Raw genomic sequence first — 144,179 nt, 5'->3', positions numbered from 1 at the left:
CCTTTTTCTCAATATGAAACAGCTTTGTATTCACCTTAAACACTGTTGCAGGGCAAGAGATTGTGTTTTAGACTAAAAGGGAATGCATTATAAGAAGAATCTTTACTTTGAAACTGTTCTTTACCTTTTTAACACTATGAAACAGCTTTGTATTCACCTTAAACACTGTTTCAGGGCAAGAGATTGTGTTTTAGACTAAAAGGGAATGCATTATAAGAAGAATCTATACTTTGAAACTCTGTTCTTTACCTTTTTCACACTATGAAACAGCGTTGTATTCACCTTAAACACTATTGCAGGGCAAGAGATTGTGTTTTAGACTAAAAGGGAATGCATTATAAGAAGAATCTTTACTTTGAAACTCTGTTCTTTACCTTTTTAACACTATGAATCAGCTTTGTATTCACCATAAACACTGTTTCTGGGCAAGAGCTTGTGTTTTAGACTAAAATGGACTGCATTATAAGAAGAATCTTTACTTTGAAACTCTGTTCTTTACCTTTTTAACACTATGAATCAGCTTTGTATTCACCTTAAACACTGTTTCAGGGCAAGAGATTGTGTTTTAGACTAAAAGGGAATGCATTATAAGAAGAATCTTTACTTTGAAACTCTGTTCTTTACCTTTTTCACACTATGAAACAGCTTTGTATTCACCTTAAACACTATTGCAGGGCAAGAGATTGTGTTTTAGACTAAAAGGGAATGCATAATAAGAAGAATCTTTACTTTGAAACTATGTTCTTTACCTTTTTCACACTATGAAACAGCTTCGTATTCACCTTAAACACTATTGCAGCGCAAGAGATTGTGTTTTAGACTAAAAGGGAATGCATTATAAGAAGAATCTTTGAAACTCTGTTCTTTACCTTTTTCACACTATGAAACAGCTTTGTATTCACCTTAAACACTATTGCAGGGCAAGAGATTGTGTTTTAGACTAAAAGGGAATGCATTATAAGAAGAATCTTTACTTTGAAACTATGTTCTTTACCTTTTTCACACTATGAAACAGCTTCGTATTCACCTTAAACACTATTGCAGGGCAAGAGATTGTGTTTTAGACTAAAAGGGAATGCATTATAAGAAGAATCTTTACTTTGAAACTGTTCTTTACCTTTTTAACACTATGAAACAGCTTTGTATTCACCTTAAACACTGTTGCAGGGCAAGACATCTTGTTTTTAACCAAACTGAATAACTTACAATATCCTAAGAAAACACATATTTCAAGTGAAAAGAGTTTATCCAGGGGAGAACAAGTTGTTTTAACATGGTTCTAATGTGACCCTTGAAAGTAATTGCAACTCTGTTTTTACACCTCTAACCACAAGGAGGCAGCGTTTCCATGCATTATAATTGGCTTATACATAGTTTCAGAGCAAGAAATATTGTTTTTAACCAAACTGAACAACTTACAATATCCTAAGAAAACACATATTTCAAGTGAAAAGAGTTTATACAGGGGAGAAACAAGGTGTTTGTTATATGACAATTTAAAGTAATTGCAACTCTGTTTGTACACCTCTAACCACAAAGAAACAGGGCTTCTATGCATTGTAATCAGCTTATACACTGTTTCAGAGCAAGACATCTTGTTTTTAACCAAATTGAATAGCTTAAACACTGTTTCAGGGCAAGAGATTGTGTTTTAGACTAAAAGGGAATGCATTATAAGAAGAATCTTTACTTTGAAACTATGTTCTTTACCTTTTTCACACTATGAAACAGCTTTGTATTCACCTTAAACACTGTTTCAGGGCAAGAGCTTGTGTTTTAGACTAAAATGGAATGCATTATAAGAAGAATCTTTACTTTGAAACTCTGTTCTTTACCTTTTTAACACTATGAAGCAGCTTTGTATTCACCTTAAACACTGTTTCAGGGCAAGAGATTGTGTTTTAGACTAAAAGTGAATGCATTATAAGAAGAATCTTTGAAACTCTGTTCTTTACCTTTTTCACACTATGAAACAGCTTTGTATTCACCTTAAACACTATTGCAGGGCAAGAGATTGTGTTTTAGACTAAAAGGGAATGCATAATAAGAAGAATCTTTACTTTGAAACTATGTTCTTTACCTTTTTCACACTATGAAACAGCTTCGTATACACCTTAAACACTATTGCAGGGCAAGAGATTGTGTTTTAGACTAAAAGGGAATGCATTATAAGAAGAATCTTTACTTTGAAACTATGTTCTTTTCCTTTTTCTCAATATGAAACAGCTTTGTATTCACCTTAAACACTGTTGCAGGGCAAGAGATTGTGTTTTAGACTAAAAGGGAATGCATTATAAGAAGAATCTTTACTTTGAAACTGTTCTTTACCTTTTTAACACTATGAAACAGCTTTGTATTCACCTTAAACACTGTTTCAGGGCAAGAGATTGTGTTTTAGACTAAAAGGGAATGCATTATAAGAAGAATCTTTACTTTGAAACTCTGTTCTTTACCTTTTTCACACTATGAAACAGCGTTGTATTCACCTTAAACACTATTGCAGGGCAAGAGATTGTGTTTTAGACTAAAAGGGAATGCATTATAAGAAGAATCTTTACTTTGAAACTCTGTTCTTTACCTTTTTCACACTATGAAACAGCTTTGTATTCACCTTAAACACTATTGCAGGGCAAGAGATTGTGTTTTAGACTAAAAGGGAATGCATTATAAGAAGAATCTTTACTTTGAAACTCTGTTCTTTACCTTTTTCACACTATGAATCAGCTTTGTATTCACCTTAAACACTGTTTCAGGGCAAGAGCTTGTGTTTTAGACTAAAAGGGACTGCATTATAAGAAGAATCTTTACTTTGAAACTCTGTTCTTCACCTTTTTAACACTATGAAGCAGCTTTGTATTCACCTTAAACACTGTTTCAGGGCAAGAGATTGTGTTTTAGACTAAAAGGGAATGCATTATAAGAAGAATCTTTACTTTGAAACTCTGTTCTTTACCTTTTTCACACTATGAAACAGCTTTGTATTCACCTTAAACACTATTGCAGGGCAAGAGATTGTGTTTTAGACTAAAAGGGAATGCATAATAAGAAGAATCTTTACTTTGAAACTATGTTCTTTACCTTTTTCACACTATGAAACAGCTTCGTATTCACCTTAAACACTATTGCAGGGCAAGAGATTGTGTTTTAGACTAAAATGGAATGCATAATAAGAAGAATCTTTACTTTGAAACTATGTTCTTTACCTTTTTCACACTATGAAACAGCTTCGTATTCACCTTAAACACTAATGCAGGGCAATTGGTTGTGTTTTAGACTAAAAGGGAATGCATTATAAGAAGAATCTTTACTTTGAAACTCTGTTCTTTACCTTTTTCACACTATGAATCAGCTTTGTATTCACCTTAAACACTGTTTCAGGGCAAGAGATTGTGTTTTAGACTAAAAGAGACTGCATTATAAGAAGAATCTTTACTTTGAAACTATGTTCTTTACCTTTTTCACACTATGAATCAGCTTTGTATTCACCTTAAACACTGTTTCAGGGCAAGAGCTTGTGTTTTAGACTAAAAGGGAATGCATTATAAGAAGAATCTTTACTTTGAAGCTATGTTCTTTACCTTTTTCACACTATGAATCAGCTTTGTATTCACCTTAAACACTGTTTCAGGGCAAGAGCTTGTGTTTTAGACTAAAAGGGACTTCATTATAAGAAGAATCTTTACTTTGAAACTCTGTTCTTTACCTTTTTCACACTATGAAACAGCTTTGTATTCACCTTAAACACTATTGCAGGGCAAGAGATTATGTTTTAGACTAAAAGGGAATGCATAATAAGAAGAATCTTTCCTTTGAAACTCTGTTCTTTACCTTTTTCACACTATGAAACAGCTTTGTATTCACCTTAAACACTATTGCAGGGCAAGAGATTGTGTTTTAGACTAAAAGGGAATGCATAATAAGAAGAATCTTTCCTTTGAAACTCTGTTCTTTACCTTTTTCACACTATGAAACAGCTTTGTATTCAACTTAAACACTGTTGCAGGGCAAGAGATTGTGTTTTAGACTAAAAGAGACTGCATTATAAGAAGAATCTTTACTTTGAAACTCTGTTCTTTACCTTTTTAACACTATGAAGCAGCTTTGTATTCACCTTAAACACTGTTTCAGGGCAAGAGATTGTGTTTTAGACTAAAAGGGAATGCATTATAAGAAGAATCTTTACTTTGAAACTCTGTTCTTTACCTTTTTCACACTATGAAACAGCTTTGTATTCACCTTAAACACTATTGCAGGGCAAGAGATTGTGTTTTAGACTAAAAGGGAATGCATAATAAGAAGAATCTTTACTTTGAAACTATGTTCTTTACCTTTTTCACACTATGAATCAGCTTTGTATTCACCTTAAACACTGTTTCAGGGCAAGAGCTTGTGTTTTAGACTAAAAGGGACTTCATTATAAGAAGAATCTTTACTTTGAAACTCTGTTCTTTACCTTTTTCACACTATGAAACAGCTTTGTATTCACCTTAAACACTATTGCAGGGCAAGAGCTTGTGTTTTAGACTAAAATGGAATGCATTATAAGAAGAATCTTTACTTTGAAACTCTGTTCTTTACCTTTTTAACACTATGAAGCAGCTTTGTATTCACCTTAAACACTGTTTCAGGGCAAGAGATTGTGTTTTAGACTAAAAGGGAATGCATTATAAGAAGAATCTTTACTTTGAAACTGTTCTTTACCTTTTTCACACTATGAAACAGCTTTGTATTCACCTTAAACACTATTGCAGGGCAAGAGATTGTGTTTTAGACTAAAAGGGAATGCATAATAAGAAGAATCTTTCCTTTGAAACTCTGTTCTTTACCTTTTTCACACTATGAAACAGCTTTGTATTCAACTTAAACACTGTTGCAGGGCAAGAGATTGTGTTTTAGACTAAAAGAGACTGCATTATAAGAAGAATCTTTACTTTGAAACTATGTTCTTTACCTTTTTCACACTATGAAACAGCTTCGTATTCACCTTAAACACTATTGCAGGGCAAGAGATTGTGTTTTAGACTAAAAGGGAATGCATTATAAGAAGAATCTTTACTTTGAAACTCTGTTCTTTACCTTTTTAACACTATGAATCAGCTTTGTATTCACCTTAAACACTGTTTCAGGGCAAGAGCTTCTGTTTTAGACTAAAAGGGACTGCATTATATGAAGAATCTTTACTTTGAAACTCTGTTCTTTACCTTTTTCACACTATGAAACAGCTTTGTATTCACCTTAAACACTATTGCAGGGCAAGAGATTGTGTTTTAGACTAAAAGGGAATGCATAATAAGAAGAATCTTTACTTTGAAACTATGTTCTTTACCTTTTTCACACTATGAAACAGCTTCGTATTCACCTTAAACACTATTGCAGGGCAAGAGATTGTGTTTTAGACTAAAAGGGAATGCATTATAAGAAGAATCTTTACTTTGAAACTATGTTCTTTTCCTTTTTCTCAATATGAAACAGCTTTGTATTCACCTTAAACACTGTTGCAGGGCAAGAGATTGTGTTTTAGACTAAAAGGGAATGCATTATAAGAAGAATCTTTACTTTGAAACTGTTCTTTACCTTTTTAACACTATGAAACAGCTTTGTATTCACCTTAAACACTGTTTCAGGGCAAGAGATTGTGTTTTAGACTAAAAGGGAATGCATTATAAGAAGAATCTTTACTTTGAAACTCTGTTCTTTACCTTTTTCACACTATGAAACAGCGTTGTATTCACCTTAAACACTATTGCAGGGCAAGAGATTGTGTTTTAGACTAAAAGGGAATGCATTATAAGAAGAATCTTTACTTTGAAACTCTGTTCTTTACCTTTTTCACACTATGAAACAGCTTTGTATTCACCTTAAACACTATTGCAGGGCAAGAGATTGTGTTTTAGACTAAAAGGGAATGCATAATAAGAAGAATCTTTCCTTTGAAACTCTGTTCTTTACCTTTTTCACACTATGAAACAGCTTTGTATTCAACTTAAACACTGTTGCAGGGCAAGAGATTGTGTTTTAGACTAAAAGAGACTGCATTATAAGAAGAATCTTTACTTTGAAACTATGTTCTTTACCTTTTTCACACTATGAAACAGCTTCGTATTCACCTTAAACACTATTGCAGGGCAAGAGATTGTGTTTTAGACTAAAAGGGAATGCATTATAAGAAGAATCTTTACTTTGAAACTCTGTTCTTTACCTTTTTAACACTATGAATCAGCTTTGTATTCACCTTAAACACTGTTTCAGGGCAAGAGCTTCTGTTTTAGACTAAAAGGGACTGCATTATAAGAAGAATCTTTACTTTGAAACTCTGTTCTTTACCTTTTTAACACTATGAAGCAGCTTTGTATTCACCTTAAACACTGTTTCAGGGCAAGAGATTGTGTTTTAGACTAAAAGGGAATGCATTATAAGAAGAATCTTTACTTTGAAACTCTGTTCTTTACCTTTTTCACACTATGAAACAGCTTTGTATTCACCTTAAACACTATTGCAGGGCAAGAGATTGTGTTTTAGACTAAAAGGGAATGCATAATAAGAAGAATCTTTACTTTGAAACTATGTTCTTTACCTTTTTCACACAATGAAACAGCTTCGTATTCACCTTAAACACTATTGCAGGGCAAGAGATTGTGTTTTAGACTAAAAGGGAATGCATTATAAGAAGAATCTTTACTTTGAAACTATGTTCTTTTCCTTTTTCTCATTATGAAACAGCTTTGTATTCACCTTAAACACTGTTGCAGGGCAAGAGATTGTGTTTTAGACTAAAAGGGAATGCATTATAAGAAGAATCTTTACTTTGAAACTGTTCTTTACCTTTTTAACACTATGAAACAGCTTTGTATTCACCTTAAACACTGTTTCAGGGCAAGAGATTGTGTTTTAGACTAAAAGGGAATGCATTATAAGAAGAATCTTTACTTTGAAACTCTGTTCTTTACCTTTTTAACACTATGAAACAGCGTTGTATTCACCTTAAACACTATTGCAGGGCAAGAGATTGTGTTTTAGACTAAAAGGGAATGCATTATAAGAAGAATCTTTACTTTGAAACTGTTCTTTACCTTTTTCACACTATGAAACAGCTTTGTATTCACCTTAAACACTATTGCAGGGCAAGAGATTGTGTTTTAGACTAAAAGGGAATGCATAATAAGAAGAATCTTTCCTTTGAAACTCTGTTCTTTACCTTTTTCACACTATGAAACAGCTTTGTATTCAACTTAAACACTGTTGCAGGGCAAGAGATTGTGTTTTAGACTAAAAGAGACTGCATTATAAGAAGAATCTTTACTTTGAAACTCTGTTCTTTACCTTTTTAACACTATGAAGCAGCTTTGTATTCACCTTAAACACTGTTTCAGGGCAAGAGATTGTGTTTTAGACTAAAAGGGAATGCATTATAAGAAGAATCTTTACTTTGAAACTCTGTTCTTTACCTTTTTCACACTATGAAACAGCTTTGTATTCACCTTAAACACTATTGCAGGGCAAGAGATTGTGTTTTAGACTAAAAGGGAATGCATAATAAGAAGAATCTTTACTTTGAAACTATGTTCTTTACCTTTTTCACACTATGAATCAGCTTTGTATTCACCTTAAACACTGTTTCAGGGCAAGAGCTTGTGTTTTAGACTAAAAGGGACTTCATTATAAGAAGAATCTTTACTTTGAAACTCTGTTCTTTACCTTTTTCACACTATGAAACAGCTTTGTATTCACCTTAAACACTATTGCAGGGCAAGAGCTTGTGTTTTAGACTAAAATGGAATGCATTATAAGAAGAATCTTTACTTTGAAACTCTGTTCTTTACCTTTTTAACACTATGAAGCAGCTTTGTATTCACCTTAAACACTGTTTCAGGGCAAGAGATTGTGTTTTAGACTAAAAGGGAATGCATTATAAGAAGAATCTTTACTTTGAAACTGTTCTTTACCTTTTTCACACTATGAAACAGCTTTGTATTCACCTTAAACACTATTGCAGGGCAAGAGATTGTGTTTTAGACTAAAAGGGAATGCATAATAAGAAGAATCTTTCCTTTGAAACTCTGTTCTTTACCTTTTTCACACTATGAAACAGCTTTGTATTCAACTTAAACACTGTTGCAGGGCAAGAGATTGTGTTTTAGACTAAAAGAGACTGCATTATAAGAAGAATCTTTACTTTGAAACTATGTTCTTTACCTTTTTCACACTATGAAACAGCTTCGTATTCACCTTAAACACTATTGCAGGGCAAGAGATTGTGTTTTAGACTAAAAGGGAATGCATTATAAGAAGAATCTTTACTTTGAAACTCTGTTCTTTACCTTTTTAACACTATGAATCAGCTTTGTATTCACCTTAAACACTGTTTCAGGGCAAGAGCTTCTGTTTTAGACTAAAAGGGACTGCATTATATGAAGAATCTTTACTTTGAAACTCTGTTCTTTACCTTTTTCACACTATGAAACAGCTTTGTATTCACCTTAAACACTATTGCAGGGCAAGAGATTGTGTTTTAGACTAAAAGGGAATGCATAATAAGAAGAATCTTTACTTTGAAACTATGTTCTTTACCTTTTTCACACAATGAAACAGCTTCGTATTCACCTTAAACACTATTGCAGGGCAAGAGATTGTGTTTTAGACTAAAAGGGAATGCATTATAAGAAGAATCTTTACTTTGAAACTATGTTCTTTTCCTTTTTCTCAATATGAAACAGCTTTGTATTCACCTTAAACACTGTTGCAGGGCAAGAGATTGTGTTTTAGACTAAAAGGGAATGCATTATAAGAAGAATCTTTACTTTGAAACTGTTCTTTACCTTTTTAACACTATGAAACAGCTTTGTATTCACCTTAAACACTGTTTCAGGGCAAGAGATTGTGTTTTAGACTAAAAGGGAATGCATTATAAGAAGAATCTTTACTTTGAAACTCTGTTCTTTACCTTTTTCACACTATGAAACAGCGTTGTATTCACCTTAAACACTATTGCAGGGCAAGAGATTGTGTTTTAGACTAAAAGGGAATGCATTATAAGAAGAATCTTTACTTTGAAACTCTGTTCTTTACCTTTTTCACACTATGAAACAGCTTTGTATTCACCTTAAACACTATTGCAGGGCAAGAGATTGTGTTTTAGACTAAAAGGGAATGCATAATAAGAAGAATCTTTCCTTTGAAACTCTGTTCTTTACCTTTTTCACACTATGAAACAGCTTTGTATTCAACTTAAACACTGTTGCAGGGCAAGAGATTGTGTTTTAGACTAAAAGAGACTGCATTATAAGAAGAATCTTTACTTTGAAACTATGTTCTTTACCTTTTTCACACTATGAAACAGCTTCGTATTCACCTTAAACACTATTGCAGGGCAAGAGATTGTGTTTTAGACTAAAAGGGAATGCATTATAAGAAGAATCTTTACTTTGAAACTCTGTTCTTTACCTTTTTAACACTATGAATCAGCTTTGTATTCACCTTAAACACTGTTTCAGGGCAAGAGCTTCTGTTTTAGACTAAAAGGGACTGCATTATAAGAAGAATCTTTACTTTGAAACTCTGTTCTTTACCTTTTTAACACTATGAAGCAGCTTTGTATTCACCTTAAACACTGTTTCAGGGCAAGAGATTGTGTTTTAGACTAAAAGGGAATGCATTATAAGAAGAATCTTTACTTTGAAACTCTGTTCTTTACCTTTTTCACACTATGAAACAGCTTTGTATTCACCTTAAACACTATTGCAGGGCAAGAGATTGTGTTTTAGACTAAAAGGGAATGCATAATAAGAAGAATCTTTACTTTGAAACTATGTTCTTTACCTTTTTCACACAATGAAACAGCTTCGTATTCACCTTAAACACTATTGCAGGGCAAGAGATTGTGTTTTAGACTAAAAGGGAATGCATTATAAGAAGAATCTTTACTTTGAAACTATGTTCTTTTCCTTTTTCTCATTATGAAACAGCTTTGTATTCACCTTAAACACTGTTGCAGGGCAAGAGATTGTGTTTTAGACTAAAAGGGAATGCATTATAAGAAGAATCTTTACTTTGAAACTGTTCTTTACCTTTTTAACACTATGAAACAGCTTTGTATTCACCTTAAACACTGTTTCAGGGCAAGAGATTGTGTTTTAGACTAAAAGGGAATGCATTATAAGAAGAATCTCTACTTTGAAACTCTGTTCTTTACCTTTTTAACACTATGAAACAGCGTTGTATTCACCTTAAACACTATTGCAGGGCAAGAGATTGTGTTTTAGACTAAAAGGGAATGCATTATAAGAAGAATCTTTACTTTGAAACTGTTCTTTACCTTTTTCACACTATGAAACAGCTTTGTATTCACCTTAAACACTATTGCAGGGCAAGAGATTGTGTTTTAGACTAAAAGGGAATGCATAATAAGAAGAATCTTTCCTTTGAAACTCTGTTCTTTACCTTTTTCACACTATGAAACAGCTTTGTATTCAACTTAAACACTGTTGCAGGGCAAGAGATTGTGTTTTAGACTAAAAGAGACTGCATTATAAGAAGAATCTTTACTTTGAAACTATGTTCTTTACCTTTTTCACACTATGAAACAGCTTCGTATTCACCTTAAACACTATTGCAGGGCAAGAGATTGTGTTTTAGACTAAAAGGGAATGCATTATAAGAAGAATCTTTACTTTGAAACTCTGTTCTTTACCTTTTTAACACTATGAATCAGCTTTGTATTCACCTTAAACACTGTTTCAGGGCAAGAGCTTCTGTTTTAGACTAAAAGGGACTGCATTATATGAAGAATCTTTACTTTGAAACTCTGTTCTTTACCTTTTTCACACTATGAAACAGCTTTGTATTCACCTTAAACACTATTGCAGGGCAAGAGATTGTGTTTTAGACTAAAAGGGAATGCATAATAAGAAGAATCTTTACTTTGAAACTATGTTCTTTACCTTTTTCACACAATGAAACAGCTTCGTATTCACCTTAAACACTATTGCAGGGCAAGAGATTGTGTTTTAGACTAAAAGGGAATGCATTATAAGAAGAATCTTTACTTTGAAACTATGTTCTTTTCCTTTTTCTCAATATGAAACAGCTTTGTATTCACCTTAAACACTGTTGCAGGGCAAGAGATTGTGTTTTAGACTAAAAGGGAATGCATTATAAGAAGAATCTTTACTTTGAAACTGTTCTTTACCTTTTTAACACTATGAAACAGCTTTGTATTCACCTTAAACACTGTTTCAGGGCAAGAGATTGTGTTTTAGACTAAAAGGGAATGCATTATAAGAAGAATCTTTACTTTGAAACTCTGTTCTTTACCTTTTTCACACTATGAAACAGCGTTGTATTCACCTTAAACACTATTGCAGGGCAAGAGATTGTGTTTTAGACTAAAAGCGAATGCATTATAAGAAGAATCTTTACTTTGAAACTCTGTTCTTTACCTTTTTCACACTATTAAACAGCTTTGTATTCACCTTAAACACTATTGCAGGGCAAGAGATTGTGTTTTAGACTAAAAGGGAATGCATAATAAGAAGAATCTTTCCTTTGAAACTCTGTTCTTTACCTTTTTCACACTATGAAACAGCTTTGTATTCAACTTAAACACTGTTGCAGGGCAAGAGATTGTGTTTTAGACTAAAAGAGACTGCATTATAAGAAGAATCTTTACTTTGAAACTATGTTCTTTACCTTTTTCACACTATGAAACAGCTTCGTATTCACCTTAAACACTATTGCAGGGCAAGAGATTGTGTTTTAGACTAAAAGGGAATGCATTATAAGAAGAATCTTTACTTTGAAACTCTGTTCTTTACCTTTTTAACACTATGAATCAGCTTTGTATTCACCTTAAACACTGTTTCAGGGCAAGAGCTTCTGTTTTAGACTAAAAGGGACTGAATTATAAGAAGAATCTTTACTTTGAAACTCTGTTCTTTACCTTTTTAACACTATGAAGCAGCTTTGTATTCACCTTAAACACTGTTTCAGGGCAAGAGATTGTGTTTTAGACTAAAAGGGAATGCATTATAAGAAGAATCTTTACTTTGAAACTCTGTTCTTTACCTTTTTCACACTATGAAACAGCTTTGTATTCACCTTAAACACTATTGCAGGGCAAGAGATTGTGTTTTAGACTAAAAGGGAATGCATAATAAGAAGAATCTTTACTTTGAAACTATGTTCTTTACCTTTTTCACACAATGAAACAGCTTCGTATTCACCTTAAACACTATTGCAGGGCAAGAGATTGTGTTTTAGACTAAAAGGGAATGCATTATAAGAAGAATCTTTACTTTGAAACTATGTTCTTTTCCTTTTTCTCATTATGAAACAGCTTTGTATTCACCTTAAACACTGTTGCAGGGCAAGAGATTGTGTTTTAGACTAAAAGGGAATGCATTATAAGAAGAATCTTTACTTTGAAACTGTTCTTTACCTTTTTAACACTATGAAACAGCTTTGTATTCACCTTAAACACTGTTTCAGGGCAAGAGATTGTGTTTTAGACTAAAAGGGAATGCATTATAAGAAGAATCTTTACTTTGAAACTCTGTTCTTTACCTTTTTAACACTATGAAACAGCGTTGTATTCACCTTAAACACTATTGCAGGGCAAGAGATTGTGTTTTAGACTAAAAGGGAATGCATTATAAGAAGAATCTTTACTTTGAAACTCTGTTCTTTACCTTTTTCACACTATGAAACAGCTTTGTATTCACCTTAAACACTATTGCAGGGCAAGAGATTGTGTTTTAGACTAAAAGGGAATGCATAATAAGAAGAATCTTTACTTTGAAACTATGTTCTTTACCTTTTTCACACTATGAAACAGCTTCGTATTCACCTTAAACACTATTGCAGGGCAAGAGATTGTGTTTTAGACTAAAAGGGAATGCATTATAAGAAGAATCTTTACTTTGAAACTCTGTTCTTTACCTTTTTCACACTATGAATCAGCTTTGTATTCACCTTAAACACTGTTTCAGGGCAAGAGCTTGTGTTTTAGACTAAAAGGGACTGCATTATAAGAAGAATCTTTACTTTGAAACTCTGTTCTTTACCTTTTTCACACTATGAAACAGCTTTGTATTCACCTTAAACACTATTGCAGGGCAAGAGATTGTGTTTTAGACTAAAAGGGAATGCATTATAAGAAGAATCTTTGAAACTCTGTTCTTTACCTTTTTCACACTATGAAACAGCTTTGTATTCACCTTAAACACTATTGCAGGGCAAGAGATTGTGTTTTAGACTAAAAGGGAATGCATTATAAGAAGAATCTTTACTTTGAAACTATGTTCTTTACCTTTTTCACACTATGAAACAGCTTCGTATTCACCTTAAACACTATTGCAGGGCAAGAGATTGTGTTTTAGACTAAAAGGGAATGCATTATAAGAAGAATCTTTACTTTGAAACTGTTCTTTACCTTTTTAACACTATGAAACAGCTTTGTATTCACCTTAAACACTGTTGCAGGGCAAGAGATTGTGTTTTAGACTAAAAGGGAATGCATAATAAGAAGAATCTTTACTTTGAAACTATGTTCTTTACCTTTTTCACACTATGAAACAGCTTCGTATTCACCTTAAACACTATTGCAGCGCAAGAGATTGTGTTTTAGACTAAAAGGGAATGCATTATAAGAAGAATCTTTGAAACTCTGTTCTTTACCTTTTTCACACTATGAAACAGCTTTGTATTCACCTTAAACACTATTGCAGGGCAAGAGATTGTGTTTTAGACTAAAAGGGAATGCATTATAAGAAGAATCTTTACTTTGAAACTATGTTCTTTACCTTTTTCACACTATGAAACAGCTTCGTATTCACCTTAAACACTATTGCAGGGCAAGAGATTGTGTTTTAGACTAAAAGGGAATGCATTATAAGAAGAATCTTTACTTTGAAACTGTTCTTTACCTTTTTAACACTATGAAACAGCTTTGTATTCACCTTAAACACTGTTGCAGGGCAAGACATCTTGTTTTTAACCAAACTGAATAACTTACAATATCCTAAGAAAACACATATTTCAAGTGAAAAGAGTTTATCCAGGGGAGAACAAGTTGTTTTAACATGGTTCTAATGTGACCCTTGAAAGTAATTGCAACTCTGTTTTTACACCTCTAACCACAAGGAGGCAGCGTTTCCATGCATTATAATTGGCTTATACATAGTTTCAGAGCAAGAAATATTGTTTTTAACCAAACTGAACAACTTACAATATCCTAAGAAAACACATATTTCAAGTGAAAAGAGTTTATACAGGGGAGAAACAAGGTGTTTGTTATATGACAATTTAAAGTAATTGCAACTCTGTTTGTACACCTCTAACCACAAAGAAACAGGGCTTCTATGCATTGTAATCAGCTTATACACTGTTTCAGAGCAAGACATCTTGTTTTTAACCAAATTGAATAGCTTAAACACTGTTTCAGGGCAAGAGATTGTGTTTTAGACTAAAAGGGAATGCATTATAAGAAGAATCTTTACTTTGAAACTATGTTCTTTACCTTTTTCACACTATGAAACAGCTTTGTATTCACCTTAAACACTGTTTCAGGGCAAGAGCTTGTGTTTTAGACTAAAAGGGACTGCATTATAAGAAGAATCTTTACTTTGAAACTCTGTTCTTTACCTTTTTAACACTATGAAGCAGCTTTGTATTCACCTTAAACACTGTTTCAGGGCAAGAGATTGTGTTTTAGACTAAAAGGGAATGCATTATAAGAAGAATCTTTACTTTGAAACTCTGTTCTTTACCTTTTTCACACTATGAAACAGCTTTGTATTCAACTTAAACACTGTTGCAGGGCAAGAGATTGTGTTTTAGACTAAAAGGGAATGCATAATAAGAAGAATCTTTACTTTGAAACTATGTTCTTTACCTTTTTCACACAATGAAACAGCTTTGTATTCACCATAAACACTATTGCAGGGCAAGAGATTGTGTTTTAGACTAAAAGGGAATGCATTATAAGAAGAATCTTTGAAACTCTGTTCTTTACCTTTTTCACACTATGAAACAGCTTTGTATTCACCTTAAACACTATTGCAGGGCAAGAGATTGTGTTTTAGACTAAAAGGGAATGCATAATAAGAAGAATCTTTACTTTGAAACTATGTTCTTTACCTTTTTCACACTATGAAACAGCTTCGTATTCACCTTAAACACTATTGCAGGGCAAGAGATTGTGTTTTAGACTAAAAGGGAATGCATTATAAGAAGAATCTTTACTTTGAAACTATGTTCTTTTCCTTTTTCTCAATATGAAACAGCTTTGTATTCACCTTAAACACTGTTGCAGGGCAAGAGATTGTGTTTTAGACTAAAAGGGAATGCATTATAAGAAGAATCTTTACTTTGAAACTGTTCTTTACCTTTTTAACACTATGAAACAGCTTTGTATTCACCTTAAACACTGTTTCAGGGCAAGAGATTGTGTTTTAGACTAAAAGGGAATGCATTATAAGAAGAATCTATACTTTGAAACTCTGTTCTTTACCTTTTTCACACTATGAAACAGCGTTGTATTCACCTTAAACACTATTGCAGGGCAAGAGATTGTGTTTTAGACTAAAAGGGAATGCATTATAAGAAGAATCTTTACTTTGAAACTATGTTCTTTTCCTTTTTCTCAATATGAAACAGCTTTGTATTCACCTTAAACACTGTTGCAGGGCAAGAGATTGTGTTTTAGACTAAAAGGGAATGCATTATAAGAAGAATCTTTACTTTGAAACTGTTCTTTACCTTTTTAACACTATGAAACAGCTTTGTATTCACCTTAAACACTGTTTCAGGGCAAGAGATTGTGTTTTAGACTAAAAGGGAATGCATTATAAGAAGAATCTATACTTTGAAACTCTGTTCTTTACCTTTTTAACACTATGAATCAGCTTTGTATTCACCATAAACACTGTTTCAGGGCAAGAGCTTGTGTTTTAGACTAAAAGGGACTGCATTATAAGAAGAATCTTTACTTTGAAACTCTGTTCTTTACCTTTTTAACACTATGAATCAGCTTTGTATTCACCTTAAACACTGTTTCAGGGCAAGAGATTGTGTTTTAGACTAAAAGGGAATGCATTATAAGAAGAATCTTTACTTTGAAACTCTGTTCTTTACCTTTTTCACACTATGAAACAGCTTTGTATTCACCTTAAACACTATTGCAGGGCAAGAGATTGTGTTTTAGACTAAAAGGGAATGCATAATAAGAAGAATCTTTACTTTGAAACTATGTTCTTTACCTTTTTCACACTATGAAACAGCTTCGTATTCACCTTAAACACTATTGCAGCGCAAGAGATTGTGTTTTAGACTAAAAGGGAATGCATTATAAGAAGAATCTTTGAAACTCTGTTCTTTACCTTTTTCACACTATGAAACAGCTTTGTATTCACCTTAAACACTGTTGCAGGGCAAGACATCTTGTTTTTAACCAAACTGAATAACTTACAATATCCTAAGAAAACACATATTTCAAGTGAAAAGAGTTTATCCAGGGGAGAACAAGTTGTTTTAACATGGTTCTAATGTGACCCTTGAAAGTAATTGCAACTCTGTTTTTACACCTCTAACCACAAGGAGGCAGCGTTTCCATGCATTATAATTGGCTTATACATAGTTTCAGAGCAAGAAATATTGTTTTTAACCAAACTGAACAACTTACAATATCCTAAGAAAACACATATTTCAAGTGAAAAGAGTTTATACAGGGGAGAAACAAGGTGTTTGTTATATGACAATTTAAAGTAATTGCAACTCTGTTTGTACACCTCTAACCACAAAGAAACAGGGCTTCTATGCATTGTAATCAGCTTATACACTGTTTCAGAGCAAGACATCTTGTTTTTAACCAAATTGAATAGCTTAAACACTGTTTCAGGGCAAGAGATTGTGTTTTAGACTAAAAGGGAATGCATTATAAGAAGAATCTTTACTTTGAAACTATGTTCTTTACCTTTTTCACACTATGAAACAGCTTTGTATTCACCTTAAACACTGTTTCAGGGCAAGAGCTTGTGTTTTAGACTAAAATGGAATGCATTATAAGAAGAATCTTTACTTTGAAACTCTGTTCTTTACCTTTTTAACACTATGAAGCAGCTTTGTATTCACCTTAAACACTGTTTCAGGGCAAGAGATTGTGTTTTAGACTAAAAGGGAATGCATTATAAGAAGAATCTTTGAAACTCTGTTCTTTACCTTTTTCACACTATGAAACAGCTTTGTATTCACCTTAAACACTATTGCAGGGCAAGAGATTGTGTTTTAGACTAAAAGGGAATGCATAATAAGAAGAATCTTTACTTTGAAACTATGTTCTTTACCTTTTTCACACTATGAAACAGCTTCGTATTCACCTTAAACACTATTGCAGGGCAAGAGATTGTGTTTTAGACTAAAAGGGAATGCATTATAAGAAGAATCTTTGAAACTCTGTTCTTTACCTTTTTCACACTATGAAACAGCTTTGTATTCACCTTAAACACTATTGCAGGGCAAGAGATTGTGTTTTAGACTAAAAGGGAATGCATTATAAGAAGAATCTTTACTTTGAAACTATGTTCTTTACCTTTTTCACACTATGAAACAGCTTCGTATTCACCTTAAACACTATTGCAGGGCAAGAGATTGTGTTTTAGACTAAAAGGGAATGCATTATAAGAAGAATCTTTACTTTGAAACTATGTTCTTTTCCTTTTTCTCAATATGAAACAGCTTTGTATTCACCTTAAACACTGTTGCAGGGCAAGAGATTGTGTTTTAGACTAAAAGGGAATGCATTATAAGAAGAATCTTTACTTTGAAACTGTTCTTTACCTTTTTAACACTATGAAACAGCTTTGTATTCACCTTAAACACTGTTTCAGGGCAAGAGATTGTGTTTTAGACTAAAAGGGAATGCATTATAAGAAGAATCTTTACTTTGAAACTCTGTTCTTTACCTTTTTCACACTATGAAACAGCGTTGTATTCACCTTAAACACTATTGCAGGGCAAGAGATTGTGTTTTAGACTAAAAGGGAATGCATTATAAGAAGAATCTTTACTTTGAAACTCTGTTCTTTACCTTTTTCACACTATGAAACAGCTTTGTATTCACCTTAAACACTATTGCAGGGCAAGAGATTGTGTTTTAGACTAAAAGGGAATGCATTATAAGAAGAATCTTTACTTTGAAACTCTGTTCTTTACCTTTTTAACACTATGAAGCAGCTTTGTATTCACCTTAAACACTGTTTCAGGGCAAGAGATTGTGTTTTAGACTAAAAGGGAATGCATTATAAGAAGAATCTTTACTTTGAAACTCTGTTCTTTACCTTTTTCACACTATGAAACAGCTTTGTATTCACCTTAAACACTATTGCAGGGCAAGAGATTGTGTTTTAGACTAAAAGGGAATGCATAATAAGAAGAATCTTTCCTTTGAAACTCTGTTCTTTACCTTTTTCACACTATGAAACAGCTTTGTATTCAACTTAAACACTGTTGCAGGGCAAGAGATTGTGTTTTAGACTAAAAGAGACTGCATTATAAGAAGAATCTTTACTTTGAAACTATGTTCTTTACCTTTTTCACACTATGAAACAGCTTTGTATTCACCTTAAACACTATTGCAGGGCAAGAGATTGTGTTTTAGACTTAAAGGGAATGCATAATAAGAAGAATCTTTACTTTGAAACTATGTTCTTTACCTTTTTCACACTATGAAACAGCTTCGTATTCACCTTAAACACTATTGCAGGGCAAGAGATTGTGTTTTAGACTAAAAGGGAATGCATTATAAGAAGAATCTTTACTTTGAAACTCTGTTCTTTACCTTTTTAACACTATGAATCAGCTTTGTATTCACCTTAAACACTGTTTCAGGGCAAGAGCTTGTGTTTTAGACTAAAAGGGACTGCATTATAAGAAGAATCTTTACTTTGAAACTCTGTTCTTTACCTTTTTAACACTATGAAGCAGCTTTGTATTCACCTTAAACACTGTTTCAGGGCAAGAGATTGTGTTTTAGACTAAAAGGGAATGCATTATAAGAAGAATCTTTACTTTGAAACTCTGTTCTTTACCTTTTTCACACTATGAAACAGCTTTGTATTCACCTTAAACACTATTGCAGGGCAAGAGATTGTGTTTTAGACTAAAAGGGAATGCATAATAAGAAGAATCTTTACTTTGAAACTATGTTCTTTACCTTTTTCACACAATGAAACAGCTTCGTATTCACCTTAAACACTATTGCAGGGCAAGAGATTGTGTTTTAGACTAAAAGGGAATGCATTATAAGAAGAATCTTTGAAACTCTGTTCTTTACCTTTTTCACACTATGAAACAGCTTTGTATTCACCTTAAACACTATTGCAGGGCAAGAGATTGTGTTTTAGACTAAAAGGGAATGCATAATAAGAAGAATCTTTACTTTGAAACTATGTTCTTTACCTTTTTCACACTATGAAACAGCTTCGTATTCACCTTAAACACTATTGCAGGGCAAGAGATTGTGTTTTAGACTAAAAGGGAATGCATTATAAGAAGAATCTTTACTTTGAAACTATGTTCTTTTCCTTTTTCTCAATATGAAACAGCTTTGTATTCACCTTAAACACTGTTGCAGGGCAAGAGATTGTGTTTTAGACTAAAAGGGAATGCATTATAAGAAGAATCTTTACTTTGAAACTGTTCTTTACCTTTTTAACACTATGAAACAGCTTTGTATTCACCTTAAACACTGTTTCAGGGCAAGAGATTGTGTTTTAGACTAAAAGGGAATGCATTATAAGAAGAATCTATACTTTGAAACTCTGTTCTTTACCTTTTTCACACTATGAAACAGCGTTGTATTCACCTTAAACACTATTGCAGGGCAAGAGATTGTGTTTTAGACTAAAAGGGAATGCATTATAAGAAGAATCTTTACTTTGAAACTCTGTTCTTTACCTTTTTAACACTATGAATCAGCTTTGTATTCACCATAAACACTGTTTCAGGGCAAGAGCTTGTGTTTTAGACTAAAAGGGACTGCATTATAAGAAGAATCTTTACTTTGAAACTCTGTTCTTTACCTTTTTAACACTATGAATCAGCTTTGTATTCACCTTAAACACTGTTTCAGGGCAAGAGATTGTGTTTTAGACTAAAAGGGAATGCATTATAAGAAGAATCTTTACTTTGAAACTCTGTTCTTTACCTTTTTCACACTATGAAACAGCTTTGTATTCACCTTAAACACTATTGCAGGGCAAGAGATTGTGTTTTAGACTAAAAGGGAATGCATAATAAGAAGAATCTTTACTTTGAAACTATGTTCTTTACCTTTTTCACACTATGAAACAGCTTCGTATTCACCTTAAACACTATTGCAGCGCAAGAGATTGTGTTTTAGACTAAAAGGGAATGCATTATAAGAAGAATCTTTGAAACTCTGTTCTTTACCTTTTTCACACTATGAAACAGCTTTGTATTCACCTTAAACACTATTGCAGGGCAAGAGATTGTGTTTTAGACTAAAAGGGAATGCATTATAAGAAGAATTTTTACTTTGAAACTATGTTCTTTACCTTTTTCACACTATGAAACAGCTTCGTATTCACCTTAAACACTATTGCAGGGCAAGAGATTGTGTTTTAGACTAAAAGGGAATGCATTATAAGAAGAATCTTTACTTTGAAACTGTTCTTTACCTTTTTAACACTATGAAACAGCTTTGTATTCACCTTAAACACTGTTGCAGGGCAAGACATCTTGTTTTTAACCAAACTGAATAACTTACAATATCCTAAGAAAACACATATTTCAAGTGAAAAGAGTTTATCCAGGGGAGAACAAGTTGTTTTAACATGGTTCTAATGTGACCCTTGAAAGTAATTGCAACTCTGTTTTTACACCTCTAACCACAAGGAGGCAGCGTTTCCATGCATTATAATTGGCTTATACATAGTTTCAGAGCAAGAAATATTGTTTTTAACCAAACTGAACAACTTACAATATCCTAAGAAAACACATATTTCAAGTGAAAAGAGTTTATACAGGGGAGAAACAAGGTGTTTGTTATATGACAATTTAAAGTAATTGCAACTCTGTTTGTACACCTCTAACCACAAAGAAACAGGGCTTCTATGCATTGTAATCAGCTTATACACTGTTTCAGAGCAAGACATCTTGTTTTTAACCAAATTGAATAGCTTAAACACTGTTTCAGGGCAAGAGATTGTGTTTTAGACTAAAAGGGAATGCATTATAAGAAGAATCTTTACTTTGAAACTATGTTCTTTACCTTTTTCACACTATGAAACAGCTTTGTATTCACCTTAAACACTGTTTCAGGGCAAGAGCTTGTGTTTTAGACTAAAATGGAATGCATTATAAGAAGAATCTTTACTTTGAAACTCTGTTCTTTACCTTTTTAACACTATGAAGCAGCTTTGTATTCACCTTAAACACTGTTTCAGGGCAAGAGATTGTGTTTTAGACTAAAAGTGAATGCATTATAAGAAGAATCTTTGAAACTCTGTTCTTTACCTTTTTCACACTATGAAACAGCTTTGTATTCACCTTAAACACTATTGCAGGGCAAGAGATTGTGTTTTAGACTAAAAGGGAATGCATAATAAGAAGAATCTTTACTTTGAAACTATGTTCTTTACCTTTTTCACACTATGAAACAGCTTCGTATACACCTTAAACACTATTGCAGGGCAAGAGATTGTGTTTTAGACTAAAAGGGAATGCATTATAAGAAGAATCTTTACTTTGAAACTATGTTCTTTTCCTTTTTCTCAATATGAAACAGCTTTGTATTCACCTTAAACACTGTTGCAGGGCAAGAGATTGTGTTTTAGACTAAAAGGGAATGCATTATAAGAAGAATCTTTACTTTGAAACTGTTCTTTACCTTTTTAACACTATGAAACAGCTTTGTATTCACCTTAAACACTGTTTCAGGGCAAGAGATTGTGTTTTAGACTAAAAGGGAATGCATTATAAGAAGAATCTTTACTTTGAAACTCTGTTCTTTACCTTTTTCACACTATGAAACAGCGTTGTATTCACCTTAAACACTATTGCAGGGCAAGAGATTGTGTTTTAGACTAAAAGGGAATGCATTATAAGAAGAATCTTTACTTTGAAACTCTGTTCTTTACCTTTTTCACACTATGAAACAGCTTTGTATTCACCTTAAACACTATTGCAGGGCAAGAGATTGTGTTTTAGACTAAAAGGGAATGCATTATAAGAAGAATCTTTACTTTGAAACTCTGTTCTTTACCTTTTTCACACTATGAATCAGCTTTGTATTCACCTTAAACACTGTTTCAGGGCAAGAGCTTGTGTTTTAGACTAAAAGGGACTGCATTATAAGAAGAATCTTTACTTTGAAACTCTGTTCTTCACCTTTTTAACACTATGAAGCAGCTTTGTATTCACCTTAAACACTGTTTCAGGGCAAGAGATTGTGTTTTAGACTAAAAGGGAATGCATTATAAGAAGAATCTTTACTTTGAAACTCTGTTCTTTACCTTTTTCACACTATGAAACAGCTTTGTATTCACCTTAAACACTATTGCAGGGCAAGAGATTGTGTTTTAGACTAAAAGGGAATGCATAATAAGAAGAATCTTTACTTTGAAACTATGTTCTTTACCTTTTTCACACTATGAAACAGCTTCGTATTCACCTTAAACACTATTGCAGGGCAAGAGATTGTGTTTTAGACTAAAATGGAATGCATAATAAGAAGAATCTTTACTTTGAAACTATGTTCTTTACCTTTTTCACACTATGAAACAGCTTCGTATTCACCTTAAACACTAATGCAGGGCAATTGGTTGTGTTTTAGACTAAAAGGGAATGCATTATAAGAAGAATCTTTACTTTGAAACTCTGTTCTTTACCTTTTTCACACTATGAATCAGCTTTGTATTCACCTTAAACACTGTTTCAGGGCAAGAGATTGTGTTTTAGACTAAAAGAGACTGCATTATAAGAAGAATCTTTACTTTGAAACTATGTTCTTTACCTTTTTCACACTATGAATCAGCTTTGTATTCACCTTAAACACTGTTTCAGGGCAAGAGCTTGTGTTTTAGACTAAAAGGGAATGCATTATAAGAAGAATCTTTACTTTGAAGCTATGTTCTTTACCTTTTTCACACTATGAATCAGCTTTGTATTCACCTTAAACACTGTTTCAGGGCAAGAGCTTGTGTTTTAGACTAAAAGGGACTTCATTATAAGAAGAATCTTTACTTTGAAACTCTGTTCTTTACCTTTTTCACACTATGAAACAGCTTTGTATTCACCTTAAACACTATTGCAGGGCAAGAGATTATGTTTTAGACTAAAAGGGAATGCATAATAAGAAGAATCTTTCCTTTGAAACTCTGTTCTTTACCTTTTTCACACTATGAAACAGCTTTGTATTCACCTTAAACACTATTGCAGGGCAAGAGATTGTGTTTTAGACTAAAAGGGAATGCATAATAAGAAGAATCTTTCCTTTGAAACTCTGTTCTTTACCTTTTTCACACTATGAAACAGCTTTGTATTCAACTTAAACACTGTTGCAGGGCAAGAGATTGTGTTTTAGACTAAAAGAGACTGCATTATAAGAAGAATCTTTACTTTGAAACTCTGTTCTTTACCTTTTTAACACTATGAAGCAGCTTTGTATTCACCTTAAACACTGTTTCAGGGCAAGAGATTGTGTTTTAGACTAAAAGGGAATGCATTATAAGAAGAATCTTTACTTTGAAACTCTGTTCTTTACCTTTTTCACACTATGAAACAGCTTTGTATTCACCTTAAACACTATTGCAGGGCAAGAGATTGTGTTTTAGACTAAAAGGGAATGCATAATAAGAAGAATCTTTACTTTGAAACTATGTTCTTTACCTTTTTCACACTATGAATCAGCTTTGTATTCACCTTAAACACTGTTTCAGGGCAAGAGCTTGTGTTTTAGACTAAAAGGGACTTCATTATAAGAAGAATCTTTACTTTGAAACTCTGTTCTTTACCTTTTTCACACTATGAAACAGCTTTGTATTCACCTTAAACACTATTGCAGGGCAAGAGCTTGTGTTTTAGACTAAAATGGAATGCATTATAAGAAGAATCTTTACTTTGAAACTCTGTTCTTTACCTTTTTAACACTATGAAGCAGCTTTGTATTCACCTTAAACACTGTTTCAGGGCAAGAGATTGTGTTTTAGACTAAAAGGGAATGCATTATAAGAAGAATCTTTACTTTGAAACTGTTCTTTACCTTTTTCACACTATGAAACAGCTTTGTATTCACCTTAAACACTATTGCAGGGCAAGAGATTGTGTTTTAGACTAAAAGGGAATGCATAATAAGAAGAATCTTTCCTTTGAAACTCTGTTCTTTACCTTTTTCACACTATGAAACAGCTTTGTATTCAACTTAAACACTGTTGCAGGGCAAGAGATTGTGTTTTAGACTAAAAGAGACTGCATTATAAGAAGAATCTTTACTTTGAAACTATGTTCTTTACCTTTTTCACACTATGAAACAGCTTCGTATTCACCTTAAACACTATTGCAGGGCAAGAGATTGTGTTTTAGACTAAAAGGGAATGCATTATAAGAAGAATCTTTACTTTGAAACTCTGTTCTTTACCTTTTTAACACTATGAATCAGCTTTGTATTCACCTTAAACACTGTTTCAGGGCAAGAGCTTCTGTTTTAGACTAAAAGGGACTGCATTATATGAAGAATCTTTACTTTGAAACTCTGTTCTTTACCTTTTTCACACTATGAAACAGCTTTGTATTCACCTTAAACACTATTGCAGGGCAAGAGATTGTGTTTTAGACTAAAAGGGAATGCATAATAAGAAGAATCTTTACTTTGAAACTATGTTCTTTACCTTTTTCACACAATGAAACAGCTTCGTATTCACCTTAAACACTATTGCAGGGCAAGAGATTGTGTTTTAGACTAAAAGGGAATGCATTATAAGAAGAATCTTTACTTTGAAACTATGTTCTTTTCCTTTTTCTCAATATGAAACAGCTTTGTATTCACCTTAAACACTGTTGCAGGGCAAGAGATTGTGTTTTAGACTAAAAGGGAATGCATTATAAGAAGAATCTTTACTTTGAAACTGTTCTTTACCTTTTTAACACTATGAAACAGCTTTGTATTCACCTTAAACACTGTTTCAGGGCAAGAGATTGTGTTTTAGACTAAAAGGGAATGCATTATAAGAAGAATCTTTACTTTGAAACTCTGTTCTTTACCTTTTTCACACTATGAAACAGCGTTGTATTCACCTTAAACACTATTGCAGGGCAAGAGATTGTGTTTTAGACTAAAAGGGAATGCATTATAAGAAGAATCTTTACTTTGAAACTCTGTTCTTTACCTTTTTCACACTATGAAACAGCTATGTATTCACCTTAAACACTATTGCAGGGCAAGAGATTGTGTTTTAGACTAAAAGGGAATGCATAATAAGAAGAATCTTTCCTTTGAAACTCTGTTCTTTACCTTTTTCACACTATGAAACAGCTTTGTATTCAACTTAAACACTGTTGCAGGGCAAGAGATTGTGTTTTAGACTAAAAGAGACTGCATTATAAGAAGAATCTTTACTTTGAAACTATGTTCTTTACCTTTTTCACACTATGAAACAGCTTCGTATTCACCTTAAACACTATTGCAGGGCAAGAGATTGTGTTTTAGACTAAAAGGGAATGCATTATAAGAAGAATCTTTACTTTGAAACTCTGTTCTTTACCTTTTTAACACTATGAATCAGCTTTGTATTCACCTTAAACACTGTTTCAGGGCAAGAGCTTCTGTTTTAGACTAAAAGGGACTGCATTATAAGAAGAATCTTTACTTTGAAACTCTGTTCTTTACCTTTTTAACACTATGAAGCAGCTTTGTATTCACCTTAAACACTGTTTCAGGGCAAGAGATTGTGTTTTAGACTAAAAGGGAATGCATTATAAGAAGAATCTTTACTTTGAAACTCTGTTCTTTACCTTTTTCACACTATGAAACAGCTTTGTATTCACCTTAAACACTATTGCAGGGCAAGAGATTGTGTTTTAGACTAAAAGGGAATGCATAATAAGAAGAATCTTTACTTTGAAACTATGTTCTTTACCTTTTTCACACAATGAAACAGCTTCGTATTCACCTTAAACACTATTGCAGGGCAAGAGATTGTGTTTTAGAATAAAAGGGAATGCATTATAAGAAGAATCTTTACTTTGAAACTATGTTCTTTTCCTTTTTCTCATTATGAAACAGCTTTGTATTCACCTTAAACACTGTTGCAGGGCAAGAGATTGTGTTTTAGACTAAAAGGGAATGCATTATAAGAAGAATCTTTACTTTGAAACTGTTCTTTACCTTTTTAACACTATGAAACAGCTTTGTATTCACCTTAAACACTGTTTCAGGGCAAGAGATTGTGTTTTAGACTAAAAGGGAATGCATTATAAGAAGAATCTTTACTTTGAAACTCTGTTCTTTACCTTTTTAACACTATGAAACAGCGTTGTATTCACCTTAAACACTATTGCAGGGCAAGAGATTGTGTTTTAGACTAAAAGGGAATGCATTATAAGAAGAATCTTTACTTTGAAACTCTGTTCTTTACCTTTTTCACACTATGAAACAGCTTTGTATTCACCTTAAACACTATTGCAGGGCAAGAGATTGTGTTTTAGACTAAAAGGGAATGCATAATAAGAAGAATCTTTACTTTGAAACTATGTTCTTTACCTTTTTCACACTATGAAACAGCTTCGTATTCACCTTAAACACTATTGCAGGGCAAGAGATTGTGTTTTAGACTAAAAGGGAATGCATTATAAGAAGAATCTTTACTTTGAAACTCTGTTCTTTACCTTTTTCACACTATGAATCAGCTTTGTATTCACCTTAAACACTGTTTCAGGGCAAGAGCTTGTGTTTTAGACTAAAAGGGACTGCATTATAAGAAGAATCTTTACTTTGAAACTCTGTTCTTTACCTTTTTAACACTATGAAGCAGCTTTGTATTCACCTTAAACACTGTTTCAGGGCAAGAGATTGTGTTTTAGACTAAAAGGGAATGCATTATAAGAAGAATCTTTACTTTGAAACCCTGTTCTTTACCTTTTTCACACTATGAAACAGCTTTGTATTCACCTTATACACTATTGCAGGGCAAGAGATTGTGTTTTAGACTTAAAGGGAATGCATAATAAGAAGAATCTTTACTTTGAAACTATGTTCTTTACCTTTTTCACACTATGAAACAGCTTCGTATTCACCTTAAACACTATTGCAGGGCAAGAGATTGTGTTTTAGACTAAATGGGAATGCATTATAAGAAGAATCTTTACTTTGAAACTCTGTTCTTTACCTTTTTCACACTATGAATCAGCTTTGTATTCACCTTAAACACTGTTTCAGGGCAAGAGATTGTGTTTTAGACTAAAAGAGACTGCATTATAAGAAGAATCTTTACTTTGAAACTATGTTCTTTACCTTTTTTACACTATGAATCAGCTTTGTATTCACCTTAAACACTGTTTCAGGGCAAGAGCTTGTGTTTTAGACTAAAAGGGAATGCATTATAAGAAGAATCTTTACTTTGAAACTCTGTTCTTTACCTTTTTCACACTATGAAACAGCTTTGTATTCACCTTAAACACTATTGCAGGGCAAGAGATTGTGTTTTAGACTAAAAGGGAATGCATTATAAGAAGAATCTTTACTTTGAAACTCTGTTCTTTACCTTTTTAACACTATGAAACAGCTTCGTATTCACCTTAAACACTATTGCAGGGCAAGAGATTGTGTTTTAGACTAAAAGGGAATGCATTATAAGAAGAATCTTTACTTTGAAACTCTGTTCTTTACCTTTTTCACACTATGAAACAGCTTTGTATTCACCTTAAACACTATTGCAGGGCAAGAGATTGTGTTTTAGACTAAAAGGGAATGCATAATAAGAAGAATCTTTACTTTGAAACTATGTTCTTTACCTTTTTCACACTATGAAACAGCTTCGTATTCACCTTAAACACTATTGCAGCGCAAGAGATTGTGTTTTAGACTAAAAGGGAATGCATTATAAGAAGAATCTTTGAAACTCTGTTCTTTACCTTTTTCACACTATGAAACAGCTTTGTATTCACCTTAAACACTATTGCAGGGCAAGAGATTGTGTTTTAGACTAAAAGGGAATGCATTATAAGAAGAATCTTTACTTTGAAACTATGTTCTTTACCTTTTTCACACTATGAAACAGCTTCGTATTCACCTTAAACACTATTGCAGGGCAAGAGATTGTGTTTTAGACTAAAAGGGAATGCATTATAAGAAGAATCTTTACTTTGAAACTGTTCTTTACCTTTTTAACACTATGAAACAGCTTTGTATTCACCTTAAACACTGTTGCAGGGCAAGACATCTTGTTTTTAACCAAACTGAATAACTTACAATATCCTAAGAAAACACATATTTCAAGTGAAAAGAGTTTATCCAGGGGAGAACAAGTTGTTTTAACATGGTTCTAATGTGACCCTTGAAAGTAATTGCAACTCTGTTTTTACACCTCTAAGCACAAGGAGGCAGCGTTTCCATGCATTATAATTGGCTTATACATAGTTTCAGAGCAAGAAATATTGTTTTTAACCAAACTGAACAACTTACAATATCCTAAGAAAACACATATTTCAAGTGAAAAGAGTTTATACAGGGGAGAAACAAGGTGTTTGTTATATGACAATTTAAAGTAATTGCAACTCTGTTTGTACACCTCTAACCACAAAGAAACAGGGCTTCTATGCATTGTAATCAGCTTATACACTGTTTCAGAGCAAGACATCTTGTTTTTAACCAAATTGAATAGCTTAAACACTGTTTCAGGGCAAGAGATTGTGTTTTAGACTAAAAGGGAATGCATTATAAGAAGAATCTTTACTTTGAAACTATGTTCTTTACCTTTTTCACACTATGAAACAGCTTTGTATTCACCTTAAACACTGTTTCAGGGCAAGAGCTTGTGTTTTAGACTAAAATGGAATGCATTATAAGAAGAATCTTTACTTTGAAACTCTGTTCTTTACCTTTTTAACACTATGAAGCAGCTTTGTATTCACCTTAAACACTGTTTCAGGGCAAGAGATTGTGTTTTAGACTAAAAGGGAATGCATTATAAGAAGAATCTTTGAAACTTTGTTCTTTACCTTTTTCACACTATGAAACAGCTTTGTATTCACCTTAAACACTATTGCAGGGCAAGAGATTGTGTTTTAGACTAAAAGGGAATGCATAATAAGAAGAATCTTTACTTTGAAACTATGTTCTTTACCTTTTTCACACTATGAAACAGCTTCGTATTCACCTTAAACACTATTGCAGGGCAAGAGATTGTGTTTTAGACTAAAAGGGAATGCATTATAAGAAGAATCTTTACTTTGAAACTATGTTCTTTTCCTTTTTCTCAATATGAAACAGCTTTGTATTCACCTTAAACACTGTTGCAGGGCATGAGATTGTGTTTTAGACTAAAAGGGAATGCATTATAAGAAGAATCTTTACTTTGAAACTGTTCTTTACCTTTTTAACACTATGAAACAGCTTTGTATTCACCTTAAACACTGTTTCAGGGCAAGAGATTGTGTTTTAGACTAAAAGGGAATGCATTATAAGAAGAATCTTTACTTTGAAACTGTTCTTTACCTTTTTAACACTATGAAACAGCTTTGTATTCACCTTAAACACTGTTTCAGGGCAAGAGATTGTGTTTTAGACTAAAAGGGAATGCATTATAAGAAGAATCTTTACTTTGAAACTCTGTTCTTTACCTTTTTCACACTATGAAACAGCGTTGTATTCACCTTAAACACTATTGCAGGGCAAGAGATTGTGTTTTAGACTAAAAGGGAATGCATTATAAGAAGAATCTTTACTTTGAAACTCTGTTCTTTACCTTTTTCACACTATGAAACAGCTTTGTATTCACCTTAAACACTATTGCAGGGCAAGAGATTGTGTTTTAGACTAAAAGGGAATGCATAATAAGAAGAATCTTTACTTTGAAACTATGTTCTTTACCTTTTTCACACTATGAAACAGCTTCGTATTCACCTTAAACACTATTGCAGGGCAAGAGATTGTGTTTTAGACTAAAAGGGAATGTATTATAAGAAGAATCTTTACTTTGAAACTCTGTTCTTTACCTTTTTCACACTATGAATCAGCTTTGTATTCACCTTAAACACTGTTTCAGGGCAAGAGCTTGTGTTTTAGACTAAAAGGGACTGCATTATAAGAAGAATCTTTACTTTGAAACTCTGTTCTTTACCTTTTTAACACTATGAAGCAGCTTTGTATTCACCTTAAACACTGTTTCAGGGCAAGAGATTGTGTTTTAGACTAAAAGGGAATGCATTATAAGAAGAATCTTTACTTTGAAACCCTGTTCTTTACCTTTTTCACACTATGAAACAGCTTTGTATTCACCTTATACACTATTGCAGGGCAAGAGATTGTGTTTTAGACTTAAAGGGAATGCATAATAAGAAGAATCTTTACTTTGAAACTATGTTCTTTACCTTTTTCACACTATGAAACAGCTTCGTATTCACCTTAAACACTATTGCAGGGCAAGAGATTGTGTTTTAGACTAAATGGGAATGCATTATAAGAAGAATCTTTACTTTGAAACTCTGTTCTTTACCTTTTTCACACTATGAATCAGCTTTGTATTCACCTTAAACACTGTTTCAGGGCAAGAGATTGTGTTTTAGACTAAAAGAGACTGCATTATAAGAAGAATCTTTACTTTGAAACTATGTTCTTTACCTTTTTCACACTATGAATCAGCTTTGTATTAACCTTAAACACTGTTTCAGGGCAAGAGCTTGTGTTTTAGACTAAAAGGGAATGCATTATAAGAAGAATCTTTACTTTGAAACTCTGTTCTTTACCTTTTTAACACTATGAATAAGCTTTGTATTCACCTTAAACACTGTTTCAGGGCAAGAGCTTCTGTTTTAGACTAAAAGGGACTGCATTATAAGAAGAATCTTTACTTTGAAACTCTGTTCTTTACCTTTTTCACACTATGAAACAGCTTTGTATTCACCTTAAACACTATTGCAGGGCAAGAGATTATGTTTTAGACTAAAAGGGAATGCATAATAAGAAGAATCTTTCCTTTGAAACTCTGTTCTTTACCTTTTTAACACTATGAAGCAGCTTTGTATTCACCTTAAACACTAATGCAGGGCAATTGGTTGTGTTTTAGACTAAAAGGGAATGCATTATAAGAAGAATCTTTACTTTGAAACTCTGTTCTTTACCTTTTTCACACTATGAAACAGCTTTGTATTCACCTTAAACACTATTGCAGGGCAAGAGATTGTGTTTTAGACTAAAAGGGAATGCATAATAAGAAGAATCTTTACTTTGAAACTATGTTCTTTACCTTTTTCACACAATGAAACAGCTTCGTATTCACCTTAAACACTATTGCAGGGCAAGAGATTGTGTTTTAGACTAAAAGGGAATGCATTATAAGAAGAATCTTTACTTTGAAACTCTGTTCTTTACCTTTTTCACACTATGAAACAGCTTTGTATTCACCTTAAACACTATTGCAGGGCAAGAGATTGTGTTTTAGACTAAAAGGGAATGCATAATAAGAAGAATCTTTACTTTGAAACTATGTTCTTTACCTTTTTCACACAATGAAACAGCTTCGTATTCACCTTAAACACTATTGCAGGGCAAGAGATTGTGTTTTAGACTAAAAGGGAATGCATTATAAGAAGAATCTTTACTTTGAAACTATGTTCTTTTCCTTTTTCTCAATATGAAACAGCTTTGTATTCACCTTAAACACTGTTGCAGGGCAAGAGATTGTGTTTTAGACTAAAAGGGAATGCATTATAAGAAGAATCTTTACTTTGAAACTGTTCTTTACCTTTTTAACACTATGAAACAGCTTTGTATTCACCTTAAACACTGTTTCAGGGCAAGAGATTGTGTTTTAGACTAAAAGGGAATGCATTATAAGAAGAATCTTTACTTTGAAACTCTGTTCTTTACCTTTTTAACACTATGAATCAGCTTTGTATTCACCTTAAACACTGTTTCAGGGCAAGAGATTGTGTTTTAGACTAAAAGGGAATGCATTATAAGAAGAATCTTTACTTTGAAACTCTGTTCTTTACCTTTTTCACACTATGAAACAGCTTTGTATTCACCTTAAACACTATTGCAGGGCAAGAGATTGTGTTTTAGACTAAAAGGGAATGCATAATAAGAAGAATCTTTACTTTGAAACTATGTTCTTTACCTTTTTCACACTATGAAACAGCTTCGTATTCACCTTAAACACTATTGCAGGGCAAGAGATTGTGTTTTAGACTAAAAGGGAATGCATTATAAGAAGAATCTTTACTTTGAAACTCTGTTCTTTACCTTTTTCACACTATGAAACAGCTTTGTATTCACCTTAAACACTGTTTCAGGGCAAGAGATTGTGTTTTAGACTAAAAGGGAATGCATTATAAGAAGAATCTTTACTTTGAAACTGTTCTTTACCTTTTTAACACTATGAAACAGCTTTGTATTCACCTTAAACACTGTTTCAGGGCAAGAGATTGTGTTTTAGACTAAAAGGGAATGCATTATAAGAAGAATCTTTACTTTGAAACTATGTTCTTTACCTTTTTCACACTATGAAACAGCTTTGTATTCACCTTAAACACTGTTTCAGGGCAAGAGCTTGTGTTTTAGACTAAAATGGAATGCATTATAAGAAGAATCTTTACTTTGAAACTCTGTTCTTTACCTTTTTAACACTATGAAGCAGCTTTGTATTCACCTTAAACACTGTTTCAGGGCAAGAGATTGTGTTTTAGACTAAAAGGGAATGCATTATAAGAAGAATCTTTGAAACTCTGTTCTTTACCTTTTTCACACTATGAAACAGCTTTGTATTCACCTTAAACACTATTGCAGGGCAAGAGATTGTGTTTTAGACTAAAAGGGAATGCATAATAAGAAGAATCTTTACTTTGAAACTATGTTCTTTACCTTTTTCACACTATGAAACAGCTTCGTATTCACCTTAAACACTATTGCAGGGCAAGAGATTGTGTTTTAGACTAAAAGGGAATGCATTATAAGAAGAATCTTTACTTTGAAACTATGTTCTTTTCCTTTTTCTCAATATGAAACAGCTTTGTATTCACCTTAAACACTGTTGCAGGGCAAGAGATTGTGTTTTAGACTAAAAGGGAATGCATTATAAGAAGAATCTTTACTTTGAAACTGTTCTTTACCTTTTTAACACTATGAAACAGCTTTGTATTCACCTTAAACACTGTTTCAGGGCAAGAGATTGTGTTTTAGACTAAAAGGGAATGCATTATAAGAAGAATCTTTACTTTGAAACTCTGTTCTTTACCTTTTTCACACTATGAAACAGCGTTGTATTCACCTTAAACACTATTGCAGGGCAAGAGATTGTGTTTTAGACTAAAAGGGAATGCATTATAAGAAGAATCTTTACTTTGAAACTCTGTTCTTTACCTTTTTCACACTATGAAACAGCTTTGTATTCACCTTAAACACTATTGCAGGGCAAGAGATTGTGTTTTAGACTAAAAGGGAATGCATTATAAGAAGAATCTTTACTTTGAAACTCTGTTCTTTACCTTTTTCACACTATGAATCAGCTTTGTATTCACCTTAAACACTGTTTCAGGGCAAGAGCTTGTGTTTTAGACTAAAAGGGACTGCATTATAAGAAGAATCTTTACTTTGAAACTCTGTTCTTTACCTTTTTAACACTATGAAGCAGCTTTGTATTCACCTTAAACACTGTTTCAGGGCAAGAGATTGTGTTTTAGACTAAAAGGGAATGCATTATAAGAAGAATCTTTACTTTGAAACTCTGTTCTTTACCTTTTTCACACTATGAAACAGCTTTGTATTCACCTTAAACACTATTGCAGGGCAAGAGATTGTGTTTTAGACTAAAATGGAATGCATAATAAGAAGAATCTTTACTTTGAAACTATGTTCTTTACCTTTTTCACACTATGAAACAGCTTCGTATTCACCTTAAACACTAATGCAGGGCAATTGGTTGTGTTTTAGACTAAAAGGGAATGCATTATAAGAAGAATCTTTACTTTGAAACTCTGTTCTTTACCTTTTTCACACTATGAAACAGCTTTGTATTCACCTTAAACACTATTGCAGGGCAAGAGATTGTGTTTTAGACTTAAAGGGAATGCATAATAAGAAGAATCTTTACTTTGAAACTATGTTCTTTACCTTTTTCACACTATGAAACAGCTTCGTATTCACCTTAAACACTATTGCAGGGCAAGAGATTGTGTTTTAGACTAAAAGGGAATGCATAATAAGAAGAATCTTTACTTTGAAACTATGTTCTTTACCTTTTTCACACAATGAAACAGCTTCGTATTCACCTTAAACACTATTGCAGGGCAAGAGATTGTGTTTTAGACTAAAAGGGAATGCATAATAAGAAGAATCTTTCCTTTGAAACTCTGTTCTTTACCTTTTTCACACTATGAAACAGCTTTGTATTCACCTTAAACACTATTGCAGGGCAAGAGATTGTGTTTTAGACTAAAAGGGAATGCATAATAAGAAGAATCTTTCCTTTGAAACTCTGTTCTTTACCTTTTTCACACTATGAATCAGCTTTGTATTCAACTTAAACACTGTTGCAGGGCAAGAGATTGTGTTTTAGACTAAAAGAGACTGCATTATAAGAAGAATCTTTACTTTGAAACTCTGTTCTTTACCTTTTTAACACTATGAAGCAGCTTTGTATTCACCTTAAACACTGTTTCAGGGCAAGAGATTGTGTTTTAGACTAAAAGGGAATGCATTATAAGAAGAATCTTTACTTTGAAACTGTTCTTTACCTTTTTCACACTATGAAACAGCTTTGTATTCACCTTAAACACTATTGCAGGGCAAGAGATTGTGTTTTAGACTAAAAGGGAATGCATAATAAGAAGAATCTTTCCTTTGAAACTCTGTTCTTTACCTTTTTCACACTATGAAACAGCTTTGTATTCAACTTAAACACTGTTGCAGGGCAAGAGATTGTGTTTTAGACTAAAAGAGACTGCATTATAAGAAGAATCTTTACTTTGAAACTATGTTCTTTACCTTTTTCACACTATGAAACAGCTTCGTATTCACCTTAAACACTATTGCAGGGCAAGAGATTGTGTTTTAGACTAAAAGGGAATGCATTATAAGAAGAATCTTTACTTTGAAACTCTGTTCTTTACCTTTTTAACACTATGAATCAGCTTTGTATTCACCTTAAACACTGTTTCAGGGCAAGAGCTTCTGTTTTAGACTAAAAGGGACTGCATTATATGAAGAATCTTTACTTTGAAACTCTGTTCTTTACCTTTTTCACACTATGAAACAGCTTTGTATTCACCTTAAACACTATTGCAGGGCAAGAGATTGTGTTTTAGACTAAAAGGGAATGCATAATAAGAAGAATCTTTACTTTGAAACTATGTTCTTTACCTTTTTCACACAATGAAACAGCTTCGTATTCACCTTAAACACTATTGCAGGGCAAGAGATTGTGTTTTAGACTAAAAGGGAATGCATTATAAGAAGAATCTTTACTTTGAAACTATGTTCTTTTCCTTTTTCTCAATATGAAACAGCTTTGTATTCACCTTAAACACTGTTGCAGGGCAAGAGATTGTGTTTTAGACTAAAAGGGAATGCATTATAAGAAGAATCTTTACTTTGAAACTGTTCTTTACCTTTTTAACACTATGAAACAGCTTTGTATTCACCTTAAACACTGTTTCAGGGCAAGAGATTGTGTTTTAGACTAAAAGGGAATGCATTATAAGAAGAATCTTTACTTTGAAACTCTGTTCTTTACCTTTTTCACACTATGAAACAGCGTTGTATTCACCTTAAACACTATTGCAGGGCAAGAGATTGTGTTTTAGACTAAAAGGGAATGCATTATAAGAAGAATCTTTACTTTGAAACTCTGTTCTTTACCTTTTTCACACTATGAAACAGCTTTGTATTCACCTTAAACACTATTGCAGGGCAAGAGATTGTGTTTTAGACTAAAAGGGAATGCATAATAAGAAGAATCTTTCCTTTGAAACTCTGTTCTTTACCTTTTTCACACTATGAAACAGCTTTGTATTCAACTTAAACACTGTTGCAGGGCAAGAGATTGTGTTTTAGACTAAAAGAGACTGCATTATAAGAAGAATCTTTACTTTGAAACTATGTTCTTTACCTTTTTCACACTATGAAACAGCTTCGTATTCACCTTAAACACTATTGCAGGGCAAGAGATTGTGTTTTAGACTAAAAGGGAATGCATTATAAGAAGAATCTTTACTTTGAAACTCTGTTCTTTACCTTTTTAACACTATGAATCAGCTTTGTATTCACCTTAAACACTGTTTCAGGGCAAGAGCTTCTGTTTTAGACTAAAAGGGACTGCATTATAAGAAGAATCTTTACTTTGAAACTCTGTTCTTTACCTTTTTCACACTATGAAACAGCTTTGTATTCACCTTAAACACTATTGCAGGGCAAGAGATTGTGTTTTAGACTAAAATGGAATGCATAATAAGAAGAATCTTTACTTTGAAACTATGTTCTTTACCTTTTTCACACTATGAAACAGCTTCGTATTCACCTTAAACACTAATGCAGGGCAATTGGTTGTGTTTTAGACTAAAAGGGAATGCATTATAAGAAGAATCTTTACTTTGAAACTCTGTTCTTTACCTTTTTCACACTATGAAACAGCTTTGTATTCACCTTAAACACTATTGCAGGGCAAGAGATTGTGTTTTAGACTTAAAGGGAATGCATAATAAGAAGAATCTTTACTTTGAAACTATGTTCTTTACCTTTTTCACACTATGAAACAGCTTCGTATTCACCTTAAACACTATTGCAGGGCAAGAGATTGTGTTTTAGACTAAAAGGGAATGCATAATAAGAAGAATCTTTCCTTTGAAACTCTGTTCTTTACCTTTTTCACACTATGAAACAGCTTTGTATTCACCTTAAACACTATTGCAGGGCAAGAGATTGTGTTTTAGACTAAAAGGGAATGCATAATAAGAAGAATCTTTCCTTTGAAACTCTGTTCTTTACCTTTTTCACACTATGAATCAGCTTTGTATTCAACTTAAACACTGTTGCAGGGCAAGAGATTGTGTTTTAGACTAAAAGAGACTGCATTATAAGAAGAATCTTTACTTTGAAACTCTGTTCTTTACCTTTTTAACACTATGAAGCAGCTTTGTATTCACCTTAAACACTGTTTCAGGGCAAGAGATTGTGTTTTAGACTAAAAGGGAATGCATTATAAGAAGAATCTTTACTTTGAAACTCTGTTCTTTACCTTTTTCACACTATGAAACAGCTTTGTATTCACCTTAAACACTATTGCAGGGCAAGAGATTGTGTTTTAGACTAAAAGGGAATGCATAATAAGAAGAATCTTTACTTTGAAACTATGTTCTTTACCTTTTTCACACTATGAATCAGCTTTGTATTCACCTTAAACACTGTTTCAGGGCAAGAGCTTGTGTTTTAGACTAAAAGGGACTTCATTATAAGAAGAATCTTTACTTTGAAACTCTGTTCTTTACCTTTTTCACACTATGAAACAGCTTTGTATTCACCTTAAACACTATTGCAGGGCAAGAGCTTGTGTTTTAGACTAAAATGGAATGCATTATAAGAAGAATCTTTACTTTGAAACTCTGTTCTTTACCTTTTTAACACTATGAAGCAGCTTTGTATTCACCTTAAACACTGTTTCAGGGCAAGAGATTGTGTTTTAGACTAAAAGGGAATGCATTATAAGAAGAATCTTTACTTTGAAACTGTTCTTTACCTTTTTCACACTATGAAACAGCTTTGTATTCACCTTAAACACTATTGCAGGGCAAGAGATTGTGTTTTAGACTAAAAGGGAATGCATAATAAGAAGAATCCTTCCTTTGAAACTCTGTTCTTTACCTTTTTCACACTATGAAACAGCTTTGTATTCAACTTAAACACTGTTGCAGGGCAAGAGATTGTGTTTTAGACTAAAAGAGACTGCATTATAAGAAGAATCTTTACTTTGAAACTATGTTCTTTACCTTTTTCACACTATGAAACAGCTTCGTATTCACCTTAAACACTATTGCAGGGCAAGAGATTGTGTTTTAGACTAAAAGGGAATGCATTATAAGAAGAATCTTTACTTTGAAACTCTGTTCTTTACCTTTTTAACACTATGAATCAGCTTTGTATTCACCTTAAACACTGTTTCAGGGCAAGAGCTTCTGTTTTAGACTAAAAGGGACTGCATTATATGAAGAATCTTTACTTTGAAACTCTGTTCTTTACCTTTTTCACACTATGAAACAGCTTTGTATTCACCTTAAACACTATTGCAGGGCAAGAGATTGTGTTTTAGACTAAAAGGGAATGCATAATAAGAAGAATCTTTACTTTGAAACTATGTTCTTTACCTTTTTCACACAATGAAACAGCTTCGTATTCACCTTAAACACTATTGCAGGGCAAGAGATTGTGTTTTAGACTAAAAGGGAATGCATTATAAGAAGAATCTTTACTTTGAAACTATGTTCTTTTCCTTTTTCTCAATATGAAACAGCTTTGTATTCACCTTAAACACTGTTGCAGGGCAAGAGATTGTGTTTTAGACTAAAAGGGAATGCATTATAAGAAGAATCTTTACTTTGAAACTGTTCTTTACCTTTTTAACACTATGAAACAGCTTTGTATTCACCTTAAACACTGTTTCAGGGCAAGAGATTGTGTTTTAGACTAAAAGGGAATGCATTATAAGAAGAATCTTTACTTTGAAACTCTGTTCTTTACCTTTTTCACACTATGAAACAGCGTTGTATTCACCTTAAACACTATTGCAGGGCAAGAGATTGTGTTTTAGACTAAAAGGGAATGCATTATAAGAAGAATCTTTACTTTGAAACTCTGTTCTTTACCTTTTTCACACTATGAAACAGCTTTGTATTCACCTTAAACACTATTGCAGGGCAAGAGATTGTGTTTTAGACTAAAAGGGAATGCATAATAAGAAGAATCTTTCCTTTGAAACTCTGTTCTTTACCTTTTTCACACTATGAAACAGCTTTGTATTCAACTTAAACACTGTTGCAGGGCAAGAGATTGTGTTTTAGACTAAAAGAGACTGCATTATAAGAAGAATCTTTACTTTGAAACTATGTTCTTTACCTTTTTCACACTATGAAACAGCTTCGTATTCACCTTAAACACTATTGCAGGGCAAGAGATTGTGTTTTAGACTAAAAGGGAATGCATTATAAGAAGAATCTTTACTTTGAAACTCTGTTCTTTACCTTTTTAACACTATGAATCAGCTTTGTATTCACCTTAAACACTGTTTCAGGGCAAGAGCTTCTGTTTTAGACTAAAAGGGACTGCATTATAAGAAGAATCTTTACTTTGAAACTCTGTTCTTTACCTTTTTAACACTATGAAGCAGCTTTGTATTCACCTTAAACACTGTTTCAGGGCAAGAGATTGTGTTTTAGACTAAAAGGGAATGCATTATAAGAAGAATCTTTACTTTGAAACTCTGTTCTTTACCTTTTTCACACTATGAAACAGCTTTGTATTCACCTTAAACACTATTGCAGGGCAAGAGATTGTGTTTTAGACTAAAAGGGAATGCATAATAAGAAGAATCTTTACTTTGAAACTATGTTCTTTACCTTTTTCACACAATGAAACAGCTTCGTATTCACCTTAAACACTATTGCAGGGCAAGAGATTGTGTTTTAGACTAAAAGGGAATGCATTATAAGAAGAATCTTTACTTTGAAACTATGTTCTTTTCCTTTTTCTCATTATGAAACAGCTTTGTATTCACCTTAAACACTGTTGCAGGGCAAGAGATTGTGTTTTAGACTAAAAGGGAATGCATTATAAGAAGAATCTTTACTTTGAAACTATGTTCTTTACCTTTTTCACACAATGAAACAGCTTCGTATTCACCTTAAACACTATTGCAGGGCAAGAGATTGTGTTTTAGACTAAAAGGGAATGCATTATAAGAAGAATCTTTACTTTGAAACTATGTTCTTTTCCTTTTTCTCAATATGAAACAGCTTTGTATTCACCTTAAACACTGTTGCAGGGCAAGAGATTGTGTTTTAGACTAAAAGGGAATGCATTATAAGAAGAATCTTTACTTTGAAACTGTTCTTTACCTTTTTAACACTATGAAACAGCTTTGTATTCACCTTAAACACTGTTTCAGGGCAAGAGATTGTGTTTTAGACTAAAAGGGAATGCATTATAAGAAGAATCTTTACTTTGAAACTCTGTTCTTTACCTTTTTCACACTATGAAACAGCGTTGTATTCACCTTAAACACTATTGCAGGGCAAGAGATTGTGTTTTAGACTAAAAGGGAATGCATTATAAGAAGAATCTTTACTTTGAAACTCTGTTCTTTACCTTTTTCACACTATGAAACAGCTTTGTATTCACCTTAAACACTATTGCAGGGCAAGAGATTGTGTTTTAGACTAAAAGGGAATGTATAATAAGAAGAATCTTTCCTTTGAAACTCTGTTCTTTACCTTTTTCACACTATGAAACAGCTTTGTATTCAACTTAAACACTGTTGCAGGGCAAGAGATTGTGTTTTAGACTAAAAGAGACTGCATTATAAGAAGAATCTTTACTTTGAAACTATGTTCTTTACCTTTTTCACACTATGAAACAGCTTCGTATTCACCTTAAACACTATTGCAGGGCAAGAGATTGTGTTTTAGACTAAAAGGGAATGCATAATAAGAAGAATCTTTACTTTGAAACTCTGTTCTTTACCTTTTTAACACTATGAATCAGCTTTGTATTCACCTTAAACACTGTTTCAGGGCAAGAGCTTCTGTTTTAGACTAAAAGGGACTGCATTATAAGAAGAATCTTTACTTTGAAACTCTGTTCTTTACCTTTTTCACACTATGAAACAGCTTTGTATTCACCTTAAACACTATTGCAGGGCAAGAGATTGTGTTTTAGACTAAAAGGGAATGCATAATAAGAAGAATCTTTCCTTTGAAACTCTGTTCTTTACCTTTTTCACACTATGAAACAGCTTTGTATTCACCTTAAACACTATTGCAGGGCAAGAGATTGTGTTTTAGACTAAAAGGGAATGCATAATAAGAAGAATCTTTCCTTTGAAACTCTGTTCTTTACCTTTTTCACACTATGAATCAGCTTTGTATTCAACTTAAACACTGTTGCAGGGCAAGAGATTGTGTTTTAGACTAAAAGAGACTGCATTATAAGAAGAATCTTTACTTTGAAACTCTGTTCTTTACCTTTTTAACACTATGAAGCAGCTTTGTATTCACCTTAAACACTGTTTCAGGGCAAGAGATTGTGTTTTAGACTAAAAGGGAATGCATTATAAGAAGAATCTTTACTTTGAAACTCTGTTCTTTACCTTTTTCACACTATGAAACAGCTTTGTATTCACCTTAAACACTATTGCAGGGCAAGAGATTGTGTTTTAGACTAAAAGGGAATGCATAATAAGAAGAATCTTTACTTTGAAACTATGTTCTTTACCTTTTTCACACTATGAATCAGCTTTGTATTCACCTTAAACACTGTTTCAGGGCAAGAGCTTGTGTTTTAGACTAAAAGGGACTTCATTATAAGAAGAATCTTTACTTTGAAACTCTGTTCTTTACCTTTTTCACACTATGAAACAGCTTTGTATTCACCTTAAACACTATTGCAGGGCAAGAGCTTGTGTTTTAGACTAAAATGGAATGCATTATAAGAAGAATCTTTACTTTGAAACTCTGTTCTTTACCTTTTTAACACTATGAAGCAGCTTTGTATTCACCTTAAACACTGTTTCAGGGCAAGAGATTGTGTTTTAGACTAAAAGGGAATGCATTATAAGAAGAATCTTTACTTTGAAACTGTTCTTTACCTTTTTCACACTATGAAACAGCTTTGTATTCACCTTAAACACTATTGCAGGGCAAGAGATTGTGTTTTAGACTAAAAGGGAATGCATAATAAGAAGAATCTTTCCTTTGAAACTCTGTTCTTTACCTTTTTCACACTATGAAACAGCTTTGTATTCAACTTAAACACTGTTGCAGGGCAAGAGATTGTGTTTTAGACTAAAAGAGACTGCATTATAAGAAGAATCTTTACTTTGAAACTATGTTCTTTACCTTTTTCACACTATGAAACAGCTTCGTATTCACCTTAAACACTATTGCAGGGCAAGAGATTGTGTTTTAGACTAAAAGGGAATGCATTATAAGAAGAATCTTTACTTTGAAACTCTGTTCTTTACCTTTTTAACACTATGAATCAGCTTTGTATTCACCTTAAACACTGTTTCAGGGCAAGAGCTTCTGTTTTAGACTAAAAGGGACTGCATTATATGAAGAATCTTTACTTTGAAACTCTGTTCTTTACCTTTTTCACACTATGAAACAGCTTTGTATTCACCTTAAACACTATTGCAGGGCAAGAGATTGTGTTTTAGACTAAAAGGGAATGCATAATAAGAAGAATCTTTACTTTGAAACTATGTTCTTTACCTTTTTCACACAATGAAACAGCTTCGTATTCACCTTAAACACTATTGCAGGGCAAGAGATTGTGTTTTAGACTAAAAGGGAATGCATTATAAGAAGAATCTTTACTTTGAAACTATGTTCTTTTCCTTTTTCTCAATATGAAACAGCTTTGTATTCACCTTAAACACTGTTGCAGGGCAAGAGATTGTGTTTTAGACTAAAAGGGAATGCATTATAAGAAGAATCTTTACTTTGAAACTGTTCTTTACCTTTTTAACACTATGAAACAGCTTTGTATTCACCTTAAACACTGTTTCAGGGCAAGAGATTGTGTTTTAGACTAAAAGGGAATGCATTATAAGAAGAATCTTTACTTTGAAACTCTGTTCTTTACCTTTTTCACACTATGAAACAGCGTTGTATTCACCTTAAACACTATTGCAGGGCAAGAGATTGTGTTTTAGACTAAAAGGGAATGCATTATAAGAAGAATCTTTACTTTGAAACTGTTCTTTACCTTTTTCACACTATGAAACAGCTTTGTATTCACCTTAAACACTATTGCAGGGCAAGAGATTGTGTTTTAGACTAAAAGGGAATGCATAATAAGAAGAATCTTTCCTTTGAAACTCTGTTCTTTACCTTTTTCACACTATGAAACAGCTTTGTATTCAACTTAAACACTGTTGCAGGGCAAGAGATTGTGTTTTAGACTAAAAGAGACTGCATTATAAGAAGAATCTTTACTTTGAAACTATGTTCTTTACCTTTTTCACACTATGAAACAGCTTCGTATTCACCTTAAACACTATTGCAGGGCAAGAGATTGTGTTTTAGACTAAAAGGGAATGCATTATAAGAAGAATCTTTACTTTGAAACTCTGTTCTTTACCTTTTTAACACTATGAATCAGCTTTGTATTCACCTTAAACACTGTTTCAGGGCAAGAGCTTCTGTTTTAGACTAAAAGGGACTGCATTATAAGAAGAATCTTTACTTTGAAACTCTGTTCTTTACCTTTTTCACACTATGAAACAGCTTTGTATTCACCTTAAACACTATTGCAGGGCAAGAGATTGTGTTTTAGACTAAAATGGAATGCATAATAAGAAGAATCTTTACTTTGAAACTATGTTCTTTACCTTTTTCACACTATGAAACAGCTTCGTATTCACCTTAAACACTAATGCAGGGCAATTGGTTGTGTTTTAGACTAAAAGGGAATGCATTATAAGAAGAATCTTTACTTTGAAACTCTGTTCTTTACCTTTTTCACACTATGAAACAGCTTTGTATTCACCTTAAACACTATTGCAGGGCAAGAGATTGTGTTTTAGACTTAAAGGGAATGCATAATAAGAAGAATCTTTACTTTGAAACTATGTTCTTTACCTTTTTCACACTATGAAACAGCTTCGTATTCACCTTAAACACTATTGCAGGGCAAGAGATTGTGTTTTAGACTAAAAGGGAATGCATAATAAGAAGAATCTTTACTTTGAAACTATGTTCTTTACCTTTTTCACACAATGAAACAGCTTCGTATTCACCTTAAACACTATTGCAGGGCAAGAGATTGTGTTTTAGACTAAAAGGGAATGCATAATAAGAAGAATCTTTCCTTTGAAACTCTGTTCTTTACCTTTTTCACACTATGAAACAGCTTTGTATTCACCTTAAACACTATTGCAGGGCAAGAGATTGTGTTTTAGACTAAAAGGGAATGCATTATAAGAAGAATCTTTACTTTGAAACTCTGTTCTTTACCTTTTTCACACTATGAAACAGCGTTGTATTCACCTTAAACACTATTGCAGGGCAAGAGATTGTGTTTTAGACTAAAAGGGAATGCATTATAAGAAGAATCTTTACTTTGAAACTCTGTTCTTTACCTTTTTCACACTATGAAACAGCTTTGTATTCACCTTAAACACTATTGCAGGGCAAGAGATTGTGTTTTAGACTAAAAGGGAATGCATAATAAGAAGAATCTTTCCTTTGAAACTCTGTTCTTTACCTTTTTCACACTATGAAACAGCTTTGTATTCAACTTAAACACTGTTGCAGGGCAAGAGATTGTGTTTTAGACTAAAAGAGACTGCATTATAAGAAGAATCTTTACTTTGAAACTATGTTCTTTACCTTTTTCACACTATGAAACAGCTTCGTATTCACCTTAAACACTATTGCAGGGCAAGAGATTGTGTTTTAGACTAAAAGGGAATGCATTATAAGAAGAATCTTTACTTTGAAACTCTGTTCTTTACCTTTTTAACACTATGAATCAGCTTTGTATTCACCTTAAACACTGTTTCAGGGCAAGAGCTTCTGTTTTAGACTAAAAGGGACTGCATTATAAGAAGAATCTTTACTTTGAAACTCTGTTCTTTACCTTTTTCACACTATGAAACAGCTTTGTATTCACCTTAAACACTATTGCAGGGCAAGAGATTGTGTTTTAGACTAAAATGGAATGCATAATAAGAAGAATCTTTACTTTGAAACTATGTTCTTTACCTTTTTCACACTATGAAACAGCTTCGTATTCACCTTAAACACTAATGCAGGGCAATTGGTTGTGTTTTAGACTAAAAGGGAATGCATTATAAGAAGAATCTTTACTTTGAAACTCTGTTCTTTACCTTTTTCACACTATGAAACAGCTTTGTATTCACCTTAAACACTATTGCAGGGCAAGAGATTGTGTTTTAGACTTAAAGGGAATGCATAATAAGAAGAATCTTTACTTTGAAACTATGTTCTTTACCTTTTTCACACTATGAAACAGCTTCGTATTCACCTTAAACACTATTGCAGGGCAAGAGATTGTGTTTTAGACTAAAAGGGAATGCATAATAAGAAGAATCTTTACTTTGAAACTATGTTCTTTACCTTTTTCACACAATGAAACAGCTTCGTATTCACCTTAAACACTATTGCAGGGCAAGAGATTGTGTTTTAGACTAAAAGGGAATGCATAATAAGAAGAATCTTTCCTTTGAAACTCTGTTCTTTACCTTTTTCACACTATGAAACAGCTTTGTATTCACCTTAAACACTATTGCAGGGCAAGAGATTGTGTTTTAGACTAAAAGGGAATGCATAATAAGAAGAATCTTTCCTTTGAAACTCTGTTCTTTACCTTTTTCACACTATGAATCAGCTTTGTATTCAACTTAAACACTGTTGCAGGGCAAGAGATTGTGTTTTAGACTAAAAGAGACTGCATTATAAGAAGAATCTTTACTTTGAAACTCTGTTCTTTACCTTTTTAACACTATGAAGCAGCTTTGTATTCACCTTAAACACTGTTTCAGGGCAAGAGATTGTGTTTTAGACTAAAAGGGAATGCATTATAAGAAGAATCTTTACTTTGAAACTCTGTTCTTTACCTTTTTCACACTATGAAACAGCTTTGTATTCACCTTAAACACTATTGCAGGGCAAGAGATTGTGTTTTAGACTAAAAGGGAATGCATAATAAGAAGAATCTTTACTTTGAAACTATGTTCTTTACCTTTTTCACACTATGAATCAGCTTTGTATTCACCTTAAACACTGTTTCAGGGCAAGAGCTTGTGTTTTAGACTAAAAGGGACTTCATTATAAGAAGAATCTTTACTTTGAAACTCTGTTCTTTACCTTTTTCACACTATGAAACAGCTTTGTATTCACCTTAAACACTATTGCAGGGCAAGAGCTTGTGTTTTAGACTAAAATGGAATGCATTATAAGAAGAATCTTTACTTTGAAACTCTGTTCTTTACCTTTTTAACACTATGAAGCAGCTTTGTATTCACCTTAAACACTGTTTCAGGGCAAGAGATTGTGTTTTAGACTAAAAGGGAATGCATTATAAGAAGAATCTTTACTTTGAAACTGTTCTTTACCTTTTTCACACTATGAAACAGCTTTGTATTCACCTTAAACACTATTGCAGGGCAAGAGATTGTGTTTTAGACTAAAAGGGAATGCATAATAAGAAGAATCTTTCCTTTGAAACTCTGTTCTTTACCTTTTTCACACTATGAAACAGCTTTGTATTCAACTTAAACACTGTTGCAGGGCAAGAGATTGTGTTTTAGACTAAAAGAGACTGCATTATAAGAAGAATCTTTACTTTGAAACTATGTTCTTTACCTTTTTCACACTATGAAACAGCTTCGTATTCACCTTAAACACTATTGCAGGGCAAGAGATTGTGTTTTAGACTAAAAGGGAATGCATTATAAGAAGAATCTTTACTTTGAAACTCTGTTCTTTACCTTTTTAACACTATGAATCAGCTTTGTATTCACCTTAAACACTGTTTCAGGGCAAGAGCTTCTGTTTTAGACTAAAAGGGACTGCATTATATGAAGAATCTTTACTTTGAAACTCTGTTCTTTACCTTTTTCACACTATGAAACAGCTTTGTATTCACCTTAAACACTATTGCAGGGCAAGAGATTGTGTTTTAGACTAAAAGGGAATGCATAATAAGAAGAATCTTTACTTTGAAACTATGTTCTTTACCTTTTTCACACAATGAAACAGCTTCGTATTCACCTTAAACACTATTGCAGGGCAAGAGATTGTGTTTTAGACTAAAAGGGAATGCATTATAAGAAGAATCTTTACTTTGAAACTATGTTCTTTTCCTTTTTCTCAATATGAAACAGCTTTGTATTCACCTTAAACACTGTTGCAGGGCAAGAGATTGTGTTTTAGACTAAAAGGGAATGCATTATAAGAAGAATCTTTACTTTGAAACTGTTCTTTACCTTTTTAACACTATGAAACAGCTTTGTATTCACCTTAAACACTGTTTCAGGGCAAGAGATTGTGTTTTAGACTAAAAGGGAATGCATTATAAGAAGAATCTTTACTTTGAAACTCTGTTCTTTACCTTTTTCACACTATGAAACAGCGTTGTATTCACCTTAAACACTATTGCAGGGCAAGAGATTGTGTTTTAGACTAAAAGGGAATGCATTATAAGAAGAATCTTTACTTTGAAACTCTGTTCTTTACCTTTTTCACACTATGAAACAGCTTTGTATTCACCTTAAACACTATTGCAGGGCAAGAGATTGTGTTTTAGACTAAAAGGGAATGCATAATAAGAAGAATCTTTCCTTTGAAACTCTGTTCTTTACCTTTTTCACACTATGAAACAGCTTTGTATTCAACTTAAACACTGTTGCAGGGCAAGAGATTGTGTTTTAGACTAAAAGAGACTGCATTATAAGAAGAATCTTTACTTTGAAACTATGTTCTTTACCTTTTTCACACTATGAAACAGCTTCGTATTCACCTTAAACACTATTGCAGGGCAAGAGATTGTGTTTTAGACTAAAAGGGAATGCATTATAAGAAGAATCTTTACTTTGAAACTCTGTTCTTTACCTTTTTAACACTATGAATCAGCTTTGTATTCACCTTAAACACTGTTTCAGGGCAAGAGCTTCTGTTTTAGACTAAAAGGGACTGCATTATAAGAAGAATCTTTACTTTGAAACTCTGTTCTTTACCTTTTTAACACTATGAAGCAGCTTTGTATTCACCTTAAACACTGTTTCAGGGCAAGAGATTGTGTTTTAGACTAAAAGGGAATGCATTATAAGAAGAATCTTTACTTTGAAACTCTGTTCTTTACCTTTTTCACACTATGAAACAGCTTTGTATTCACCTTAAACACTATTGCAGGGCAAGAGATTGTGTTTTAGACTAAAAGGGAATGCATAATAAGAAGAATCTTTACTTTGAAACTATGTTCTTTACCTTTTTCACACAATGAAACAGCTTCGTATTCACCTTAAACACTATTGCAGGGCAAGAGATTGTGTTTTAGACTAAAAGGGAATGCATTATAAGAAGAATCTTTACTTTGAAACTATGTTCTTTTCCTTTTTCTCATTATGAAACAGCTTTGTATTCACCTTAAACACTGTTGCAGGGCAAGAGATTGTGTTTTAGACTAAAAGGGAATGCATTATAAGAAGAATCTTTACTTTGAAACTGTTCTTTACCTTTTTAACACTATGAAACAGCTTTGTATTCACCTTAAACACTGTTTCAGGGCAAGAGATTGTGTTTTAGACTAAAAGGGAATGCATTATAAGAAGAATCTTTACTTTGAAACTCTGTTCTTTACCTTTTTAACACTATGAAACAGCGTTGTATTCACCTTAAACACTATTGCAGGGCAAGAGATTGTGTTTTAGACTAAAAGGGAATGCATTATAAGAAGAATCTTTACTTTGAAACTCTGTTCTTTACCTTTTTCACACTATGAAACAGCTTTGTATTCACCTTAAACACTATTGCAGGGCAAGAGATTGTGTTTTAGACTAAAAGGGAATGCATAATAAGAAGAATCTTTACTTTGAAACTATGTTCTTTACCTTTTTCACACTATGAAACAGCTTCGTATTCACCTTAAACACTATTGCAGGGCAAGAGATTGTGTTTTAGACTAAAAGGGAATGCATTATAAGAAGAATCTTTACTTTGAAACTCTGTTCTTTACCTTTTTCACACTATGAATCAGCTTTGTATTCACCTTAAACACTGTTTCAGGGCAAGAGCTTGTGTTTTAGACTAAAAGGGACTGCATTATAAGAAGAATCTTTACTTTGAAACTCTGTTCTTTACCTTTTTAACACTATGAAGCAGCTTTGTATTCACCTTAAACACTGTTTCAGGGCAAGAGATTGTGTTTTAGACTAAAAGGGAATGCATTATAAGAAGAATCTTTACTTTGAAACCCTGTTCTTTACCTTTTTCACACTATGAAACAGCTTTGTATTCACCTTATACACTATTGCAGGGCAAGAGATTGTGTTTTAGACTTAAAGGGAATGCATAATAAGAAGAATCTTTATTTTGAAACTATGTTCTTTACCTTTTTCACACTATGAAACAGCTTCGTATTCACCTTAAACACTATTGCAGGGCAAGAGATTGTGTTTTAGACTAAATGGGAATGCATTATAAGAAGAATCTTTACTTTGAAACTCTGTTCTTTACCTTTTTCACACTATGAATCAGCTTTGTATTCACCTTAAACACTGTTTCAGGGCAAGAGATTGTGTTTTAGACTAAAAGAGACTGCATTATAAGAAGAATCTTTACTTTGAAACTATGTTCTTTACCTTTTTTACACTATGAATCAGCTTTGTATTCACCTTAAACACTGTTTCAGGGCAAGAGCTTGTGTTTTAGACTAAAAGGGAATGCATTATAAGAAGAATCTTTACTTTGAAACTCTGTTCTTTACCTTTTTAACACTATGAATCAGCTTTGTATTCACCTTAAACACTGTTTCAGGGCAAGAGCTTCTGTTTTAGACTAAAAGGGACTGCATTATAAGAAGAATCTTTCCTTTGAAACTCTGTTCTTTACCTTTTTCACACTATGAATCAGCTTTGTATTCAACTTAAACACTGTTGCAGGGCAAGAGATTGTGTTTTAGACTAAAAGAGACTGCATTATAAGAAGAATCTTTACTTTGAAACTCTGTTCTTTACCTTTTTAACACTATGAAGCAGCTTTGTATTCACCTTAAACACTGTTTCAGGGCAAGAGATTGTGTTTTAGACTAAAAGGGAATGCATTATAAGAAGAATCTTTACTTTGAAACTCTGTTCTTTACCTTTTTCACACTATGAAACAGCTTTGTATTCACCTTAAACACTATTGCAGGGCAAGAGATTGTGTTTTAGACTAAAAGGGAATGCATAATAAGAAGAATCTTTACTTTGAAACTATGTTCTTTACCTTTTTCACACTATGAATCAGCTTTGTATTCACCTTAAACACTGTTTCAGGGCAAGAGCTTGTGTTTTAGACTAAAAGGGACTTCATTATAAGAAGAATCTTTACTTTGAAACTCTGTTCTTTACCTTTTTCACACTATGAAACAGCTTTGTATTCACCTTAAACACTATTGCAGGGCAAGAGCTTGTGTTTTAGACTAAAATGGAATGCATTATAAGAAGAATCTTTACTTTGAAACTCTGTTCTTTACCTTTTTAACACTATGAAGCAGCTTTGTATTCACCTTAAACACTGTTTCAGGGCAAGAGATTGTGTTTTAGACTAAAAGGGAATGCATTATAAGAAGAATCTTTACTTTGAAACTGTTCTTTACCTTTTTCACACTATGAAACAGCTTTGTATTCACCTTAAACACTATTGCAGGGCAAGAGATTGTGTTTTAGACTAAAAGGGAATGCATAATAAGAAGAATCTTTCCTTTGAAACTCTGTTCTTTACCTTTTTCACACTATGAAACAGCTTTGTATTCAACTTAAACACTGTTGCAGGGCAAGAGATTGTGTTTTAGACTAAAAGAGACTGCATTATAAGAAGAATCTTTACTTTGAAACTATGTTCTTTACCTTTTTCACACTATGAAACAGCTTCGTATTCACCTTAAACACTATTGCAGGGCAAGAGATTGTGTTTTAGACTAAAAGGGAATGCATTATAAGAAGAATCTTTACTTTGAAACTCTGTTCTTTACCTTTTTAACACTATGAATCAGCTTTGTATTCACCTTAAACACTGTTTCAGGGCAAGAGCTTCTGTTTTAGACTAAAAGGGACTGCATTATATGAAGAATCTTTACTTTGAAACTCTGTTCTTTACCTTTTTCACACTATGAAACAGCTTTGTATTCACCTTAAACACTATTGCAGGGCAAGAGATTGTGTTTTAGACTAAAAGGGAATGCATAATAAGAAGAATCTTTACTTTGAAACTATGTTCTTTACCTTTTTCACACAATGAAACAGCTTCGTATTCACCTTAAACACTATTGCAGGGCAAGAGATTGTGTTTTAGACTAAAAGGGAATGCATTATAAGAAGAATCTTTACTTTGAAACTATGTTCTTTTCCTTTTTCTCAATATGAAACAGCTTTGTATTCACCTTAAACACTGTTGCAGGGCAAGAGATTGTGTTTTAGACTAAAAGGGAATGCATTATAAGAAGAATCTTTACTTTGAAACTGTTCTTTACCTTTTTAACACTATGAAACAGCTTTGTATTCACCTTAAACACTGTTTCAGGGCAAGAGATTGTGTTTTAGACTAAAAGGGAATGCATTATAAGAAGAATCTTTACTTTGAAACTCTGTTCTTTACCTTTTTCACACTATGAAACAGCGTTGTATTCACCTTAAACACTATTGCAGGGCAAGAGATTGTGTTTTAGACTAAAAGGGAATGCATTATAAGAAGAATCTTTACTTTGAAACTCTGTTCTTTACCTTTTTCACACTATGAAACAGCTTTGTATTCACCTTAAACACTATTGCAGGGCAAGAGATTGTGTTTTAGACTAAAAGGGAATGCATAATAAGAAGAATCTTTCCTTTGAAACTCTGTTCTTTACCTTTTTCACACTATGAAACAGCTTTGTATTCAACTTAAACACTGTTGCAGGGCAAGAGATTGTGTTTTAGACTAAAAGAGACTGCATTATAAGAAGAATCTTTACTTTGAAACTATGTTCTTTACCTTTTTCACACTATGAAACAGCTTCGTATTCACCTTAAACACTATTGCAGGGCAAGAGATTGTGTTTTAGACTAAAAGGGAATGCATTATAAGAAGAATCTTTACTTTGAAACTCTGTTCTTTACCTTTTTAACACTATGAATCAGCTTTGTATTCACCTTAAACACTGTTTCAGGGCAAGAGCTTCTGTTTTAGACTAAAAGGGACTGCATTATAAGAAGAATCTTTACTTTGAAACTCTGTTCTTTACCTTTTTAACACTATGAAGCAGCTTTGTATTCACCTTAAACACTGTTTCAGGGCAAGAGATTGTGTTTTAGACTAAAAGGGAATGCATTATAAGAAGAATCTTTACTTTGAAACTCTGTTCTTTACCTTTTTCACACTATGAAACAGCTTTGTATTCACCTTAAACACTATTGCAGGGCAAGAGATTGTGTTTTAGACTAAAAGGGAATGCATAATAAGAAGAATCTTTACTTTGAAACTATGTTCTTTACCTTTTTCACACAATGAAACAGCTTCGTATTCACCTTAAACACTATTGCAGGGCAAGAGATTGTGTTTTAGACTAAAAGGGAATGCATTATAAGAAGAATCTTTACTTTGAAACTATGTTCTTTTCCTTTTTCTCATTATGAAACAGCTTTGTATTCACCTTAAACACTGTTGCAGGGCAAGAGATTGTGTTTTAGACTAAAAGGGAATGCATTATAAGAAGAATCTTTACTTTGAAACTGTTCTTTACCTTTTTAACACTATGAAACAGCTTTGTATTCACCTTAAACACTGTTTCAGGGCAAGAGATTGTGTTTTAGACTAAAAGGGAATGCATTATAAGAAGAATCTTTACTTTGAAACTCTGTTCTTTACCTTTTTAACACTATGAAACAGCGTTGTATTCACCTTAAACACTATTGCAGGGCAAGAGATTGTGTTTTAGACTAAAAGGGAATGCATTATAAGAAGAATCTTTACTTTGAAACTCTGTTCTTTACCTTTTTCACACTATGAAACAGCTTTGTATTCACCTTAAACACTATTGCAGGGCAAGAGATTGTGTTTTAGACTAAAAGGGAATGCATAATAAGAAGAATCTTTACTTTGAAACTATGTTCTTTACCTTTTTCACACTATGAAACAGCTTCGTATTCACCTTAAACACTATTGCAGGGCAAGAGATTGTGTTTTAGACTAAAAGGGAATGCATTATAAGAAGAATCTTTACTTTGAAACTCTGTTCTTTACCTTTTTCACACTATGAATCAGCTTTGTATTCACCTTAAACACTGTTTCAGGGCAAGAGCTTGTGTTTTAGACTAAAAGGGACTGCATTATAAGAAGAATCTTTACTTTGAAACTCTGTTCTTTACCTTTTTAACACTATGAAGCAGCTTTGTATTCACCTTAAACACTGTTTCAGGGCAAGAGATTGTGTTTTAGACTAAAAGGGAATGCATTATAAGAAGAATCTTTACTTTGAAACCCTGTTCTTTACCTTTTTCACACTATGAAACAGCTTTGTATTCACCTTATACACTATTGCAGGGCAAGAGATTGTGTTTTAGACTTAAAGGGAATGCATAATAAGAAGAATCTTTATTTTGAAACTATGTTCTTTACCTTTTTCACACTATGAAACAGCTTCGTATTCACCTTAAACACTATTGCAGGGCAAGAGATTGTGTTTTAGACTAAATGGGAATGCATTATAAGAAGAATCTTTACTTTGAAACTCTGTTCTTTACCTTTTTCACACTATGAATCAGCTTTGTATTCACCTTAAACACTGTTTCAGGGCAAGAGATTGTGTTTTAGACTAAAAGAGACTGCATTATAAGAAGAATCTTTACTTTGAAACTATGTTCTTTACCTTTTTTACACTATGAATCAGCTTTGTATTCACCTTAAACACTGTTTCAGGGCAAGAGCTTGTGTTTTAGACTAAAAGGGAATGCATTATAAGAAGAATCTTTACTTTGAAACTCTGTTCTTTACCTTTTTAACACTATGAATCAGCTTTGTATTCACCTTAAACACTGTTTCAGGGCAAGAGCTTCTGTTTTAGACTAAAAGGGACTGCATTATAAGAAGAATCTTTACTTTGAAACTCTGTTCTTTACCTTTTTAACACTATGAAGCAGCTTTGTATTCACCTTAAACACTAATGCAGGGCAATTGGTTGTGTTTTAGACTAAAAGGGAATGCATTATAAGAAGAATCTTTACTTTGAAACTCTGTTCTTTACCTTTTTCACACTATGAAACAGCTTTGTATTCACCTTAAACACTATTGCAGGGCAAGAGATTGTGTTTTAGACTAAAAGGGAATGCATTATAAGAAGAATCTTTACTTTGAAACTATGTTCTTTACCTTTTTAACACTATGAAACAGCTTCGTATTCACCTTAAACACTATTGCAGGGCAAGAGATTGTGTTTTAGACTAAAAGGGAATGCATTATAAGAAGAATCTTTACTTTGAAACTCTGTTCTTTACCTTTTTCACACTATGAAACAGCTTTGTATTCACCTTAAACACTATTGCAGGGCAAGAGATTGTGTTTTAGACTAAAAGGGAATGCATAATAAGAAGAATCTTTACTTTGAAACTATGTTCTTTACCTTTTTCACACTATGAAACAGCTTCGTATTCACCTTAAACACTATTGCAGCGCAAGAGATTGTGTTTTAGACTAAAAGGGAATGCATTATAAGAAGAATCTTTGAAACTCTGTTCTTTACCTTTTTCACACTATGAAACAGCTTTGTATTCACCTTAAACACTATTGCAGGGCAAGAGATTGTGTTTTAGACTAAAAGGGAATGCATTATAAGAAGAATCTTTACTTTGAAACTATGTTCTTTACCTTTTTCACACTATGAAACAGCTTCGTATTCACCTTAAACACTATTGCAGGGCAAGAGATTGTGTTTTAGACTAAAAGGGAATGCATTATAAGAAGAATCTTTACTTTGAAACTGTTCTTTACCTTTTTAACACTATGAAACAGCTTTGTATTCACCTTAAACACTGTTGCAGGGCAAGACATCTTGTTTTTAACCAAACTGAATAACTTACAATATCCTAAGAAAACACATATTTCAAGTGAAAAGAGTTTATCCAGGGGAGAACAAGTTGTTTTAACATGGTTCTAATGTGACCCTTGAAAGTAATTGCAACTCTGTTTTTACACCTCTAAGCACAAGGAGGCAGCGTTTCCATGCATTATAATTGGCTTATACATAGTTTCAGAGCAAGAAATATTGTTTTTAACCAAACTGAACAACTTACAATATCCTAAGAAAACACATATTTCAAGTGAAAAGAGTTTATACAGGGGAGAAACAAGGTGTTTGTTATATGACAATTTAAAGTAATTGCAACTCTGTTTGTACACCTCTAACCACAAAGAAACAGGGCTTCTATGCATTGTAATCAGCTTATACACTGTTTCAGAGCAAGACATCTTGTTTTTAACCAAATTGAATAGCTTAAACACTGTTTCAGGGCAAGAGATTGTGTTTTAGACTAAAAGGGAATGCATTATAAGAAGAATCTTTACTTTGAAACTATGTTCTTTACCTTTTTCACACTATGAAACAGCTTTGTATTCACCTTAAACACTGTTTCAGGGCAAGAGCTTGTGTTTTAGACTAAAATGGAATGCATTATAAGAAGAATCTTTACTTTGAAACTCTGTTCTTTACCTTTTTAACACTATGAAGCAGCTTTGTATTCACCTTAAACACTGTTTCAGGGCAAGAGATTGTGTTTTAGACTAAAAGGGAATGCATTATAAGAAGAATCTTTGAAACTCTGTTCTTTACCTTTTTCACACTATGAAACAGCTTTGTATTCACCTTAAACACTATTGCAGGGCAAGAGATTGTGTTTTAGACTAAAAGGGAATGCATAATAAGAAGAATCTTTACTTTGAAACTATGTTCTTTACCTTTTTCACACTATGAAACAGCTTCGTATTCACCTTAAACACTATTGCAGGGCAAGAGATTGTGTTTTAGACTAAAAGGGAATGCATTATAAGAAGAATCTTTACTTTGAAACTATGTTCTTTTCCTTTTTCTCAATATGAAACAGCTTTGTATTCACCTTAAACACTGTTGCAGGGCATGAGATTGTGTTTTAGACTAAAAGGGAATGCATTATAAGAAGAATCTTTACTTTGAAACTGTTCTTTACCTTTTTAACACTATGAAACAGCTTTGTATTCACCTTAAACACTGTTTCAGGGCAAGAGATTGTGTTTTAGACTAAAAGGGAATGCATTATAAGAAGAATCTTTACTTTGAAACTGTTCTTTACCTTTTTAACACTATGAAACAGCTTTGTATTCACCTTAAACACTGTTTCAGGGCAAGAGATTGTGTTTTAGACTAAAAGGGAATGCATTATAAGAAGAATCTTTACTTTGAAACTCTGTTCTTTACCTTTTTCACACTATGAAACAGCGTTGTATTCACCTTAAACACTATTGCAGGGCAAGAGATTGTGTTTTAGACTAAAAGGGAATGCATTATAAGAAGAATCTTTACTTTGAAACTCTGTTCTTTACCTTTTTCACACTATGAAACAGCTTTGTATTCACCTTAAACACTATTGCAGGGCAAGAGATTGTGTTTTAGACTAAAAGGGAATGCATAATAAGAAGAATCTTTACTTTGAAACTATGTTCTTTACCTTTTTCACACTATGAAACAGCTTCGTATTCACCTTAAACACTATTGCAGGGCAAGAGATTGTGTTTTAGACTAAAAGGGAATGTATTATAAGAAGAATCTTTACTTTGAAACTCTGTTCTTTACCTTTTTCACACTATGAATCAGCTTTGTATTCACCTTAAACACTGTTTCAGGGCAAGAGCTTGTGTTTTAGACTAAAAGGGACTGCATTATAAGAAGAATCTTTACTTTGAAACTCTGTTCTTTACCTTTTTAACACTATGAAGCAGCTTTGTATTCACCTTAAACACTGTTTCAGGGCAAGAGATTGTGTTTTAGACTAAAAGGGAATGCATTATAAGAAGAATCTTTACTTTGAAACCCTGTTCTTTACCTTTTTCACACTATGAAACAGCTTTGTATTCACCTTATACGCTATTGCAGGGCAAGAGATTGTGTTTTAGACTTAAAGGGAATGCATAATAAGAAGAATCTTTACTTTGAAACTATGTTCTTTACCTTTTTCACACTATGAAACAGCTTCGTATTCACCTTAAACACTATTGCAGGGCAAGAGATTGTGTTTTAGACTAAATGGGAATGCATTATAAGAAGAATCTTTACTTTGAAACTCTGTTCTTTACCTTTTTCACACTATGAATCAGCTTTGTATTCACCTTAAACACTGTTTCAGGGCAAGAGATTGTGTTTTAGACTAAAAGAGACTGCATTATAAGAAGAATCTTTACTTTGAAACTATGTTCTTTACCTTTTTCACACTATGAATCAGCTTTGTATTCACCTTAAACACTGTTTCAGGGCAAGAGCTTGTGTTTTAGACTAAAAGGGAATGCATTATAAGAAGAATCTTTACTTTGAAACTCTGTTCTTTACCTTTTTAACACTATGAATAAGCTTTGTATTCACCTTAAACACTGTTTCAGGGCAAGAGCTTCTGTTTTAGACTAAAAGGGACTGCATTATAAGAAGAATCTTTACTTTGAAACTCTGTTCTTTACCTTTTTAACACTATGAAGCAGCTTTGTATTCACCTTAAACACTAATGCAGGGCAATTGGTTGTGTTTTAGACTAAAAGGGAATGCATTATAAGAAGAATCTTTACTTTGAAACTCTGTTCTTTACCTTTTTCACACTATGAAACAGCTTTGTATTCACCTTAAACACTATTGCAGGGCAAGAGATTGTGTTTTAGACTAAAAGGGAATGCATAATAAGAAGAATCTTTACTTTGAAACTATGTTCTTTACCTTTTTCACACAATGAAACAGCTTCGTATTCACCTTAAACACTATTGCAGGGCAAGAGATTGTGTTTTAGACTAAAAGGGAATGCATTATAAGAAGAATCTTTACTTTGAAACTCTGTTCTTTACCTTTTTCACACTATGAAACAGCTTTGTATTCACCTTAAACACTATTGCAGGGCAAGAGATTGTGTTTTAGACTTAAAGGGAATGCATAATAAGAAGAATCTTTACTTTGAAACTATGTTCTTTACCTTTTTCACACTATGAAACAGCTTCGTATTCACCTTAAACACTATTGCAGGGCAAGAGATTGTGTTTTAGACTAAAAGGGACTGCATTATAAGAAGAATCTTTACTTTGAAACTCTGTTCTTTACCTTTTTAACACTATGAAGCAGCTTTGTATTCACCTTAAACACTGTTTCAGGGCAAGAGATTGTGTTTTAGACTAAAAGGGAATGCATTATAAGAAGAATCTTTACTTTGAAACTCTGTTCTTTACCTTTTTCACACTATGAAACAGCTTTGTATTCACCTTAAACACTATTGCAGGGCAAGAGATTGTGTTTTAGACTAAAAGGGAATGCATTATAAGAAGAATCTTTACTTTGAAACTCTGTTCTTTACCTTTTTCACACTATGAAACAGCTTTGTATTCACCTTAAACACTATTGCAGGGCAAGAGATTGTGTTTTAGACTAAAAGGGAATGCATAATAAGAAGAATCTTTACTTTGAAACTATGTTCTTTACCTTTTTCACACAATGAAACAGCTTCGTATTCACCTTAAACACTATTGCAGGGCAAGAGATTGTGTTTTAGACTAAAAGGGAATGCATTATAAGAAGAATCTTTACTTTGAAACTATGTTCTTTTCCTTTTTCTCAATATGAAACAGCTTTGTATTCACCTTAAACACTGTTGCAGGGCAAGAGATTGTGTTTTAGACTAAAAGGGAATGCATTATAAGAAGAATCTTTACTTTGAAACTGTTCTTTACCTTTTTAACACTATGAAACAGCTTTGTATTCACCTTAAACACTGTTTCAGGGCAAGAGATTGTGTTTTAGACTAAAAGGGAATGCATTATAAGAAGAATCTTTACTTTGAAACTCTGTTCTTTACCTTTTTAACACTATGAATCAGCTTTGTATTCACCTTAAACACTGTTTCAGGGCAAGAGATTGTGTTTTAGACTAAAAGGGAATGCATTATAAGAAGAATCTTTACTTTGAAACTCTGTTCTTTACCTTTTTCACACTATGAAACAGCTTTGTATTCACCTTAAACACTATTGCAGGGCAAGAGATTGTGTTTTAGACTAAAAGGGAATGCATAATAAGAAGAATCTTTACTTTGAAACTATGTTCTTTACCTTTTTCACACTATGAAACAGCTTCGTATTCACCTTAAACACTATTGCAGGGCAAGAGATTGTGTTTTAGACTAAAAGGGAATGCATTATAAGAAGAATCTTTACTTTGAAACTCTGTTCTTTACCTTTTTCACACTATGAAACAGCTTTGTATTCACCTTAAACACTATTGCAGGGCAAGAGATTGTGTTTTAGACTAAAAGGGAATGCATAATAAGAAGAATCTTTACTTTGAAACTATGTTCTTTACCTTTTTCACACAATGAAACAGCTTCGTATTCACCTAAGCACTATTGCAGGGCAAGAGATTGTGTTTTAGACTAAAAGGGAATGCATTATAAGAAGAATCTTTACTTTGAAACTATGTTCTTTTCCTTTTTCTCAATATGAAACAGCTTTGTATTCACCTTAAACACTGTTGCAGGGCAAGAGATTGTGTTTTAGACTAAAAGGGAATGCATTATAAGAAGAATCTTTACTTTGAAACTGTTCTTTACCTTTTTAACACTATGAAACAGCTTTGTATTCACCTTAAACACTGTTTCAGGGCAAGAGATTGTGTTTTAGACTAAAAGGGAATGCATTATAAGAAGAATCTTTACTTTGAAACTCTGTTCTTTACCTTTTTAACACTATGAATCAGCTTTGTATTCACCTTAAACACTGTTTCAGGGCAAGAGATTGTGTTTTAGACTAAAAGGGAATGCATTATAAGAAGAATCTTTACTTTGAAACTCTGTTCTTTACCTTTTTCACACTATGAAACAGCTTTGTATTCACCTTAAACACTATTGCAGGGCAAGAGATTGTGTTTTAGACTAAAAGGGAATGCATAATAAGAAGAATCTTTACTTTGAAACTATGTTCTTTACCTTTTTCACACTATGAAACAGCTTCGTATTCACCTTAAACACTATTGCAGCGCAAGAGATTGTGTTTTAGACTAAAAGGGAATGCATTATAAGAAGAATCTTTGAAACTCTGTTCTTTACCTTTTTCACACTATGAAACAGCTTTGTATTCACCTTAAACACTATTGCAGGGCAAGAGATTGTGTTTTAGACTAAAAGGGAATGCATTATAAGAAGAATCTTTACTTTGAAACTATGTTCTTTACCTTTTTCACACTATGAAACAGCTTCGTATTCACCTTAAACACTATTGCAGGGCAAGAGATTGTGTTTTAGACTAAAAGGGAATGCATTATAAGAAGAATCTTTACTTTGAAACCCTGTTCTTTACCTTTTTCACACTATGAAACAGCTTTGTATTCACCTTATACGCTATTGCAGGGCAAGAGATTGTGTTTTAGACTTAAAGGGAATGCATAATAAGAAGAATCTTTACTTTGAAACTATGTTCTTTACCTTTTTCACACTATGAAACAGCTTCGTATTCACCTTAAACACTATTGCAGGGCAAGAGATTGTGTTTTAGACTAAATGGGAATGCATTATAAGAAGAATCTTTACTTTGAAACTCTGTTCTTTACCTTTTTCACACTATGAATCAGCTTTGTATTCACCTTAAACACTGTTTCAGGGCAAGAGATTGTGTTTTAGACTAAAAGAGACTGCATTATAAGAAGAATCTTTACTTTGAAACTATGTTCTTTACCTTTTTCACACTATGAATCAGCTTTGTATTCACCTTAAACACTGTTTCAGGGCAAGAGCTTGTGTTTTAGACTAAAAGGGAATGCATTATAAGAAGAATCTTTACTTTGAAACTCTGTTCTTTACCTTTTTAACACTATGAATAAGCTTTGTATTCACCTTAAACACTGTTTCAGGGCAAGAGCTTCTGTTTTAGACTAAAAGGGACTGCATTATAAGAAGAATCTTTACTTTGAAACTCTGTTCTTTACCTTTTTAACACTATGAAGCAGCTTTGTATTCACCTTAAACACTAATGCAGGGCAATTGGTTGTGTTTTAGACTAAAAGGGAATGCATTATAAGAAGAATCTTTACTTTGAAACTCTGTTCTTTACCTTTTTCACACTATGAAACAGCTTTGTATTCACCTTAAACACTATTGCAGGGCAAGAGATTGTGTTTTAGACTAAAAGGGAATGCATAATAAGAAGAATCTTTACTTTGAAACTATGTTCTTTACCTTTTTCACACAATGAAACAGCTTCGTATTCACCTTAAACACTATTGCAGGGCAAGAGATTGTGTTTTAGACTAAAAGGGAATGCATTATAAGAAGAATCTTTACTTTGAAACTCTGTTCTTTACCTTTTTCACACTATGAAACAGCTTTGTATTCACCTTAAACACTATTGCAGGGCAAGAGATTGTGTTTTAGACTTAAAGGGAATGCATAATAAGAAGAATCTTTACTTTGAAACTATGTTCTTTACCTTTTTCACACTATGAAACAGCTTCGTATTCACCTTAAACACTATTGCAGGGCAAGAGATTGTGTTTTAGACTAAAAGGGACTGCATTATAAGAAGAATCTTTACTTTGAAACTCTGTTCTTTACCTTTTTAACACTATGAAGCAGCTTTGTATTCACCTTAAACACTGTTTCAGGGCAAGAGATTGTGTTTTAGACTAAAAGGGAATGCATTATAAGAAGAATCTTTACTTTGAAACTCTGTTCTTTACCTTTTTCACACTATGAAACAGCTTTGTATTCACCTTAAACACTATTGCAGGGCAAGAGATTGTGTTTTAGACTAAAAGGGAATGCATTATAAGAAGAATCTTTACTTTGAAACTCTGTTCTTTACCTTTTTCACACTATGAAACAGCTTTGTATTCACCTTAAACACTATTGCAGGGCAAGAGATTGTGTTTTAGACTAAAAGGGAATGCATAATAAGAAGAATCTTTACTTTGAAACTATGTTCTTTACCTTTTTCACACAATGAAACAGCTTCGTATTCACCTTAAACACTATTGCAGGGCAAGAGATTGTGTTTTAGACTAAAAGGGAATGCATTATAAGAAGAATCTTTACTTTGAAACTATGTTCTTTTCCTTTTTCTCAATATGAAACAGCTTTGTATTCACCTTAAACACTGTTGCAGGGCAAGAGATTGTGTTTTAGACTAAAAGGGAATGCATTATAAGAAGAATCTTTACTTTGAAACTGTTCTTTACCTTTTTAACACTATGAAACAGCTTTGTATTCACCTTAAACACTGTTTCAGGGCAAGAGATTGTGTTTTAGACTAAAAGGGAATGCATTATAAGAAGAATCTTTACTTTGAAACTCTGTTCTTTACCTTTTTAACACTATGAATCAGCTTTGTATTCACCTTAAACACTGTTTCAGGGCAAGAGATTGTGTTTTAGACTAAAAGGGAATGCATTATAAGAAGAATCTTTACTTTGAAACTCTGTTCTTTACCTTTTTCACACTATGAAACAGCTTTGTATTCACCTTAAACACTATTGCAGGGCAAGAGATTGTGTTTTAGACTAAAAGGGAATGCATAATAAGAAGAATCTTTACTTTGAAACTATGTTCTTTACCTTTTTCACACTATGAAACAGCTTCGTATTCACCTTAAACACTATTGCAGGGCAAGAGATTGTGTTTTAGACTAAAAGGGAATGCATTATAAGAAGAATCTTTACTTTGAAACTCTGTTCTTTACCTTTTTCACACTATGAAACAGCTTTGTATTCACCTTAAACACTATTGCAGGGCAAGAGATTGTGTTTTAGACTAAAAGGGAATGCATAATAAGAAGAATCTTTACTTTGAAACTATGTTCTTTACCTTTTTCACACAATGAAACAGCTTCGTATTCACCTAAGCACTATTGCAGGGCAAGAGATTGTGTTTTAGACTAAAAGGGAATGCATTATAAGAAGAATCTTTACTTTGAAACTATGTTCTTTTCCTTTTTCTCAATATGAAACAGCTTTGTATTCACCTTAAACACTGTTGCAGGGCAAGAGATTGTGTTTTAGACTAAAAGGGAATGCATTATAAGAAGAATCTTTACTTTGAAACTGTTCTTTACCTTTTTAACACTATGAAACAGCTTTGTATTCACCTTAAACACTGTTTCAGGGCAAGAGATTGTGTTTTAGACTAAAAGGGAATGCATTATAAGAAGAATCTTTACTTTGAAACTCTGTTCTTTACCTTTTTAACACTATGAATCAGCTTTGTATTCACCTTAAACACTGTTTCAGGGCAAGAGATTGTGTTTTAGACTAAAAGGGAATGCATTATAAGAAGAATCTTTACTTTGAAACTCTGTTCTTTACCTTTTTCACACTATGAAACAGCTTTGTATTCACCTTAAACACTATTGCAGGGCAAGAGATTGTGTTTTAGACTAAAAGGGAATGCATAATAAGAAGAATCTTTACTTTGAAACTATGTTCTTTACCTTTTTCACACTATGAAACAGCTTCGTATTCACCTTAAACACTATTGCAGCGCAAGAGATTGTGTTTTAGACTAAAAGGGAATGCATTATAAGAAGAATCTTTGAAACTCTGTTCTTTACCTTTTTCACACTATGAAACAGCTTTGTATTCACCTTAAACACTATTGCAGGGCAAGAGATTGTGTTTTAGACTAAAAGGGAATGCATTATAAGAAGAATCTTTACTTTGAAACTATGTTCTTTACCTTTTTCACACTATGAAACAGCTTCGTATTCACCTTAAACACTATTGCAGGGCAAGAGATTGTGTTTTAGACTAAAAGGGAATGCATTATAAGAAGAATCTTTACTTTGAAACTGTTCTTTACCTTTTTAACACTATGAAACAGCTTTGTATTCACCTTAAACACTGTTGCAGGGCAAGACATCTTGTTTTTAACCAAACTGAATAACTTACAATATCCTAAGAAAACACATATTTCAAGTGAAAAGAGTTTATCCAGGGGAGAACAAGTTGTTTTAACATGGTTCTAATGTGACCCTTGAAAGTAATTGCAACTCTGTTTTTACACCTCTAACCACAAGGAGGCAGCGTTTCCATGCATTATAATTGGCTTATACATAGTTTCAGAGCAAGAAATATTGTTTTTAACCAAACTGAACAACTTACAATATCCTAAGAAAACACATATTTCAAGTGAAAAGAGTTTATACAGGGGAGAAACAAGGTGTTTGTTATATGACAATTTAAAGTAATTGCAACTCTGTTTGTACACCTCTAACCACAAAGAAACAGGGCTTCTATGCATTGTAATCAGCTTATACACTGTTTCAGAGCAAGACATCTTGTTTTTAACCAAATTGAATAGCTTAAACACTGTTTCAGGGCAAGAGATTGTGTTTTAGACTAAAAGGGAATGCATTATAAGAAGAATCTTTACTTTGAAACTATGTTCTTTACCTTTTTCACACTATGAAACAGCTTTGTATTCACCTTAAACACTGTTTCAGGGCAAGAGCTTGTGTTTTAGACTAAAATGGAATGCATTATAAGAAGAATCTTTACTTTGAAACTCTGTTCTTTACCTTTTTAACACTATGAAGCAGCTTTGTATTCACCTTAAACACTGTTTCAGGGCAAGAGATTGTGTTTTAGACTAAAAGGGAATGCATTATAAGAAGAATCTTTGAAACTCTGTTCTTTACCTTTTTCACACTATGAAACAGCTTTGTATTCACCTTAAACACTATTGCAGGGCAAGAGATTGTGTTTTAGACTAAAAGGGAATGCATAATAAGAAGAATCTTTACTTTGAAACTATGTTCTTTACCTTTTTCACACTATGAAACAGCTTCGTATTCACCTTAAACACTATTGCAGGGCAAGAGATTGTGTTTTAGACTAAAAGGGAATGCATTATAAGAAGAATCTTTACTTTGAAACTATGTTCTTTTCCTTTTTCTCAATATGAAACAGCTTTGTATTCACCTTAAACACTGTTGCAGGGCAAGAGATTGTGTTTTAGACTAAAAGGGAATGCATTATAAGAAGAATCTTTACTTTGAAACTGTTCTTTACCTTTTTAACACTATGAAACAGCTTTGTATTCACCTTAAACACTGTTTCAGGGCAAGAGATTGTGTTTTAGACTAAAAGGGAATGCATTATAAGAAGAATCTTTACTTTGAAACTCTGTTCTTTACCTTTTTCACACTATGAAACAGCGTTGTATTCACCTTAAACACTATTGCAGGGCAAGAGATTGTGTTTTAGACTAAAAGGGAATGCATTATAAGAAGAATCTTTACTTTGAAACTCTGTTCTTTACCTTTTTCACACTATGAAACAGCTTTGTATTCACCTTAAACACTATTGCAGGGCAAGAGATTGTGTTTTAGACTAAAAGGGAATGCATTATAAGAAGAATCTTTACTTTGAAACTCTGTTCTTTACCTTTTTCACACTATGAATCAGCTTTGTATTCACCTTAAACACTGTTTCAGGGCAAGAGCTTGTGTTTTAGACTAAAAGGGACTGCATTATAAGAAGAATCTTTACTTTGAAACTCTGTTCTTTACCTTTTTAACACTATGAAGCAGCTTTGTATTCACCTTAAACACTGTTTCAGGGCAAGAGATTGTGTTTTAGACTAAAAGGGAATGCATTATAAGAAGAATCTTTACTTTGAAACTCTGTTCTTTACCTTTTTCACACTATGAAACAGCTTTGTATTCACCTTAAACACTATTGCAGGGCAAGAGATTGTGTTTTAGACTAAAATGGAATGCATAATAAGAAGAATCTTTACTTTGAAACTATGTTCTTTACCTTTTTCACACTATGAAACAGCTTCGTATTCACCTTAAACACTAATGCAGGGCAATTGGTTGTGTTTTAGACTAAAAGGGAATGCATTATAAGAAGAATCTTTACTTTGAAACTCTGTTCTTTACCTTTTTCACACTATGAAACAGCTTTGTATTCACCTTAAACACTATTGCAGGGCAAGAGATTGTGTTTTAGACTTAAAGGGAATGCATAATAAGAAGAATCTTTACTTTGAAACTATGTTCTTTACCTTTTTCACACTATGAAACAGCTTCGTATTCACCTTAAACACTATTGCAGGGCAAGAGATTGTGTTTTAGACTAAAAGGGAATGCATAATAAGAAGAATCTTTACTTTGAAACTATGTTCTTTACCTTTTTCACACAATGAAACAGCTTCGTATTCACCTTAAACACTATTGCAGGGCAAGAGATTGTGTTTTAGACTAAAAGGGACTGCATTATAAGAAGAATCTTTACTTTGAAACTCTGTTCTTTACCTTTTTCTCAATATGAAACAGCTTTGTATTCACCTTAAACACTGTTGCAGGGCAAGAGATTGTGTTTTAGACTAAAAGGGAATGCATTATAAGAAGAATCTTTACTTTGAAACTGTTCTTTACCTTTTTAACACTATGAAACAGCTTTGTATTCACCTTAAACACTGTTTCAGGGCAAGAGATTGTGTTTTAGACTAAAAGGGAATGCATTATAAGAAGAATCTTTACTTTGAAACTCTGTTCTTTACCTTTTTCACACTATGAAACAGCGTTGTATTCACCTTAAACACTATTGCAGGGCAAGAGATTGTGTTTTAGACTAAAAGGGAATGCATTATAAGAAGAATCTTTACTTTGAAACTCTGTTCTTTACCTTTTTCACACTATGAAACAGCTTTGTATTCACCTTAAACACTATTGCAGGGCAAGAGATTGTGTTTTAGACTAAAAGGGAATGCATTATAAGAAGAATCTTTACTTTGAAACTCTGTTCTTTACCTTTTTCACACTATGAATCAGCTTTGTATTCACCTTAAACACTGTTTCAGGGCAAGAGCTTGTGTTTTAGACTAAAAGGGACTGCATTATAAGAAGAATCTTTACTTTGAAACTCTGTTCTTTACCTTTTTAACACTATGAAGCAGCTTTGTATTCACCTTAAACACTGTTTCAGGGCAAGAGATTGTGTTTTAGACTAAAAGGGAATGCATTATAAGAAGAATCTTTACTTTGAAACTCTGTTCTTTACCTTTTTCACACTATGAAACAGCTTTGTATTCACCTTAAACACTATTGCAGGGCAAGAGATTGTGTTTTAGACTAAAATGGAATGCATAATAAGAAGAATCTTTACTTTGAAACTATGTTCTTTACCTTTTTCACACTATGAAACAGCTTCGTATTCACCTTAAACACTAATGCAGGGCAATTGGTTGTGTTTTAGACTAAAAGGGAATGCATTATAAGAAGAATCTTTACTTTGAAACTCTGTTCTTTACCTTTTTCACACTATGAAACAGCTTTGTATTCACCTTAAACACTATTGCAGGGCAAGAGATTGTGTTTTAGACTTAAAGGGAATGCATAATAAGAAGAATCTTTACTTTGAAACTATGTTCTTTACCTTTTTCACACTATGAAACAGCTTCGTATTCACCTTAAACACTATTGCAGGGCAAGAGATTGTGTTTTAGACTAAAAGGGAATGCATAATAAGAAGAATCTTTACTTTGAAACTATGTTCTTTACCTTTTTCACACAATGAAACAGCTTCGTATTCACCTTAAACACTATTGCAGGGCAAGAGATTGTGTTTTAGACTAAAAGGGACTGCATTATAAGAAGAATCTTTACTTTGAAACTCTGTTCTTTACCTTTTTCACACTATGAAACAGCTTTGTATTCACCTTAAACACTATTGCAGGGCAAGAGATTGTGTTTTAGACTAAAAGGGAATGCATAATAAGAAGAATCTTTACTTTGAAACTATGTTCTTTACCTTTTTCACACAATGAAACAGCTTCGTATTCACCTTGAACACTATTGCAGGGCAAGAGATTGTGTTTTAGACTAAAAGGGAATGCATTATAAGAAGAATCTTTACTTTGAAACTCTGTTCTTTACCTTTTTCACACTATGAAACAGCTTCGTATTCACCTTAAACACTATTGCAGGGCAAGAGATTGTGTTTTAGACTAAAAGGGAATGCATTATAAGAAGAATCTTTACTTTGAAACTCTGTTCTTTACCTTTTTCACACTATGAATCAGCTTTGTATTCACCTTAAACACTGTTTCAGGGCAAGAGATTGTGTTTTAGACTAAAAGAGACTGCATTATAAGAAGAATCTTTACTTTGAAACTATGTTCTTTACCTTTTTCACACTATGAATCAGCTTTGTATTCACCTTAAACACTGTTTCAGGGCAAGAGCTTGTGTTTTAGACTAAAAGGGAATGCATTATAAGAAGAATCTTTACTTTGAAACTCTGTTCTTTACCTTTTTCACACTATGAAACAGCTTTGTATTCACCTTAAACACTATTGCAGGGCAAGAGATTGTGTTTTAGACTTAAAGGGAATGCATAATAAGAAGAATCTTTACTTTGAAACTATGTTCTTTACCTTTTTCACACTATGAAACAGCTTCGTATTCACCTTAAACACTATTGCAGGGCAAGAGATTGTGTTTTAGACTAAAAGGGAATGCATAATAAGAAGAATCTTTACTTTGAAACTATGTTCTTTACCTTTTTCACACAATGAAACAGCTTCGTATTCACCTTAAACACTATTGCAGGGTAAGAGATTGTGTTTTAGACTAAAAGGGACTGCATTATAAGAAGAATCTTTACTTTGAAACTCTGTTCTTTACCTTTTTCACACTATGAAACAGCTTTGTATTCACCTTAAACACTATTGCAGGGCAAGAGATTGTGTTTTAGACTAAAAGGGAATGCATAATAAGAAGAATCTTTACTTTGAAACTATGTTCTTTACCTTTTTTCACACAATGAAACAACTTCGTATTCACCTTGAACACTATTGCAGGGCAAGAGATTGTGTTTTAGACTAAAAGGGAATGCATTATAAGAAGAATCTTTACTTTGAAACTCTGTTCTTTACCTTTTTCACACTATGAAACAGCTTCGTATTCACCTTAAACACTATTGCAGGGCAAGAGATTGTGTTTTAGACTAAAAGGGAATGCATTATAAGAAGAATCTTTACTTTGAAACTCTGTTCTTTACCTTTTTCACACTATGAATCAGCTTTGTATTCACCTTAAACACTGTTTCAGGGCAAGAGATTGTGTTTTAGACTAAAAGAGACTGCATTATAAGAAGAATCTTTACTTTGAAACTATGTTCTTTACCTTTTTCACACTATGAATCAGCTTTGTATTCACCTTAAACACTGTTTCAGGGCAAGAGCTTGTGTTTTAGACTAAAAGGGAATGCATTATAAGAAGAATCTTTACTTTGAAACTCTGTTCTTTACCTTTTTAACACTATGAATCAGCTTTGTATTCACCTTAAACACTGTTTCAGGGCAAGAGCTTGTGTTTTAGACTAAAAGGGACTGCATTATAAGAAGAATCTTTACTTTGAAACTCTGTTCTTTACCTTTTTAACACTATGAAGCAGCTTTGTATTCACCTTAAACACTGTTTCAGGGCAAGAGATTGTGTTTTAGACTAAAAGGGAATGCATTATAAGAAGAATCTTTACTTTGAAACTCTGTTCTTTACCTTTTTCACACTATGAAGCAGCTTTGTATTCACCTTAAACACTGTTTCAGGGCAAGAGATTGTGTTTTAGACTAAAAGGGAATGCATTATAAGAAGAATCTTTACTTTGAAACTCTGTTCTTTACCTTTTTCACACTATGAAACAGCTTTGTATTCACCTTAAACACTATTGCAGGGCAAGAGATTGTGTTTTAGACTAAAATGGAATGCATAATAAGAAGAATCTTTACTTTGAAACTATGTTCTTTACCTTTTTCACACTATGAAACAGCTTCGTATTCACCTTAAACACTAATGCAGGGCAATTGGTTGTGTTTTAGACTAAAAGGGAATGCATTATAAGAAGAATCTTTACTTTGAAACTCTGTTCTTTACCTTTTTCACACTATGAAACAGCTTTGTATTCACCTTAAACACTATTGCAGGGCAAGAGATTGTGTTTTAGACTTAAAGGGAATGCATAATAAGAAGAATCTTTACTTTGAAACTATGTTCTTTACCTTTTTCACACTATGAAACAGCTTCGTATTCACCTTAAACACTATTGCAGGGCAAGAGATTGTGTTTTAGACTAAAAGGGAATGCATAATAAGAAGAATCTTTACTTTGAAACTATGTTCTTTACCTTTTTCACACAATGAAACAGCTTCGTATTCACCTTAAACACTATTGCAGGGCAAGAGATTGTGTTTTAGACTAAAAGGGACTGCATTATAAGAAGAATCTTTACTTTGAAACTCTGTTCTTTACCTTTTTCACACTATGAAACAGCTTTGTATTCACCTTAAACACTATTGCAGGGCAAGAGATTGTGTTTTAGACTAAAAGGGAATGCATAATAAGAAGAATCTTTACTTTGAAACTATGTTCTTTACCTTTTTCACACAATGAAACAGCTTCGTATTCACCTTGAACACTATTGCAGGGCAAGAGATTGTGTTTTAGACTAAAAGGGAATGCATTATAAGAAGAATCTTTACTTTGAAACTCTGTTCTTTACCTTTTTCACACTATGAAACAGCTTCGTATTCACCTTAAACACTATTGCAGGGCAAGAGATTGTGTTTTAGACTAAAAGGGAATGCATTATAAGAAGAATCTTTACTTTGAAACTCTGTTCTTTACCTTTTTCACACTATGAATCAGCTTTGTATTCACCTTAAACACTGTTTCAGGGCAAGAGATTGTGTTTTAGACTAAAAGAGACTGCATTATAAGAAGAATCTTTACTTTGAAACTATGTTCTTTACCTTTTTCACACTATGAATCAGCTTTGTATTCACCTTAAACACTGTTTCAGGGCAAGAGCTTGTGTTTTAGACTAAAAGGGAATGCATTATAAGAAGAATCTTTACTTTGAAACTCTGTTCTTTACCTTTTTCACACTATGAAACAGCTTTGTATTCACCTTAAACACTATTGCAGGGCAAGAGATTGTGTTTTAGACTTAAAGGGAATGCATAATAAGAAGAATCTTTACTTTGAAACTATGTTCTTTACCTTTTTCACACTATGAAACAGCTTCGTATTCACCTTAAACACTATTGCAGGGCAAGAGATTGTGTTTTAGACTAAAAGGGAATGCATAATAAGAAGAATCTTTACTTTGAAACTATGTTCTTTACCTTTTTCACACAATGAAACAGCTTCGTATTCACCTTAAACACTATTGCAGGGTAAGAGATTGTGTTTTAGACTAAAAGGGACTGCATTATAAGAAGAATCTTTACTTTGAAACTCTGTTCTTTACCTTTTTCACACTATGAAACAGCTTTGTATTCACCTTAAACACTATTGCAGGGCAAGAGATTGTGTTTTAGACTAAAAGGGAATGCATAATAAGAAGAATCTTTACTTTGAAACTATGTTCTTTACCTTTTTCACACAATGAAACAGCTTCGTATTCACCTTGAACACTATTGCAGGGCAAGAGATTGTGTTTTAGACTAAAAGGGAATGCATTATAAGAAGAATCTTTACTTTGAAACTCTGTTCTTTACCTTTTTCACACTATGAAACAGCTTCGTATTCACCTTAAACACTATTGCAGGGCAAGAGATTGTGTTTTAGACTAAAAGGGAATGCATTATAAGAAGAATCTTTACTTTGAAACTCTGTTCTTTACCTTTTTCACACTATGAATCAGCTTTGTATTCACCTTAAACACTGTTTCAGGGCAAGAGATTGTGTTTTAGACTAAAAGAGACTGCATTATAAGAAGAATCTTTACTTTGAAACTATGTTCTTTACCTTTTTCACACTATGAATCAGCTTTGTATTCACCTTAAACACTGTTTCAGGGCAAGAGCTTGTGTTTTAGACTAAAAGGGAATGCATTATAAGAAGAATCTTTACTTTGAAACTCTGTTCTTTACCTTTTTAACACTATGAATCAGCTTTGTATTCACCTTAAACACTGTTTCAGGGCAAGAGCTTGTGTTTTAGACTAAAAGGGACTGCATTATAAGAAGAATCTTTACTTTGAAACTCTGTTCTTTACCTTTTTAACACTATGAAGCAGCTTTGTATTCACCTTAAACACTGTTTCAGGGCAAGAGATTGTGTTTTAGACTAAAAGGGAATGCATTATAAGAAGAATCTTTACTTTGAAACTCTGTTCTTTACCTTTTTCACACTATGAAACAGCTTTGTATTCACCTTAAACACTATTGCAGGGCAAGAGATTATGTTTTAGACTAAAAGGGAATGCATAATAAGAAGAATCTTTCCTTTGAAACTCTGTTCTTTACCTTTTTCACACTATGAAACAGCTTTGTATTCACCTTAAACACTATTGCAGGGCAAGTGATTGTGTTTTAGACTAAAAGGGAATGCATAATAAGAAGAATCTTTCCTTTGAAACTCTGTTCTTTACCTTTTTCACACTATGAAACAGCTTTGTATTCAACTTAAACACTGTTGCAGGGCAAGAGATTGTGTTTTAGACTAAAAGAGAATGCATTATAAGAAGAATCTTTACTTTGAAACTATGTTCTTTACCTTTTTCACACTATGAAACAGCTTTGTATTCACCTTAAACACTATTGCAGGGCAAGAGATTGTGTTTTAGACTTAAAGGGAATGCATAATAAGAAGAATCTTTACTTTGAAACTATGTTCTTTACCTTTTTCACACTATGAAACAGCTTCGTATTCACCTTAAACACTATTGCAGGGCAAGAGATTGTGTTTTAGACTAAAAGGGAATGCATTATAAGAAGAATCTTTACTTTGAAACTATGTTCTTTACCTTTTTCACACTATGAATCAGCTTTGTATTCACCTTAAACACTGTTTCAGGGCAAGAGCTTGTGTTTTAGACTAAAAGGGACTGCATTATGAGAAGAATCTTTACTTTGAAACTCTGTTCTTTACCTTTTTCACACTATGAAACAGCTTTGTATTCACCTTAAACACTATTGCAGGGCAAGAGCTTTTGTTTTAGACTAAAATGGAATGCATTATAAGAAGAATCTTTACTTTGAAACTCTGTTCTTTACCTTTTTAACACTATGAAGCAGCTTTGTATTCACCTTAAACACTGTTTCAGGGCAAGAGATTGTGTTTTAGACTAAAAGGGAATGCATTATAAGAAGAATCTTTACTTTGAAACTCTGTTCTTTACCTTTTTCACACTATGAAACAGCTTTGTATTCACCTTAAACACTATTGCAGGGCAAGAGATTGTGTTTTAGACTAAAAGGGAATGCATAATAAGAAGAATCTTTCCTTTGAAACTCTGTTCTTTACCTTTTTCACACTATGAAACAGCTTTGTATTCAACTTAAACACTGTTGCAGGGCAAGAGATTGTGTTTTAGACTAAAAGAGATTGCATTATAAGAAGAATCTTTACTTTGAAACTATGTTCTTTACCTTTTTCACACTATGAAACAGCTTCGTATTCACCTTAAACACTATTGCAGGGCAAGAGATTGTGTTTTAGACTAAAAGGGAATGCATTATAAGAAGAATCTTTACTTTGAAACTCTGTTCTTTACCTTTTTAACACTATGAATCAGCTTTGTATTCACCTTAAACACTGTTTCAGGGCAAGAGCTTCTGTTTTAGACTAAAAGGGACTGCATTATAAGAAGAATCTTTACTTTGAAACTCTGTTCTTTACCTTTTTCACACTATGAAACAGCTTTGTATTCACCTTAAACACTATTGCAGGGCAAGAGATTGTGTTTTAGACTAAAAGGGAATGCATAATAAGAAGAATCTTTACTTTGAAACTATGTTCTTTACCTTTTTCACACAATGAAACAGCTTCGTATTCACCTTAAACACTATTGCAGGGCAAGAGATTGTGTTTTAGACTAAAAGGGAATGCATTATAAGAAGAATCTTTACTTTGAAACTCTGTTCTTTACCTTTTTCACACTATGAAACAGCTTCGTATTCACCTTAAACACTATTGCAGGGCAAGAGATTGTGTTTTAGACTAAAAGGGAATGCATTATAAGAAGAATCTTTACTTTGAAACTCTGTTCTTTACCTTTTTCACACTATGAATCAGCTTTGTATTCACCTTAAACACTGTTTCAGGGCAAGAGATTGTGTTTTAGACTAAAAGAGACTGCATTATAAGAAGAATCTTTACTTTGAAACTATGTTCTTTACCTTTTTCACACTATGAATCAGCTTTGTATTCACCTTAAACACTGTTTCAGGGCAAGAGCTTGTGTTTTAGACTAAAAGGGAATGCATTATAAGAAGAATCTTTACTTTGAAACTCTGTTCTTTACCTTTTTAACACTATGAATCAGCTTTGTATTCACCTTAAACACTGTTTCAGGGCAAGAGCTTGTGTTTTAGACTAAAAGGGACTGCATTATAAGAAGAATCTTTACTTTGAAACTCTGTTCTTTACCTTTTTAACACTATGAAGCAGCTTTGTATTCACCTTAAACACTGTTTCAGGGCAAGAGATTGTGTTTTAGACTAAAAGGGAATGCATTATAAGAAGAATCTTTACTTTGAAACTCTGTTCTTTACCTTTTTCACACTATGAAACAGCTTTGTATTCACCTTAAACACTATTGCAGGGCAAGAGATTGTGTTTTAGACTAAAAGGGAATGCATAATAAGAAGAATCTTTACTTTGAAACTATGTTCTTTACCTTTTTCACACTATGAATCAGCTTTGTATTCACCTTAAACACTGTTTCAGGGCAAGAGCTTGTGTTTTAGACTAAAAGGGACTTCATTATAAGAAGAATCTTTACTTTGAAACTCTGTTCTTTACCTTTTTCACACTATGAAACAGCTTTGTATTCACCTTAAACACTATTGCAGGGCAAGAGATTATGTTTTAGACTAAAAGGGAATGCATAATAAGAAGAATCTTTCCTTTGAAACTCTGTTCTTTACCTTTTTCACACTATGAAACAGCTTTGTATTCACCTTAAACACTATTGCAGGGCAAGAGATTGTGTTTTAGACTAAAAGGGAATGCATAATAAGAAGAATCTTTCCTTTGAAACTCTGTTCTTTACCTTTTTCACACTATGAAACAGCTTTGTATTCAACTTAAACACTGTTGCAGGGCAAGAGATTGTGTTTTAGACTAAAAGAGACTGCATTATAAGAAGAATCTTTACTTTGAAACTATGTTCTTTACCTTTTTCACACTATGAAACAGCTTTGTATTCACCTTAAACACTATTGCAGGGCAAGAGATTGTGTTTTAGACTTAAAGGGAATGCATAATAAGAAGAATCTTTACTTTGAAACTGTTCTTTACCTTTTTCACACTATGAAACAGCTTCGTATTCACCTTAAACACTATTGCAGGGCAAGAGATTGTGTTTTAGACTAAAAGGGAATGCATTATAAGAAGAATCTTTACTTTGAAACTATGTTCTTTACCTTTTTCACACTATGAATCAGCTTTGTATTCACCTTAAACACTGTTTCAAGGCAAGAGCTTGTGTTTTAGACTAAAAGGGACTGCATTATAAGAAGAATCTTTACTTTGAAACTCTGTTCTTTACCTTTTTCACACTATGAAACAGCTTTGTATTCACCTTAAACACTATTGCAGGGCAAGAGATGTGTTTTAGACTAAAATGGAATGCATTATAAGAAGAATCTTTACTTTGAAACTCTGTTCTTTACCTTTTTAACACTATGAAGCAGCTTTGTATTCACCTTAAACACTGTTTCAGGGCAAGAGATTGTGTTTTAGACTAAAAGGGAATGCATTATAAGAAGAATCTTTACTTTGAAACTCTGTTCTTTACCTTTTTCACACTATGAAACAGCTTTGTATTCACCTTAAACACTATTGCAGGGCAAGAGATTGTGTTTTAGACTAAAAGGGAATGCATAATAAGAAGAATCTTTCCTTTGAAACTCTGTTCTTTACCTTTTTCACACTATGAAACAGCTTTGTATTCAACTTAAACACTGTTGCAGGGCAAGAGATTGTGTTTTAGACTAAAAGAGACTGCATTATAAGAAGAATCTTTACTTTGAAACTATGTTCTTTACCTTTTTCACACTATGAAACAGCTTCGTATTCACCTTAAACACTATTGCAGGGCAAGAGATTGTGTTTTAGACTAAAAGGGAATGCATTATAAGAAGAATCTTTACTTTGAAACTCTGTTCTTTACCTTTTTAACACTATGAATCAGCTTTGTATTCACCTTAAACACTGTTTCAGGGCAAGAGCTTCTGTTTTAGACTAAAAGGGACTGCATTATAAGAAGAATCTTTACTTTGAAACTCTGTTCTTTACCTTTTTCACACTATGAAACAGCTTTGTATTCACCTTAAACACTATTGCAGGGCAAGAGATTGTGTTTTAGACTAAAAGGGAATGCATAATAAGAAGAATCTTTACTTTGAAACTATGTTCTTTACCTTTTTCGCACAATGAAACAGCTTCGTATTCACCTTAAACACTATTGCAGGGCAAGAGATTGTGTTTTAGACTAAAAGGGAATGCATTATAAGAAGAATCTTTACTTTGAAACTATGTTCTTTTCCTTTTTCTCAATATGAAACAGCTTTGTATTCACCTTAAACACTGTTGCAGGGCAAGAGATTGTGTTTTAGACTAAAAGGGAATGCATTATAAGAAGAATCTTTACTTTGAAACTCTGTTCTTTACCTTTTTCACACTATGAAACAGCTTTGTATTCACCTTAAACACTATTGCAGGGCAAGAGATTGTGTTTTAGACTAAAAGGGAATGCATAATAAGAAGAATCTTTCCTTTGAAACTCTGTTCTTTACCTTTTTCACACTATGAAACAGCTTTGTATTCAACTTAAACACTGTTGCAGGGCAAGAGATTGTGTTTTAGACTAAAAGAGATTGCATTATAAGAAGAATCTTTACTTTGAAACTATGTTCTTTACCTTTTTCACACTATGAAACAGCTTCGTATTCACCTTAAACACTATTGCAGGGCAAGAGATTGTGTTTTAGACTAAAAGGGAATGCATAATAAGAAGAATCTTTACTTTGAAACTATGTTCTTTACCTTTTTCACACAATGAAACAGCTTCGTATTCACCTTAAACACTATTGCAGGGTAAGAGATTGTGTTTTAGACTAAAAGGGACTGCATTATAAGAAGAATCTTTACTTTGAAACTCTGTTCTTTACCTTTTTCACACTATGAAACAGCTTTGTATTCACCTTAAACACTATTGCAGGGCAAGAGATTGTGTTTTAGACTAAAAGGGAATGCATAATAAGAAGAATCTTTACTTTGAAACTATGTTCTTTACCTTTTTTCACACAATGAAACAACTTCGTATTCACCTTGAACACTATTGCAGGGCAAGAGATTGTGTTTTAGACTAAAAGGGAATGCATTATAAGAAGAATCTTTACTTTGAAACTCTGTTCTTTACCTTTTTCACACTATGAAACAGCTTCGTATTCACCTTAAACACTATTGCAGGGCAAGAGATTGTGTTTTAGACTAAAAGGGAATGCATTATAAGAAGAATCTTTACTTTGAAACTCTGTTCTTTACCTTTTTCACACTATGAATCAGCTTTGTATTCACCTTAAACACTGTTTCAGGGCAAGAGATTGTGTTTTAGACTAAAAGAGACTGCATTATAAGAAGAATCTTTACTTTGAAACTATGTTCTTTACCTTTTTCACACTATGAATCAGCTTTGTATTCACCTTAAACACTGTTTCAGGGCAAGAGCTTGTGTTTTAGACTAAAAGGGAATGCATTATAAGAAGAATCTTTACTTTGAAACTCTGTTCTTTACCTTTTTAACACTATGAATCAGCTTTGTATTCACCTTAAACACTGTTTCAGGGCAAGAGCTTGTGTTTTAGACTAAAAGGGACTGCATTATAAGAAGAATCTTTACTTTGAAACTCTGTTCTTTACCTTTTTAACACTATGAAGCAGCTTTGTATTCACCTTAAACACTGTTTCAGGGCAAGAGATTGTGTTTTAGACTAAAAGGGAATGCATTATAAGAAGAATCTTTACTTTGAAACTCTGTTCTTTACCTTTTTCACACTATGAAGCAGCTTTGTATTCACCTTAAACACTGTTTCAGGGCAAGAGATTGTGTTTTAGACTAAAAGGGAATGCATTATAAGAAGAATCTTTACTTTGAAACTCTGTTCTTTACCTTTTTCACACTATGAAACAGCTTTGTATTCACCTTAAACACTATTGCAGGGCAAGAGATTGTGTTTTAGACTAAAATGGAATGCATAATAAGAAGAATCTTTACTTTGAAACTATGTTCTTTACCTTTTTCACACTATGAAACAGCTTCGTATTCACCTTAAACACTAATGCAGGGCAATTGGTTGTGTTTTAGACTAAAAGGGAATGCATTATAAGAAGAATCTTTACTTTGAAACTCTGTTCTTTACCTTTTTCACACTATGAAACAGCTTTGTATTCACCTTAAACACTATTGCAGGGCAAGAGATTGTGTTTTAGACTTAAAGGGAATGCATAATAAGAAGAATCTTTACTTTGAAACTATGTTCTTTACCTTTTTCACACTATGAAACAGCTTCGTATTCACCTTAAACACTATTGCAGGGCAAGAGATTGTGTTTTAGACTAAAAGGGAATGCATAATAAGAAGAATCTTTACTTTGAAACTATGTTCTTTACCTTTTTCACACAATGAAACAGCTTCGTATTCACCTTAAACACTATTGCAGGGCAAGAGATTGTGTTTTAGACTAAAAGGGACTGCATTATAAGAAGAATCTTTACTTTGAAACTCTGTTCTTTACCTTTTTCACACTATGAAACAGCTTTGTATTCACCTTAAACACTATTGCAGGGCAAGAGATTGTGTTTTAGACTAAAAGGGAATGCATAATAAGAAGAATCTTTACTTTGAAACTATGTTCTTTACCTTTTTCACACAATGAAACAGCTTCGTATTCACCTTGAACACTATTGCAGGGCAAGAGATTGTGTTTTAGACTAAAAGGGAATGCATTATAAGAAGAATCTTTACTTTGAAACTCTGTTCTTTACCTTTTTCACACTATGAAACAGCTTCGTATTCACCTTAAACACTATTGCAGGGCAAGAGATTGTGTTTTAGACTAAAAGGGAATGCATTATAAGAAGAATCTTTACTTTGAAACTCTGTTCTTTACCTTTTTCACACTATGAATCAGCTTTGTATTCACCTTAAACACTGTTTCAGGGCAAGAGATTGTGTTTTAGACTAAAAGAGACTGCATTATAAGAAGAATCTTTACTTTGAAACTATGTTCTTTACCTTTTTCACACTATGAATCAGCTTTGTATTCACCTTAAACACTGTTTCAGGGCAAGAGCTTGTGTTTTAGACTAAAAGGGAATGCATTATAAGAAGAATCTTTACTTTGAAACTCTGTTCTTTACCTTTTTCACACTATGAAACAGCTTTGTATTCACCTTAAACACTATTGCAGGGCAAGAGATTGTGTTTTAGACTTAAAGGGAATGCATAATAAGAAGAATCTTTACTTTGAAACTATGTTCTTTACCTTTTTCACACTATGAAACAGCTTCGTATTCACCTTAAACACTATTGCAGGGCAAGAGATTGTGTTTTAGACTAAAAGGGAATGCATAATAAGAAGAATCTTTACTTTGAAACTATGTTCTTTACCTTTTTCACACAATGAAACAGCTTCGTATTCACCTTAAACACTATTGCAGGGTAAGAGATTGTGTTTTAGACTAAAAGGGACTGCATTATAAGAAGAATCTTTACTTTGAAACTCTGTTCTTTACCTTTTTCACACTATGAAACAGCTTTGTATTCACCTTAAACACTATTGCAGGGCAAGAGATTGTGTTTTAGACTAAAAGGGAATGCATAATAAGAAGAATCTTTACTTTGAAACTATGTTCTTTACCTTTTTCACACAATGAAACAGCTTCGTATTCACCTTGAACACTATTGCAGGGCAAGAGATTGTGTTTTAGACTAAAAGGGAATGCATTATAAGAAGAATCTTTACTTTGAAACTCTGTTCTTTACCTTTTTCACACTATGAAACAGCTTCGTATTCACCTTAAACACTATTGCAGGGCAAGAGATTGTGTTTTAGACTAAAAGGGAATGCATTATAAGAAGAATCTTTACTTTGAAACTCTGTTCTTTACCTTTTTCACACTATGAATCAGCTTTGTATTCACCTTAAACACTGTTTCAGGGCAAGAGATTGTGTTTTAGACTAAAAGAGACTGCATTATAAGAAGAATCTTTACTTTGAAACTATGTTCTTTACCTTTTTCACACTATGAATCAGCTTTGTATTCACCTTAAACACTGTTTCAGGGCAAGAGCTTGTGTTTTAGACTAAAAGGGAATGCATTATAAGAAGAATCTTTACTTTGAAACTCTGTTCTTTACCTTTTTAACACTATGAATCAGCTTTGTATTCACCTTAAACACTGTTTCAGGGCAAGAGCTTGTGTTTTAGACTAAAAGGGACTGCATTATAAGAAGAATCTTTACTTTGAAACTCTGTTCTTTACCTTTTTAACACTATGAAGCAGCTTTGTATTCACCTTAAACACTGTTTCAGGGCAAGAGATTGTGTTTTAGACTAAAAGGGAATGCATTATAAGAAGAATCTTTACTTTGAAACTCTGTTCTTTACCTTTTTCACACTATGAAACAGCTTTGTATTCACCTTAAACACTATTGCAGGGCAAGAGATTATGTTTTAGACTAAAAGGGAATGCATAATAAGAAGAATCTTTCCTTTGAAACTCTGTTCTTTACCTTTTTCACACTATGAAACAGCTTTGTATTCACCTTAAACACTATTGCAGGGCAAGTGATTGTGTTTTAGACTAAAAGGGAATGCATAATAAGAAGAATCTTTCCTTTGAAACTCTGTTCTTTACCTTTTTCACACTATGAAACAGCTTTGTATTCAACTTAAACACTGTTGCAGGGCAAGAGATTGTGTTTTAGACTAAAAGAGAATGCATTATAAGAAGAATCTTTACTTTGAAACTATGTTCTTTACCTTTTTCACACTATGAAACAGCTTTGTATTCACCTTAAACACTATTGCAGGGCAAGAGATTGTGTTTTAGACTTAAAGGGAATGCATAATAAGAAGAATCTTTACTTTGAAACTATGTTCTTTACCTTTTTCACACTATGAAACAGCTTCGTATTCACCTTAAACACTATTGCAGGGCAAGAGATTGTGTTTTAGACTAAAAGGGAATGCATTATAAGAAGAATCTTTACTTTGAAACTATGTTCTTTACCTTTTTCACACTATGAATCAGCTTTGTATTCACCTTAAACACTGTTTCAGGGCAAGAGCTTGTGTTTTAGACTAAAAGGGACTGCATTATGAGAAGAATCTTTACTTTGAAACTCTGTTCTTTACCTTTTTCACACTATGAAACAGCTTTGTATTCACCTTAAACACTATTGCAGGGCAAGAGCTTTTGTTTTAGACTAAAATGGAATGCATTATAAGAAGAATCTTTACTTTGAAACTCTGTTCTTTACCTTTTTAACACTATGAAGCAGCTTTGTATTCACCTTAAACACTGTTTCAGGGCAAGAGATTGTGTTTTAGACTAAAAGGGAATGCATTATAAGAAGAATCTTTACTTTGAAACTCTGTTCTTTACCTTTTTCACACTATGAAACAGCTTTGTATTCACCTTAAACACTATTGCAGGGCAAGAGATTGTGTTTTAGACTAAAAGGGAATGCATAATAAGAAGAATCTTTCCTTTGAAACTCTGTTCTTTACCTTTTTCACACTATGAAACAGCTTTGTATTCAACTTAAACACTGTTGCAGGGCAAGAGATTGTGTTTTAGACTAAAAGAGATTGCATTATAAGAAGAATCTTTACTTTGAAACTATGTTCTTTACCTTTTTCACACTATGAAACAGCTTCGTATTCACCTTAAACACTATTGCAGGGCAAGAGATTGTGTTTTAGACTAAAAGGGAATGCATTATAAGAAGAATCTTTACTTTGAAACTCTGTTCTTTACCTTTTTAACACTATGAATCAGCTTTGTATTCACCTTAAACACTGTTTCAGGGCAAGAGCTTCTGTTTTAGACTAAAAGGGACTGCATTATAAGAAGAATCTTTACTTTGAAACTCTGTTCTTTACCTTTTTCACACTATGAAACAGCTTTGTATTCACCTTAAACACTATTGCAGGGCAAGAGATTGTGTTTTAGACTAAAAGGGAATGCATAATAAGAAGAATCTTTACTTTGAAACTATGTTCTTTACCTTTTTCACACAATGAAACAGCTTCGTATTCACCTTAAACACTATTGCAGGGCAAGAGATTGTGTTTTAGACTAAAAGGGAATGCATTATAAGAAGAATCTTTACTTTGAAACTCTGTTCTTTACCTTTTTCACACTATGAAACAGCTTCGTATTCACCTTAAACACTATTGCAGGGCAAGAGATTGTGTTTTAGACTAAAAGGGAATGCATTATAAGAAGAATCTTTACTTTGAAACTCTGTTCTTTACCTTTTTCACACTATGAATCAGCTTTGTATTCACCTTAAACACTGTTTCAGGGCAAGAGATTGTGTTTTAGACTAAAAGAGACTGCATTATAAGAAGAATCTTTACTTTGAAACTATGTTCTTTACCTTTTTCACACTATGAATCAGCTTTGTATTCACCTTAAACACTGTTTCAGGGCAAGAGCTTGTGTTTTAGACTAAAAGGGAATGCATTATAAGAAGAATCTTTACTTTGAAACTCTGTTCTTTACCTTTTTAACACTATGAATCAGCTTTGTATTCACCTTAAACACTGTTTCAGGGCAAGAGCTTGTGTTTTAGACTAAAAGGGACTGCATTATAAGAAGAATCTTTACTTTGAAACTCTGTTCTTTACCTTTTTAACACTATGAAGCAGCTTTGTATTCACCTTAAACACTGTTTCAGGGCAAGAGATTGTGTTTTAGACTAAAAGGGAATGCATTATAAGAAGAATCTTTACTTTGAAACTCTGTTCTTTACCTTTTTCACACTATGAAACAGCTTTGTATTCACCTTAAACACTATTGCAGGGCAAGAGATTGTGTTTTAGACTAAAAGGGAATGCATAATAAGAAGAATCTTTACTTTGAAACTATGTTCTTTACCTTTTTCACACTATGAATCAGCTTTGTATTCACCTTAAACACTGTTTCAGGGCAAGAGCTTGTGTTTTAGACTAAAAGGGACTTCATTATAAGAAGAATCTTTACTTTGAAACTCTGTTCTTTACCTTTTTCACACTATGAAACAGCTTTGTATTCACCTTAAACACTATTGCAGGGCAAGAGATTATGTTTTAGACTAAAAGGGAATGCATAATAAGAAGAATCTTTCCTTTGAAACTCTGTTCTTTACCTTTTTCACACTATGAAACAGCTTTGTATTCACCTTAAACACTATTGCAGGGCAAGAGATTGTGTTTTAGACTAAAAGGGAATGCATAATAAGAAGAATCTTTCCTTTGAAACTCTGTTCTTTACCTTTTTCACACTATGAAACAGCTTTGTATTCAACTTAAACACTGTTGCAGGGCAAGAGATTGTGTTTTAGACTAAAAGAGACTGCATTATAAGAAGAATCTTTACTTTGAAACTATGTTCTTTACCTTTTTCACACTATGAAACAGCTTTGTATTCACCTTAAACACTATTGCAGGGCAAGAGATTGTGTTTTAGACTTAAAGGGAATGCATAATAAGAAGAATCTTTACTTTGAAACTGTTCTTTACCTTTTTCACACTATGAAACAGCTTCGTATTCACCTTAAACACTATTGCAGGGCAAGAGATTGTGTTTTAGACTAAAAGGGAATGCATTATAAGAAGAATCTTTACTTTGAAACTATGTTCTTTACCTTTTTCACACTATGAATCAGCTTTGTATTCACCTTAAACACTGTTTCAAGGCAAGAGCTTGTGTTTTAGACTAAAAGGGACTGCATTATAAGAAGAATCTTTACTTTGAAACTCTGTTCTTTACCTTTTTCACACTATGAAACAGCTTTGTATTCACCTTAAACACTATTGCAGGGCAAGAGATGTGTTTTAGACTAAAATGGAATGCATTATAAGAAGAATCTTTACTTTGAAACTCTGTTCTTTACCTTTTTAACACTATGAAGCAGCTTTGTATTCACCTTAAACACTGTTTCAGGGCAAGAGATTGTGTTTTAGACTAAAAGGGAATGCATTATAAGAAGAATCTTTACTTTGAAACTCTGTTCTTTACCTTTTTCACACTATGAAACAGCTTTGTATTCACCTTAAACACTATTGCAGGGCAAGAGATTGTGTTTTAGACTAAAAGGGAATGCATAATAAGAAGAATCTTTCCTTTGAAACTCTGTTCTTTACCTTTTTCACACTATGAAACAGCTTTGTATTCAACTTAAACACTGTTGCAGGGCAAGAGATTGTGTTTTAGACTAAAAGAGACTGCATTATAAGAAGAATCTTTACTTTGAAACTATGTTCTTTACCTTTTTCACACTATGAAACAGCTTCGTATTCACCTTAAACACTATTGCAGGGCAAGAGATTGTGTTTTAGACTAAAAGGGAATGCATTATAAGAAGAATCTTTACTTTGAAACTCTGTTCTTTACCTTTTTAACACTATGAATCAGCTTTGTATTCACCTTAAACACTGTTTCAGGGCAAGAGCTTCTGTTTTAGACTAAAAGGGACTGCATTATAAGAAGAATCTTTACTTTGAAACTCTGTTCTTTACCTTTTTCACACTATGAAACAGCTTTGTATTCACCTTAAACACTATTGCAGGGCAAGAGATTGTGTTTTAGACTAAAAGGGAATGCATAATAAGAAGAATCTTTACTTTGAAACTATGTTCTTTACCTTTTTCGCACAATGAAACAGCTTCGTATTCACCTTAAACACTATTGCAGGGCAAGAGATTGTGTTTTAGACTAAAAGGGAATGCATTATAAGAAGAATCTTTACTTTGAAACTATGTTCTTTTCCTTTTTCTCAATATGAAACAGCTTTGTATTCACCTTAAACACTGTTGCAGGGCAAGAGATTGTGTTTTAGACTAAAAGGGAATGCATTATAAGAAGAATCTTTACTTTGAAACTCTGTTCTTTACCTTTTTCACACTATGAAACAGCTTTGTATTCACCTTAAACACTATTGCAGGGCAAGAGATTGTGTTTTAGACTAAAAGGGAATGCATAATAAGAAGAATCTTTCCTTTGAAACTCTGTTCTTTACCTTTTTCACACTATGAAACAGCTTTGTATTCAACTTAAACACTGTTGCAGGGCAAGAGATTGTGTTTTAGACTAAAAGAGATTGCATTATAAGAAGAATCTTTACTTTGAAACTATGTTCTTTACCTTTTTCACACTATGAAACAGCTTCGTATTCACCTTAAACACTATTGCAGGGCAAGAGATTGTGTTTTAGACTAAAAGGGAATGCATTATAAGAAGAATCTTTACTTTGAAACTCTGTTCTTTACCTTTTTAACACTATGAATCAGCTTTGTATTCACCTTAAACACTGTTTCAGGGCAAGAGCTTCTGTTTTAGACTAAAAGGGACTGCATTATAAGAAGAATCTTTACTTTGAAACTCTGTTCTTTACCTTTTTCACACTATGAAACAGCTTTGTATTCACCTTAAACACTATTGCAGGGCAAGAGATTGTGTTTTAGACTAAAAGGGAATGCATAATAAGAAGAATCTTTACTTTGAAACTATGTTCTTTACCTTTTTCACACAATGAAACAGCTTCGTATTCACCTTAAACACTATTGCAGGGCAAGAGATTGTGTTTTAGACTAAAAGGGAATGCATTATAAGAAGAATCTTTACTTTGAAACTCTGTTCTTTACCTTTTTCACACTATGAAACAGCTTCGTATTCACCTTAAACACTATTGCAGGGCAAGAGATTGTGTTTTAGACTAAAAGGGAATGCATTATAAGAAGAATCTTTACTTTGAAACTCTGTTCTTTACCTTTTTCACACTATGAATCAGCTTTGTATTCACCTTAAACACTGTTTCAGGGCAAGAGATTGTGTTTTAGACTAAAAGAGACTGCATTATAAGAAGAATCTTTACTTTGAAACTATGTTCTTTACCTTTTTCACACTATGAATCAGCTTTGTATTCACCTTAAACACTGTTTCAGGGCAAGAGCTTGTGTTTTAGACTAAAAGGGAATGCATTATAAGAAGAATCTTTACTTTGAAACTCTGTTCTTTACCTTTTTAACACTATGAATCAGCTTTGTATTCACCTTAAACACTGTTTCAGGGCAAGAGCTTGTGTTTTAGACTAAAAGGGACTGCATTATAAGAAGAATCTTTACTTTGAAACTCTGTTCTTTACCTTTTTAACACTATGAAGCAGCTTTGTATTCACCTTAAACACTGTTTCAGGGCAAGAGATTGTGTTTTAGACTAAAAGGGAATGCATTATAAGAAGAATCTTTACTTTGAAACTCTGTTCTTTACCTTTTTCACACTATGAAACAGCTTTGTATTCACCTTAAACACTATTGCAGGGCAAGAGATTGTGTTTTAGACTAAAAGGGAATGCATAATAAGAAGAATCTTTACTTTGAAACTATGTTCTTTACCTTTTTCACACTATGAATCAGCTTTGTATTCACCTTAAACACTGTTTCAGGGCAAGAGCTTGTGTTTTAGACTAAAAGGGACTTCATTATAAGAAGAATCTTTACTTTGAAACTCTGTTCTTTACCTTTTTCACACTATGAAACAGCTTTGTATTCACCTTAAACACTATTGCAGGGCAAGAGATTATGTTTTAGACTAAAAGGGAATGCATAATAAGAAGAATCTTTCCTTTGAAACTCTGTTCTTTACCTTTTTCACACTATGAAACAGCTTTGTATTCACCTTAAACACTATTGCAGGGCAAGAGATTGTGTTTTAGACTAAAAGGGAATGCATAATAAGAAGAATCTTTCCTTTGAAACTCTGTTCTTTACCTTTTTCACACTATGAAACAGCTTTGTATTCAACTTAAACACTGTTGCAGGGCAAGAGATTGTGTTTTAGACTAAAAGAGACTGCATTATAAGAAGAATCTTTACTTTGAAACTATGTTCTTTACCTTTTTCACACTATGAAACAGCTTTGTATTCACCTTAAGCACTATTGCAGGGCAAGAGATTGTGTTTTAGACTTAAAGGGAATGCATAATAAGAAGAATCTTTACTTTGAAACTGTTCTTTACCTTTTTCACACTATGAAACAGCTTCGTATTCACCTTAAACACTATTGCAGGGCAAGAGATTGTGTTTTAGACTAAAAGGGAATGCATTATAAGAAGAATCTTTACTTTGAAACTATGTTCTTTACCTTTTTCACACTATGAATCAGCTTTGTATTCACCTTAAACACTGTTTCAAGGCAAGAGCTTGTGTTTTAGACTAAAAGGGACTGCATTATAAGAAGAATCTTTACTTTGAAACTCTGTTCTTTACCTTTTTCACACTATGAAACAGCTTTGTATTCACCTTAAACACTATTGCAGGGCAAGAGATGTGTTTTAGACTAAAATGGAATGCATTATAAGAAGAATCTTTACTTTGAAACTCTGTTCTTTACCTTTTTAACACTATGAAGCAGCTTTGTATTCACCTTAAACACTGTTTCAGGGCAAGAGATTGTGTTTTAGACTAAAAGGGAATGCATTATAAGAAGAATCTTTACTTTGAAACTCTGTTCTTTACCTTTTTCACACTATGAAACAGCTTTGTATTCACCTTAAACACTATTGCAGGGCAAGAGATTGTGTTTTAGACTAAAAGGGAATGCATAATAAGAAGAATCTTTCCTTTGAAACTCTGTTCTTTACCTTTTTCACACTATGAAACAGCTTTGTATTCAACTTAAACACTGTTGCAGGGCAAGAGATTGTGTTTTAGACTAAAAGAGACTGCATTATAAGAAGAATCTTTACTTTGAAACTATGTTCTTTACCTTTTTCACACTATGAAACAGCTTCGTATTCACCTTAAACACTATTGCAGGGCAAGAGATTGTGTTTTAGACTAAAAGGGAATGCATTATAAGAAGAATCTTTACTTTGAAACTCTGTTCTTTACCTTTTTAACACTATGAATCAGCTTTGTATTCACCTTAAACACTGTTTCAGGGCAAGAGCTTCTGTTTTAGACTAAAAGGGACTGCATTATAAGAAGAATCTTTACTTTGAAACTCTGTTCTTTACCTTTTTCACACTATGAAACAGCTTTGTATTCACCTTAAACACTATTGCAGGGCAAGAGATTGTGTTTTAGACTAAAAGGGAATGCATAATAAGAAGAATCTTTACTTTGAAACTATGTTCTTTACCTTTTTCGCACAATGAAACAGCTTCGTATTCACCTTAAACACTATTGCAGGGCAAGAGATTGTGTTTTAGACTAAAAGGGAATGCATTATAAGAAGAATCTTTACTTTGAAACTATGTTCTTTTCCTTTTTCTCAATATGAAACAGCTTTGTATTCACCTTGAACACTGTTGCAGGGCAAGAGATTGTGTTTTAGACTAAAAGGGAATGCATTATAAGAAGAATCTTTACTTTGAAACTGTTCTTTACCTTTTTAACACTATGAAACAGCTTTGTATTCACCTTAAACACTGTTTCAGGGCAAGAGATTGTGTTTTAGACTAAAAGGGAATGCATTATAAGAAGAATCTTTACTTTGAAACTCTGTTCTTTACCTTTTTCACACTATGAAACAGCGTTGTATTCATCTTAAACACTATTGCAGGGCAAGAGATTGTGTTTTAGACTAAAAGGGAATGCATTATAAGAAGAATCTTTACTTTGAAACTCTGTTCTTTACCTTTTTCACACTATGAAACAGCTTTGTATTCACCTTAAACACTATTGCAGGGCAAGAGATTGTGTTTTAGACTAAAAGGGAATGCATAATAAGAAGAATCTTTCCTTTGAAACCCTGTTCTTTACCTTTTTCACACTATGAAACAGCTTTGTATTCAACTTAAACACTGTTGCAGGGCAAGAGATTGTGTTTTAGACTAAAAGAGACTGCATTATAAGAAGAATCTTTACTTTGAAACTATGTTCTTTACCTTTTTCACACTATGAAACAGCTTCGTATTCACCTTAAACACTATTGCAGGGCAAGAGATTGTGTTTTAGACTAAAAGGGAATGCATTATAAGAAGAATCTTTACTTTGAAACTCTGTTCTTTACCTTTTTAACACTATGAATCAGCTTTGTATTCACCTTAAACACTGTTTCAGGGCAAGAGCTTCTGTTTTAGACTAAAAGGGACTGCATTATAAGAAGAATCTTTACTTTGAAACTCTGTTCTTTACCTTTTTAACACTATGAAGCAGCTTTGTATTCACCTTAAACACTGTTTCAGGGCAAGAGATTGTGTTTTAGACTAAAAGGGAATGCATTATAAGAAGAATCTTTACTTTGAAACTCTGTTCTTTACCTTTTTCACACTATGAAACAGCTTTGTATTCACCTTAAACACTATTGCAGGGCAAGAGATTGTGTTTTAGACTAAAAGGGAATGCATAATAAGAAGAATCTTTACTTTGAAACTATGTTCTTTACCTTTTTCACACAATGAAACAGCTTCGTATTCACCTTAAACACTATTGCAGGGCAAGAGATTGTGTTTTAGACTAAAAGGGAATGCATTATAAGAAGAATCTTTACTTTGAAACTATGTTCTTTTCCTTTTTCTCAATATGAAACAGCTTTGTATTCACCTTAAACACTGTTGCAGGGCAAGAGATTGTGTTTTAGACTAAAAGGGAATGCATTATAAGAAGAATCTTTACTTTGAAACTGTTCTTTACCTTTTTAACACTATGAAACAGCTTTGTATTCACCTTAAACACTGTTTCAGGGCAAGAGATTGTGTTTTAGACTAAAAGGGAATGCATTATAAGAAGAATCTTTACTTTGAAACTCTGTTCTTTACCTTTTTCACACTATGAAACAGCGTTGTATTCACCTTAAACACTATTGCAGGGCAAGAGATTGTGTTTTAGACTAAAAGGGAATGCATTATAAGAAGAATCTTTACTTTGAAACTCTGTTCTTTACCTTTTTCACACTATGAAACAGCTTTGTATTCACCTTAAACACTATTGCAGGGCAAGAGATTGTGTTTTAGACTTAAAGGGAATGCATAATAAGAAGAATCTTTACTTTGAAACTATGTTCTTTACCTTTTTCACACTATGAAACAGCTTTGTATTCACCTTAAACACTATTGCAGGGCAAGAGATGTGTTTTAGACTAAAATGGAATGCATTATAAGAAGAATCTTTACTTTGAAACTCTGTTCTTTACCTTTTTAACACTATGAAGCAGCTTTGTATTCACCTTAAACACTGTTTCAGGGCAAGAGATTGTGTTTTAGACTAAAAGGGAATGCATTATAAGAAGAATCTTTACTTTGAAACTCTGTTCTTTACCTTTTTCACACTATGAAACAGCTTTGTATTCACCTTAAACACTATTGCAGGGCAAGAGATTGTGTTTTAGACTAAAAGGGAATGCATAATAAGAAGAATCTTTCCTTTGAAACTCTGTTCTTTACCTTTTTCACACTATGAAACAGCTTTGTATTCAACTTAAACACTGTTGCAGGGCAAGAGATTGTGTTTTAGACTAAAAGAGACTGCATTATAAGAAGAATCTTTACTTTGAAACTATGTTCTTTACCTTTTTCACACTATGAAACAGCTTCGTATTCACCTTAAACACTATTGCAGGGCAAGAGATTGTGTTTTAGACTAAAAGGGAATGCATTATAAGAAGAATCTTTACTTTGAAACTCTGTTCTTTACCTTTTTAACACTATGAATCAGCTTTGTATTCACCTTAAACACTGTTTCAGGGCAAGAGCTTCTGTTTTAGACTAAAAGGGACTGCATTATAAGAAGAATCTTTACTTTGAAACTCTGTTCTTTACCTTTTTCACACTATGAAACAGCTTTGTATTCACCTTAAACACTATTGCAGGGCAAGAGATTGTGTTTTAGACTAAAAGGGAATGCATAATAAGAAGAATCTTTACTTTGAAACTATGTTCTTTACCTTTTTCGCACAATGAAACAGCTTCGTATTCACCTTAAACACTATTGCAGGGCAAGAGATTGTGTTTTAGACTAAAAGGGAATGCATTATAAGAAGAATCTTTACTTTGAAACTATGTTCTTTTCCTTTTTCTCAATATGAAACAGCTTTGTATTCACCTTAAACACTGTTGCAGGGCAAGAGATTGTGTTTTAGACTAAAAGGGAATGCATTATAAGAAGAATCTTTACTTTGAAACTGTTCTTTACCTTTTTAACACTATGAAACAGCTTTGTATTCACCTTAAACACTGTTTCAGGGCAAGAGATTGTGTTTTAGACTAAAAGGGAATGCATTATAAGAAGAATCTTTACTTTGAAACTCTGTTCTTTACCTTTTTCACACTATGAAACAGCGTTGTATTCACCTTAAACACTATTGCAGGGCAAGAGATTGTGTTTTAGACTAAAAGGGAATGCATTATAAGAAGAATCTTTACTTTGAAACTCTGTTCTTTACCTTTTTCACACTATGAAACAGCTTTGTATTCACCTTAAACACTATTGCAGGGCAAGAGATTGTGTTTTAGACTTAAAGGGAATGCATAATAAGAAGAATCTTTACTTTGAAACTGTTCTTTACCTTTTTCACACTATGAAACAGCTTCGTATTCACCTTAAACACTATTGCAGGGCAAGAGATTGTGTTTTAGACTAAAAGGGAATGCATTATAAGAAGAATCTTTACTTTGAAACTATGTTCTTTACCTTTTTCACACTATGAATCAGCTTTGTATTCACCTTAAACACTGTTTCAAGGCAAGAGCTTGTGTTTTAGACTAAAAGGGACTGCATTATAAGAAGAATCTTTACTTTGAAACTCTGTTCTTTACCTTTTTCACACTATGAAACAGCTTTGTATTCACCTTAAACACTATTGCAGGGCAAGAGATGTGTTTTAGACTAAAATGGAATGCATTATAAGAAGAATCTTTACTTTGAAACTCTGTTCTTTACCTTTTTAACACTATGAAGCAGCTTTGTATTCACCTTAAACACTGTTTCAGGGCAAGAGATTGTGTTTTAGACTAAAAGGGAATGCATTATAAGAAGAATCTTTACTTTGAAACTCTGTTCTTTACCTTTTTCACACTATGAAACAGCTTTGTATTCACCTTAAACACTATTGCAGGGCAAGAGATTGTGTTTTAGACTAAAAGGGAATGCATAATAAGAAGAATCTTTCCTTTGAAACTCTGTTCTTTACCTTTTTCACACTATGAAACAGCTTTGTATTCAACTTAAACACTGTTGCAGGGCAAGAGATTGTGTTTTAGACTAAAAGAGACTGCATTATAAGAAGAATCTTTACTTTGAAACTATGTTCTTTACCTTTTTCACACTATGAAACAGCTTCGTATTCACCTTAAACACTATTGCAGGGCAAGAGATTGTGTTTTAGACTAAAAGGGAATGCATTATAAGAAGAATCTTTACTTTGAAACTCTGTTCTTTACCTTTTTAACACTATGAATCAGCTTTGTATTCACCTTAAACACTGTTTCAGGGCAAGAGCTTCTGTTTTAGACTAAAAGGGACTGCATTATAAGAAGAATCTTTACTTTGAAACTCTGTTCTTTACCTTTTTCACACTATGAAACAGCTTTGTATTCACCTTAAACACTATTGCAGGGCAAGAGATTGTGTTTTAGACTAAAAGGGAATGCATAATAAGAAGAATCTTTACTTTGAAACTATGTTCTTTACCTTTTTCGCACAATGAAACAGCTTCGTATTCACCTTAAACACTATTGCAGGGCAAGAGATTGTGTTTTAGACTAAAAGGGAATGCATTATAAGAAGAATCTTTACTTTGAAACTATGTTCTTTTCCTTTTTCTCAATATGAAACAGCTTTGTATTCACCTTAAACACTGTTGCAGGGCAAGAGATTGTGTTTTAGACTAAAAGGGAATGCATTATAAGAAGAATCTTTACTTTGAAACTGTTCTTTACCTTTTTAACACTATGAAACAGCTTTGTATTCACCTTAAACACTGTTTCAGGGCAAGAGATTGTGTTTTAGACTAAAAGGGAATGCATTATAAGAAGAATCTTTACTTTGAAACTCTGTTCTTTACCTTTTTCACACTATGAAACAGCGTTGTATTCATCTTAAACACTATTGCAGGGCAAGAGATTGTGTTTTAGACTAAAAGGGAATGCATTATAAGAAGAATCTTTACTTTGAAACTCTGTTCTTTACCTTTTTCACACTATGAAACAGCTTTGTATTCACCTTAAACACTATTGCAGGGCAAGAGATTGTGTTTTAGACTAAAAGGGAATGCATAATAAGAAGAATCTTTCCTTTGAAACTCTGTTCTTTACCTTTTTCACACTATGAAACAGCTTTGTATTCAACTTAAACACTGTTGCAGGGCAAGAGATTGTGTTTTAGACTAAAAGAGACTGCATTATAAGAAGAATCTTTACTTTGAAACTATGTTCTTTACCTTTTTCACACTATGAAACAGCTTCGTATTCACCTTAAACACTATTGCAGGGCAAGAGATTGTGTTTTAGACTAAAAGGGAATGCATTATAAGAAGAATCTTTACTTTGAAACTCTGTTCTTTACCTTTTTAACACTATGAATCAGCTTTGTATTCACCTTAAACACTGTTTCAGGGCAAGAGCTTCTGTTTTAGACTAAAAGGGACTGCATTATAAGAAGAATCTTTACTTTGAAACTCTGTTCTTTACCTTTTTAACACTATGAAGCAGCTTTGTATTCACCTTAAACACTGTTTCAGGGCAAGAGATTGTGTTTTAGACTAAAAGGGAATGCATTATAAGAAGAATCTTTACTTTGAAACTCTGTTCTTTACCTTTTTCACACTATGAAACAGCTTTGTATTCACCTTAAACACTATTGCAGGGCAAGAGATTGTGTTTTAGACTAAAAGGGAATGCATAATAAGAAGAATCTTTACTTTGAAACTATGTTCTTTACCTTTTTCACACAATGAAACAGCTTCGTATTCACCTTAAACACTATTGCAGGGCAAGAGATTGTGTTTTAGACTAAAAGGGAATGCATTATAAGAAGAATCTTTACTTTGAAACTATGTTCTTTTCCTTTTTCTCAATATGAAACAGCTTTGTATTCACCTTAAACACTGTTGCAGGGCAAGAGATTGTGTTTTAGACTAAAAGGGAATGCATTATAAGAAGAATCTTTACTTTGAAACTGTTCTTTACCTTTTTAACACTATGAAACAGCTTTGTATTCACCTTAAACACTGTTTCAGGGCAAGAGATTGTGTTTTAGACTAAAAGGGAATGCATTATAAGAAGAATCTTTACTTTGAAACTCTGTTCTTTACCTTTTTCACACTATGAAACAGCGTTGTATTCACCTTAAACACTATTGCAGGGCAAGAGATTGTGTTTTAGACTAAAAGGGAATGCATTATAAGAAGAATCTTTACTTTGAAACTCTGTTCTTTACCTTTTTCACACTATGAAACAGCTTTGTATTCACCTTAAACACTATTGCAGGGCAAGAGATTGTGTTTTAGACTTAAAGGGAATGCATAATAAGAAGAATCTTTACTTTGAAACTATGTTCTTTACCTTTTTCACACTATGAAACAGCTTCGTATTCACCTTAAACACTATTGCAGGGCAAGAGATTGTGTTTTAGACTAAAAGGGAATGCATAATAAGAAGAATCTTTACTTTGAAACTGTTCTTTACCTTTTTCACACTATGAAACAGCTTCGTATTCACCTTAAACACTATTGCAGGGCAAGAGATTGTGTTTTAGACTAAAAGGGAATGCATTATAAGAAGAATCTTTACTTTGAAACTATGTTCTTTACCTTTTTCACACTATGAATCAGCTTTGTATTCACCTTAAACACTGTTTCAAGGCAAGAGCTTGTGTTTTAGACTAAAAGGGACTGCATTATAAGAAGAATCTTTACTTTGAAACTCTGTTCTTTACCTTTTTCACACTATGAAACAGCTTTGTATTCACCTTAAACACTATTGCAGGGCAAGAGATGTGTTTTAGACTAAAATGGAATGCATTATAAGAAGAATCTTTACTTTGAAACTCTGTTCTTTACCTTTTTAACACTATGAAGCAGCTTTGTATTCACCTTAAACACTGTTTCAGGGCAAGAGATTGTGTTTTAGACTAAAAGGGAATGCATTATAAGAAGAATCTTTACTTTGAAACTCTGTTCTTTACCTTTTTCACACTATGAAACAGCTTTGTATTCACCTTAAACACTATTGCAGGGCAAGAGATTGTGTTTTAGACTAAAAGGGAATGCATAATAAGAAGAATCTTTCCTTTGAAACTCTGTTCTTTACCTTTTTCACACTATGAAACAGCTTTGTATTCAACTTAAACACTGTTGCAGGGCAAGAGATTGTGTTTTAGACTAAAAGAGACTGCATTATAAGAAGAATCTTTACTTTGAAACTATGTTCTTTACCTTTTTCACACTATGAAACAGCTTCGTATTCACCTTAAACACTATTGCAGGGCAAGAGATTGTGTTTTAGACTAAAAGGGAATGCATTATAAGAAGAATCTTTACTTTGAAACTCTGTTCTTTACCTTTTTAACACTATGAATCAGCTTTGTATTCACCTTAAACACTGTTTCAGGGCAAGAGCTTCTGTTTTAGACTAAAAGGGACTGCATTATAAGAAGAATCTTTACTTTGAAACTCTGTTCTTTACCTTTTTCACACTATGAAACAGCTTTGTATTCACCTTAAACACTATTGCAGGGCAAGAGATTGTGTTTTAGACTAAAAGGGAATGCATAATAAGAAGAATCTTTACTTTGAAACTATGTTCTTTACCTTTTTCGCACAATGAAACAGCTTCGTATTCACCTTAAACACTATTGCAGGGCAAGAGATTGTGTTTTAGACTAAAAGGGAATGCATTATAAGAAGAATCTTTACTTTGAAACTATGTTCTTTTCCTTTTTCTCAATATGAAACAGCTTTGTATTCACCTTAAACACTGTTGCAGGGCAAGAGATTGTGTTTTAGACTAAAAGGGAATGCATTATAAGAAGAATCTTTACTTTGAAACTGTTCTTTACCTTTTTAACACTATGAAACAGCTTTGTATTCACCTTAAACACTGTTTCAGGGCAAGAGATTGTGTTTTAGACTAAAAGGGAATGCATTATAAGAAGAATCTTTACTTTGAAACTCTGTTCTTTACCTTTTTCACACTATGAAACAGCGTTGTATTCACCTTAAACACTATTGCAGGGCAAGAGATTGTGTTTTAGACTAAAAGGGAATGCATTATAAGAAGAATCTTTACTTTGAAACTCTGTTCTTTACCTTTTTCACACTATGAAACAGCTTTGTATTCACCTTAAACACTATTGCAGGGCAAGAGATTGTGTTTTAGACTTAAAGGGAATGCATAATAAGAAGAATCTTTACTTTGAAACTGTTCTTTACCTTTTTCACACTATGAAACAGCTTCGTATTCACCTTAAACACTATTGCAGGGCAAGAGATTGTGTTTTAGACTAAAAGGGAATGCATTATAAGAAGAATCTTTACTTTGAAACTATGTTCTTTACCTTTTTCACACTATGAATCAGCTTTGTATTCACCTTAAACACTGTTTCAAGGCAAGAGCTTGTGTTTTAGACTAAAAGGGACTGCATTATAAGAAGAATCTTTACTTTGAAACTCTGTTCTTTACCTTTTTCACACTATGAAACAGCTTTGTATTCACCTTAAACACTATTGCAGGGCAAGAGATGTGTTTTAGACTAAAATGGAATGCATTATAAGAAGAATCTTTACTTTGAAACTCTGTTCTTTACCTTTTTAACACTATGAAGCAGCTTTGTATTCACCTTAAACACTGTTTCAGGGCAAGAGATTGTGTTTTAGACTAAAAGGGAATGCATTATAAGAAGAATCTTTACTTTGAAACTCTGTTCTTTACCTTTTTAACACTATGAAGCAGCTTTGTATTCACCTTAAACACTGTTTCAGGGCAAGAGCTTCTGTTTTAGACTAAAAGGGACTGCATTATAAGAAGAATCTTTACTTTGAAACTCTGTTCTTTACCTTTTTCACACTATGAAACAGCTTTGTATTCACCTTAAACACTATTGCAGGGCAAGAGATTGTGTTTTAGACTAAAAGGGAATGCATAATAAGAAGAATCTTTACTTTGAAACTATGTTCTTTACCTTTTTCGCACAATGAAACAGCTTCGTATTCACCTTAAACACTATTGCAGGGCAAGAGATTGTGTTTTAGACTAAAAGGGAATGCATTATAAGAAGAATCTTTACTTTGAAACTATGTTCTTTTCCTTTTTCTCAATATGAAACAGCTTTGTATTCACCTTAAACACTGTTGCAGGGCAAGAGATTGTGTTTTAGACTAAAAGGGAATGCATTATAAGAAGAATCTTTACTTTGAAACTGTTCTTTACCTTTTTAACACTATGAAACAGCTTTGTATTCACCTTAAACACTGTTTCAGGGCAAGAGATTGTGTTTTAGACTAAAAGGGAATGCATTATAAGAAGAATCTTTACTTTGAAACTCTGTTCTTTACCTTTTTCACACTATGAAACAGCGTTGTATTCATCTTAAACACTATTGCAGGGCAAGAGATTGTGTTTTAGACTAAAAGGGAATGCATTATAAGAAGAATCTTTACTTTGAAACTCTGTTCTTTACCTTTTTCACACTATGAAACAGCTTTGTATTCACCTTAAACACTATTGCAGGGCAAGAGATTGTGTTTTAGACTAAAAGGGAATGCATAATAAGAAGAATCTTTCCTTTGAAACTCTGTTCTTTACCTTTTTCACACTATGAAACAGCTTTGTATTCAACTTAAACACTGTTGCAGGGCAAGAGATTGTGTTTTAGACTAAAAGAGACTGCATTATAAGAAGAATCTTTACTTTGAAACTATGTTCTTTACCTTTTTCACACTATGAAACAGCTTCGTATTCACCTTAAACACTATTGCAGGGCAAGAGATTGTGTTTTAGACTAAAAGGGAATGCATTATAAGAAGAATCTTTACTTTGAAACTCTGTTCTTTACCTTTTTAACACTATGAATCAGCTTTGTATTCACCTTAAACACTGTTTCAGGGCAAGAGCTTCTGTTTTAGACTAAAAGGGACTGCATTATAAGAAGAATCTTTACTTTGAAACTCTGTTCTTTACCTTTTTAACACTATGAAGCAGCTTTGTATTCACCTTAAACACTGTTTCAGGGCAAGAGATTGTGTTTTAGACTAAAAGGGAATGCATTATAAGAAGAATCTTTACTTTGAAACTCTGTTCTTTACCTTTTTCACACTATGAAACAGCTTTGTATTCACCTTAAACACTATTGCAGGGCAAGAGATTGTGTTTTAGACTAAAAGGGAATGCATAATAAGAAGAATCTTTACTTTGAAACTATGTTCTTTACCTTTTTCACACAATGAAACAGCTTCGTATTCACCTTAAACACTATTGCAGGGCAAGAGATTGTGTTTTAGACTAAAAGGGAATGCATTATAAGAAGAATCTTTACTTTGAAACTATGTTCTTTTCCTTTTTCTCAATATGAAACAGCTTTGTATTCACCTTAAACACTGTTGCAGGGCAAGAGATTGTGTTTTAGACTAAAAGGGAATGCATTATAAGAAGAATCTTTACTTTGAAACTGTTCTTTACCTTTTTAACACTATGAAACAGCTTTGTATTCACCTTAAACACTGTTTCAGGGCAAGAGATTGTGTTTTAGACTAAAAGGGAATGCATTATAAGAAGAATCTTTACTTTGAAACTCTGTTCTTTACCTTTTTCACACTATGAAACAGCGTTGTATTCACCTTAAACACTATTGCAGGGCAAGAGATTGTGTTTTAGACTAAAAGGGAATGCATTATAAGAAGAATCTTTACTTTGAAACTCTGTTCTTTACCTTTTTCACACTATGAAACAGCTTTGTATTCACCTTAAACACTATTGCAGGGCAAGAGATTGTGTTTTAGACTTAAAGGGAATGCATAATAAGAAGAATCTTTACTTTGAAACTATGTTCTTTACCTTTTTCACACTATGAAACAGCTTCGTATTCACCTTAAACACTATTGCAGGGCAAGAGATTGTGTTTTAGACTAAAAGGGAATGCATAATAAGAAGAATCTTTACTTTGAAACTGTTCTTTACCTTTTTCACACTATGAAACAGCTTCGTATTCACCTTAAACACTATTGCAGGGCAAGAGATTGTGTTTTAGACTAAAAGGGAATGCATTATAAGAAGAATCTTTACTTTGAAACTATGTTCTTTACCTTTTTCACACTATGAATCAGCTTTGTATTCACCTTAAACACTGTTTCAAGGCAAGAGCTTGTGTTTTAGACTAAAAGGGACTGCATTATAAGAAGAATCTTTACTTTGAAACTCTGTTCTTTACCTTTTTCACACTATGAAACAGCTTTGTATTCACCTTAAACACTATTGCAGGGCAAGAGATGTGTTTTAGACTAAAATGGAATGCATTATAAGAAGAATCTTTACTTTGAAACTCTGTTCTTTACCTTTTTAACACTATGAAGCAGCTTTGTATTCACCTTAAACACTGTTTCAGGGCAAGAGATTGTGTTTTAGACTAAAAGGGAATGCATTATAAGAAGAATCTTTACTTTGAAACTCTGTTCTTTACCTTTTTCACACTATGAAACAGCTTTGTATTCACCTTAAACACTATTGCAGGGCAAGAGATTGTGTTTTAGACTAAAAGGGAATGCATAATAAGAAGAATCTTTCCTTTGAAACTCTGTTCTTTACCTTTTTCACACTATGAAACAGCTTTGTATTCAACTTAAACACTGTTGCAGGGCAAGAGATTGTGTTTTAGACTAAAAGAGACTGCATTATAAGAAGAATCTTTACTTTGAAACTATGTTCTTTACCTTTTTCACACTATGAAACAGCTTCGTATTCACCTTAAACACTATTGCAGGGCAAGAGATTGTGTTTTAGACTAAAAGGGAATGCATTATAAGAAGAATCTTTACTTTGAAACTCTGTTCTTTACCTTTTTAACACTATGAATCAGCTTTGTATTCACCTTAAACACTGTTTCAGGGCAAGAGCTTCTGTTTTAGACTAAAAGGGACTGCATTATAAGAAGAATCTTTACTTTGAAACTCTGTTCTTTACCTTTTTCACACTATGAAACAGCTTTGTATTCACCTTAAACACTATTGCAGGGCAAGAGATTGTGTTTTAGACTAAAAGGGAATGCATAATAAGAAGAATCTTTACTTTGAAACTATGTTCTTTACCTTTTTCGCACAATGAAACAGCTTCGTATTCACCTTAAACACTATTGCAGGGCAAGAGATTGTGTTTTAGACTAAAAGGGAATGCATTATAAGAAGAATCTTTACTTTGAAACTATGTTCTTTTCCTTTTTCTCAATATGAAACAGCTTTGTATTCACCTTAAACACTGTTGCAGGGCAAGAGATTGTGTTTTAGACTAAAAGGGAATGCATTATAAGAAGAATCTTTACTTTGAAACTGTTCTTTACCTTTTTAACACTATGAAACAGCTTTGTATTCACCTTAAACACTGTTTCAGGGCAAGAGATTGTGTTTTAGACTAAAAGGGAATGCATTATAAGAAGAATCTTTACTTTGAAACTCTGTTCTTTACCTTTTTCACACTATGAAACAGCGTTGTATTCACCTTAAACACTATTGCAGGGCAAGAGATTGTGTTTTAGACTAAAAGGGAATGCATTATAAGAAGAATCTTTACTTTGAAACTCTGTTCTTTACCTTTTTCACACTATGAAACAGCTTTGTATTCACCTTAAACACTATTGCAGGGCAAGAGATTGTGTTTTAGACTTAAAGGGAATGCATAATAAGAAGAATCTTTACTTTGAAACTGTTCTTTACCTTTTTCACACTATGAAACAGCTTCGTATTCACCTTAAACACTATTGCAGGGCAAGAGATTGTGTTTTAGACTAAAAGGGAATGCATTATAAGAAGAATCTTTACTTTGAAACTATGTTCTTTACCTTTTTCACACTATGAATCAGCTTTGTATTCACCTTAAACACTGTTTCAAGGCAAGAGCTTGTGTTTTAGACTAAAAGGGACTGCATTATAAGAAGAATCTTTACTTTGAAACTCTGTTCTTTACCTTTTTCACACTATGAAACAGCTTTGTATTCACCTTAAACACTATTGCAGGGCAAGAGATGTGTTTTAGACTAAAATGGAATGCATTATAAGAAGAATCTTTACTTTGAAACTCTGTTCTTTACCTTTTTAACACTATGAAGCAGCTTTGTATTCACCTTAAACACTGTTTCAGGGCAAGAGATTGTGTTTTAGACTAAAAGGGAATGCATTATAAGAAGAATCTTTACTTTGAAACTCTGTTCTTTACCTTTTTCACACTATGAAACAGCTTTGTATTCACCTTAAACACTATTGCAGGGCAAGAGATTGTGTTTTAGACTAAAAGGGAATGCATAATAAGAAGAATCTTTCCTTTGAAACTCTGTTCTTTACCTTTTTCACACTATGAAACAGCGTTGTATTCATCTTAAACACTATTGCAGGGCAAGAGATTGTGTTTTAGACTAAAAGGGAATGCATTATAAGAAGAATCTTTACTTTGAAACTCTGTTCTTTACCTTTTTCACACTATGAAACAGCTTTGTATTCACCTTAAACACTATTGCAGGGCAAGAGATTGTGTTTTAGACTAAAAGGGAATGCATAATAAGAAGAATCTTTCCTTTGAAACTCTGTTCTTTACCTTTTTCACACTATGAAACAGCTTTGTATTCAACTTAAACACTGTTGCAGGGCAAGAGATTGTGTTTTAGACTAAAAGAGACTGCATTATAAGAAGAATCTTTACTTTGAAACTATGTTCTTTACCTTTTTCACACTATGAAACAGCTTCGTATTCACCTTAAACACTATTGCAGGGCAAGAGATTGTGTTTTAGACTAAAAGGGAATGCATTATAAGAAGAATCTTTACTTTGAAACTCTGTTCTTTACCTTTTTAACACTATGAATCAGCTTTGTATTCACCTTAAACACTGTTTCAGGGCAAGAGCTTCTGTTTTAGACTAAAAGGGACTGCATTATAAGAAGAATCTTTACTTTGAAACTCTGTTCTTTACCTTTTTAACACTATGAAGCAGCTTTGTATTCACCTTAAACACTGTTTCAGGGCAAGAGATTGTGTTTTAGACTAAAAGGGAATGCATTATAAGAAGAATCTTTACTTTGAAACTCTGTTCTTTACCTTTTTCACACTATGAAACAGCTTTGTATTCACCTTAAACACTATTGCAGGGCAAGAGATTGTGTTTTAGACTAAAAGGGAATGCATAATAAGAAGAATCTTTACTTTGAAACTATGTTCTTTACCTTTTTCACACAATGAAACAGCTTCGTATTCACCTTAAACACTATTGCAGGGCAAGAGATTGTGTTTTAGACTAAAAGGGAATGCATTATAAGAAGAATCTTTACTTTGAAACTATGTTCTTTTCCTTTTTCTCAATATGAAACAGCTTTGTATTCACCTTAAACACTGTTGCAGGGCAAGAGATTGTGTTTTAGACTAAAAGGGAATGCATTATAAGAAGAATCTTTACTTTGAAACTGTTCTTTACCTTTTTAACACTATGAAACAGCGTTGTATTCACCTTAAACACTATTGCAGGGCAAGAGATTGTGTTTTAGACTAAAAGGGAATGCATTATAAGAAGAATCTTTACTTTGAAACTCTGTTCTTTACCTTTTTCACACTATGAAACAGCTTTGTATTCACCTTAAACACTATTGCAGGGCAAGAGATTGTGTTTTAGACTTAAAGGGAATGCATAATAAGAAGAATCTTTACTTTGAAACTATGTTCTTTACCTTTTTCACACTATGAAACAGCTTCGTATTCACCTTAAACACTATTGCAGGGCAAGAGATTGTGTTTTAGACTAAAAGGGAATGCATAATAAGAAGAATCTTTACTTTGAAACTGTTCTTTACCTTTTTCACACTATGAAACAGCTTCGTATTCACCTTAAACACTATTGCAGGGCAAGAGATTGTGTTTTAGACTAAAAGGGAATGCATTATAAGAAGAATCTTTACTTTGAAACTATGTTCTTTACCTTTTTCACACTATGAATCAGCTTTGTATTCACCTTAAACACTGTTTCAAGGCAAGAGCTTGTGTTTTAGACTAAAAGGGACTGCATTATAAGAAGAATCTTTACTTTGAAACTCTGTTCTTTACCTTTTTCACACTATGAAACAGCTTTGTATTCACCTTAAACACTATTGCAGGGCAAGAGATGTGTTTTAGACTAAAATGGAATGCATTATAAGAAGAATCTTTACTTTGAAACTCTGTTCTTTACCTTTTTAACACTATGAAGCAGCTTTGTATTCACCTTAAACACTGTTTCAGGGCAAGAGATTGTGTTTTAGACTAAAAGGGAATGCATTATAAGAAGAATCTTTACTTTGAAACTCTGTTCTTTACCTTTTTCACACTATGAAACAGCTTTGTATTCACCTTAAACACTATTGCAGGGCAAGAGATTGTGTTTTAGACTAAAAGGGAATGCATAATAAGAAGAATCTTTCCTTTGAAACTCTGTTCTTTACCTTTTTCACACTATGAAACAGCTTTGTATTCAACTTAAACACTGTTGCAGGGCAAGAGATTGTGTTTTAGACTAAAAGAGACTGCATTATAAGAAGAATCTTTACTTTGAAACTATGTTCTTTACCTTTTTCACACTATGAAACAGCTTCGTATTCACCTTAAACACTATTGCAGGGCAAGAGATTGTGTTTTAGACTAAAAGGGAATGCATTATAAGAAGAATCTTTACTTTGAAACTCTGTTCTTTACCTTTTTAACACTATGAATCAGCTTTGTATTCACCTTAAACACTGTTTCAGGGCAAGAGCTTCTGTTTTAGACTAAAAGGGACTGCATTATAAGAAGAATCTTTACTTTGAAACTCTGTTCTTTACCTTTTTCACACTATGAAACAGCTTTGTATTCACCTTAAACACTATTGCAGGGCAAGAGATTGTGTTTTAGACTAAAAGGGAATGCATAATAAGAAGAATCTTTACTTTGAAACTATGTTCTTTACCTTTTTCGCACAATGAAACAGCTTCGTATTCACCTTAAACACTATTGCAGGGCAAGAGATTGTGTTTTAGACTAAAAGGGAATGCATTATAAGAAGAATCTTTACTTTGAAACTATGTTCTTTTCCTTTTTCTCAATATGAAACAGCTTTGTATTCACCTTAAACACTGTTGCAGGGCAAGAGATTGTGTTTTAGACTAAAAGGGAATGCATTATAAGAAGAATCTTTACTTTGAAACTGTTCTTTACCTTTTTAACACTATGAAACAGCTTTGTATTCACCTTAAACACTGTTTCAGGGCAAGAGATTGTGTTTTAGACTAAAAGGGAATGCATTATAAGAAGAATCTTTACTTTGAAACTCTGTTCTTTACCTTTTTCACACTATGAAACAGCGTTGTATTCACCTTAAACACTATTGCAGGGCAAGAGATTGTGTTTTAGACTAAAAGGGAATGCATTATAAGAAGAATCTTTACTTTGAAACTCTGTTCTTTACCTTTTTCACACTATGAAACAGCTTTGTATTCACCTTAAACACTATTGCAGGGCAAGAGATTGTGTTTTAGACTAAAAGGGAATGCATAATAAGAAGAATCTTTCCTTTGAAACTCTGTTCTTTACCTTTTTCACACTATGAAACAGCTTTGTATTCAACTTAAACACTGTTGCAGGGCAAGAGATTGTGTTTTAGACTAAAAGAGACTGCATTATAAGAAGAATCTTTACTTTGAAACTATGTTCTTTACCTTTTTCACACTATGAAACAGCTTCGTATTCACCTTAAACACTATTGCAGGGCAAGAGATTGTGTTTTAGACTAAAAGGGAATGCATTATAAGAAGAATCTTTACTTTGAAACTCTGTTCTTTACCTTTTTAACACTATGAATCAGCTTTGTATTCACCTTAAACACTGTTTCAGGGCAAGAGCTTCTGTTTTAGACTAAAAGGGACTGCATTATAAGAAGAATCTTTACTTTGAAACTCTGTTCTTTACCTTTTTAACACTATGAAGCAGCTTTGTATTCACCTTAAACACTGTTTCAGGGCAAGAGATTGTGTTTTAGACTAAAAGGGAATGCATTATAAGAAGAATCTTTACTTTGAAACTCTGTTCTTTACCTTTTTCACACTATGAAACAGCTTTGTATTCACCTTAAACACTATTGCAGGGCAAGAGATTGTGTTTTAGACTAAAAGGGAATGCATAATAAGAAGAATCTTTACTTTGAAACTATGTTCTTTACCTTTTTCACACAATGAAACAGCTTCGTATTCACCTTAAACACTATTGCAGGGCAAGAGATTGTGTTTTAGACTAAAAGGGAATGCATTATAAGAAGAATCTTTACTTTGAAACTATGTTCTTTTCCTTTTTCTCAATATGAAACAGCTTTGTATTCACCTTAAACACTGTTGCAGGGCAAGAGATTGTGTTTTAGACTAAAAGGGAATGCATTATAAGAAGAATCTTTACTTTGAAACTGTTCTTTACCTTTTTAACACTATGAAACAGCTTTGTATTCACCTTAAACACTGTTTCAGGGCAAGAGATTGTGTTTTAGACTAAAAGGGAATGCATTATAAGAAGAATCTTTACTTTGAAACTCTGTTCTTTACCTTTTTCACACTATGAAACAGCGTTGTATTCACCTTAAACACTATTGCAGGGCAAGAGATTGTGTTTTAGACTAAAAGGGAATGCATTATAAGAAGAATCTTTACTTTGAAACTCTGTTCTTTACCTTTTTCACACTATGAAACAGGTTTGTATTCACCTTAAACACTATTGCAGGGCAAGAGATTGTGTTTTAGACTAAAAGGGAATGCATAATAAGAAGAATCTTTACTTTGAAACTATGTTCTTTACCTTTTTCACACTATGAAACAGCTTCGTATTCACCTTAAACACTATTGCAGGGCAAGAGATTGTGTTTTAGACTAAAAGGGAATGCATTATAAGAAGAATCTTTACTTTGAAACTCTGTTCTTTACCTTTTTCACACTATGAATCAGCTTTGTATTCACCTTAAACACTGTTTCAGGGCAAGAGCTTGTATTTTAGACTAAAAGGGACTGCATTATAAGAAGAATCTTTACTTTGAAACTCTGTTCTTTACCTTTTTCACACTATGAATCAGCTTTGTATTCACCTTAAACACTGTTTCAGGGCAAGAGCTTGTATTTTAGACTAAAAGGGACTGCATTATAAGAAGAATCTTTACTTTGAAACTCTGTTCTTTACCTTTTTAACACTATGAAGCAGATTTGTATTCACCTTAAACACTGTTTCAGGGCAAGAGATTGTGTTTTAGACTAAAAGGGAATGCATTATAAGAAGAATCTTTACTTTGAAACCCTGTTCTTTACCTTTTTCACACTATGAAACAGCTTTGTATTCACCTTATACACTATTGCAGGGCAAGAGATTGTGTTTTAGACTTAAAGGGAATGCATAATAAGAAGAATCTTTACTTTGAAACTATGTTCTTTACCTTTTTCACACTATGAAACAGCTTCGTATTCACCTTAAACACTATTGCAGGGCAAGAGATTGTGTTTTAGACTAAATGGGAATGCATTATAAGAAGAATCTTTACTTTGAAACTCTGTTCTTTACCTTTTTCACACTATGAATCAGCTTTGTATTCACCTTAAACACTGTTTCAGGGCAAGAGATTGTGTTTTAGACTAAAAGAGACTGCATTATAAGAAGAATCTTTACTTTGAAACTATGTTCTTTACCTTTTTCACACTATGAAACAGCTTCGTATTCACCTTAAACACTATTGCAGGGCAAGAGATTGTGTTTTAGACTAAAAGGGAATGCATTATAAGAAGAATCTTTACTTTGAAACTCTGTTCTTTACCTTTTTCACACTATGAAACAGCTTTGTATTCACCTTAAACACTATTGCAGGGCAAGAGATTGTGTTTTAGACTAAAAGGGAATGCATAATAAGAAGAATCTTTACTTTGAAACTATGTTCTTTACCTTTTTCACACAATGAAACAGCTTCGTATTCACCTTAAACACTATTGCAGGGCAAGAGATTGTGTTTTAGACTAAAAGGGAATGCATTATAAGAAGAATCTTTACTTTGAAACTATGTTCTTTTCCTTTTTCTCAATATGAAACAGCTTTGTATTCACCTTAAACACTGTTGCAGGGCAAGAGATTGTGTTTTAGACTAAAAGGGAATGCATTATAAGAAGAATCTTTACTTTGAAACTGTTCTTTACCTTTTTAACACTATGAAACAGCTTTGTATTCACCTTAAACACTGTTTCAGGGCAAGAGATTGTGTTTTAGACTAAAAGGGAATGCATTATAAGAAGAATCTTTGAAACTCTGTTCTTTACCTTTTTCACACTATGAAACAGCTTTGTATTCACCTTAAACACTATTGCAGGGCAAGAGATTGTGTTTTAGACTAAAAGGGAATGCATAATAAGAAGAATCTTTACTTTGAAACTATGTTCTTTACCTTTTTCACACTATGAAACAGCTTCGTATTCACCTTAAACACTATTGCAGGGCAAGAGATTGTGTTTTAGACTAAAAGGGAATGCATTATAAGAAGAATCTTTACTTTGAAACTATGTTCTTTTCCTTTTTCTCAATATGAAACAGCTTTGTATTCACCTTAAACACTGTTGCAGGGCAAGAGATTGTGTTTTAGACTAAAAGGGAATGCATTATAAGAAGAATCTTTACTTTGAAACTGTTCTTTACCTTTTTAACACTATGAAACAGCTTTGTATTCACCTTAAACACTGTTTCAGGGCAAGAGATTGTGTTTTAGACTAAAAGGGAATGCATTATAAGAAGAATCTTTACTTTGAAACTCTGTTCTTTACCTTTTTCACACTATGAAACAGCGTTGTATTCACCTTAAACACTATTGCAGGGCAAGAGATTGTGTTTTAGACTAAAAGGGAATGCATTATAAGAAGAATCTTTACTTTGAAACTCTGTTCTTTAACTTTTTCACACTATGAAACAGCTTTGTATTCACCTTAAACACTATTGCAGGGCAAGAGATTGTGTTTTAGACTTAAAGGGAATGCATAATAAGAAGAATCTTTACTTTGAAACTATGTTCTTTACCTTTTTCACACTATGAAACAGCTTCGTATTCACCTTAAACACTATTGCAGGGCAAGAGATTGTGTTTTAGACTAAAAGGGAATGCATTATAAGAAGAATCTTTACTTTGAAACTCTGTTCTTTACCTTTTTCACACTATGAAACAGCTTTGTATTCACCTTAAACACTATTGCAGGGCAAGAGATTGTGTTTTAGACTAAAAGGGAATGCATAATAAGAAGAATCTTTACTTTGAAACTATGTTCTTTACCTTTTTCACACTATGAAACAGCTTCGTATTCACCTTAAACACTATTGCAGCGCAAGAGATTGTGTTTTAGACTAAAAGGGAATGCATTATAAGAAGAATCTTTGAAACTCTGTTCTTTACCTTTTTCACACTATGAAACAGCTTTGTATTCACCTTAAACACTATTGCAGGGCAAGAGATTGTGTTTTAGACTAAAAGGGAATGCATTATAAGAAGAATCTTTACTTTGAAACTATGTTCTTTACCTTTTTCACACTATGAAACAGCTTCGTATTCACCTTAAACACTATTGCAGGGCAAGAGATTGTGTTTTAGACTAAAAGGGAATGCATTATAAGAAGAATCTTTACTTTGAAACTGTTCTTTACCTTTTTAACACTATGAAACAGCTTTGTATTCACCTTAAACACTGTTGCAGGGCAAGACATCTTGTTTTTAACCAAACTGAATAACTTACAATATCCTAAGAAAACACATATTTCAAGTGAAAAGAGTTTATCCAGGGGAGAACAAGTTGTTTTAACATGGTTCTAATGTGACCCTTGAAAGTAATTGCAACTCTGTTTTTACACCTCTAACCACAAGGAGGCAGCGTTTCCATGCATTATAATTGGCTTATACATAGTTTCAGAGCAAGAAATATTGTTTTTAACCAAACTGAACAACTTACAATATCCTAAGAAAACACATATTTCAAGTGAAAAGAGTTTATACAGGGGAGAAACAAGGTGTTTGTTATATGACAATTTAAAGTAATTGCAACTCTGTTTGTACACCTCTAACCACAAAGAAACAGGGCTTCTATGCATTGTAATCAGCTTATACACTGTTTCAGAGCAAGACATCTTGTTTTTAACCAAATTGAATAGCTTAAACACTGTTTCAGGGCAAGAGATTGTGTTTTAGACTAAAAGGGAATGCATTATAAGAAGAATCTTTACTTTGAAACTCTGTTCTTTACCTTTTTCACACTATGAAACAGCTTTGTATTCACCTTAAACACTATTGCAGGGCAAGAGATTGTGTTTTAGACTAAAAGGGAATGCATAATAAGAAGAATCTTTCCTTTGAAACTCTGTTCTTTACCTTTTTCACACTATGAAACAGCTTTGTATTCAACTTAAACACTGTTGCAGGGCAAGAGATTGTGTTTTAGACTAAAAGAGACTGCATTATAAGAAGAATCTTTACTTTGAAACTATGTTCTTTACCTTTTTCACACTATGAAACAGCTTTGTATTCACCTTAAACACTATTGCATGGCAAGAGATTGTGTTTTAGACTTAAAGGGAATGCATAATAAGAAGAATCTTTACTTTGAAACTATGTTCTTTACCTTTTTCACACTATGAAACAGCTTCGTATTCACCTTAAACACTATTGCAGGGCAAGAGATTGTGTTTTAGACTAAAAGGGAATGCATTATAAGAAGAATCTTTACTTTGAAACTCTGTTCTTTACCTTTTTAACACTATGAATCAGCTTTGTATTCACCTTAAACACTGTTTCAGGGCAAGAGCTTGTGTTTTAGACTAAAAGGGACTGCATTATAAGAAGAATCTTTACTTTGAAACTCTGTTCTTTACCTTTTTAACACTATGAAGCAGCTTTGTATTCACCTTAAACACTGTTTCAGGGCAAGAGATTGTGTTTTAGAATAAAAGGGAATGCATTATAAGAAGAATCTTTACTTTGAAACTCTGTTCTTTACCTTTTTCACACTATGAAACAGCTTTGTATTCACCTTAAACACTATTGCAGGGCAAGAGATTGTGTTTTAGACTAAAAGGGAATGCATTATAAGAAGAATCTTTACTTTGAAACTATGTTCTTTACCTTTTTCACACTATGAAACAGCTTCGTATTCACCTTAAACACTGTTTCAGGGCAAGAGCTTGTGTTTTAGACTAAAATGGAATGCATTATAAGAAGAATCTTTACGTTGAAACTCTGTTCTTTACCTTTTTAACACTATGAAGCAGCTTTGTATTCACCTTAAACACTGTTTCAGGGCAAGAAATTGTGTTTTAGACTAAAAGGGAATGCATTATAAGAAGAATCTTTACTTTGAAACTCTGTTCTTTACCTTTTTCACACTATGAAACAGCTTTGTATTCACCTTAAACACTATTGCAGGGCAAGAGATTGTGTTTTAAACTAAAAGGGAATGCATAATAAGAAGAATCTTTCCTTTGAAACTCTGTTCTTTACCTTTTTCACACTATGAAACAGCTTTGTATTCAACTTAAACACTGTTGCAGGGCAAGAGATTGTGTTTTAGACTAAAAGAGATTGCATTATAAGAAGAATCTTTACTTTGAAACTATGTTCTTTACCTTTTTCACACTATGAAACAGCTTTGTATTCACCTTAAACACTATTGCAGGGCAAGAGATTGTGTTTTAGACTTAAAGGGAATGCATAATAAGAAGAATCTTTACTTTGAAACTATGTTCTTTACCTTTTTCACACTATGAAACAGCTTCGTATTCACCTTAAACACTATTGCAGGGCAAGAGATTGTGTTTTAGACTAAAAGGGACTGCATTATAAGAAGAATCTTTACTTTGAAACTCTGTTCTTTACCTTTTTAACACTATGAAGCAGCTTTGTATTCACCTTAAACACTGTTTCAGGGCAAGAGATTGTGTTTTAGACTAAAAGGGAATGCATTATAAGAAGAATCTTTACTTTGAAACTCTGTTCTTTACCTTTTTCACACTATGAAACAGCTTTGTATTCACCTTAAACACTATTGCAGGGCAAGAGATTGTGTTTTAGACTAAAAGGGAATGCATTATAAGAAGAATCTTTACTTTGAAACTCTGTTCTTTACCTTTTTCACACTATGAAACAGCTTTGTATTCACCTTAAACACTATTGCAGGGCAAGAGATTGTGTTTTAGACTAAAAGGGAATGCATTATAAGAAGAATCTTTACTTTGAAACTATGTTCTTTACCTTTTTCACACTATGAAACAGCTTCGTATTCACCTTAAACACTGTTTCAGGGCAAGAGCTTGTGTTTTAGACTAAAATGGAATGCATTATAAGAAGAATCTTTACGTTGAAACTCTGTTCTTTACCTTTTTAACACTATGAAGCAGCTTTGTATTCACCTTAAACACTGTTTCAGGGCAAGAAATTGTGTTTTAGACTAAAAGGGAATGCATTATAAGAAGAATCTTTACTTTGAAACTCTGTTCTTTACCTTTTTCACACTATGAAACAGCTTTGTATTCACCTTAAACACTATTGCAGGGCAAGAGATTGTGTTTTAAACTAAAAGGGAATGCATAATAAGAAGAATCTTTCCTTTGAAACTCTGTTCTTTACCTTTTTCACACTATGAAACAGCTTTGTATTCAACTTAAACACTGTTGCAGGGCAAGAGATTGTGTTTTAGACTAAAAGAGACTGCATTATAAGAAGAATCTTTACTTTGAAACTATGTTCTTTACCTTTTTCACACTATGAAACAGCTTTGTATTCACCTTAAACACTATTGCAGGGCAAGAGATTGTGTTTTAGACTTAAAGGGAATGCATAATAAGAAGAATCTTTACTTTGAAACTATGTTCTTTACCTTTTTCACACTATGAAACAGCTTCGTATTCACCTTAAACACTATTGCAGGGCAAGAGATTGTGTTTTAGACTAAAAGGGACTGCATTATAAGAAGAATCTTTACTTTGAAACTCTGTTCTTTACCTTTTTAACACTATGAAGCAGCTTTGTATTCACCTTAAACACTGTTTCAGGGCAAGAGATTGTGTTTTAGACTAAAAGGGAATGCATTATAAGAAGAATCTTTACTTTGAAACTCTGTTCTTTACCTTTTTCACACTATGAAACAGCTTTGTATTCACCTTAAACACTATTGCAGGGCAAGAGATTGTGTTTTAGACTAAAAGGGAATGCATAATAAGAAGAATCTTTACTTTGAAACTATGTTCTTTACCTTTTTCACACAATGAAACAGCTTCGTATTCACCTTAAACACTATTGCAGGGCAAGAGATTGTGTTTTAGACTAAAAGGGAATGCATTATAAGAAGAATCTTTACTTTGAAACTATGTTCTTTTCCTTTTTCTCAATATGAAACAGCTTTGTATTCACCTTAAACACTGTTGCAGGGCAAGAGATTGTGTTTTAGACTAAAAGGGAATGCATTATAAGAAGAATCTTTACTTTGAAACTGTTCTTTACCTTTTTAACACTATGAAACAGCTTTGTATTCACCTTAAACACTGTTTCAGGGCAAGAGATTGTGTTTTAGACTAAAAGGGAATGCATTATAAGAAGAATCTTTACTTTGAAACTCTGTTCTTTACCTTTTTCACACTATGAAACAGCGTTGTATTCACCTTAAACACTATTGCAGGGCAAGAGATTGTGTTTTAGACTAAAAGGGAATGCATTATAAGAAGAATCTTTACTTTGAAACTCTGTTCTTTACCTTTTTCACACTATGAAACAGCTTTGTATTCACCTTAAACACTATTGCAGGGCAAGAGATTGTGTTTTAGACTAAAAGGGAATGCATAATAAGAAGAATCTTTCCTTTGAAACTCTGTTCTTTACCTTTTTCACACTATGAAACAGCTTTGTATTCAACTTAAACACTGTTGCAGGGCAAGAGATTGTGTTTTAGACTAAAAGAGACTGCATTATAAGAAGAATCTTTACTTTGAAACTATGTTCTTTACCTTTTTCACACTATGAAACAGCTTCGTATTCACCTTAAACACTATTGCAGGGCAAGAGATTGTGTTTTAGACTAAAAGGGAATGCATTATAAGAAGAATCTTTACTTTGAAACTCTGTTCTTTACCTTTTTAACACTATGAATCAGCTTTGTATTCACCTTAAACACTGTTTCAGGGCAAGAGCTTCTGTTTTAGACTAAAAGGGACTGCATTATAAGAAGAATCTTTACTTTGAAACTCTGTTCTTTACCTTTTTAACACTATGAAGCAGCTTTGTATTCACCTTAAACACTGTTTCAGGGCAAGAGATTGTGTTTTAGACTAAAAGGGAATGCATTATAAGAAGAATCTTTACTTTGAAACTCTGTTCTTTACCTTTTTCACACTATGAAACAGCTTTGTATTCACCTTAAACACTATTGCAGGGCAAGAGATTGTGTTTTAGACTAAAAGGGAATGCATAATAAGAAGAATCTTTACTTTGAAACTATGTTCTTTACCTTTTTCACACAATGAAACAGCTTCGTATTCACCTTAAACACTATTGCAGGGCAAGAGATTGTGTTTTAGACTAAAAGGGAATGCATTATAAGAAGAATCTTTACTTTGAAACTATGTTCTTTTCCTTTTTCTCAATATGAAACAGCTTTGTATTCACCTTAAACACTGTTGCAGGGCAAGAGATTGTGTTTTAGACTAAAAGGGAATGCATTATAAGAAGAATCTTTACTTTGAAACTGTTCTTTACCTTTTTAACACTATGAAACAGCTTTGTATTCACCTTAAACACTGTTGCAGGGCAAGACATCTTGTTTTTAACCAAACTGAATAACTTACAATATCCTAAGAAAACACATATTTCAAGTGAAAAGAGTTTATCCAGGGGAGAACAAGTTGTTTTAACATGGTTCTAATGTGACCCTTGAAAGTAATTGCAACTCTGTTTTTACACCTCTAACCACAAGGAGGCAGCGTTTCCATGCATTATAATTGGCTTATACATAGTTTCAGAGCAAGAAATATTGTTTTTAACCAAACTGAACAACTTACAATATCCTAAGAAAACACATATTTCAAGTGAAAAGAGTTTATACAGGGGAGAAACAAGGTGTTTGTTATATGACAATTTAAAGTAATTGCAACTCTGTTTGTACACCTCTAACCACAAAGAAACAGGGCTTCTATGCATTGTAATCAGCTTATACACTGTTTCAGAGCAAGACATCTTGTTTTTAACCAAATTGAATAGCTTAAACACTGTTTCAGGGCAAGAGATTGTGTTTTAGACTAAAAGGGAATGCATTATAAGAAGAATCTTTACTTTGAAACTATGTTCTTTACCTTTTTCACACTATGAAACAGCTTTGTATTCACCTTAAACACTGTTTCAGGGCAAGAGCTTGTGTTTTAGACTAAAATGGAATGCATTATAAGAAGAATCTTTACTTTGAAACTCTGTTCTTTACCTTTTTAACACTATGAAGCAGCTTTGTATTCACCTTAAACACTGTTGCAGGGCAAGAGATTGTGTTTTAGACTAAAAGGGAATGCATTATAAGAAGAATCTTTACTTTGAAACTCTGTTCTTTACCTTTTTCACACTATGAAACAGCTTTGTATTCACCTTAAACACTATTGCAGGGCAAGAGATTGTGTTTTAGACTAAAAGGGAATGCATAATAAGAAGAATCTTTCCTTTGAAACTCTGTTCTTTACCTTTTTCACACTATGAAACAGCTTTGTATTCAACTTAAACACTGTTGCAGGGCAAGAGATTGTGTTTTAGACTAAAAGAGACTGCATTATAAGAAGAATCTTTACTTTGAAACTATGTTCTTTACCTTTTTCACACTATGAAACAGCTTTGTATTCACCTTAAACACTATTGCAGGGCAAGAGATTGTGTTTTAGACTTAAAGGGAATGCATAATAAGAAGAATCTTTACTTTGAAACTATGTTCTTTACCTTTTTCACACTATGAAACAGCTTCGTATTCACCTTAAACACTATTGCAGGGCAAGAGATTGTGTTTTAGACTAAAAGGGAATGCATTATAAGAAGAATCTTTACTTTGAAACTCTGTTCTTTACCTTTTTAACACTATGAATCAGCTTTGTATTCACCTTAAACACTGTTTCAGGGCAAGAGCTTGTGTTTTAGACTAAAAGGGACTGCATTATAAGAAGAATCTTTACTTTGAAACTCTGTTCTTTACCTTTTTAACACTATGAAGCAGCTTTGTATTCACCTTAAACACTGTTTCAGGGCAAGAGATTGTGTTTTAGACTAAAAGGGAATGCATTATAAGAAGAATCTTTACTTTGAAACTATGTTCTTTTCCTTTTTCTCAATATGAAACAGCTTTGTATTCACCTTAAACACTGTTGCAGGGCAAGAGATTGTGTTTTAGACTAAAAGGGAATGCATTATAAGAAGAATCTTTACTTTGAAACTGTTCTTTACCTTTTTAACACTATGAAACAGCTTTGTATTCACCTTAAACACTGTTTCAGGGCAAGAGATTGTGTTTTAGACTAAAAGGGAATGCATTATAAGAAGAATCTTTACTTTGAAACTCTGTTCTTTACCTTTTTCACACTATGAAACAGCGTTGTATTCACCTTAAACACTATTGCAGGGCAAGAGATTGTGTTTTAGACTAAAAGGGAATGCATTATAAGAAGAATCTTTACTTTGAAACTCTGTTCTTTACCTTTTTCACACTATGAAACAGCTTTGTATTCACCTTAAACACTATTGCAGGGCAAGAGATTGTGTTTTAGACTAAAAGGGAATGCATAATAAGAAGAATCTTTCCTTTGAAACTCTGTTCTTTACCTTTTTCACACTATGAAACAGCTTTGTATTCAACTTAAACACTGTTGTAGGGCAAGAGATTGTGTTTTAGACTAAAAGGGAATGCATTATAAGAAGAATCTTTACTTTGAAACTCTGTTCTTTACCTTTTTAACACTATGAATCAGCTTTGTATTCACCTTAAACACTGTTTCAGGGCAAGAGCTTCTGTTTTAGACTAAAAGGGACTGCATTATAAGAAGAATCTTTACTTTGAAACTCTGTTCTTTACCTTTTTAACACTATGAAGCAGCTTTGTATTCACCTTAAACACTGTTTCAGGGCAAGAGATTGTGTTTTAGACTAAAAGGGAATGCATTATAAGAAGAATCTTTACTTTGAAACTCTGTTCTTTACCTTTTTCACACTATGAAACAGCTTTGTATTCACCTTAAACACTATTGCAGGGCAAGAGATTGTGTTTTAGACTAAAAGGGAATGCATAATAAGAAGAATCTTTACTTTGAAACTATGTTCTTTACCTTTTTCACACAATGAAACAGCTTCGTATTCACCTTAAACACTATTGCAGGGCAAGAGATTGTGTTTTAGACTAAAAGGGAATGCATTATAAGAAGAATCTTTACTTTGAAACTATGTTCTTTTCCTTTTTCTCAATATGAAACAGCTTTGTATTCACCTTAAACACTGTTGCAGGGCAAGAGATTGTGTTTTAGACTAAAAGGGAATGCATTATAAGAAGAATCTTTACTTTGAAACTGTTCTTTACCTTTTTAACACTATGAAACAGCTTTGTATTCACCTTAAACACTGTTGCAGGGCAAGACATCTTGTTTTTAACCAAACTGAATAACTTACAATATCCTAAGAAAACACATATTTCAAGTGAAAAGAGTTTATCCAGGGGAGAACAAGTTGTTTTAACATGGTTCTAATGTGACCCTTGAAAGTAATTGCAACTCTGTTTTTACACCTCTAACCACAAGGAGGCAGCGTTTCCATGCATTATAATTGGCTTATACATAGTTTCAGAGCAAGAAATATTGTTTTTAACCAAACTGAACAACTTACAATATCCTAAGAAAACACATATTTCAAGTGAAAAGAGTTTATACAGGGGAGAAACAAGGTGTTTGTTATATGACAATTTAAAGTGATTGCAACTCTTTGTACACCTCTAACCACAAAGAAACAGGGCTTCTATGCATTGTAATCAGCTTATACACTGTTTCAGAGCAAGACATCTTGTTTTTAACCAAATTGAATAGCTTAAACACTGTTTCAGGGCAAGAGATTGTGTTTTAGACTAAAAGGGAATGCATTATAAGAAGAATCTTTACTTTGAAACTCTGTTCTTTACCTTTTTCACACTATGAAACAGCTTTGTATTCACCTTAAACACTATTGCAGGGCAAGAGATTGTGTTTTAGACTAAAAGGGAATGCATAATAAGAAGAATCTTTACTTTGAAACTATGTTCTTTACCTTTTTCACACAATGAAACAGCTTCGTATTCACCTTAAACACTATTGCAGGGCAAGAGATTGTGTTTTAGACTAAAAGGGAATGCATTATAAGAAGAATCTTTACTTTGAAACTATGTTCTTTTCCTTTTTCTCAATATGAAACAGCTTTGTATTCACCTTAAACACTGTTGCAGGGCAAGAGATTGTGTTTTAGACTAAAAGGGAATGCATTATAAGAAGAATCTTTACTTTGAAACTGTTCTTTACCTTTTTAACACTATGAAACAGCTTTGTATTCACCTTAAACACTGTTGCAGGGCAAGACATCTTGTTTTTAACCAAACTGAATAACTTACAATATCCTAAGAAAACACATATTTCAAGTGAAAAGAGTTTATCCAGGGGAGAACAAGTTGTTTTAACATGGTTCTAATGTGACCCTTGAAAGTAATTGCAACTCTGTTTTTACACCTCTAACCACAAGGAGGCAGCGTTTCCATGCATTATAATTGGCTTATACATAGTTTCAGAGCAAGAAATATTGTTTTTAACCAAACTGAACAACTTACAATATCCTAAGAAAACACATATTTCAAGTGAAAAGAGTTTATACAGGGGAGAAACAAGGTGTTTGTTATATGACAATTTAAAGTGATTGCAACTCTTTGTACACCTCTAACCACAAAGAAACAGGGCTTCTATGCATTGTAATCAGCTTATACACTGTTTCAGAGCAAGACATCTTGTTTTTAACCAAATTGAATAGCTTAAACACTGTTTCAGGGCAAGAGATTGTGTTTTAGACTAAAAGGGAATGCATTATAAGAAGAATCTTTACTTTGAAACTCTGTTCTTTACCTTTTTAACACTATGAAGCAGCTTTGTATTCACCTTAAACACTGTTTCAGGGCAAGAGATTGTGTTTTAGACTAAAAGGGAATGCATTATAAGAAGAATCTTTACTTTGAAACTCTGTTCTTTACCTTTTTCACACTATGAAACAGCTTTGTATTCACCTTAAACACTATTGCAGGGCAAGAGATTGTGTTTTAGACTAAAAGGGAATGCATAATAAGAAGAATCTTTCCTTTGAAACTCTGTTCTTTACCTTTTTCACACTATGAAACAGCTTTGTATTCAACTTAAACACTGTTGCAGGGCAAGAGATTGTGTTTTAGACTAAAAGAGACTGCATTATAAGAAGAATCTTTACTTTGAAACTATGTTCTTTACCTTTTTCACACTATGAAACAGCTTTGTATTCACCTTAAACACTATTGCAGGGCAAGAGATTGTGTTTTAGACTTAAAGGGAATGCATAATAAGAAGAATCTTTACTTTGAAACTATGTTCTTTACCTTTTTCACACTATGAAACAGCTTTGTATTCACCTTAAACACTATTGCAGGGCAAGAGATTGTGTTTTAGACTAAAAGGGAATGCATTATAAGAAGAATCTTTACTTTGAAACTATGTTCTTTACCTTTTTCACACTATGAAACAGCTTCGTATTCACCTTAAACACTGTTTCAGGGCAAGAGCTTGTGTTTTAGACTAAAATGGAATGCATTATAAGAAGAATCTTTACGTTGAAACTCTGTTCTTTACCTTTTTAACACTATGAAGCAGCTTTGTATTCACCTTAAACTGTTTCAGGGCAAGAGATTGTGTTTTAGACTAAAAGGGAATGCATTATAAGAAGAATCTTTACTTTGAAACTCTGTTCTTTACCTTTTTCACACTATGAAACAGCTTTGTATTCACCTTAAACACTATTGCAGGGCAAGAGATTGTGTTTTAAACTAAAAGGGAATGCATAATAAGAAGAATCTTTCCTTTGAAACTCTGTTCTTTACCTTTTTCACACTATGAAACAGCTTTGTATTCAACTTAAACACTGTTGCAGGGCAAGAGATTGTGTTTTAGACTAAAAGAGACTGCATTATAAGAAGAATCTTTACTTTGAAACTATGTTCTTTACCTTTTTCACACTATGAAACAGCTTTGTATTCACCTTAAACACTATTGCAGGGCAAGAGATTGTGTTTTAGACTTAAAGGGAATGCATAATAAGAAGAATCTTTACTTTGAAACTATGTTCTTTACCTTTTTCACACTATGAAACAGCTTCGTATTCACCTTAAACACTATTGCAGGGCAAGAGATTGTGTTTTAGACTAAAAGGGACTGCATTATAAGAAGAATCTTTACTTTGAAACTCTGTTCTTTACCTTTTTAACACTATGAATCAGCTTTGTATTCACCTTAAACACTGTTTCAGGGCAAGAGCTTCTGTTTTAGACTAAAAGGGACTGCATTATAAGAAGAATCTTTACTTTGAAACTCTGTTCTTTACCTTTTTCACACTATGAAACAGCTTTGTATTCACCTTAAACACTATTGCAGGGCAAGAGATTGTGTTTTAGACTAAAAGGGAATGCATAATAAGAAGAATCTTTACTTTGAAACTATGTTCTTTACCTTTTTCGCACAATGAAACAGCTTCGTATTCACCTTAAACACTATTGCAGGGCAAGAGATTGTGTTTTAGACTAAAAGGGAATGCATTATAAGAAGAATCTTTACTTTGAAACTATGTTCTTTTCCTTTTTCTCAATATGAAACAGCTTTGTATTCACCTTAAACACTGTTGCAGGGCAAGAGATTGTGTTTTAGACTAAAAGGGAATGCATTATAAGAAGAATCTTTACTTTGAAACTGTTCTTTACCTTTTTAACACTATGAAACAGCTTTGTATTCACCTTAAACACTGTTTCAGGGCAAGAGATTGTGTTTTAGACTAAAAGGGAATGCATTATAAGAAGAATCTTTACTTTGAAACTCTGTTCTTTACCTTTTTCACACTATGAAACAGCGTTGTATTCACCTTAAACACTATTGCAGGGCAAGAGATTGTGTTTTAGACTAAAAGGGAATGCATTATAAGAAGAATCTTTACTTTGAAACTCTGTTCTTTACCTTTTTCACACTATGAAACAGCTTTGTATTCACCTTAAACACTATTGCAGGGCAAGAGATTGTGTTTTAGACTAAAAGGGAATGCATAATAAGAAGAATCTTTCCTTTGAAACTCTGTTCTTTACCTTTTTCACACTATGAAACAGCTTTGTATTCAACTTAAACACTGTTGCAGGGCAAGAGATTGTGTTTTAGACTAAAAGAGACTGCATTATAAGAAGAATCTTTACTTTGAAACTATGTTCTTTACCTTTTTCACACTATGAAACAGCTTCGTATTCACCTTAAACACTATTGCAGGGCAAGAGATTGTGTTTTAGACTAAAAGGGAATGCATTATAAGAAGAATCTTTACTTTGAAACTCTGTTCTTTACCTTTTTAACACTATGAATCAGCTTTGTATTCACCTTAAACACTGTTTCAGGGCAAGAGCTTCTGTTTTAGACTAAAAGGGACTGCATTATAAGAAGAATCTTTACTTTGAAACTCTGTTCTTTACCTTTTTAACACTATGAAGCAGCTTTGTATTCACCTTAAACACTGTTTCAGGGCAAGAGATTGTGTTTTAGACTAAAAGGGAATGCATTATAAGAAGAATCTTTACTTTGAAACTCTGTTCTTTACCTTTTTCACACTATGAAACAGCTTTGTATTCACCTTAAACACTATTGCAGGGCAAGAGATTGTGTTTTAGACTAAAAGGGAATGCATAATAAGAAGAATCTTTACTTTGAAACTATGTTCTTTACCTTTTTCACACAATGAAACAGCTTCGTATTCACCTTAAACACTATTGCAGGGCAAGAGATTGTGTTTTAGACTAAAAGGGAATGCATTATAAGAAGAATCTTTACTTTGAAACTATGTTCTTTTCCTTTTTCTCAATATGAAACAGCTTTGTATTCACCTTAAACACTGTTGCAGGGCAAGAGATTGTGTTTTAGACTAAAAGGGAATGCATTATAAGAAGAATCTTTACTTTGAAACTGTTCTTTACCTTTTTAACACTATGAAACAGCTTTGTATTCACCTTAAACACTGTTTCAGGGCAAGAGATTGTGTTTTAGACTAAAAGGGAATGCATTATAAGAAGAATCTTTACTTTGAAACTCTGTTCTTTACCTTTTTCACACTATGAAACAGCGTTGTATTCACCTTAAACACTATTGCAGGGCAAGAGATTGTGTTTTAGACTAAAAGGGAATGCATTATAAGAAGAATCTTTACTTTGAAACTCTGTTCTTTACCTTTTTCACACTATGAAACAGCTTTGTATTCACCTTAAACACTATTGCAGGGCAAGAGATTGTGTTTTAGACTAAAAGGGAATGCATAATAAGAAGAATCTTTACTTTGAAACTATGTTCTTTACCTTTTTCACACTATGAAACAGCTTCGTATTCACCTTAAACACTATTGCAGGGCAAGAGATTGTGTTTTAGACTAAAAGGGAATGCATTATAAGAAGAATCTTTACTTTGAAACTCTGTTCTTTACCTTTTTCACACTATGAATCAGCTTTGTATTCACCTTAAACACTGTTTCAGGGCAAGAGCTTGTATTTTAGACTAAAAGGGACTGCATTATAAGAAGAATCTTTACTTTGAAACTCTGTTCTTTACCTTTTTCACACTATGAATCAGCTTTGTATTCACCTTAAACACTGTTTCAGGGCAAGAGCTTGTATTTTAGACTAAAAGGGACTGCATTATAAGAAGAATCTTTACTTTGAAACTCTGTTCTTTACCTTTTTAACACTATGAAGCAGCTTTGTATTCACCTTAAACACTGTTTCAGGGCAAGAGATTGTGTTTTAGACTAAAAGGGAATGCATTATAAGAAGAATCTTTACTTTGAAACCCTGTTCTTTACCTTTTTCACACTATGAAACAGCTTTGTATTCACCTTATACACTATTGCAGGGCAAGAGATTGTGTTTTAGACTTAAAGGGAATGCATAATAAGAAGAATCTTTACTTTGAAACTATGTTCTTTACCTTTTTCACACTATGAAACAGCTTCGTATTCACCTTAAACACTATTGCAGGGCAAGAGATTGTGTTTTAGACTAAATGGGAATGCATTATAAGAAGAATCTTTACTTTGAAACTCTGTTCTTTACCTTTTTCACACTATGAATCAGCTTTGTATTCACCTTAAACACTGTTTCAGGGCAAGAGATTGTGTTTTAGACTAAAAGAGACTGCATTATAAGAAGAATCTTTACTTTGAAACTATGTTCTTTACCTTTTTCACACTATGAAACAGCTTCGTATTCACCTTAAACACTATTGCAGGGCAAGAGATTGTGTTTTAGACTAAAAGGGAATGCATTATAAGAAGAATCTTTACTTTGAAACTCTGTTCTTTACCTTTTTCACACTATGAAACAGCTTTGTATTCACCTTAAACACTATTGCAGGGCAAGAGATTGTGTTTTAGACTAAAAGGGAATGCATAATAAGAAGAATCTTTACTTTGAAACTATGTTCTTTACCTTTTTCACACAATGAAACAGCTTCGTATTCACCTTAAACACTATTGCAGGGCAAGAGATTGTGTTTTAGACTAAAAGGGAATGCATTATAAGAAGAATCTTTACTTTGAAACTATGTTCTTTTCCTTTTTCTCAATATGAAACAGCTTTGTATTCACCTTAAACACTGTTGCAGGGCAAGAGATTGTGTTTTAGACTAAAAGGGAATGCATTATAAGAAGAATCTTTACTTTGAAACTGTTCTTTACCTTTTTAACACTATGAAACAGCTTTGTATTCACCTTAAACACTGTTTCAGGGCAAGAGATTGTGTTTTAGACTAAAAGGGAATGCATTATAAGAAGAATCTTTGAAACTCTGTTCTTTACCTTTTTCACACTATGAAACAGCTTTGTATTCACCTTAAACACTATTGCAGGGCAAGAGATTGTGTTTTAGACTAAAAGGGAATGCATAATAAGAAGAATCTTTACTTTGAAACTATGTTCTTTACCTTTTTCACACTATGAAACAGCTTCGTATTCACCTTAAACACTATTGCAGGGCAAGAGATTGTGTTTTAGACTAAAAGGGAATGCATTATAAGAAGAATCTTTACTTTGAAACTATGTTCTTTTCCTTTTTCTCAATATGAAACAGCTTTGTATTCACCTTAAACACTGTTGCAGGGCAAGAGATTGTGTTTTAGACTAAAAGGGAATGCATTATAAGAAGAATCTTTACTTTGAAACTGTTCTTTACCTTTTTAACACTATGAAACAGCTTTGTATTCACCTTAAACACTGTTTCAGGGCAAGAGATTGTGTTTTAGACTAAAAGGGAATGCAATATAAGAAGAATCTTTACTTTGAAACTCTGTTCTTTACCTTTTTCACACTATGAAACAGCGTTGTATTCACCTTAAACACTATTGCAGGGCAAGAGATTGTGTTTTAGACTAAAAGGGAATGCATTATAAGAAGAATCTTTACTTTGAAACTCTGTTCTTTAACTTTTTCACACTATGAAACAGCTTTGTATTCACCTTAAACACTATTGCAGGGCAAGAGATTGTGTTTTAGACTTAAAGGGAATGCATAATAAGAAGAATCTTTACTTTGAAACTATGTTCTTTACCTTTTTCACACTATGAAACAGCTTCGTATTCACCTTAAACACTATTGCAGGGCAAGAGATTGTGTTTTAGACTAAAAGGGAATGCATTATAAGAAGAATCTTTACTTTGAAACTCTGTTCTTTACCTTTTTCACACTATGAAACAGCTTTGTATTCACCTTAAACACTATTGCAGGGCAAGAGATTGTGTTTTAGACTAAAAGGGAATGCATAATAAGAAGAATCTTTACTTTGAAACTATGTTCTTTACCTTTTTCACACTATGAAACAGCTTCGTATTCACCTTAAACACTATTGCAGCGCAAGAGATTGTGTTTTAGACTAAAAGGGAATGCATTATAAGAAGAATCTTTGAAACTCTGTTCTTTACCTTTTTCACACTATGAAACAGCTTTGTATTCACCTTAAACACTATTGCAGGGCAAGAGATTGTGTTTTAGACTAAAAGGGAATGCATTATAAGAAGAATCTTTACTTTGAAACTATGTTCTTTACCTTTTTCACACTATGAAACAGCTTCGTATTCACCTTAAACACTATTGCAGGGCAAGAGATTGTGTTTTAGACTAAAAGGGAATGCATTATAAGAAGAATCTTTACTTTGAAACTGTTCTTTACCTTTTTAACACTATGAAACAGCTTTGTATTCACCTTAAACACTGTTGCAGGGCAAGACATCTTGTTTTTAACCAAACTGAATAACTTACAATATCCTAAGAAAACACATATTTCAAGTGAAAAGAGTTTATCCAGGGGAGAACAAGTTGTTTTAACATGGTTCTAATGTGACCCTTGAAAGTAATTGCAACTCTGTTTTTACACCTCTAACCACAAGGAGGCAGCGTTTCCATGCATTATAATTGGCTTATACATAGTTTCAGAGCAAGAAATATTGTTTTTAACCAAACTGAACAACTTACAATATCCTAAGAAAACACATATTTCAAGTGAAAAGAGTTTATACAGGGGAGAAACAAGGTGTTTGTTATATGACAATTTAAAGTAATTGCAACTCTGTTTGTACACCTCTAACCACAAAGAAACAGGGCTTCTATGCATTGTAATCAGCTTATACACTGTTTCAGAGCAAGACATCTTGTTTTTAACCAAATTGAATAGCTTAAACACTGTTTCAGGGCAAGAGATTGTGTTTTAGACTAAAAGGGAATGCATTATAAGAAGAATCTTTACTTTGAAACTCTGTTCTTTACCTTTTTCACACTATGAAACAGCTTTGTATTCACCTTAAACACTATTGCAGGGCAAGAGATTGTGTTTTAGACTAAAAGGGAATGCATAATAAGAAGAATCTTTCCTTTGAAACTCTGTTCTTTACCTTTTTCACACTATGAAACAGCTTTGTATTCAACTTAAACACTGTTGCAGGGCAAGAGATTGTGTTTTAGACTAAAAGAGACTGCATTATAAGAAGAATCTTTACTTTGAAACTATGTTCTTTACCTTTTTCACACTATGAAACAGCTTTGTATTCACCTTAAACACTATTGCATGGCAAGAGATTGTGTTTTAGACTTAAAGGGAATGCATAATAAGAAGAATCTTTACTTTGAAACTATGTTCTTTACCTTTTTCACACTATGAAACAGCTTCGTATTCACCTTAAACACTATTGCAGGGCAAGAGATTGTGTTTTAGACTAAAAGGGAATGCATTATAAGAAGAATCTTTACTTTGAAACTCTGTTCTTTACCTTTTTAACACTATGAATCAGCTTTGTATTCACCTTAAACACTGTTTCAGGGCAAGAGCTTGTGTTTTAGACTAAAAGGGACTGCATTATAAGAAGAATCTTTACTTTGAAACTCTGTTCATTACCTTTTTAACACTATGAAGCAGCTTTGTATTCACCTTAAACACTGTTTCAGGGCAAGAGATTGTGTTTTAGAATAAAAGGGAATGCATTATAAGAAGAATCTTTACTTTGAAACTCTGTTCTTTACCTTTTTCACACTATGAAACAGCTTCGTATTCACCTTAAACACTATTGCAGGGCAAGAGATTGTGTTTTAGACTAAAAGGGAATGCATTATAAGAAGAATCTTTACTTTGAAACTATGTTCTTTTCCTTTTTCTCAATATGAAACAGCTTTGTATTCACCTTAAACACTGTTGCAGGGCAAGAGATTGTGTTTTAGACTAAAAGGGAATGCATTATAAGAAGAATCTTTACTTTGAAACTGTTCTTTACCTTTTTAACACTATGAAACAGCTTTGTATTCACCTTAAACACTGTTTCAGGGCAAGAGATTGTGTTTTAGACTAAAAGGGAATGCATTATAAGAAGAATCTTTACTTTGAAACTCTGTTCTTTACCTTTTTCACACTATGAAACAGCGTTGTATTCACCTTAAACACTATTGCAGGGCAAGAGATTGTGTTTTAGACTAAAAGGGAATGCATTATAAGAAGAATCTTTACTTTGAAACTCTGTTCTTTAACTTTTTCACACTATGAAACAGCTTTGTATTCACCTTAAACACTATTGCAGGGCAAGAGATTGTGTTTTAGACTTAAAGGGAATGCATAATAAGAAGAATCTTTACTTTGAAACTATGTTCTTTACCTTTTTCACACTATGAAACAGCTTCGTATTCACCTTAAACACTATTGCAGGGCAAGAGATTGTGTTTTAGACTAAAAGGGAATGCATTATAAGAAGAATCTTTACTTTGAAACTCTGTTCTTTACCTTTTTCACACTATGAAACAGCTTTGTATTCACCTTAAACACTATTGCAGGGCAAGAGATTGTGTTTTAGACTAAAAGGGAATGCATAATAAGAAGAATCTTTACTTTGAAACTATGTTCTTTACCTTTTTCACACTATGAAACAGCTTCGTATTCACCTTAAACACTATTGCAGCGCAAGAGATTGTGTTTTAGACTAAAAGGGAATGCATTATAAGAAGAATCTTTGAAACTCTGTTCTTTACCTTTTTCACACTATGAAACAGCTTTGTATTCACCTTAAACACTATTGCAGGGCAAGAGATTGTGTTTTAGACTAAAAGGGAATGCATTATAAGAAGAATCTTTACTTTGAAACTATGTTCTTTACCTTTTTCACACTATGAAACAGCTTCGTATTCACCTTAAACACTATTGCAGGGCAAGAGATTGTGTTTTAGACTAAAAGGGAATGCATTATAAGAAGAATCTTTACTTTGAAACTGTTCTTTACCTTTTTAACACTATGAAACAGCTTTGTATTCACCTTAAACACTGTTGCAGGGCAAGACATCTTGTTTTTAACCAAACTGAATAACTTACAATATCCTAAGAAAACACATATTTCAAGTGAAAAGAGTTTATCCAGGGGAGAACAAGTTGTTTTAACATGGTTCTAATGTGACCCTTGAAAGTAATTGCAACTCTGTTTTTACACCTCTAACCACAAGGAGGCAGCGTTTCCATGCATTATAATTGGCTTATACATAGTTTCAGAGCAAGAAATATTGTTTTTAACCAAACTGAACAACTTACAATATCCTAAGAAAACACATATTTCAAGTGAAAAGAGTTTATACAGGGGAGAAACAAGGTGTTTGTTATATGACAATTTAAAGTAATTGCAACTCTGTTTGTACACCTCTAACCACAAAGAAACAGGGCTTCTATGCATTGTAATCAGCTTATACACTGTTTCAGAGCAAGACATCTTGTTTTTAACCAAATTGAATAGCTTAAACACTGTTTCAGGGCAAGAGATTGTGTTTTAGACTAAAAGGGAATGCATTATAAGAAGAATCTTTACTTTGAAACTCTGTTCTTTACCTTTTTCACACTATGAAACAGCTTTGTATTCACCTTAAACACTATTGCAGGGCAAGAGATTGTGTTTTAGACTAAAAGGGAATGCATAATAAGAAGAATCTTTCCTTTGAAACTCTGTTCTTTACCTTTTTCACACTATGAAACAGCTTTGTATTCAACTTAAACACTGTTGCAGGGCAAGAGATTGTGTTTTAGACTAAAAGAGACTGCATTATAAGAAGAATCTTTACTTTGAAACTATGTTCTTTACCTTTTTCACACTATGAAACAGCTTTGTATTCACCTTAAACACTATTGCATGGCAAGAGATTGTGTTTTAGACTTAAAGGGAATGCATAATAAGAAGAATCTTTACTTTGAAACTATGTTCTTTACCTTTTTCACACTATGAAACAGCTTCGTATTCACCTTAAACACTATTGCAGGGCAAGAGATTGTGTTTTAGACTAAAAGGGAATGCATTATAAGAAGAATCTTTACTTTGAAACTCTGTTCTTTACCTTTTTAACACTATGAATCAGCTTTGTATTCACCTTAAACACTGTTTCAGGGCAAGAGCTTGTGTTTTAGACTAAAAGGGACTGCATTATAAGAAGAATCTTTACTTTGAAACTCTGTTCTTTACCTTTTTAACACTATGAAGCAGCTTTGTATTCACCTTAAACACTGTTTCAGGGCAAGAGATTGTGTTTTAGAATAAAAGGGAATGCATTATAAGAAGAATCTTTACTTTGAAACTCTGTTCTTTACCTTTTTCACACTATGAAACAGCTTTGTATTCACCTTAAACACTATTGCAGGGCAAGAGATTGTGTTTTAGACTAAAAGGGAATGCATTATAAGAAGAATCTTTACTTTGAAACTATGTTCTTTACCTTTTTCACACTATGAAACAGCTTCGTATTCACCTTAAACACTGTTTCAGGGCAAGAGCTTGTGTTTTAGACTAAAATGGAATGCATTATAAGAAGAATCTTTACGTTGAAACTCTGTTCTTTACCTTTTTAACACTATGAAGCAGCTTTGTATTCACCTTAAACACTGTTTCAGGGCAAGAAATTGTGTTTTAGACTAAAAGGGAATGCATTATAAGAAGAATCTTTACTTTGAAACTCTGTTCTTTACCTTTTTCACACTATGAAACAGCTTTGTATTCACCTTAAACACTATTGCAGGGCAAGAGATTGTGTTTTAAACTAAAAGGGAATGCATAATAAGAAGAATCTTTCCTTTGAAACTCTGTTCTTTACCTTTTTCACACTATGAAACAGCTTTGTATTCAACTTAAACACTGTTGCAGGGCAAGAGATTGTGTTTTAGACTAAAAGAGACTGCATTATAAGAAGAATCTTTACTTTGAAACTATGTTCTTTACCTTTTTCACACTATGAAACAGCTTTGTATTCACCTTAAACACTATTGCAGGGCAAGAGATTGTGTTTTAGACTTAAAGGGAATGCATAATAAGAAGAATCTTTACTTTGAAACTATGTTCTTTACCTTTTTCACACTATGAAACAGCTTCGTATTCACCTTAAACACTATTGCAGGGCAAGAGATTGTGTTTTAGACTAAAAGGGACTGCATTATAAGAAGAATCTTTACTTTGAAACTCTGTTCTTTACCTTTTTAACACTATGAAGCAGCTTTGTATTCACCTTAAACACTGTTTCAGGGCAAGAGATTGTGTTTTAGACTAAAAGGGAATGCATTATAAGAAGAATCTTTACTTTGAAACTCTGTTCTTTACCTTTTTCACACTATGAAACAGCTTTGTATTCACCTTAAACACTATTGCAGGGCAAGAGATTGTGTTTTAGACTAAAAGGGAATGCATTATAAGAAGAATCTTTACTTTGAAACTCTGTTCTTTACCTTTTTCACACTATGAAACAGCTTTGTATTCACCTTAAACACTATTGCAGGGCAAGAGATTGTGTTTTAGACTAAAAGGGAATGCATTATAAGAAGAATCTTTACTTTGAAACTATGTTCTTTACCTTTTTCACACTATGAAACAGCTTCGTATTCACCTTAAACACTGTTTCAGGGCAAGAGCTTGTGTTTTAGACTAAAATGGAATGCATTATAAGAAGAATCTTTACGTTGAAACTCTGTTCTTTACCTTTTTAACACTATGAAGCAGCTTTGTATTCACCTTAAACACTGTTTCAGGGCAAGAAATTGTGTTTTAGACTAAAAGGGAATGCATTATAAGAAGAATCTTTACTTTGAAACTCTGTTCTTTACCTTTTTCACACTATGAAACAGCTTTGTATTCACCTTAAACACTATTGCAGGGCAAGAGATTGTGTTTTAAACTAAAAGGGAATGCATAATAAGAAGAATCTTTCCTTTGAAACTCTGTTCTTTACCTTTTTCACACTATGAAACAGCTTTGTATTCAACTTAAACACTGTTGCAGGGCAAGAGATTGTGTTTTAGACTAAAAGAGACTGCATTATAAGAAGAATCTTTACTTTGAAACTATGTTCTTTACCTTTTTCACACTATGAAACAGCTTTGTATTCACCTTAAACACTATTGCAGGGCAAGAGATTGTGTTTTAGACTTAAAGGGAATGCATAATAAGAAGAATCTTTACTTTGAAACTATGTTCTTTACCTTTTTCACACTATGAAACAGCTTCGTATTCACCTTAAACACTATTGCAGGGCAAGAGATTGTGTTTTAGACTAAAAGGGACTGCATTATAAGAAGAATCTTTACTTTGAAACTCTGTTCTTTACCTTTTTAACACTATGAAGCAGCTTTGTATTCACCTTAAACACTGTTTCAGGGCAAGAGATTGTGTTTTAGACTAAAAGGGAATGCATTATAAGAAGAATCTTTACTTTGAAACTCTGTTCTTTACCTTTTTCACACTATGAAACAGCTTTGTATTCACCTTAAACACTATTGCAGGGCAAGAGATTGTGTTTTAGACTAAAAGGGAATGCATAATAAGAAGAATCTTTACTTTGAAACTATGTTCTTTACCTTTTTCACACAATGAAACAGCTTCGTATTCACCTTAAACACTATTGCAGGGCAAGAGATTGTGTTTTAGACTAAAAGGGAATGCATTATAAGAAGAATCTTTACTTTGAAACTATGTTCTTTTCCTTTTTCTCAATATGAAACAGCTTTGTATTCACCTTAAACACTGTTGCAGGGCAAGAGATTGTGTTTTAGACTAAAAGGGAATGCATTATAAGAAGAATCTTTACTTTGAAACTGTTCTTTACCTTTTTAACACTATGAAACAGCTTTGTATTCACCTTAAACACTGTTTCAGGGCAAGAGATTGTGTTTTAGACTAAAAGGGAATGCATTATAAGAAGAATCTTTACTTTGAAACTCTGTTCTTTACCTTTTTCACACTATGAAACAGCGTTGTATTCACCTTAAACACTATTGCAGGGCAAGAGATTGTGTTTTAGACTAAAAGGGAATGCATTATAAGAAGAATCTTTACTTTGAAACTCTGTTCTTTACCTTTTTCACACTATGAAACAGCTTTGTATTCACCTTAAACACTATTGCAGGGCAAGAGATTGTGTTTTAGACTAAAAGGGAATGCATAATAAGAAGAATCTTTCCTTTGAAACTCTGTTCTTTACCTTTTTCACACTATGAAACAGCTTTGTATTCAACTTAAACACTGTTGCAGGGCAAGAGATTGTGTTTTAGACTAAAAGAGACTGCATTATAAGAAGAATCTTTACTTTGAAACTATGTTCTTTACCTTTTTCACACTATGAAACAGCTTCGTATTCACCTTAAACACTATTGCAGGGCAAGAGATTGTGTTTTAGACTAAAAGGGAATGCATTATAAGAAGAATCTTTACTTTGAAACTCTGTTCTTTACCTTTTTAACACTATGAATCAGCTTTGTATTCACCTTAAACACTGTTTCAGGGCAAGAGCTTCTGTTTTAGACTAAAAGGGACTGCATTATAAGAAGAATCTTTACTTTGAAACTCTGTTCTTTACCTTTTTAACACTATGAAGCAGCTTTGTATTCACCTTAAACACTGTTTCAGGGCAAGAGATTGTGTTTTAGACTAAAAGGGAATGCATTATAAGAAGAATCTTTACTTTGAAACTCTGTTCTTTACCTTTTTCACACTATGAAACAGCTTTGTATTCACCTTAAACACTATTGCAGGGCAAGAGATTGTGTTTTAGACTAAAAGGGAATGCATAATAAGAAGAATCTTTACTTTGAAACTATGTTCTTTACCTTTTTCACACAATGAAACAGCTTCGTATTCACCTTAAACACTATTGCAGGGCAAGAGATTGTGTTTTAGACTAAAAGGGAATGCATTATAAGAAGAATCTTTACTTTGAAACTATGTTCTTTTCCTTTTTCTCAATATGAAACAGCTTTGTATTCACCTTAAACACTGTTGCAGGGCAAGAGATTGTGTTTTAGACTAAAAGGGAATGCATTATAAGAAGAATCTTTACTTTGAAACTGTTCTTTACCTTTTTAACACTATGAAACAGCTTTGTATTCACCTTAAACACTGTTGCAGGGCAAGACATCTTGTTTTTAACCAAACTGAATAACTTACAATATCCTAAGAAAACACATATTTCAAGTGAAAAGAGTTTATCCAGGGGAGAACAAGTTGTTTTAACATGGTTCTAATGTGACCCTTGAAAGTAATTGCAACTCTGTTTTTACACCTCTAACCACAAGGAGGCAGCGTTTCCATGCATTATAATTGGCTTATACATAGTTTCAGAGCAAGAAATATTGTTTTTAACCAAACTGAACAACTTACAATATCCTAAGAAAACACATATTTCAAGTGAAAAGAGTTTATACAGGGGAGAAACAAGGTGTTTGTTATATGACAATTTAAAGTAATTGCAACTCTGTTTGTACACCTCTAACCACAAAGAAACAGGGCTTCTATGCATTGTAATCAGCTTATACACTGTTTCAGAGCAAGACATCTTGTTTTTAACCAAATTGAATAGCTTAAACACTGTTTCAGGGCAAGAGATTGTGTTTTAGACTAAAAGGGAATGCATTATAAGAAGAATCTTTACTTTGAAACTATGTTCTTTACCTTTTTCACACTATGAAACAGCTTTGTATTCACCTTAAACACTGTTTCAGGGCAAGAGCTTGTGTTTTAGACTAAAATGGAATGCATTATAAGAAGAATCTTTACTTTGAAACTCTGTTCTTTACCTTTTTAACACTATGAAGCAGCTTTGTATTCACCTTAAACACTGTTGCAGGGCAAGAGATTGTGTTTTAGACTAAAAGGGAATGCATTATAAGAAGAATCTTTACTTTGAAACTCTGTTCTTTACCTTTTTCACACTATGAAACAGCTTTGTATTCACCTTAAACACTATTGCAGGGCAAGAGATTGTGTTTTAGACTAAAAGGGAATGCATAATAAGAAGAATCTTTCCTTTGAAACTCTGTTCTTTACCTTTTTCACACTATGAAACAGCTTTGTATTCAACTTAAACACTGTTGCAGGGCAAGAGATTGTGTTTTAGACTAAAAGAGACTGCATTATAAGAAGAATCTTTACTTTGAAACTATGTTCTTTACCTTTTTCACACTATGAAACAGCTTTGTATTCACCTTAAACACTATTGCAGGGCAAGAGATTGTGTTTTAGACTTAAAGGGAATGCATAATAAGAAGAATCTTTACTTTGAAACTATGTTCTTTACCTTTTTCACACTATGAAACAGCTTCGTATTCACCTTAAACACTATTGCAGGGCAAGAGATTGTGTTTTAGACTAAAAGGGAATGCATTATAAGAAGAATCTTTACTTTGAAACTCTGTTCTTTACCTTTTTAACACTATGAATCAGCTTTGTATTCACCTTAAACACTGTTTCAGGGCAAGAGCTTGTGTTTTAGACTAAAAGGGACTGCATTATAAGAAGAATCTTTACTTTGAAACTCTGTTCTTTACCTTTTTAACACTATGAAGCAGCTTTGTATTCACCTTAAACACTGTTTCAGGGCAAGAGATTGTGTTTTAGACTAAAAGGGAATGCATTATAAGAAGAATCTTTACTTTGAAACTATGTTCTTTTCCTTTTTCTCAATATGAAACAGCTTTGTATTCACCTTAAACACTGTTGCAGGGCAAGAGATTGTGTTTTAGACTAAAAGGGAATGCATTATAAGAAGAATCTTTACTTTGAAACTGTTCTTTACCTTTTTAACACTATGAAACAGCTTTGTATTCACCTTAAACACTGTTTCAGGGCAAGAGATTGTGTTTTAGACTAAAAGGGAATGCATTATAAGAAGAATCTTTACTTTGAAACTCTGTTCTTTACCTTTTTCACACTATGAAACAGCGTTGTATTCACCTTAAACACTATTGCAGGGCAAGAGATTGTGTTTTAGACTAAAAGGGAATGCATTATAAGAAGAATCTTTACTTTGAAACTCTGTTCTTTACCTTTTTCACACTATGAAACAGCTTTGTATTCACCTTAAACACTATTGCAGGGCAAGAGATTGTGTTTTAGACTAAAAGGGAATGCATAATAAGAAGAATCTTTCCTTTGAAACTCTGTTCTTTACCTTTTTCACACTATGAAACAGCTTTGTATTCAACTTAAACACTGTTGTGGGGCAAGAGATTGTGTTTTAGACTAAAAGGGAATGCATTATAAGAAGAATCTTTACTTTGAAACTCTGTTCTTTACCTTTTTAACACTATGAATCAGCTTTGTATTCACCTTAAACACTGTTTCAGGGCAAGAGCTTCTGTTTTAGACTAAAAGGGACTGCATTATAAGAAGAATCTTTACTTTGAAACTCTGTTCTTTACCTTTTTAACACTATGAAGCAGCTTTGTATTCACCTTAAACACTGTTTCAGGGCAAGAGATTGTGTTTTAGACTAAAAGGGAATGCATTATAAGAAGAATCTTTACTTTGAAACTCTGTTCTTTACCTTTTTCACACTATGAAACAGCTTTGTATTCACCTTAAACACTATTGCAGGGCAAGAGATTGTGTTTTAGACTAAAAGGGAATGCATAATAAGAAGAATCTTTACTTTGAAACTATGTTCTTTACCTTTTTCACACAATGAAACAGCTTCGTATTCACCTTAAACACTATTGCAGGGCAAGAGATTGTGTTTTAGACTAAAAGGGAATGCATTATAAGAAGAATCTTTACTTTGAAACTATGTTCTTTTCCTTTTTCTCAATATGAAACAGCTTTGTATTCACCTTAAACACTGTTGCAGGGCAAGAGATTGTGTTTTAGACTAAAAGGGAATGCATTATAAGAAGAATCTTTACTTTGAAACTGTTCTTTACCTTTTTAACACTATGAAACAGCTTTGTATTCACCTTAAACACTGTTGCAGGGCAAGACATCTTGTTTTTAACCAAACTGAATAACTTACAATATCCTAAGAAAACACATATTTCAAGTGAAAAGAGTTTATCCAGGGGAGAACAAGTTGTTTTAACATGGTTCTAATGTGACCCTTGAAAGTAATTGCAACTCTGTTTTTACACCTCTAACCACAAGGAGGCAGCGTTTCCATGCATTATAATTGGCTTATACATAGTTTCAGAGCAAGAAATATTGTTTTTAACCAAACTGAACAACTTACAATATCCTAAGAAAACACATATTTCAAGTGAAAAGAGTTTATACAGGGGAGAAACAAGGTGTTTGTTATATGACAATTTAAAGTGATTGCAACTCTTTGTACACCTCTAACCACAAAGAAACAGGGCTTCTATGCATTGTAATCAGCTTATACACTGTTTCAGAGCAAGACATCTTGTTTTTAACCAAATTGAATAGCTTAAACACTGTTTCAGGGCAAGAGATTGTGTTTTAGACTAAAAGGGAATGCATTATAAGAAGAATCTTTACTTTGAAACTCTGTTCTTTACCTTTTTCACACTATGAAACAGCTTTGTATTCACCTTAAACACTATTGCAGGGCAAGAGATTGTGTTTTAGACTAAAAGGGAATGCATAATAAGAAGAATCTTTACTTTGAAACTATGTTCTTTACCTTTTTCACACAATGAAACAGCTTCGTATTCACCTTAAACACTATTGCAGGGCAAGAGATTGTGTTTTAGACTAAAAGGGAATGCATTATAAGAAGAATCTTTACTTTGAAACTATGTTCTTTTCCTTTTTCTCAATATGAAACAGCTTTGTATTCACCTTAAACACTGTTGCAGGGCAAGAGATTGTGTTTTAGACTAAAAGGGAATGCATTATAAGAAGAATCTTTACTTTGAAACTGTTCTTTACCTTTTTAACACTATGAAACAGCTTTGTATTCACCTTAAACACTGTTGCAGGGCAAGACATCTTGTTTTTAACCAAACTGAATAACTTACAATATCCTAAGAAAACACATATTTCAAGTGAAAAGAGTTTATCCAGGGGAGAACAAGTTGTTTTAACATGGTTCTAATGTGACCCTTGAAAGTAATTGCAACTCTGTTTTTACACCTCTAACCACAAGGAGGCAGCGTTTCCATGCATTATAATTGGCTTATACATAGTTTCAGAGCAAGAAATATTGTTTTTAACCAAACTGAACAACTTACAATATCCTAAGAAAACACATATTTCAAGTGAAAAGAGTTTATACAGGGCAGAAACAAGGTGTTTGTTATATGACAATTTAAAGTGATTGCAACTCTTTGTACACCTCTAACCACAAAGAAACAGGGCTTCTATGCATTGTAATCAGCTTATACACTGTTTCAGAGCAAGACATCTTGTTTTTAACCAAATTGAATAGCTTAAACACTGTTTCAGGGCAAGAGATTGTGTTTTAGACTAAAAGGGAATGCATTATAAGAAGAATCTTTACTTTGAAACTCTGTTCTTTACCTTTTTAACACTATGAAGCAGCTTTGTATTCACCTTAAACACTGTTTCAGGGCAAGAGATTGTGTTTTAGACTAAAAGGGAATGCATTATAAGAAGAATCTTTACTTTGAAACTCTGTTCTTTACCTTTTTCACACTATGAAACAGCTTTGTATTCACCTTAAACACTATTGCAGGGCAAGAGATTGTGTTTTAGACTAAAAGGGAATGCATAATAAGAAGAATCTTTCCTTTGAAACTCTGTTCTTTACCTTTTTCACACTATGAAACAGCTTTGTATTCAACTTAAACACTGTTGCAGGGCAAGAGATTGTGTTTTAGACTAAAAGAGACTGCATTATAAGAAGAATCTTTACTTTGAAACTATGTTCTTTACCTTTTTCACACTATGAAACAGCTTTGTATTCACCTTAAACACTATTGCAGGGCAAGAGATTGTGTTTTAGACTTAAAGGGAATGCATAATAAGAAGAATCTTTACTTTGAAACTATGTTCTTTACCTTTTTCACACTATGAAACAGCTTTGTATTCACCTTAAACACTATTGCAGGGCAAGAGATTGTGTTTTAGACTAAAAGGGAATGCATTATAAGAAGAATCTTTACTTTGAAACTATGTTCTTTACCTTTTTCACACTATGAAACAGCTTCGTATTCACCTTAAACACTGTTTCAGGGCAAGAGCTTGTGTTTTAGACTAAAATGGAATGCATTATAAGAAGAATCTTTACGTTGAAACTCTGTTCTTTACCTTTTTAACACTATGAAGCAGCTTTGTATTCACCTTAAACTGTTTCAGGGCAAGAGATTGTGTTTTAGACTAAAAGGGAATGCATTATAAGAAGAATCTTTACTTTGAAACTCTGTTCTTTACCTTTTTCACACTATGAAACAGCTTTGTATTCACCTTAAACACTATTGCAGGGCAAGAGATTGTGTTTTAAACTAAAAGGGAATGCATAATAAGAAGAATCTTTCCTTTGAAACTCTGTTCTTTACCTTTTTCACACTATGAAACAGCTTTGTATTCAACTTAAACACTGTTGCAGGGCAAGAGATTGTGTTTTAGACTAAAAGAGACTGCATTATAAGAAGAATCTTTACTTTGAAACTATGTTCTTTACCTTTTTCACACTATGAAACAGCTTTGTATTCACCTTAAACACTATTGCAGGGCAAGAGATTGTGTTTTAGACTTAAAGGGAATGCATAATAAGAAGAATCTTTACTTTGAAACTATGTTCTTTACCTTTTTCACACTATGAAACAGCTTCGTATTCACCTTAAACACTATTGCAGGGCAAGAGATTGTGTTTTAGACTAAAAGGGACTGCATTATAAGAAGAATCTTTACTTTGAAACTCTGTTCTTTACCTTTTTAACACTATGAAGCAGCTTTGTATTCACCTTAAACACTGTTTCAGGGCAAGAGATTGTGTTTTAGACTAAAAGGGAATGCATTATAAGAAGAATCTTTACTTTGAAACTCTGTTCTTTACCTTTTTCACACTATGAAACAGCTTTGTATTCACCTTAAACACTATTGCAGGGCAAGAGATTGTGTTTTAGACTAAAAGGGAATGCATAATAAGAAGAATCTTTACTTTGAATCTATGTTCTTTACCTTTTTCACACAATGAAACAGCTTCGTATTCACCTTAAACACTATTGCAGGGCAAGAGATTGTGTTTTAGACTAAAAGGGAATGCATTATAAGAAGAATCTTTACTTTGAAACTATGTTCTTTTCCTTTTTCTCAATATGAAACAGCTTTGTATTCAACTTAAACACTGTTGCAGGGCAAGAGATTGTGTTTTAGACTAAAAGGGAATGCATTATAAGAAGAATCTTTACTTTGAAACTGTTCTTTACCTTTTTAACACTATGAAACAGCTTTGTATTCACCTTAAACACTGTTTCAGGGCAAGAGATTGTGTTTTAGACTAAAAGGGAATGCATTATAAGAATAATCTTTACTTTGAAACTCTGTTCTTTACCTTTTTCACACTATGAAACAGCGTTGTATTCACCTTAAACACTATTGCAGGGCAAGAGATTGTGTTTTAGACTAAAAGGGAATGCATTATAAGAAGAATCTTTACTTTGAAACTCTGTTCTTTACCTTTTTCACACTATGAAACAGCTTTGTATTCACCTTAAACACTATTGCAGGGCAAGAGATTGTGTTTTAGACTAAAAGGGAATGCATAATAAGAAGAATCTTTCCTTTGAAACTCTGTTCTTTACCTTTTTCACACTATGAAACAGCTTTGTATTCAACTTAAACACTGTTGCAGGGAAAGAGATTGTGTTTTAGACTAAAAGAGACTGCATTATAAGAAGAATCTTTACTTTGAAACTATGTTCTTTACCTTTTTCACACTATGAAACAGCTTCGTATTCACCTTAAACACTATTGCAGGGCAAGAGATTGTGTTTTAGACTAAAAGGGAATGCATTATAAGAAGAATCTTTACTTTGAAACTATGTTCTTTTCCTTTTTCTCAATATGAAACAGCTTTGTATTCACCTTAAACACTGTTGCAGGGCAAGAGATTGTGTTTTAGACTAAAAGGGAATGCATTATAAGAAGAATCTTTACTTTGAAACTGTTCTTTACCTTTTTAACACTATGAAACAGCTTTGTATTCACCTTAAACACTGTTGCAGGGCAAGACATCTTGTTTTTAACCAAACTGAATAACTTACAATATCCTAAGAAAACACATATTTCAAGTGAAAAGAGTTTATCCAGGGGAGAACAAGTTGTTTTAACATGGTTCTAATGTGACCCTTGAAAGTAATTGCAACTCTGTTTTTACACCTCTAACCACAAGGAGGCAGCGTTTCCATGCATTATAATTGGCTTATACATAGTTTCAGAGCAAGAAATATTGTTTTTAACCAAACTGAACAACTTACAATATCCTAAGAAAACACATATTTCAAGTGAAAAGAGTTTATACAGGGGAGAAACAAGGTGTTTGTTATATGACAATTTAAAGTAATTGCAACTCTGTTTGTACACCTCTAACCACAAAGAAACAGGGCTTCTATGCATTGTAATCAGCTTATACACTGTTTCAGAGCAAGACATCTTGTTTTTAACCAAATTGAATAGCTTAAACACTGTTTCAGGGCAAGAGATTGTGTTTTAGACTAAAAGGGAATGCATTATAAGAAGAATCTTTACTTTGAAACTATGTTCTTTACCTTTTTCACACTATGAAACAGCTTTGTATTCACCTTAAACACTGTTTCAGGGCAAGAGCTTGTGTTTTAGACTAAAATGGAATGCATTATAAGAAGAATCTTTACTTTGAAACTCTGTTCTTTACCTTTTTAACACTATGAAGCAGCTTTGTATTCACCTTAAACACTGTTGCAGGGCAAGAGATTGTGTTTTAGACTAAAAGGGAATGCATTATAAGAAGAATCTTTACTTTGAAACTCTGTTCTTTACCTTTTTCACACTATGAAACAGCTTTGTATTCACCTTAAACACTATTGCAGGGCAAGAGATTGTGTTTTAGACTAAAAGGGAATGCATAATAAGAAGAATCTTTACTTTGAAACTATGTTCTTTACCTTTTTAACACTATGAAGCAGCTTTGTATTCACCTTAAACACTGTTTCAGGGCAAGAGATTGTGTTTTAGACTAAAAGGGAATGCATTATAAGAAGAATCTTTACTTTGAAACTCTGTTCTTTACCTTTTTCACACTATGAAACAGCTTTGTATTCACCTTAAACACTGTTGCAGGGCAAGAGATTGTGTTTTAGACTAAAAGAGACTGCATTATAAGAAGAATCTTTACTTTGAAACTATGTTCTTTACCTTTTTCACACTATGAAACAGCTTTGTATTCAACTTAAACACTGTTGCAGGGCAAGAGATTGTGTTTTAGACTAAAAGGGAATGCATTATAAGAAGAATCTTTACTTTGAAACTGTTCTTTACCTTTTTAACACTATGAAACAGCTTTGTATTCACCTTAAACACTGTTTCAGGGCAAGAGATTGTGTTTTAGACTAAAAGGGAATGCATTATAAGAATAATCTTTACTTTGAAACTCTGTTCTTTACCTTTTTCACACTATGAAACAGCGTTGTATTCACCTTAAACACTATTGCAGGGCAAGAGATTGTGTTTTAGACTAAAAGGGAATGCATTATAAGAAGAATCTTTACTTTGAAACTCTGTTCTTTACCTTTTTCACACTATGAAACAGCTTTGTATTCACCTTAAACACTATTGCAGGGCAAGAGATTGTGTTTTAGACTAAAAGGGAATGCATAATAAGAAGAATCTTTCCTTTGAAACTCTGTTCTTTACCTTTTTCACACTATGAAACAGCTTTGTATTCAACTTAAACACTGTTGCAGGGAAAGAGATTGTGTTTTAGACTAAAAGAGACTGCATTATAAGAAGAATCTTTACTTTGAAACTATGTTCTTTACCTTTTTCACACTATGAAACAGCTTCGTATTCACCTTAAACACTATTGCAGGGCAAGAGATTGTGTTTTAGACTAAAAGGGAATGCATTATAAGAAGAATCTTTACTTTGAAACTATGTTCTTTTCCTTTTTCTCAATATGAAACAGCTTTGTATTCACCTTAAACACTGTTGCAGGGCAAGAGATTGTGTTTTAGACTAAAAGGGAATGCATTATAAGAAGAATCTTTACTTTGAAACTGTTCTTTACCTTTTTAACACTATGAAACAGCTTTGTATTCACCTTAAACACTGTTGCAGGGCAAGACATCTTGTTTTTAACCAAACTGAATAACTTACAATATCCTAAGAAAACACATATTTCAAGTGAAAAGAGTTTATCCAGGGGAGAACAAGTTGTTTTAACATGGTTCTAATGTGACCCTTGAAAGTAATTGCAACTCTGTTTTTACACCTCTAACCACAAGGAGGCAGCGTTTCCATGCATTATAATTGGCTTATACATAGTTTCAGAGCAAGAAATATTGTTTTTAACCAAACTGAACAACTTACAATATCCTAAGAAAACACATATTTCAAGTGAAAAGAGTTTATACAGGGGAGAAACAAGGTGTTTGTTATATGACAATTTAAAGTAATTGCAACTCTGTTTGTACACCTCTAACCACAAAGAAACAGGGCTTCTATGCATTGTAATCAGCTTATACACTGTTTCAGAGCAAGACATCTTGTTTTTAACCAAATTGAATAGCTTAAACACTGTTTCAGGGCAAGAGATTGTGTTTTAGACTAAAAGGGAATGCATTATAAGAAGAATCTTTACTTTGAAACTATGTTCTTTACCTTTTTCACACTATGAAACAGCTTTGTATTCACCTTAAACACTGTTTCAGGGCAAGAGCTTGTGTTTTAGACTAAAATGGAATGCATTATAAGAAGAATCTTTACTTTGAAACTCTGTTCTTTACCTTTTTAACACTATGAAGCAGCTTTGTATTCACCTTAAACACTGTTGCAGGGCAAGAGATTGTGTTTTAGACTAAAAGGGAATGCATTATAAGAAGAATCTTTACTTTGAAACTCTGTTCTTTACCTTTTTCACACTATGAAACAGCTTTGTATTCACCTTAAACACTATTGCAGGGCAAGAGATTGTGTTTTAGACTAAAAGGGAATGCATAATAAGAAGAATCTTTACTTTGAAACTATGTTCTTTACCTTTTTAACACTATGAAGCAGCTTTGTATTCACCTTAAACACTGTTTCAGGGCAAGAGATTGTGTTTTAGACTAAAAGGGAATGCATTATAAGAAGAATCTTTACTTTGAAACTCTGTTCTTTACCTTTTTCACACTATGAAACAGCTTTGTATTCACCTTAAACACTGTTGCAGGGCAAGAGATTGTGTTTTAGACTAAAAGAGACTGCATTATAAGAAGAATCTTTACTTTGAAACTATGTTCTTTACCTTTTTCACACTATGAAACAGCTTTGTATTCACCTTAAACACTATTGCATGGCAAGAGATTGTGTTTTAGACTTAAAGGGAATGCATAATAAGAAGAATCTTTACTTTGAAACTATGTTCTTTACCTTTTTCACACTATGAAACAGCTTCGTATTCACCTTAAACACTATTGCAGGGCAAGAGATTGTGTTTTAGACTAAAAGGGAATGCATTATAAGAAGAATCTTTACTTTGAAACTCTGTTCTTTACCTTTTTAACACTATGAATCAGCTTTGTATTCACCTTAAACACTGTTTCAGGGCAAGAGCTTGTGTTTTAGACTAAAAGGGACTGCATTATAAGAAGAATCTTTACTTTGAAACTCTGTTCTTTACCTTTTTAACACTATGAAGCAGCTTTGTATTCACCTTAAACACTGTTTCAGGGCAAGAGATTGTGTTTTAGACTAAAAGGGAATGCATTATAAGAAGAATCTTTACTTTGAAACTCTGTTCTTTACCTTTTTCACACTATGAAACAGCTTTGTATTCACCTTAAACACTATTGCAGGGCAAGAGATTGTGTTTTAGACTAAAAGGGAATGCATAATAAGAAGAATCTTTACTTTGAAACTATGTTCTTTACCTTTTTCACACAATGAAACAGCTTCGTATTCACCTTAAACACTATTGCAGGGCAAGAGATTGTGTTTTAGACTAAAAGGGAATGCATTATAAGAAGAATCTTTACTTTGAAACTATGTTCTTTTCCTTTTTCTCAATATGAAACAGCTTTGTATTCACCTTAAACACTGTTGCAGGGCAAGAGATTGTGTTTTAGACTAAAAGGGAATGCATTATAAGA

This window comes from Electrophorus electricus, chromosome 7 (genome assembly GCF_041902795.1).
Source record: "Electrophorus electricus isolate QZ-2024a chromosome 7, ASM4190279v1, whole genome shotgun sequence".
In the NCBI taxonomy this organism is placed as follows: Eukaryota; Metazoa; Chordata; class Actinopteri; order Gymnotiformes; family Gymnotidae; genus Electrophorus; species Electrophorus electricus.
Note: the sequence above shows the minus strand (reverse complement) of the source record.